Genomic DNA, 144,179 nt, shown 5'->3' with positions numbered 1-144,179 from the left:
GGTCAAGTATGGAAGACTGTTAAACCAATGACGGGTAAGATCCCCCTGCGAAACCTTGGGACAACCTAAGGCAGGTACAGCCACGAGTACTTGGCCATGACGCCGCTGTGAGCAGGCACAGTGTGCAACACTGTCAACACTGTGACCATGTGTTTTTGTACAATGTGCAGGAGCACAGGTCACAGTGTGACAGGAGATAGAGATATGGGTAAAACGGCTGAGATAAAAATAAAAAGGCAAGTATGGAAGACTGTTAGCCTATGACGGGTAAGATCCCCCTGCAGAACCTCGGGACAACCTAAGGCAGGCACAGCCACGAGTACTTGGCCTAGTTGCCGTTGTGAGGCAGGCACAATGTGCAACTTGATTTTACAGGAGATTTCCTACAGGAAGTCCTACAGAGCTAAAGGACACAGTTTTGAGGAGAGTGTGGTGTGCCTTGGTTTTAAATGTTGCATGTTTATTGACACCAGAGACTGGGACCCTATCTCCCACCTCAGATACACCATCAAGATGCGCCCCTAAATGTAGAATGGACAGACCTGAGACTGAACCTCGTGACACCAACATAATGAGGACAATGGTAAAATGTAAACTGTCTACTTAGACTAAAACTACCAAACCCCGAAATTTCTGTTTTAGAAAAGTAGCAGTAGCCTGAGGGATAAGAAATGTGAGGGGTCTGACATGCAAATTCCTCCTCTATCTTTAACACATCTGCAACTTATAATCATTTGTTGTAATTACTTGTACTGCTCCTCCTACAGTCGCTGATATATCTGCAAATATAAAGACAGTTCTGTAAATCCAACATTAACACCAGTAACTTCCTAACAAGCCAGAGCCAACATGAGCTAGTCTTGCAGTATGTCTGGTGAGCAATATCATCTCTCAGTGTTGTGTGGCATCTCAGCTTACTGAGGAGCCCGATTGCCAAATTTTTTTGAATGTGGTGTTATCCAGTTTCTTAGAGATTTTCAGGTAGTAACAAAGCTTAGATGGGTGGTTGCTACAAACAAACTATTAAGGGTAATACCTCATCACAGGAAGTAATTTGTTGGATTGATGTTTAATTGTTAATTTTTTTAATTGTTGCTCTCTCTCACAAATTTTAAGTGTAGTCTAGTAAAGTACAGACTACATGCTTGTTACAAAAAATGATCTTCTGATTGGCAAAAATTGATTCTAGCATTTAAAATTTGGACCCATCCCCAATTTATGTGCTCATGCTGGCAGAGCAAATGTCTCTGATTAGTTATCTGAGTTTGCTACAGTGTTTGGGTGGGTTCTAAGGTAAGTGGTTGTCACATGTGGGTGGTTGTATTGCCTTGCCACTGTGCACTACCTCAGTGACCTCTGCTGGACAGAAGGCAAAGCCTCCTGCACTTCATCCTCCACAAAAACCAAGCCCTGCCTCGCTCTCTTCAGCCCTCCTCTCCTCTGCATAATTCTAACTTGACAATGTCCACAGCTGGAGTCAGTAGTTCCCCTCCACTACTCACACCTGGCTGGACAAAATCCTGCCTCAAACTCCTCCATCATTAGATGGCTTTTAAGAACCAGTCTTGTCTCTCCTGCTCTGCTATAACCCTCCTCAGAAAAGCCCTGCCTACCACTCTATGTCCTCTCACTGTTAATGCTGAACTAAATGTAGCCTCCTCTAAGTCCTCCCCTCGTTCCAAAAAGTTGCTAAAACCAACAACAGCCTCCTCTAAGTCCTCCCCTCATTGCCTCGGGTTTTATAACTGACTGTTTTTCTAACTGACTGTAGCCTCCTCATGTTCCTCCTCTCGTTCAAAAACGTTGCATCCTGACATGCACTCCTCTGTCATCAGACTCTGTGAAAGAACCGTTTTATGACCTTTTTTTAAAAACATCCAATGACCCAGGTTTTGCTTCTTCAACCACAGAAGCTGCAGTCTTTCTCGTCTGCTATTACCTGGCTGTCAGTTTTTCACCTCCTCTGTTGCTAAAAGCCCTGCCTCTGGTTTTCTGACTGACTGTAGCCTCCTCGAGTTCCTCCCCTCGTTCAAAAACGTTGCAGTCCCACTAAAACCAGCTACAGCCTTCTCAACATCCTCCCCACCTCAGCAGTAGTTCCTCTTTCTAGCCTGCTGTAGACAATTATGTCACTGGATGGATTCTATCTTGACATTGTCCACAGTCAGGGTCAGTAGTCCTCCTCCCCTTCTGACACCTGGCTGGACAAAATCCTGACACACACTCGTTGGTCATCAGACTGTTTGTAGCCTTATCTGTCAGGCTCTGGCAAGATCAACCTGGAAAACACCATGCTTCAGCCTCTTATGACTTTTGATGACTTACCTGAAACTAACTGTAGCCTCCTCTAAGTCCTCCCCTCGTTCCAAAAAGCTGCAGTTTTGCTAAAACCAACAACAGTCTCCTCAAGTTCCTCCTCACCTCAGCAAAACCTGCACTTTCTCACCTGCTGTGACCACAGGAAAACTGTACTCTGAGCTCAGTAGTCCTCCTCCCCTACTGACACCTAGCTGGACAAAATCCTGACATGCACTCCTCTGTCATCAGACTGTTTGTAGCCTTATCTGTCAGGCTCTGGCAAGATCAACATGGAAAACACCATGCTTCAGCCTCTTATGATTTTTGATGGCTCCTGCTCTGCTATAACCCTCCTCAGAAAAGCCCTGCCTACCACTGTATGTCCTCTGACTGTTAATGCTAAACTAACTGTAGCCTCCTCTAAGTCCTCCCCTCGTTCCAAAAAGCTGCAGTTTTGCTAAAACCAACAACAGCCTCCTCAAGTTCCTCCTCACCTCAGCAAAACCTGCACTTTCTCGCCTGCTGTGACCACAGGAAAACTGTACTCTGGTCTACAGCAAGCAGGCCAGTCCTGGAATGATCACTGTTCTCATTAGACATAATTCTACCTTGACAGTGTCCACAGCTGAGCTCAGTAGTCCTCCTCCCCTACTGACACCTAGCTGGACAAAATCTTGACATGCACTCCTCTGTCATCAGATTCTGTGAAAGAACCATTTTATGACCTTTTTTTAAAAAACATCCAATGACCCAGGTTTTGCTTCTTCAACCACAGAAGCTGCAGTCCTTCTCGTCTGCTATTACCTGGCTGTCAGTTTTTCACCTCCTCTGTTGCTAAAAGCCCTGCCTCTGGTTTTCTGACTGACTGTAGCCTCCTCGAGTTCCTCCCCTCGTTTAAAAACGTTGCAGTCCCACTAAAACCAACTACAGCCTTCTCAACATCCTCCCCACCTCAGCAGTAGTTCCTCTTTCTAGCCTGCTGTAGACAATTATGTCACTGGATGGATTCTATCTTGACATTGTCCACAGTCAGGGTCAGTAGTCCTCCTCCCCTTCTGACACCTGGCTGGACAAAATCCTGACACACACTCGTTGGTCATCAGACTATTCTCTGGCAAGATCAACCTAGAAAACACTGTGCCCTCAGCCTCTTATGACTTTTGATGACTTACCTGAAACTGACTGCAGCCTCCTCGAACTCCTCCCCTCGTTCCCAAAAGCTGCAGTCCTCTTAAAACCACCAACACTTTGCTTCAGTTGAAGTCTGCATCATTCCTGAAATGTAACATGAAAATATGTTTTAAGACATTATTAAAACACAAAAGACATAATTCTTCCTTGACAATATACACAGTAGGGGTCAGTAAATCTCCTCCCCTATTGACACCTGACCGGACAATATCCTGCCTAGGACTCCTTAGTCATATGTGACCTTAAACCTGCTCAGGGACCAAACATCTTTAGCTGCACTACTGAGGATTAGCATCTTCCTCTAGCTATTAAGATTGTCTGGTTCCAAAATATAACAGTTATAACAGTCTTTTATGTATTGACTTGATTAAACTTCAATGTTGTTATAGATGAGGAAAATTCGGAAGTGTTCTTTATTGTTTTTTTTTTTCGTATTGTGAACTAACTTTGCCTCAAAAGCTTGGAAAACTAGGTATTCCAGTGCTATGTTCAAGTCTGCAGGTGACACCATGCTGAAGGCGTCTGGGTCCAAATCTCCTTTGACCTCCACCGGGGTTAAAAAGCCACAACAACAGCTCCATTACCTGAGGCCCACCTGCACTTTTAACTTGTATTGTTGTATTGTTGATCACTTTATGCTTCATGACAGTGTTGTTAAAAAATAAACAACAACATAAACAAGATGATTGTTTGATTGCAGTGATTCATATTTATGAGTGAAGATTGTGTTCATGTTTTATCATGTAAGAAGCTGTTAATGTTGCTTGTCTCAAAAACTCAAACAAGTCAGTCTTAAATTGTGAACTGCACATAAATAATTCTAATTTATGCATACAGACAATTTAAAGGAAAAACTTAAGTAAATAAGTGACCTTATACATGATATGAAAAGCTCTCCTCTTACTCATGTGTTGTAACTAATGTTACCTGCACTGTTAAATATTTTCCCATCAAAAACAATAAATAACTAGCAGCAGAGTTGCTATTATGTCACTGTAAAATTAAAAATATCTTACTGCTTCTGTAATTTTCACTTTGCTACCATTTTGGTAAAAAAAACAGGTACTTTTCTACTTGTACAGTAAAATACAGATGAAAGGATTTATGATGATTTATTTATACTTTTTCACATGTTTTAATACACTGAATATACATGGTCTTTAAAATTGCAACTTCACATTTTCAGACAAATAAAACAGCTTCAAAGAGTCTTTTCAAACCACAACTATCTTCATTAAGCTTTTTTGAAAAACATAAATGTATTGCTAATATTATGTTACTCTAACACTGGTCAGACTGGATGAGTGTTTGCTATATAAGGTTGTGTAATGTAGAAAAACACAAAAAATGTAACTTACATTTGTGAGAAGGATCAACAAAGACAGCACAGCACAGCTTTTACCTCAATATTTGTTTTAAACTTAAGACACACTGGTTTCTTTGTGAATCTTTTACTTTAAGATCTAGTAATTTTATATTAGTGCTTACTGTTCCTTTTCACCACACGCCTCAAACTGTATTTATCACAAAACTGTAGTGAATCAAGTAACAGTTCACCACAAAGAAATGACTAGTCACTAATAAACACAACAAATGATCATATAAGCATAGGTAACAAAAAGAAAAATAACCAGGTAGCCGCCAAATGATGCAGAATAACCACAAAGACGCAAAACTGCCACAAAGGGACAAAAAGCTGACCATAAACAGATCGCCACAAACGTAACGAGCAGGATGGGACTAAAAATGACGGAAACGCAAATTCACTGCATGGAGATACACAAACTACCAAGGGATGACCGTTGTGTTAATATACGTCCACATTGTGGGGCTACAACTTATGTCAGGGATGCTTGAGTCACAAAACAGAGTCCTGACCACGCCATAAAACGAGTGAAAATGTAATAACGCCAACAAAGATGATTAGAGGGGGAGGCTAATGCTAATGGTAACGTAACACCCGCTGCTACTTAGTTAGCTCGTTAGCCTTACCTTCGTGCTACGGGTGAATTCAGCGTCCAGCCTCACTCGTGTTGAACTCCAAAGCTTATTTTAGCACTCAGGCTTGATCCGTAGTTAAGTTTCTCACGCTGCTGACAAACCAAACATAACCTTTACTCTATATTTTCCACTTATTTCTAAGACTTTGTTTGTCCACCGCCCGTTCGCGGTCAACGACGATACACGCCAGCCAACGTCTGCAAACATGATTGGCTGATTCCTCCACCTAACTCCGCTTCTGATTGGTCAATGGGAAGAGTGAACAGCGTCCACAGGGAAACACTGAATGAGAAAGCGCCTCGGTGGAGTGGTTGGGGTTTGTTTGTGGCTGTTGCAGGAAGACTAGTTCAAATCCTGCTCCTTGTCTTTTATAATAAAATTAAATCAAACACACTTAATGTTTAAAAAATGTTCTTAAATAGAAAATTACATTATATTGCATGCAATCACAATCATCTAAAACATACAGAGAAGAAACTAAATACTAAATTGTATCCAAATAATCTCAGATTTATTTTGAGAGTTGTTTACTTCATGATATGATATTCAATCATGCAGTCTAAAATAGCCAAACTATGACTGTTTATTACATGAAAATGATTGAACTTGATTCTTTACACTGATGAACCAGCTCTATTTGCTAGGAAGTTTGTGAGATGCAGTTGAAAGCTTCAGAGAGCCAATTTGACAAACAGTCAGTCAGTCAGTCAGTCAATAATTTTAAACATTCTTTTATTAACTTTCTCTTTTAAACACAACTAACTTTATAAACGGTTCCTCTATTCAATTTTAACAGTCCAAATACAAATGGATGAACACAGCGAGGGGAAAAAAGAAACATACAGTATGTACACAATAAAACACAACAGCACTCTGTGGTGAGAGAGGAGCAGTCAAGGCAAAGCAGACATCAGTCAAATATATTTAACTTCATACTCTGTAGTACCTCAACAAATAAGTGTCTCATACAAACTTGTATAAAAAAATAATAATCAAGCCAATATCTGAGGACTACTTAAGCATGTTATGTACCTAGTACAAAATTAAATAACAATAAAATAATAGTAAATATTGGCATGAAGACAAAGTGTGACTAAACTTATAGATTTATAAATAAAACAAACAGGAAGGAAACTACACATTTAATAATATGAAAAATAAAAACATAAAAAGGATATTATTTAGCCTGTTAAGGGTTTAAACAAATCTTCAGTTCACATTATTCAACCACACAAATTCATTCACTTTTGCAACTGAACCACCAGGGGGCAGCACAACCACACTCATTTTCTACATTAGCAGGTAGAGCAGGAACAAAAAGGGGAAAGTATGCATGTTAGCCCACAGCCTGGCTTATCTTCTCAGCAGCAGAGGGCTATTTTAACACCGATTATCAGGAACAACAGGAAACACACATCATCACACCTTCCATTTAAGCTCACTGCTGAAGGCCTCGGTATGCCTCAAACAAAGTGCCTGTCAGAGCATCGAACAGCATCTTAAACCCTTATTCCTGCTTTGGAAAGATACTGAACAAGTGGGGTGTCAGATGCTGCTCAGCCATAAAAGAAACACTTTGCTTGAAGCACACTGAGGCCTCTGAGTGGGTCAAAGACAAACAACAAGGAAGTGTTGCTTCCTGCTTAAGAAGATCACACAACTTTATACAACACAAACAAAAAAAAACAACTCAGTTACATCATCTTTAAAATGCAGCCAGTGCATTTTCTCTTCCACATCACAATTAACAAAATCTTCAGAAACATGAAGCGAAAGATACTCAGGTATCATACCAAAGGAAAGAGACGAAACAAAGCTACAAATAATGGCTAGCTTAATGATAAACAACAGTGTTGCGGGTTAAGGTTCGACTTCTCCGTACAGAGAATGCTGGCTTGTGGAACCAGAGAGTAGCGTTTCTGTTGTGTTAGCCAACCAGCAGCTAACTTTGTAGTTTCCGTGGAAAAAAATGTGTTAAACTGGGGGAACAAACAACCCCAACAACTCTGTTAACGCTCACAGAAGGTTAATCAGGGCGAGATGCTTCGGACAAGGAAAAGCACCTCCCTTGGCTTTTATCATGAAGGTTTGTGGTGGTGGTTCTTTTTTAAAAAAAGACTCTCCAAAGTCATACAAAGAGATGAAAAAACCAGCTGTCCTGAAATATACAGCACAAAGAGCGAGAGGGTAAGGAAAAGCAGAGCTTAATAGAAATCTGAAGCTGGAGGGAACACAAAAGGTCCTCGCGAGCCAAAGTAGAGATTGTCGATTCCCTTCAAACACTGGGATACTTTGTTTGGACAACAGCGGCGCTGAGAGGGCACGGCTTGCTTGTCAGGGGTTTGTCTTCAATCTGGCTTCTTCAGTTTAGAAGTTTAGACCCTGCTTAGCAGAGTGGATCTGTGGAGAGAAGAAAGAACCAGCGGTTAGCATTGAAAACTCATATATGCTAAGCTGCCTTAAAGTACCTGATGTTCACCAACAACTTAACTTCCAGCAAGAATATTAAGAGTAACAGATGTCAGTTAGATTTGGTAGAAATGTTAGTGATAAAATCAGATTTTACAAAGTAGGATGTGAGTTGTAGCAACAGTTTGTGTGATTTTGTGTGGTTGTGTGTGTAGAGAGACAGTCTGCTCCCGCCCCTGCTGAACAGAGTTACTCTGACCCGAGCAGCACGTTCTGCTGACGCGGCTCGGCTGGAATAAAGTGACAGATCGTGTCGCAGCGGAGGCAAAGCTCAGGGGGAGGAGCTGGCAGGTGATCAGGAAACGTGATCACACACACACACTCAGAGCTTAGTGGATTCGTCCAGGCTGGGCTTAACCCAACACTCACAAGGCTCTGGATCCAAAACCTGCTCTCACCTCTGACCCCTGCCAACAGATCTGATTCATGCCTCTGAATGTGGGTGGTTGGGTGTGTGTGTGTGTGTGGGGTCAGTTTTTGGCAGCCTGTAGCTGTGACTGTCAGGGTTGAGTCATGTGTTCACTGTCCATTTTTACACGTCTGTCTCTTGCATTTTCACATTCCAGTTTTACATGTTTTGGGGTTGAGGGGCAGAGGTTAGAGGTTAGAGGGTTGTTTTGGTCTAGTGGTCACTATATCAACGTTAAAAATAAAACGTAAGCTTTTTATTTATCCAAAGTGTGTTGCTCATTAGCTATATTTAATGTTTAACATCAGAGCTGGAGTCTGAAATTACATTATTAAACCTTTGACGGCAGCGAAGTGATGTGGCCATATGCATACTCATGATCTAGAGCTCTGTCTCTGGAGAAACTAAACGCCCCAGACTCAGTTTGTGTCAATTAAACTTCAGCGTGTGATGCTGAAGCAAGAGGAAATATCCCTCTGTCAGCTCTCTGGGGCTTTCTTCAACCAGTTCGAGCCGACTGAACAAAGACGCTTTTCTCTCATCCATCTCCTCACATATACACGTCCAGAGTGCTGTGTGATGAGGGGGTGCGGTGCGTCGTGTGCGCATAGGATGTAATTGTGTGAAAATGACTGATGTCCTTTGCGAGTGTCTACGCAAGCGATGGTGTGACCAGGAAGAATGATGAGCGCCTGTGTGTGTGTGTGTGTGTGTGTTTAATGCATTTATTGAATAGTGTGCAGGTCAGCATCGGAGTGACCTACATCCCTGTGGGTCTGCCTGGTCAGCGGGGCGGCAGGAGGGGATGCGGGGTGACAGCCCTGATTGAAAGACTCAAAACCCCTGAGGGTGAGTGTGTGTGAGGAGGGTGGTGGTGGCGGCGGGGGGGGGCATACACACCTCAGAGACTTCCATCTGTCCTTCTCCATGTTGTTCTCAGGGCCTTCGCTCTCATATGATGCCAGATACAATGCTGCCACGAGAAAAATCAAAGAATCATTAGCTTTCCTTTTCAACAGTGACATCCACCCACAGAAACACATTCCAGTACTGATCTTATTGGCTGCTCTGAGTCCCTTGACTGGCTCTCATTAGCAGTCTGTTTCCCATTTCCCCCTCAGAGAGCCATGTTATTGTTAATCATATTGAATATTTATTGAGATACTCCATTTCCAAGTGGCCAGTTGCTCTTACACTCCTTGTTATAAAAAGTTGGAGGTTTAACTGAGACCTAATGGTATAAATTCATTTTGATGGCAAATCTTTCAAATTTAGTTTCTACTTTCTGAGTATTTTATTTGCTTTAGACTCATTACTTTGTGGGTGCAGCTCATTTTAAAAACAGAATCTTAGCTCCAGTGGAGTTTATTTGAGTTGTCTTAAAGTTGCTTTTTCATTTCTTTACCCACAGTAAAAACAACACAATCAGTGTTTTTCCTGCTCTCTTTTCCATCCTCACTTTCTATGAGAAGCCTGTCATCTTTGTGTTTTCTGTACTGACGAGTAAAAGCAAACCCAACAAAAAACAGACGTACTTGAACAAAAAACACAGACACTCCAGTTGAAACTTAAATTGGAGCCTAAAAGCAGTTTAAATGTTCTGAGGATTCCTTTGACTCTTTCATGTTAAAAAGCCCAAATTCAAATCAACCTGCTTCCCCTCACACACTGTGCACAGATGCAGAGAGTCTGCAGATTGGTTGACAGGAGGATGTTCACTATCACCCAACACTGTCACCCATGGATGACAGTGTTGGGTGTTGGGTGTTTAAGAAGCACTCACAGCTGATTGGTCAGTTCAGTCAGATTTCACAGACCTCCCTGTCTCCCTCTGATAAGACGGTGATAAGATCTGGAGCCAGTGACACACGACTTTGATGTGGATTAAAGACGACCAAAATTATCAGAGTATGAGAGGAGATAACAAGGTGTGTGTGGATTTTAGGCTTAGTAGGAAAAGAGTCATTTTATTGTCTGTGGTCTGCTCTGTTTTAACCAAGGACTGAGTGTATGTCAGCGATTTTCATTTAGCTGGATTCAAAGTAACCTGATTTTCTTTTCCTGATTCTACTGTTTTGTTTTCATAGTAAACACAGAGATTAGTGCGGTATCAATCTTCTCAGCTAACTGTTGGCCAGAAAAACAATAAGCCCATTTTCCAAAATGTTTAGCTATTTCTTTAAGAGGCTTTGACTCCTCCATAATTCATTAATCCATGAACAAACTCACCATCTTCAGTGAAGACTGGAGCAGTCAGCAGGTACTGCAGGATCTTGCGATCCTTCTCAAACGGACACTCCACCTTCTTCCAGGTCATGAATTCACTCACTTGTTTGGCGAGTTCCCAGAATTTCTGAAATGAAACAAAAAATAAATAAAGGTTAATGAGGAATCAACCTGTTTAAAAGCCTACAGGACACAGAGTATGGACAGCTGACTACTACTTCTTTACTCCATGCTCCAGATCAGTCAGATGCTAAAATTTTAATACTATCAAACTGCCTCTGAGCAAGTTGTAGAACCTTGCTGGGCTCCAGTGACGCAGCACTACACTGTGGTTACAGTCAGCTGGTGTGAAGTGTTAATGTGTTCAACTGTATGAGCCCAGGATAGAAGTAATGCTTAAAATAGGATCTGATTCAGTGAAGCTGTGAGCAAAGACCAGTGGAAACACTTGTGAGTCTTTGGTCACTGGTCAGTGTGTTTGTTCCATGGAAACACAGCTGAACTTTACACACTCAAAAGCCTTACTTCTTCATTCTCAACACTCTTTAGGGAAGTGGGAATAAATAGCATCAAATCTGTTGCCCTGTGTAGTAAATACAGTGACGTTTTCGGACGTGAAGTCAGCTGCAGCGGGAAAAAAAAGAGAAAACCTGGTGTAAATCGGTTGCCAGGGAAACTCCCCGAGGGGAATTTAAAATTCAGCTCACCTCAAAGTTGATGTGTCCGTTCTGCAGCCTGTTGGCACAGCCTTCATTGAGGAAGTAGATGTCTTTTATGAGCAGGCTGAAGAAAGGGATGACAATCTGCAAGACAACAGAAAGAGAAAGAGATTTAATTTCACTGGGAAGAAGTGAGGGGGGATTTCCACACAACACCCTGGTGTGTGATCTTTATAAACACTGGCTCAAACGGAAAGATATTACAATTGACAAAGAGGATCTCTTACAAAACAAACCCACTTCTGCTCTGATCATGAACACATTTTTCATCAAAAGAAACCCACTGACTTTCCATTGTTATGGGGCGTGTAGCAGCGAGCACAGAAACATCCTTTAAGTTAAAAAAAGTTTCCCAGGACAAAGTCCTCCGACTAAAAATGGAGAAGTGAGACTGGCGTAAACACGACGGTTTTCTAGAGGAGAAGAAGAATTCCCCCTTAAAGTCCCTTTAAATAATTCATCGCCACCCTCATACAGTGATTCAGGTCACTGCATGTCTGGGCACTAACGTACATGCAGGGTGGGGCTAGACGCACCAGAGTCCATTCAAATAACGGTCAATTTTAAACTGGTGGGAATTTTCCTCCTCACTGGGAGAGAACCAAACACCAGGACTAAATCTGGTATTTACCAGTTGCTATGGCTGGTAAATAAACACATGACTTGTTTCTCAGTATCAAGAGATGCTGCAAACTGGCACAGCAACCTTAAAAAAACAACAAAACTAACTAAGTCTGTCGCCTCTCTCTGAACTGTCCCAACACATCCCCACCCAAGATCATCAAACATTCATGGCACTGAGCTTTTAAAAGTTGAAATTCCAAAGGGAAAACAACAAACTGAACTCGATGCACATTTTTGTTGTTCTCTGTGATTATTATTATTTAACCAAAGTCATTATGATTGTGTCAGAGGTTGTACTTCAATAAACCACCCACTCCCATTTCCTTATATTTTTACTTCATTCCAAAAAAATACTTCTCTGCCAAACCAGTGAATCAAATCATGTGTTTTTCTTCAACTCCGTCCTTTGCTGACTTGCACTGTGAGCTTGTGAAATTCTGCCTCTGCAACATCCTTCAAACGGTATTCAGGGAGCAGCTGACGACTGGTTAACTGGGCCTCAGTCAAGTCATAAAGTCTGAACAGAGTGTACGGTGAGGGGTCTGCAGGGGCAGGATGTTGTTTACGAGGGCATTATAGTATGCATGATGTGAAGGCTGTGGTCCTGCGTGCACACACGTCTGTACATACATGTTCTGAAAATAAAAAACAGGAGCAGGGAGGAAGTCGATCTCAGCTGGACACAGAGGTCTGGAGCCAGAGGGAAGCCGAGGCCTGGATCTGTGGCCAAAATTAGATTTACTATCAAGAATGGGTTTATCAAAAGCTTTATTTAGGTGTTTATTAATGTGTTGGCGAAGCTTTCTCAGAAATTATTTACAACAGCTGATCCACCTTTTCTTAAGAATCAGTTGTTTGAGTCTTTTATTTCATGTGAAATTCCCTTATTCCAGCTTCACAAACATGAATATTTAGACTAAAAATATTCTAACTAACTATCTTTGAGGCTTGAAACTCTGAGTTTGTTTGTTACTCTCTGAGTAACTGTGAAGAGAAATTCTTATTTCTTGTTTTTGGACATTTTATAGACCAAACAATGACTCAAGAAACTAATCAGCAGATTAATTGATAAAATAATCATTAGCTTCCCTAATCTTTTCACTTTAAGACCAAGACATGTTTTGTGATAAACTTTGAATCTTTCTCTCTAAATGTTTTTGGTGCTTGTTGCTGTCAGTTCTATCAGATCCTGTTTGATTATTCTCATATTTTTCTTCCTGATATTTTATTAGTTTATTCTAATCATCATCTCTCACGGTTTTTTGTTTCCTTTTAAAGCACTTTGTAATCACTAGTTTAGATAAATCCCACATAAATAAAACCAGCACAGAAGCAAGAGTCTATCAGAAAAAAACAACAGCTCTTCCTTCTGAAATCTTGAATTAATCCAAGTTTGATTAAAACCAGTATCAGAGGCAGATCGTGTGGTATAACTGGATATAAACTGGAATATTTTCTGTGTCCTTCTTCTCAAGCTGTTGCTGCAGTGAAGTCTTTAAGATCAGCTGTTTGGCATTTTGTCAAAAAAAGCCTCAGATCATTTAAATCATTGATTGAAATGAAGCATGTATTTTTTGACAGGGTCAACAGCGCTGGGGGGAGCCTGGAGGAGACCATGAACAGCACCACCACCCCCTCCTTACAAGGAGAGGTCACAAGAGCAAGAACATACCAGACTCCTTGGGAACTTTCCGTTTCATGACCCCGACCTCTCGTCCGGGTGTGTTTGCATTTCTGAGCTCCACAAAAACATCCCCTCACAAACCTCAGGGAGGCAGATTCTTATTGACAGTACAATCTGTCTCCATGAAAAAAAACACACACACACACACACACACAAATTTATTCGACTCATGATGACGTGAAGAAAGGCTAACCACTAATGCCTGGCAGCCCGCGAGCTCCACACTGGTCCAAATTCGGTCAGAGCGGGCAACTCAAGAAGCAGCAGAGAACACTATGTGATCTGGCAGGCGGCCATGTTTTCTTTCTCCTCCACAGCATGTTTGATGAAGAGGAAACCAAGACTCTCCTCATATCTTGACCCACTTCTAACTCGACCTGTGCCCCCCTCCTCTGAGCTACTCTGTTATGTAACGTCTGTCCACTCGAGAGGCCGCTCGCTGATGTTGTAAACACGATGGGAACGCAGCGTCCAGACAATAACAAGACACAACAAGCAGCAACACTGCCGTTTGTTTTTCTGCTCTCCCTCCACATCAACTGTTTCCTCCATGTTTGCTGTTGCAGTACATGACGATAAAGGGCGTGCGATAACCATCTGAGCTTTTTACAGAACAGTAATCAGCACAAAGTGTCACTAACACTTTGTTTGGTGTTGGTCTTGTGGTCAGGGTGCTTATTCTGAAACTGAAAGGTTACAGCAGCTGTCAAATGGTGTTTAGTGAGACATCGAACCCCCGTTATTCATCACAAGTGGCTCTGGATGAGACTTTCAGCCAAATGTACGAAACATACACCAAAGTCTGGAGCGCAGACGCTCAGACTTGTGTGGTTTATATAAATACCAGCTGCTGGATGTCTCCCTACTGAAGACATGTTTCACTTTTTGGCAGAGAAGACTCATTCATCCAACACTCGACCTGATTTTCTGCTGACGGTGACTTTGCTAGAATTTCAACCTTTATTCAACAGGCCTCACTTTAAATGTCATCGTGTGAATTTAATTGTCACTCCTCACTCCAGCCCAGCACAGTGCATTCAGCTGGGAGCTGAACTCAGAAAAGATCGTCCTCTATAAATATGAAGCACTAAATGTGGTCATACAGCTAAATGATGTATCATCTTAGGTACTGGTGGCCTCACCTTCTCTCTGCTGCTGTTGGCAGTGATCGACCTCTGTGTGGCTCCTCTGAGTGCTGTTCTGTAGTTGTAGAAATTGCTGGAAGGATCCATCTGATGCTGTGGAGAGAAAACACCAGCCTGTCAGTGTCGTGTGGCGGGGGAATCGGGAGGCGGTTGAAACGGTCGATGTTATGACCTTGGACAGAGGAGCGAATCAACTCCACACAACCTTCGCAGCAAATAATGACTTAGCGGGAGAGAAAGTTCAGGATTCACCTCAAATGAGGCTCACAGGGACAGAACAGGAGGGTAAAAGGAAACCATCAAAAGAGTGGAACAGAGTGACGAGTTGTGTGACTGACAGAGAGAACGAGAGAAAGACGGAGATGAGCTCCGGTGAGACATGAGCGGGAACCTGAAGAACAGAGTCTTTGAAAGCTTTTAGATCCCAGAAAAGGTCCCAGCCTGACTCGTCTTCACCTCACATCTCCTCTTTCAAAGAGGCTGACTGATGGCCTGTTGGGCCCAGGGAGTGTGTTCCCTGCACGACCTGGGGTTTACTCAGGTACCACAGGGAGGATGGCAGGGGTGCGGTGTGTGATCTGAAGCCCAGCTACACTAAAACATCTGGGGCTTCCTGTCTGCTGGACTCTGGCTACCTGCCTTCACTCCCCTGGACTCACCAGTGGAACATGTTTGCTGTTAGATTTGCTTGTTTGTTTCCGTCTCTGATGCCTCACTCTTACCTCCTCTGTCTCTACAAAGTAAACTGCTTAATAAAGCGTCTTTACATGCTCGATTATCCTGCCGTAAAAAAGGAGAAACAAATCGATTATCTAATTGTTTTTATCCATCTTTGTGAGATCTGTGTGAGTCACAGCAAATCTCTCCTCACCCACTCAGATTCATGTTCGCAGGAGCTTTCAGCGCAAATGTGTTAATCTGTCTTTGTCGCTGCATTAACCCAACAATCCACTGACAAAAGAAGAAGCTCCCCCACACGCCCACATCGCAGTTAGTCATCAGAGTCGAACTCCACTAAATCACAGCGCTGCTAACGTGTGTGGGCACACAGGAGGAAGCTAACGTACAGCTGGAGGATTATATAAAAATGTTCCAAACTGCAGATTTTAAAGTGGAAAAAAGATTTTTTTTCCTTCACGCAAACTTACTTCTAAGATGTCAAACTTGGCCGTCTTGACTTTACTCCAGGTCTTCTTCAGCCGAGACACAGGACTCATGTTCATCCCAGCTGCAAGACGGAAACACACACACACACAAAGACAATGAGAGAGATATCACACATCCAAGCAAACACCCAAACATGATCGCATTAACACATGGCATTTTCCCATTCAGCCAGACAGACGCACATCCCCCCCCTCCACCCTTCCTCCCATGGCAGTCATCCTTTAACACCCCTCCCTTTTCTTTCCTTCTACTGTTGTTTCTTCTGATGCAGCGAGGCAAAAGGCCGCAGGAACAATGGAGTTAACACACGCCTCGTTTCCCCTCCCAGCACTCTGCTTCCCATATGGTAATCCTCAGTGTGTGTGTGTGTGTGTGCTGCAGGTTCAGGCACCGAGGGGTCACCGTCAGAGCAGAACAACAACACAAAACAACCCTCGAGTACACAAAAGAGCTCAGATTTTGATCCAGAGACAGAAGAAATCTAAAACTCGTCCTCGGCTCACTTCACTGAGACAGTTTGGGTTTTACGTGACACTTAAGTGCAGCAGGGCCGAGATGAATGAAAGTCCGACCACAGCAGCATGTGACGGTGTGTGTGTGTGTGTGTCAGAACGTGTCCTGCCTAGGAAACAGCTCGATTCGCTCACAAAGACACCAGTATGTGTGTGAGGACAGGTGTTGGCTGTGCTAGTGGCCCTGTTGGGACACACACTCCTCTTTATGAGAACATAATACATTGTTAATGGCTTCTCCTCCTCAGCACTGACACGATGCAGCAGAGGGAAAGTAGAAACACAAACTCAGTCTAGTTTTCATCTTTTTGTTTGTTTTTAAAGAGTCAGTTCACCCAAATTACACAGAAAAATCACTTACTCTACTGCTGCTTCTAGTCTTGTGTTCTCCCTTTGTTTGGATCTGAATTGAGCCTAATTATCTTTTCAACTCTCACTTCTTACTGTCCTTGGATTCCCACTGGATCAGACCCAGTTTGGATAGGGAGACAATTATCTCAAACTCTGGAAAAACAAAAACAAAACCTACCTTCCTCGTTAGACAAATCTAAAGGTAAATTTCCTTAATTTGGGTGAACTAACCCTTTAATCACATCATTAACAAACTGTGTAACCCTGGTGGTTCCCTGGAGACGAGGCTGGTGGAGAAGGATTTGCCTGTGGCGCTCCCTTTCTCCCGCTCTCAGGGGAGAAAGACAGAGGACAGCTGGCACTCCAATATCCTCTCCTCTACCCCCTCATCATCCCATCCTCCCTGCCTCCCCCCTCCTCCCCCCCATGCGCTCGCACTGTCTCTGGTCAGTGCTGACCATCTGCCTGAACGGGGTTGTTCTGCATCTTCTTCCAGCTGCCTGCCCCCTCAGGCCTGTGACGATGACCAGATCCCCTCTTCTCTGGGATCCCTGAGAGTCAGCGGAGCCTCCAGTGAGGTCTCTAAACGGTCAGAGGTGCTCTAAATAATGTCTAATCTTTATTTAACCTGGGCACTTTTGCTTAGATTAATGTCATCTTTTTTGGAACACGTGCACACATTCACACCTGGAGGCTGCTTAGTACAACCAGAATCTAATCTGGTTTCCACTTTGCAGCTCCACTGGAGCAAAGAGGAATTTGGATTTTTTTCTGCTCTACCCATGATACTCTGCAGCTACTGTATGAGTGTATATGTTTCTGCAGTCGAATGTGAACAGCAGGAAGCTGTGAGAAAAGCTGTCAAGACGTGTTTCCCACCTCTGACCAAACTCTATCGAGTCAATTATCTGCATGAGCTGCTGCTGCATTCCCTCTGCTGCCGACTCTCACTGATATCATTAGGCTGAAGTAAATTACATAAGTTGGAAATGAACTGAGACAAAGTCGTGAGAGGTTACTGCTACAGGGGGAGATTACATCTCTGCACGAAATTCCCACTGAACAACAAATTGCATTTACTACGCTGATCGGATTTACTGACGACTGGAAGACACAGCCCTCTGTGCAGGAATGTAGATCAGAGGAAACAGCACAGAGTCGAAATGATACTGAAGAAATTATAAAAAAAATGTGACATCCATCAGTGCAAATCATTTCTTGGCTCTTGAATATTATCTTAAACCATTTATCTGTCAATCAGTGACATTTTAGAAAACTTGACTTCATTAGAAACTGAGACTTTTGGAGACTACATCCTCCCCCAAAAAATAACAGAGTTGTGGAAAGAATCTCTTCAGGTTACCAGCGCTTATCCTGTCTGGCAAACGAATAAAAGAATAAATCTCATGCTGAGTTATCTCAGAGGTAAAAGGAACAGTGACTCACAGATGATGGCCATGAGGGAGTTAAAGTTGCCAATGTTGAAGCATTCACGCGCCACGTCGATGAAGAACTCGATGACTCGGGCTCGGTGCTTCTTCTTCACAGGCTGTTAACAAAATGGAGAACATTAAAAAACTGCATTAGCCCTCGGGGCCGACTGTACTGTCTGGAAAATGTGTTTGTAGTCGATCAGGGTGTTTACTAGGAACTATATTATCATTATCAGAGAAGATGGCTGGTGAAGTATCATGCAGAAAGCTCTTAAGTGTGCTTGTACTTTATGGGATTTCCACGTCGCATCGAGAGAAAAATGTTTTCTGGTTTGAGGCTGACTGGGCTTTGGGAACTCGCAGCTTTCTGACAATTCATGAACTAAACCAATAATGGACACATTTAACGCTAATGAGAATAATCAGCGGTTGCAGCCCTGTCACTCGATGAGTGAACTTGGCGTCACGTTCGTTACTCACCATGCAGATTTCTGTAGCCACCAGATAACTGAGTCTGTTGAACCATTCAACATAAGCTTCCAGGTTGCTGGCCTTCTTGCGATCACTGAAGCAACTCTGCAAAAAAACAACAGGTTTTTAATTAGCACTGAAGCTAACTGCAGAGCAAAAATAAAGCTAATTTTTGTTTTTTTGTTTCATTCTCTCAGTTAATGCATCACTGATCATAAAAAAAAAAAAAAAATCAACTCTTGGCTAAGTGGACCTGTGAAGCCAATCACGCTCAACTTCACTCTGCTCCTTTAAGCACAATAGTGGCCAATGTTATTCACATTATGCATGCTGGTCCTTTGTGTGGATTCCTCTTGATCTAATTCCACACATTCCTCTGGCCTTACGCCACTCTCCCCCATGTAGTGTTTCCCGCCGGTGGACATGTCGCATTTTAACATGCAGACACACACACACACACACAGTTATCCTCGTCTTTTCCAAGTGGCTCGCTGGGGGTACGAGGAGGCTAGCCTGAGGCACAAAGGCAGCCTCAACCCCCCCATCACCTGGCTCCCAAAAAAGGGGCTGTTGCCTAGCAGCCGAACGCCAGACAAGAGAGCCCACCGCCAGGCACACACACTCACACACACACACACACACACACCCCTTCCCAAAACAAACCCTTGGCAGCAGTGGTTGCTAGGAGATGAGGTGCATGCATGCCCATCTAATCCAGACACTGGGATGATTTGAGGAAATTGTTGGTGAGGTGTGTCTGGGTGTGTGTTTCTGAGTGTGTGTGTGTGTGTCTTTATGAGGAGCGGATATTTGGTCTGCCGCTACAGTCTGGAAATCACCTGCCCTCACATTGACCTGTGTGGAGGCCAGTCTCTGTGTTGTGTAAACTTAACATCTGTCTGGAGGAGAAACTGGGCCGTCTCACTTCTACCCCACAGCAGACGGAGACAAATCAGAATCTCCACACAGGATTTCAGCCAAAAAAAAAAAAAAAGGTTGCATAACCTCTGTGTATGCTTTCTTATCTGCTGCTGTATTCTTAGAAAAGCACGCAGACGTTACCTTATCGTTGTCCAGAGGGTCTTTCTGGACGAAGGCCTGGACGAATTCTTCAGGTCCGATGTAACTCAGTCTCTCCTGAAAAGGAAAAAAAGGAAAATCAATGCCCGTTAAAACCAGGACCTCGAAATGGTTTTGAGAAATCTTTAAAGTGTTAAATGTTATTTAAGGGATTTTAAAGGTAGAGTCTTTTCTCTGATCCAAGCCGACTGATTTGTTTTTCTGTGGTCAAATATCACTGTTTAAAATCAATGCTGTGTTAGGTCAGATGTGGGAGGAGCAGTGCTGTTCAGCTCACCTCGACCAACACACTGATTTCTAATCCATCATACATGTCAGCTCCCGATCGATCGGGTCTTATTTTCTTTGTGCCGATATGAATGTGATTTATTGAGAGGATTTCTGATAGTTCTTTGGAAGGCAACATTTACATCTTAATTTCTCTTGACATGTCACAACAAATGATTGATACGATGTAATGATTTAAATCTTTAGCCTTCAGAGCCCAGTCTGGCTCAATTACAGGCTCCTGATAATCAATGGGCACGGTCCTTGTTCTCACCAGTTCTATGTGCGTGAGCTGCTGGGCGACAGTGAAGGGGTCGTTGCAGATGGACAGCATATCTCTCTGGATGGCCGCCTGAGGCTTCGCCTTCAGAGCCGTCAGTCGCTCGGCCGCGGTGGCGTTGATCTTGACCAGCGCCTCCTCGTACTGGCTGAGCACCGTCAACCTCCTGATCAGGCCCTGGCTCATCTGGCCAACCGCCTTCCTGTAAACCTGAGGGATGGATGGAGGGGGGAGGAGGAGAAAGAAGAGAATTAGTTAGTGAAAAGTCAGTGTTTAGTTTATCCTGAAATCACTTACAAACCCAACATAGTTCCTTGGTGAACTTGGTGAAGAGCCACTACATGAGAGAACAAGAGCTCTGAGTATGATGCAAATTTGACCAAATCTCCAGTAGCATGTGTGCAGCCACTTTGTTTAGCTCAGCTGTAGGCATTTTAGGTTAATCCCTAACCACTGTTCTGTGGCAGAGAGTGATAACAACCTCAATGGAATTTACAACACACGTTTGACTACATGTCAGCAGAACTGACTGCAAACCGATGCCAGCTCGCAGCCCAAACCACAGAACGACCCTCAAAATGTGCCGCCTCCAGGATTTATTTTGCAGAAAAAGCATCCTCCTGGTCACGCCCTGGGAGGGTCACTCGCAATGTTACGCAAGCGTCTTTCTACTAGGCTCATTAAGGCCCCTCAGCTCAACGGGGGCACAGGAGACAGACTCTTGGCTCCCTGGCCTCAGGGGTCCAGAGGTCGCCATGTTTCCCTGAGTGAAAACAGGCTACGATTAGATAATTGTTCCCTCACTGACACAGTTTAGCACATAAGTTGCATAAGAGGGTCTACAGAGGGAACAAGCACATGTGTGTTTCATTATGCGAGTGTGGAGGATCCTGTACATGGACTCCTTCCATACCGCCGTTATGAGCTGCCCAAAACAATCTGGGGTGATGAGGCCCCATTTCTCACGACCACATCCCTCCTCCCTGGACTTTCTGCCAAGGCAGCCTCCAGAATCTGGGTTCTACAAACAAGAATCCACTTCAGGGAATAAACACAGCTAGGTTTATAATGGAAGTGGAGGCCCGGTGCCTAGACAGCAATCAAATGTGAGTTCTCGGTGAGGCGCTGAAGCACTTGGAGGGGAAAAAAAGAGGACTCTCATCACTCCAGCCAGGGTGGGACCTTCTCTGAAATTCCCTTCCCAGGGCGTGACTAATGCATCTGTCTGTTGGTGATGTGATGGTGATAGGTGTGATGGCACACCAACACACACATTCACATGTCAGCCAATCAATTGCGGCTCTGTGGATATTGCAGTTTTGGCAAGGGGTAAGTGCCAGAGCCCGGGACAGAGGGAAGAAAAATGAAGATGTAGAGAGAAATAATGTTTCATACTGGAGTGCAAGAGGAGAAAAACCAATTACCTGGGAGAAAATAATATATTTAAATGATGAATGCTCCTCAGGCAGGTGCACACAGTGAATTGATGACCCTACTGAAGGCTGCAACTAATTCTACTTTTCATTATTGATTATTTTTTCCAATAAATCAAATCATGGTTTCGTTTATTAAATGTAAAAAATAAGTGAAAAATGTCCAAAAGTCCAGAACCCAAAGATATTTGATTGAAAAACAGAGAAAAACTGCAGTTTGACATATTTGAGAAGCCTGAGACAACAAACGTTTGACATTTCTTTCTTGATAAATGAAAAAATATTGATTAAAAAAATAGTCATTCCTTGCAGCCCTACATGAAATACTTTCACTCAGACATTGTAATATCACCATAAACACTGTATACGCACAGCTAACGCTCGACCACACTCCTGCACAGTTGGACAACAGCGAGACACACCACCAGTGAAAATCGGTCCAGTTGCCACTTCAAAGTCAACCATCTGCCGTAGCTTCTGTCCCCACTACAAGCAGAGGACAGGCCAGGGTTGGATAAATTTAGTCACAGATCTTGGAGACAACAGCGTGCCTGACATTTCTAGGCAGAGGGAGTCACATTTGCTCATCACAGCTATTGGCGTTACGAATGGGGTGGGGGGCCTAGCAGGGGCACGCTGTTCCCTACGCCATCGACTCTGGCAGCGATCCTGAGGTGGCAGACGGCTGCTCAGTACAAGTCACCATGACTTAGCGCGTAGTTGGTTCATGCCATCGAATCACTAGAGGTCCTGTTTTTCTTGGCTGAGTGGTGTTATTTCCTGTGGAGCACCACCTGACCCTGACTGTTTTTAGCAGGTTAGCCAAGCGGCACTGATGAACAGATAGTAAGAGGTGCACTCATTATTTTGCCTGCAAGCACATCTATACTGCCAAGTCAGGATGGGACAGAAATACCTTCCCACCACCTGACTAAGACGCAGCATTAAGTTGCTTTGAATCTTGAGACACAAGTCCAAATCCAAGAGCTCAATTCTGACGATTTACAGACAAGACTTTACAGAGTCAACAGTCAAGAATCAAGTCCTTGTCCCACAGGAGTCCATGTCTCAAATCTTAAGTTCAGAACTCTGAGTATCACGGACTTAAAGCATAAGAGAGGAATCTGTGCAAAGAGCATTTAAATTCTAAAAACTGTCAGGGCAGTGGCACCTGTTATAAAAGTGTGCTGTGCACGCACCATTTGGCTTAAACACACAAATGTTTGTCCAACAGTCTGCTTCGTATCAAGTGTTCCAGGCATCTGATCTGTTAAATCCTCATGACTTATCATATTAAAAGAAAAAAAAATAAAGAACGTGGTGCAAAATAAAAACTGCGCATTTTGAGGGATGGCAAGAACTGTGCACCACCAAAGTCAAGATCAAGATCACAGTGCTTGTTTTCTTCTCCGCTGCTGCTTCCTTATATATCCAACCACATCCATAATGACAGTCTTACTACAGAGATCAAGGTCCTGGAATGTTTTGAGTGTGGTCTGGACACGACTTTGACCAGATGTTCGGGACGTCTATTTTGGACTGGAACCCTTTCCCAGAGTGCTGCGGTCGATGCTCTAAAGAACCAGCATCTAACTCTAAACTCCAGATTTGCTCAGGGTTCAACAAATGTGTTCTGTTTTCAAAACATGATCTGGAGACTCTGTGAGAAACACGAATGCAAATCAGTTCTGATGAAACCCCTGCTGATGTCAGTGGCCTTAACAGCCGAGTTTCTTCCAAGAAATGTCCCGTGGCATTTGCGGTACCCAGAGCGTGGAATCGTGTTTTATTATCACGGGTTGTTATCTATGATAAAATGAATAAAAAACATGCATATAATTCAGCAACATCACGACTTCACTTCCTCAACACCGGCCTGTGGCAGTTTGTAAACCAGAGGCACCGAAGCTTCGCTGGAAGCGGTTCATTTCAAAGACCACGCTCGGTCACACTGTGCGTATCATGAGCACATGCGCCTGTGGCGTACAAGATATCACAGAACATCTGCACTCAAAAAGGCTTCTTTGTCAGCACAGTGCATACATGTAGTGTCTGTAACCTTTGAAGACTTTTTCTGTTAAAGACCTACAAACTTCTGTTAATACAGGTGTCCTCTCAGTTACAGTTCCCACACAAATAATTTGTGATTTTACAGGAATCTCCTGATATTTGAGATGCTATCGGTCCTGATGGTGAGGATCACAGTTTACAGAGCAGGTTTATTGCTGAGACATGTTAGAGCAGAGTCTTACAGGAACTGGAGCAGTCAAACAGTGGCACCAGTTATTTTTAAAAGAATGATGTAAAAAAGAAATTGAAAGCAAACATTAAAATGGTTACACAACCTATCTGGTTCAACTTTCTCCTACTGTAGTTGCTCTGCTCGTCAGATTTTCTGTGTGATGGAGGATTTTAAGCAATTTTTTGGTGCAATCACATTAAATGTCACCATCAAATAAACAGGTCAGAGGTTAATAAATGAGTGAAAAAACTGACTGCATCTAATCTGAGAGATAACCTTTGATGGCCCAACACCAACCTCTGTTACAGAAACAACAGAAAATCAAAAGGAACCGTTTAACCTAACAGAGTAGATAAACTAGAAATAGCAACGCTTGCCGCTTTTAATTATTTGGATATACTTAAAAATAGAGCATGTCTTATCTGATGCTGTTAAACTTAGGCCTACGTGCACGCCATCACCTCATGAGGAAAGTACCAGGGAATCTTGTGCTAAATGGCTTTCTGTTTTCTTTCCTTCAACCATGAAAACATCTTTGGAGGGGTGGTGTTAATGCCAACTGCAGCTGATCTACCATAAAATCAAAAGATGTTTGCGTGACCATCAAAACACACCATCCCTGTTTCTGAGCAAGTGTGTTCTGTGTTCAGTTAAGATGCGTTTTATGTCCGAGGATTACAAAAGGAGAGCAGATATTGGGAGCTGTAAATGTGTCCAGGTGACATGTGAGAAACGTATTGATTTCTAGATTAAATCGGGATCAATACTCGTGTTTGTACCATTGATGACTAATGTGAAACCTGCGTTTAAACAGTGGGGGTGGGTGGGTTGTGTTTTTGTGTCTGGAGTGGTGAAAGGGGGACGTCTTCTATCAGGACAGATGGATGTTTGTGTCCTCCATCACTGTCTGCTCCTAATAAGCCCCTGCTGGTTCATCATTAACACCAACCTCCCCTCCCAAAAAACACACACACTTAACTCGGACACGTAACTTATTCCCAAGCAGAGCACACGAAAACATCAGGACAAGCACTGAAAGAACCCTGATTCATGATGACTAACTAAATTATTTGTCTAGACCGAAGAAAACTGAAGAGTGAAGGCTTCTGCTGGGAAAGAACATTCGATATAAGGCCACACTACAGACTAGAGACTACAGAAAAGGAAACTCTGACTGAGACGGACATTTACTTGAAGTCATGAGCTCTAGCAGCGCTGAACTTTGGATCTGCTGTTTCTTCCTGCTTCTAGTCTTCATGCTATGCTGATCACCATCCAGCTGTATCTCCATGAGAGTGATATCAATCTTATCTATCTTTCAGCAGGAAAGTGAATATGGTGATTTTCCCAAAAACGTTGAGCTATTCCCTGAGAAATTAGTCATTACATTAGCTTATGTTAGCATTTCCTTTCATGGCCTTCACAGCATGAGTCACTGCTTGTCAAAACAACTTTTCTATATCTAAATGTCTGACAGATGAGGCTCTGTACGTGCACCAAAGATAACAGAGGGTGCAGGACAAAAACAATTCTACCCCACTAAAAAATCTGTTGTCCAAACAGCGTACCAGAGGCTAATGACACGCTAAGCCAGTGACATTCAGCTCTGCAGCAGTGGAACAATCCAAATGCTGCCTAGGAAGGAGCACCCCAGAGATGACAAAAAAGCCACCTAGCCCATGAACAATGGGGCTTTTCTCTCAGCCCAGCCAGCCCTCAAAAACCGCTTTGTTGCCAGAGATACCCCCTCCACCTCCCTCCACTGCTATCTGCAAAAATCTGCCTGTGCCTGTAGCTTTGCTGCACGTGCAGTCTGCAAAACAGCACTCCACCGTCTGTGATAACAACTAAACTAAACAGCAGGATTTTGTCAATTAACTAATTATGTATGGATAAGTTTAATATTGTACGTCTACGGGAGGCTAGCATGAAGTTATAAAAGTGTGTACTGACCTCGTCTCCACTGGCCAGCCGGTGGGTCAGCTCCTTCAGGCTGCGCATCATCCTCTCATCTCTGAAGTCATACGGGAAGGTTTCCGTCCACTCTGTGAGGAGCTGAAGGATCTTGGGAGCAATCTTCCTGACTCTCATCTGAAAATGCAAAAGAAGCACTGAGTGAAAAATAAGGAGAATCAAATATAGGATGTGTAAATGTCACTGATTCCTAAAACACATCAAGAAAGAAATTAGAAATCTGACATGGCCAAGAGTGGATGTTTTTGTTGGACATACCTTGTCAGCTTGGGGATCGCTGAGTCGCTGTTGCTCCATGCACAGGTGGCACACCTTGGACATGAGTTCATATGGGTGGATGAAGAGGCGAGAGCTGAGCAGGAAGGTGAAGATGTACGTCCTCTGTGGAGAGAAAAGACAAGAAGGTTACTACAAACTGACAAAACTTAACCTAACAGCAGGTGAAATCTAAACTCACTAAACAACAAGATAGAAAAAGCAAGTATGGAGAGTTAAAACGTTTTTCCCCGATGTACAGAAAGAAAAAGAGCTGCAAGAAGAAAAAAAAAAGACGGAAAAAGAAAATGAAAGCAGCGCTGGCACTGAACAGCGTCTCAACGCACCAGAGCTTCTCAGACAGAACAAAAAGAAAAAAAGGCTTAACCTCCTCTTTTGGTGAGACTGCAAAGAAAAAGAAACCAACAGGGAGATATATATATATATATATAAAAAGTAAAAATACTCACATCTGGATAATAATCTACAGTTGGGACCAAGTGGTGAATGAGGGCCTCCAGGGACCCGGACACCAGGTTGTTGTCATGATAATAGAGGCCAGGGTAGCCTTCCTCCTTGGTCTGGTACAGGTTCTTGTTGTAGCTGCTGGTGTTCAGCTGCCCTGTGAACGGTGGAGTCTGAGGCATGTTGTCCTACAGGAGGAAAAAAAAGAGGACAAACACAGGAACAGTCAGTCAGGACTTCAACTTCTTCCCCGATAGATATTTGACCACAGACGCTGATGCAGGATGGCCAAACAAATCCAAAATAGCTCCGAGACACAAACACAGACGGCAAAGGTTTGGACGCAACGTCAACACCCTTCCTCCTCTGGATCCCCGCGGTCCATTTTAAGGTTTGAGAGTTTGGGTTTAGTTTATTTGAAGATGTACGAATGGTCAAGTGAAAACGGAGCTGAAATAAAAACTGTGGTTGAGGCACAAAAAAAGAATAAAAGGAAGGAGTCATATGAGTCATCTGCAAGGAAACAAGACAAGACGGCTCACAGATGCTTTGTTCAGTTTGACGGAGCTTTACAGGAAACTGAACCCTTAACCCTGGTGATATTAGTGCTTTGCACTCGACAGCCAGCACGTAACACATCATCCCCCAGTCCAGTAACAACAGCAGCAACATGAACCTACAATCTGTAACAGTTGGAAATTAATCCTCATCAGTCAAATTAGATGAGGATTTAAGCTTCACACTGTAAATCCTTAGGACAATTCACTCATTCAAACTAACCTCTGATTCACAAAGAGCTGGTATTTAATGACACGGCTTATAAAGGGAAGTTCTGTGTTTGTGCTTCAGCGTAAAAATGAAAGTGCACCAAAAAAAAAACGTGTAAGAGCTTGTGAGATCCTCTGGGCCAAACTGTGGTCCTGCAGGGCGTCATGACACTTTCTTTCTCACTGAATGATCACGTTGCTTGTTTACTTCCACTGCTGCCCTGTGTGTGTGTGTGTGTATGTGTGTCAAGGAGGCAGAACAAATCGCGATGTAGGGTAGAACATGACGAGTGGAGGAGCATGTGTACAGTCCTGTGCTTGGTTGATCAAAACGTTGCCATAGAAACTTGTCAAACAGCTCCTGCAACATGATCAACTTCTCGATGAACACGAGTGAAGGTCCATGTTACAGCTTGTGAATTCAACAAGTTACACAGTGTGAAAAACTCAGAACTGGTCCTCACAAAGACAGAACGACAGCCCCACACACACACGCTCTCCTCTGCCAGCGTACCAGCCTCCTGACCTCTGAACCTGGCATTTTGGCTCTGGCCCCTGCCAGGCAGACTTATGGCTGGGGAAACACAAAGGGCCTTTTCACACCGGGGGTGGGGGGGTGGAGGGGGTCGGTGCGGGGTGCAACAACCCCGCCCCCCACACACCCTCCTTAACAATATGCTGCCCCGTGGCTGCCTGCCGAGTCAGGAAGCCTTAAAGGCCGATGCAGCGCGGAGCTGCCAGGGACGGATACAGGGATGCCAGGAGGTATAAAGTGCACCTGCCCACAGTTTCATTGTCCCGTGATGAGAGCTGTGGTTTTGCAGGGAGAGCTTACAAAGAGAGAAAAATAATCACAAGCCACAGGGATAAACATCAGCTGATCAGACCAGGGGTGGATATTCAGAGGTATTATTTTGTTGCGTTTATAGGTCGAACAAAGTCTAAGTCTTTAGCTTAACCTTTAAAAAAAAAAAAAAAAAATCACAAGACACTGCTGTTTGTCTTCGCAGGGTCAGAAGGTTTGATAGAGATCCCAAAACAAACCCTGTGTATTCATAAGTCCACCCACACAGGGCAAACCACCCAGCCCTCCACTTTCACACGCACGCCGTGCCATAATGCACGTGTACGCCGACCATCGCTATTATTCAGCGAGACAACCGCGGCCATTTCCATGAGAAAAGGCGAGTGCGAGGAGTCAGATCACAGCAGCCTGAGCATCTGCTGCGCCATGTGGCTTCCCCACAGAGAGAGGGAGAGACGGCGAGATCACGAGTCTGATGGAGGAGGAGAGAGAGAGGGAGATATCCTGATACAAGTCAACTGCATCTTTGTTTACTCCACTGAGGGTTGCTGCTGAGCTTAAGTGCTCTTTTGTTAGCAGGTCTATAAGTTCCTCCTTTAGTAGCATCCCAGTGCAACCGCAGATGTCTACTGTCCACAGAGCAGCTTTGAACACACCACTGAGGTTCAGATGAAGAGCAGCATCATGATCAGCAGCAGGTGATCGAGTCCTGAGAACATGACTCTGTCTCTTTTCCCAGCTGGGGTCTGAGTCACCACCTCCCTGATCCCATGCTCTCTTTCCTAAACATGAATCGGATGGGGCTGGCAGTGGAGGGCAGACTAACACTTGCTGCATTAGTTAAAGTAAACGTGTAGGTTCTGGCTTCTCCAGAGGACGTGCACCTTTTCTCTGTCTCATATGAAAATTTAACTGCTGCAGACAAACTCAGCAACTGGAAGAGGACATCCTGGGTTTAGGGGACCTGTCGATGAAATGTCTTATTTCCACCTCAAACCTCAGATCATCAAACACACACACACACACACCGGCTGCTCAGAGAGCTGGCTTCACTAAACCTAATATTGCAACAAGTGGTACTGAAGCTTCAGCACGTTGACATCACTCTCCCTCTCTGATGTCTCTGAAAACAGCCTGGATTAATCTCACGCTGCTCGGGGCAGGTGGGCTTCTCTGAAGATAAAAGCTGTGTCTCTAATATAAAAATACCTTGGATAGAGGACACTGTGAGATCAGATGCTGCACTGTGTCCTCCTCTCTAATCTCTTTGTCTCTTTGCTTGGCAGCAGGTCAACATCAAGTGGTTTACACCTCATCTTCAGACATATTTGTACTTTAAGGTGTTTTATTGATGCTTTTACTTGCTCTGATTGTAGTGAGGCTTTTTAAACACATGCCTGATTGGATCATCGTGCTGTATCCTGCGGTTTAGTTTGGTGTAGCACGTAGATACCATCATCACCATCTCTGCTCCACACGAACCAGCTGCAGCCTTCATAACCCTAAAACCAAAGCGTGGGATGCTTACAAGCAGCGACAACTGAGACACACTGATTTCCATTTGGCTTCCAGGTGTCACGTGCAGTAGTAGTAGCAGTGGCAGCAGAGGGTGGAGGGACCACATGTCGGGTCCTGGGGCCTGACAAAAGCAAACTCTAAGCACATTGCTGTTGGTTTAGCGTGGCTGCTGGCTGGGCAGCAGCTGAAGGTAAACAAACAAAATGCCACAGCTCTCCTCCCCACTTTAAAAGGAGGGGGGGTTTGTTTAGGTTGGATGGATGGTTTTAATTATAGCCTCGCTGGCTGTGTGTGTGTAACCATCTGCCTCAGAGTGTAAAAGAAGTCTGGTTCAGACTTAAATTAGAATTAAAGGCAAAAGACATTCACATTTCTGTTAAAAGATGGTTTAAGGCCGCAGAGTTTTCTTACCCATAATCTTCAAACTGTGATGTTCTTTAAATATTCAAACTCTGGTCTATTTTTACCCTCACACACACTCTGTTCCTGCTTCTGTTACTGGCTACGGCCTCGACCGCTGGTTATCACATGGCGGTGAGACTCTCAGATGATTGAGCTGACTCAGGGAAATCTTGTGGTAACCTTAAGGTCTGGGACTTTCTCCACTCCTTTTACACAAAGAAAGAAGAAGAAGTAGTACACTAACCTGAAACGAGCAAAACACAGAAACGAAACTAAAAGATATTTGTTACACTGATCACGTGCTGCAACATGCCCTTTGCAATGTGGGGAAATTTGGTAACAGAAGGGCATCGGCTGAGAAAGCAGCAAAACTCCCCCGAGCAACTGTCACATTAGGAGTAAAACCCCGGCGTTTACGTGAAATCACCTTCAGGCTGCAGAGCCATCAATGACACGCGTTTGCAGGTAATTTAGACTCCAAACGTTTGGGTGGAGCTGCTTCCCCAGAGAGAAAATGATGGAGTCTGGTCTCTCACTTGCCCAGAATACGAACTATCAAAGAGCCGACCGAGGCTCTTCCCGCCCTGCCCGCAGTGTTAACGACTGCTCATGATGAGCGCCCATCAGCAGCTCAGAAGCTATAAAGTACAAAAGCCTGAACACACAGGAAATCATTCCCGCGGTCCACCAGACGTGTGCAATCAGCCGGAGCCTCAAGTTTAGCGTTTAGGCGCTTTTCTGATGCTGTTTTCCTGAGAAATACTTAAGACATTCCTGCAGCCACTGAGGAATATGCAGGTCAAAGCAGGAAGATTTGTGACGTAATAAAACATCCCTCTCAGCCCTTAAATGAATAACAGCAATGTGGTTAGACGTAGGAGCCACAGAAATGAGAGCTGAAGAGAAAAGGTACAAATGAGCTTTGTTTTTCCTTTATTAGGACTAGAGAAGGAGGTTATAGCAGCGGGGGAATGTGATTCTGGCAGAGACACTACGAGAGCCCAGCAGTAAATCAGCAGCCCACCCCCCCTCCACTGCGTAAACACTGAACGGCATGAGGAATCTCACTCATCCATGGCTTGAGGAAATGAGGGTGAGAGATAGCCGAGTGGCTGCACAGGAGGGTGAAGAGGCCACAGAGGAATAGTGGAAGAAGTCTAAATAAAGATGGCTGCTTGGTGGTGTTGTTTGAAGCTGGTGTGTGGTCAGGAGTGCTTAAAACCAAAGTAGCTTTAAGCAGAAATGCACCTGTCTCAGGAGGGGTGCAATCAAAAAGTGGGAAAAACACCACAGCCTCCTGTGCAGAGTATTAACCAAATCCAGCTCTGGTGCTACGACTTTAGAGCAGAAAACAGGCAGCAAGAACACACACAGACCAGAAAATATAAATCATCATCTCACTAACCGTTTCACCTACTGTCCTGCCAGCGGCTCGATCGGCACAAACTCTCACTGTGCAGTTTGTAGCTTTGTTCAAACCCACAGAACTTTATTTCAAATTATAGTGGAGATCCCAAAGTTTCCAAAGATGTCAGGCTGACTTTTGGGCAAAGACGTGTCAAATGATGGAGTCTTGGATTTGAATGTCTCACCGAGTGTGAACGTCGTGTCGTTTCAATGAAGAGGTGAAACAAGTCTTCACACCTCTTAGCCTCAAAAGAGAATAACATGGACACGTTCCAAACAGCTCCTCCACCCTTCATTACTACATCCACACCAGTGATGAGGTGCTCTATCATGACTCAGGTTAATGTTTGCAGCTGTTGCACTGAGTGATAAAAATCACAGCTTCTGTGAAGGACTGTCACCTGGTGTCATCAGTCCCTGACAGCCACATGAACCCCCCCAGAAACTAAACATCCTGCACAGAGGGACGCTCCAGCAGAAACAACACCTTTATGACTTTACTCCTGACTCTGGAAGTACACATCTGATGTAGGTCTCAAGTCATCTGGGCATCTGTGTTGAAACTGGGCTAAATTTGGTTGAAAACCAGACATTTGGACATCTGGGTTCAAGATTTCAAAGCCTGTGTTTCAACTTGTCGTCTGGACCTGCTTCACAGTCACTGAAGTGCGCCCACTTTTCAAGCGAATAAAGCCCAGAAAGTGCTCTGAAAACGAAGTGAGAAATCTCTATCTGCTGATGAAGACTGTGTGATATGGTCAAAAACTCCACAGCAGCTCTAAACAGACTTTGTGGTGAGATTATTTTGTCAGATTTAACCCTCATTTAAAAAATGTTTACACCTGAAAATCACTGAATCATTGCAGGCTCAGGTTTAAGTGACCGATTCGAACACAGCCAGGCTGCAGCTGTGACTACGCTTCTTTTAATTCCCACAGCTCTGCAGTCTACACACCTCTTTATCTACAATTACATCGCTGCTTGCACCAAATACATGCATCTGCACAAACAAAGCCCACAACAGCCACTACTACACAGCACCGGAGTACAGTAGCAGGCATGTAATCCACCGCAACAATAACTCATTCAAGTGTTTCCAGAGGAGGCACCCTCACATTGTCAGCAGACCAGAGTCCTGCCAAATCACCAATAAACGGATTTAACTTGTCAGCACATTAAGGAAAACCCGGTGCATGCCTGTAATACAGAGCAGTGGCACGGAAAGCCAAGGAGGACAGGCCAGAGTTATTCAGGAGAGATGAGGGATTAACTTCACTGATCCCTCACTGTCTTGCAGGGGAGAGGAGAGGAGACGGGGAGGGGGGGAATCCTCTTAGCCAGAGGGTAGTGGGGGTTAAAAATAGTCCGCCATTGACACTGATTTCAAAAATCCTATTATTGGGGTAGATTTTTTGGGGGGGTCACTTTGGGGAAATGAAGGTAGAAGGAGCTACTTAGCGAAACCAGCAGATGTAGGTGTCATTACCCGGGTTTGTTTGGACTCTGGAGGATCAAGATACGGACAAAGTCAATAAAGGCGCACAGCCAGCGCTCACACTGCGAAGAAGCGTCAGTGTAAATACTAGAAACTCAGGCTGCAATCTTAATATGTGCAGAAAATTCAATGAGCGGTCAGTAACATTTAGAAGCGCTGCTTCAGTCCTCTCTGGCTGCACACTGAGTGCGCTCTTTGCACCACCTGCGCGCAATCTGGACCCGCTCCACCGGGTCTCCAAGGCGCACAAACAGCACAACACTCAACACACAAAATATTCCCACAATACACCCTCACAGCTCACCTCAACGAGCAGTAATCCAGCTGCGAATTCCCCTCGTATCCTCTCCCAAAATGTGCGAAACTGCCTTTCAAACAGCCGAGACTTTCTCCTTTAACATGAGAGTAAACCCGAGGAGGTGAAACCCGGCAGTCCGTCCCCGCTCCGGTCTCTCAGTGCTGCATTATCACTTGTAAATGCGGGGAGTTCAAACGTGTATTCCCAGTTTCAGAAGCAACAGCGGGTTCGCTCGGTGAAGGAGGATGAATGAGAGCTCCGGCTGTGTGGCTCCGCCGCCGCCTTCAGTTGTGTTTGAGCTCCGGAGCCGCGATCAGCCTCAAGACTTTATTGTGAGGGAGAAGCGGCAGCCAATCAGAGGAGAGAACTCTCCCACAGCACACCCCCCTCCCTCTCTCTGTCTCATCATCCCCCTCTTCTCGTTTTCAATTTCATTTCTCTTTCCCTTTCTCCGTATATTCTCACCCTTTCTCTCACTCTGACGGTTTTTCCATCGGTATTTTTTCCACCCTGCCTCAATTCTCAGTTCAGTTTGTTTGATTTACAGGAATTTCAGATGAAGTCCTGACTCCACCAGAGAAATATAATAATAAAAAAAACTGAAAATCAATTAGAAGCACAGATCAATTCAATAAAACTTTAATAATCTGGTCCTGTTCTTTGGAGTAAAGTGCCAATGAAAAAAAAAGGCAATTTTCTCTGCAACTTTTTCATACATCAATACATTTCTCAAGCAAATATACAATTAATGAGCCTGTTCTCATCAATGACAGAATCTCCCGGAACAAAAAGTGCCACAGTGTGTGTTTTCCCACCTTTTCACAGGTGACGGGATCACACCTGACCAATCATGACACACCTTACTGAAACAGCTCACAAGAAAATTCAACATGGCGGTTCATCATGAAATTCTGTAAATATGGAAATAAATAAATAAATTCAAAAGTCAAGGCCAAAAGTGAAAACACACAGGGTTTCAATCTTTCTTCATTTTGACAACACTGGGTTTATACCCAGCTCAGTCGTTTGAGAACAAGTTAGCCAGCTAACGCTAGCTATTCAGTCAATGCTAACTTTACTATATATCATTATAAATTGATGTTGACTTATTTTATAAAGATCTTTCGAACCTGTTTAATGTTAATAAACAATTGCTATTTTGTGTAATTTATTTGCGTCATTCCTGACATTAAAGAACTTAAGAGTACAGTCATGCTAGCAGCTTTGTGCTAAATTCTAGCAGGCTAACATGCTCACAGTGACAATGCTAACATGCTGATGTGTAGCCTAGCATGTAGAATGTTTACCATGTTTTCCATTACCATGTTAGCATGCTAATATTTGCCAATTAGGACTAAAAAGGTTGTTCATAAACCAAACTAGTGGACAAATTAAAACTCTGACCTGATGATGGCGCTAGGTGAAAAGTGCCATCATTCATTTCTATCACATTTAATAACAAGAAATTTCATAGTTAAACATTGCCCAACCAAGCAATTGCCATTCCTAAACCCACGCTGCTAGCATGGCTAGAATCTCTAATCCAGTCAAACATGATAATAATAAAGATACTGCAGTATAATAATATAATAATAAATAATTATAAAAATTATATAAATCAATAATATATATAATAATGCTCTGTATGCAGCTTATGTCCTGTCCTGTGGATTTAGTGTTGTATGTCTTCATTGTGGTCTCATAAGGAACCACAGAGCACAACTGGCTCTACGCTAACAAGGTAACAATTTCACACTCACCCATAAATATGTTCACATTATTCTCTTGGCCTCTTCCCCTCCTACCCCTCCTTTCTCCCATTTTCTCTCTCCTCTCTTCATCTCCATCCCTGCCCCCACCGTTTTATATATTTTGCATGTCTACACGCCTCATTGTAATTTCAGGTTATGTAAATTGAAGCTTCATGACCGCCAAAAGAAACAAATTAGAATTATGAATTATATCAGTGGAAAAGCTGTAGCGTAAATTGAAACTGAAGAGCTGAGTCTCTTTCTTTGTTGGTAGCACAAGAAAACATCCTGTTTAGTTCTTCAAACCAACAATGATGTTCATTGTTTGTCCAAATAATTAAAGGTGACAACTGTTTCTAAGTGGGTGACATATAAAAAGGAAGCTGCCTTTTGTGGGGAAATGAAAAATGTTAGCTTACATTATATGAAAGGCAGAATGGAACTCAATCATTGGGTTTCTAAAAAAAAAGTGTACGGATTAAATGAAATAATCATGCAAACCACAATGGTATTTAAATGACAACTGTATTAAATCCTGTGATGCAGTGTTCTCTGGAAAACCCTCATCTTGGCGGTGTGAGCGACCTCGATCAGCTGAGTTTACAGAGCTGCTGTTGTGTGATTATTAGTTCTTTATGTTCTTAGCTTTTATTTAACCAGGCAGGTCAGCTAAACACACATTCTCATCTACAACGACAGACTGTTTTATATCAGCAGCCTAACACAAAGACTCAATCTGTTGTTTTCATGTTACCTGACTGTATGTGACTTATGTAAACTACATACTGGAGAATCATTTGTGTTCGGCCGACTTCCTCCACATTTCTGAGCAGAGTAATAAGCCATGGTAGAATAACAACAAATCATCCCAAATCTTGTTGACATCCAGAGGTATTGCGTAATCTGGGATTAGTGCAGATTTATGTATATACGCCGTAATCCTGATTTTCTCTCGCTTAAATGACTGCACAGAGTTTGACCTCAAAGATCAGGATTGCAGTTGTTATGTTGGACATCGTGGGACACAAACACAATATATGTCTGCAGACGCTACAAAGACCGGTCAGAGCTGAACCCTAATACCATCACGTTGTGTATTTTGGGAGCATTAACGACTTCTTAAACCAAATACTCTGATCAGTTTCAGTTTGGGTCTTTGTCCTTTTTAAAGTCTGTGGTTAACCTCACTTTCAGATCAGTTTTACTAACAGTTTACAACATCAAATGACACTGGAACTGGCAGATTATTATTGCCAACAAATCCCACAAAAAGACCAAAACCAATGTTGTGTTAGTCCCTCTCTGAATGTTTTATGATTTCCCTGCCTTGTCTGTGGCTCTTAGCACTAAGCTAAGATATGAATCTTTAAAAACACCTCACAAATGTGTAGTTTGGTTTTTAAAAGGGCTGGACACTGTTGTTTCTAGTAAACATTACTCAAACAGGAGGAAACTGTGCATTCACTGGGGACTATTTTCAGTGGCGGATTAATTCTAGTGAGTATTTGGAGCAGCAGGGTGGTGTAGCTGGGCACAGAGAAAATAGATGTATCAGGCTTTGTATACACAGATGATACTTGGTTTCAGTCTTTTCATAGGATCCGTTTACAGTAAGAGAAATACAGAATATCACCAGCCTCATCCTTTAAGTATGCCTGTATCTGGTTTTGAACATGTCTGTACGACACAATACCAGCCAGACCAGTGTTGATTACAGTCTGGTGTTAGCATTTCAAAAGTTAAAGGAAGTGGGGCTTTTCCATCTCAACTCGTTCACACTCTGTCCCTCCAGGGCAGCCTGTGTTGAATGGCCGAGTGAAAGATTTCCAGTTTGACTATTCGGGTAACAATCAGCATGGGGCAGCTACAGCCTGGAGCTTTAATAAAATGGATTCCAAGTGTGAGTGTAAAGCAGCGTGTTGCAGGAAGAAAGTTCCCGTCACAGATGAGGGATATTCTTGTGTAGCTCTTTTGATTAAACTTATAACACTAAGGGTTAAAGCTTTAACAGCAGAGATGTATCACCAACCAGTGCAGAGGTACAATATGTCCTCAAGCATTCGTTAACATGCTGCGTGACTCGAGACATCAGATGTTTACTCTTATGGAAAAGGAGCCTGACTGTCACAACTGTGTTAAAGGTCTCTTATGTAAGCGTGACATCCAGGCCGATGCGTTGGATTCAAAATGTTCTTGCAGGGAAATAAATAAACACCGGCTTTATGTTTGTGCTACATTCCCCATATAGCTTCAACAGAGAGACAGGCATCAGGAATTTACAGTGAGACATTTTCCATTTGTGCCACAACCTGCAGCAGCCAGGTCACAGACAACTGGACAAACATCCGGAGCAATGCTTATTGTACGCTGAGGGAAGTGAGCCTGTGACTCTCTGGGTGAAGGGCAGATTTTTCTAATCAAACATTCAAATAGATTCCAGCAGAAAACAGAAAATGGTTGAAAATATCTTGTTTTTTAATTTCTATAAAAGTGCATTCTGTCATATTTGGTACAATCAAGTGACACCTAATAAATCCTGTATCATACTGTATGTTGTGACAGAGAACAGAGAGAAAACTTAGTGTTTTAAACTTTCTGAGCACAACAGACTCACAGTCTCAAAGTCTGAGTGTCTGTTTGTGTATGTGGTTCACTTACTGTAAAAAACAAGCCGTCCTGAACGTGGCTGGTTTGCATTATCAGTGCCATTATTTAGTTCCACCTGAGCTTCAACACCATTCCACACTTTGGGTTAAAAATATTTCACGCCTGCAACTTAATTTCTGTCTCTGTCCGTCGGTGCCTCTGATACAGCCTGACCGCCTCCACATTTACACCCCTGTTCTCTGGCTAGACTGGTGAGGAGCTCCAGGACTCTGATCTCGTGCTCCATGCGAGCGTTCTCCCTCCTCTCCTCCCTCTCAGCGTTCTCCCTCTGCCGGCGCTCCTCCCTCTGCAGCCACTGGGCCAGGAGCTCCTGGTGCCAGCGGGCCTGCTCCTGCCGCTGGCTCTCCAGCTGCACCAGCAGGCCCCGCGTCTCCGACACCAGCCGCTGGAAGCTCTCCGACAGGTGCTTGAGGACGGGTTCCAGGCAGGGGGACTCGGGGTGGTGGTGGCCAGAGGTGGGAAGGGTGGGGGGGTCTGGATCTGGGGGTGCAGGGAGAGGAGAGGCAGCCGACTGGGTAACAGGAGGAGGAGGAGGAGGAGATGGTGGAGGTGGTGCTACATGTGGAGAAGGAGTGCTCAAGCTGTTTTCCACTGGAGTACCTGTGACAAGATAATACAGAACACAGTGTGATGACAGAAATATCTTTAGAGCTGAAACAATTAATGGACAATCAATCCACAACTATTCTGATAATCAATTCATTAAATAATGCCAAATATTTTCTTCACCTTATGAGACGTATTGATAAAGTGACATAAAGTGAAGTGGCTGGTAAACAGGAGTAAATAAATACGAACAAAGACCACACTGTAATAAACATTATATAATAAAATATCAATCAACCTAAACAAATCCTAATTATTAACATCTCATTTTATCACTTTGGTAATTGAGAAAAAATGTTGTGTGTGTCTCAGGTCAGGTTATAAACTGGTTGTCTACAGTTTTTTTTTTTTTCAAGACTAGGTGCATATTTACAGTTAACATAAATTATGTACAATTCCATGATACAGACATGTGTCTACATCATCTGCAGTCATGTTCTCATTGCATCAAATTTCCGTAATATATGTTTGGATGAACTAGGTTTGAGTAAAATACAAAATACTTGATAACATCTACTGGGCAAATATCACGTTTTGGAGAAATATGTCACTTGGCAGGTGTTAAATGCTCATTTCTAATAATAACAGTAGAAGTTAATAATTTATGATTAGTAGCAACAAAGCAAAAATTATGAGAGCAAAAGAAAATGGAAGTTATTTTTAGCATCTAATTATTTATATAATAACAACAGTACATACGACTCATGTCACGGTGGATGGATGATTCCAGATAAACTTCGTGGCATCTGTCTCTGGGACATTGTGGGAATCCTGCGTCACTGAACTCAAACTCATCCACTGAATCTTCTCTGTCCTCCAACTTGACCTCAGAGTCGAGCTGCCAGGACTGACGGCCTCCTCTTCCCTCTAAAGAGCTCAAACGCTGTCTTCCTGTCCTCCCCGCAGAACCAAAATGGTGTCCACTAATCTCTGTATTAGAATTTAAATCTGGAGCGATACTTCCTGTCCTGTCAATGGAGTCAAGGTGCCGCTCCGCCATCTGGTCTGGAGAAACAAAATAAGGCCCTCCTACTCCTCCCGATGACCTCCTCCCCAACACAGCATCCATTTCTGCAAAGTATTTAAAGGTGCAAGGCTGCGAGCTGTCGACGCTCCTCTGCAGTTTGGCTCTCACGTAGTTAGCCTTCAGAGTTTTGACCCGTAGACGGCACTGGTGCGGGCTCCGAGAGAAACCCATTTCACTCATGCGGGCTGAGAGGTGTTTGAAGACGTGGCGGTTGCGGAGGTTTTCAGCCAAACTCTTCTGGATGCGCTCGTCGCTCCAGGCGCACAGCAGCACCTGAGTTTCCTCCACTGTCCAGTTCACAGAGCGCTCGGCTTCTCGTTTCCCTGAACGCACAGAAACACAGCTGAGAACAACAAACAGCTTCATAGTTCACTTTGCTGGTAACAACAAGTATCATTAAAGGACCTGCACTACAATCAGATTAAGAAATCTTTAGAAGATGGAGTATAATTATAATGCCACATTTTACTTAATGCTTCATAATGCAGCAGAGCCTGAAACCAAGCAAACATGGACGTCTTATATAACTCTCTCATGACCACCTCTGCTGTAACTCAGCTGTCCTCAGATGTCAGGAGTCTTTCCAATCTTTCCATCCATCCCATGACATGTCTTACAATAAACGATGCTGCAAGCTCAATCAGATGGAAAGAACTAAAGGTACTGATGAAGATGCAATTAGGATTAAACTGTTGTCAGTTTAACTAAATTGGGAAAGGCAGAAAACTACACTTAATGACCAGTTTAATAGGTACATCTAGCTACAGCTAATGCAGTCTAACACAGCATCCCTGCATTCCTACCTTTAGGATGATTAAAATGTTCAGTTTAGTTTATGGGAATTTGTCTATTGATACACAGAGATTATTATTTTAATACATCTTAATACTTGTGCAGAAGTCTGCAGATTTTCATCTCATCCAAATTCTACACCACCAGTGAGGAGACAAACTGGGGGAAATAATCTGCAAGTTCAGCTCAGGTAAAGACTGACATGTCCTGTAAACCTGGGTCACAATGATACATGACTGACAAGGAGGAATTCACCTTTAGTATCCTCAACATGACAATTAACTACACAGTAAAATAAAGGCGAACTCAGCTGTTTAATCTCCCTTACTAAGAGGGTGTGCATGTTTTGCTGCAGAGAAGATATGAACTCACCAACAAGCTTACAAACTGGCTTCAATAACATATGGATTATACTAGTAATTCAGCAGATTATAGGTGCAGAAGTTTTACTTCATGTCCGTGTATAGCTGAGATCACATCCTCACATTAACCATGTTTGCTAATTAGTCAGGGAGCAGACTGTTAGCTCACACTATACCTGAAAAGTTGAGGGCTAGCCATCAAGCTAACTCAGATACATACGGTACATTACCAGCCTGACAACACTGCCCGTCATTCAGAGGGCAGAGGGTCATTGAACAATTGAGACAATTAGCAACGCATTGTTTACTGGCTTTATAACGGAGCCAAGTCTGCCCTCTGTCACAACACTACAGCTAACGCTAGCAGCTAGCAGCTAGCTGCCCTAGCTACATGGCTGCTAGTCTGACTCTGACTCTCTGCCGCCAGATGAACAACAAACATAACATGTCGGGAGCTTGTGGGTGTCTTACTTTTAGTTGTTGAAACGGAGTTGGTCGAGTTGATCATCGGAGGATTCATCTCGACGAGCTGCAGCAAATGTAAACAATCCTCACACACGCCGACACTTCCGGGTGACAGAGTTCAACGCGTGACGTATTGACGCCCAGTTTCAATCATGAATTAATTAAGACACAAAATTTAAAACGTAACAGTGACACGTTTGGCAAATGACTAAATACTGCACCCATCGGATTCTGCACAGTCAAAATAAATATTAACAGGTTCATAGTAAAGAATTATCTGGTGTCAGAATGTGGATTAGATTTATTAAAAATCACCTTTATTCAAACACAATGCATGAGTTACAGTATGAAAGTTCAAAAACACAGAAATGGTATGCACACAGAGGTGGGGGCTGGGGGATAAGGTGTGTGTCAAATATTACCGAGCTCTCTTCACACAGACAATAGCACTGCATGAAGAAAATGCAGCCACCTCATTCATCTCAATGAGACAGCAGTTGGCACAGTGGGATCCCAACACAGAGCCTCCAGGCAAAAAAAAAGTTTACCAAGCTCCACCTTTACCACAGTCTCATGTCATCGAGCAGGCAGCACAGTGCATACACAAATCAAATACATCTCAGCACAGAGTCCTGTACTTTGTAATGTGAGCCTCGCAAACATCCAGAACTGTAAAATCCTGTCTTTGATCCAGTATAATAAAATGCCAAGCACTGTTTTGACATCTGATTCGCCCTCAAATTCCTGCATCTATTACTGAAACCAGCTTTCATCTCACCTGCATCTAAAACAATATGCCTTATACTGTTGATTTTTATTTTAACGTAGGTCTGTTTTTGATCTAAATGCATGTTAAAGGAGCTACTAGCAAGTTGTGCAGTTGCTACTTGGCCAACATTAGCACTGACAGCTCTTTACTCCAGAGTCCAGACGAAACTTAGCAGCAGCAAACCTAATTCCTTTACTCACCAAGAGCTGTCTCCAGCGTCGGACGGCAACAGCAAAGTTTTGCTTTCATTTATATCACTTCTTCTACTGAAGTATGCTAACCAGCTAGCCCCAGTCTGTCTCATCACTTTCCGACACTGTAGCATCCAGAGGTAGCGCTGCTCTGAAAGTGTAATCTAACCTCGTGTATTGTCAACGCAACGACGGCTGAAGCTCACACTGAAGTTCAACAATGGGTCAAGCGACCATCACCACCACCCACTCCTGACAAGAAACCATTTGACAGCGGAGAAGATTTACAAATGGCCCCTTTAAGGTCCTGTTTAGACTGATGTTTCTTGTGCACTGTTTGTACTAATATCCAGAACTAGACACATCCCAGTGTTTCCTCAGTGCATGTTAGGTATAGTCACACCTGTACTGACATGACCGCTTGCGATCAGATCACTCAAACTCACTGCTAAGTGTGAACACAGCCCCAGAGACCACAAACTCATCCTAAGTTTGAATAACAAGAGGGATGGGTGTAGAGGAAACAGCTCCTAAAGAGGCTGTGAGGTGTTAATGGCTTGTCTTGTGCATTCTCTGAATGTCTGTTGTGAGCATTAAGACCTCTGGAGTCCGTTCCTCTGTTTCACCAGTTCACCTCCTCAGTCTTTCATCCACAAACACAGCAATTAGTGGGGGGTAGAGGGGCGGGCGGGCAGGCGGGTGGGGGGTTCCTAAAGTCCTAAAGTGCTGCTAATGCAGATTCAGTCTGCTCTCATGCAGTTACATTTGCATTTTGAGCTTTCAGCCTTTGTTCTGTGATACAGTGACTTGGAATGAGTTTTACAGTGAACATCAGTGTCATTTACAGTTAAAGCCCATTTTTTTTTGTCTACATCTCTTTAATGTGTTGCAATTCAAGCCATATGTAATAGTTTGTTTAAAAGAACTGGTTTCTCATATGGTTTAAAAATAAACTAGTCTGCCATCACAGCTCTGGATTCTCTGTCCCTGAATAAAACCCAGCTGATGTCTTGACTAGCTTACAAGCTAACAAGATAATGAAATGTAAATAAAACAGTTAAGCTGATGGAGGTGTATTTTTCTAACTTTTCAAATGATATCTTCACTGCTCTGTCAGCCTGCCTTACTGAAATATTTAGATCTCACAATAAGGAAATGAGAGTTGAAAAGAGAAGGTCATGATGTTGCAAAAATTCCACTTGTTGTAATGGAAGAAGGGGTCCACTGTTGGGTGAAAAGGTCATTCCACCACCCACCACAGGGACCTTTTAGGAGGCCAGGAACTGCAACCAGAACTTTCAAACACATGATCCAAGTTTCAGTTTTGGATCTGGTGACTTATTTGCCTCCCAGAAAGTCCATGGTTCTGGGATGTGGGGACTTTCTAAGAAGGTGGAGGTGTTACTGACATTTAAATCACAATTACAATCATAATAATTTCCAGTCTTCTGCACAAAAGAACAAAGTAGAAGGAGTGGGCAACAAAGTTTGTTTTTTGCTGGTTGGTTGAACAACAAACTAAACTTTCTGTCTGCCTCTCTTCACGTCTCATTTCCAGTAAATCACAAACAACAATACAATGACTAGTTTGCTCTCTTATCGTATTCCAGAATTCAAGTTCAAACGAGGGCTTGTAACGTGTTAGTGGTCACAGCTCTTCAGTTGTACTGGAAACACAAAAATGAATACACTAAAAGAACTTCCAGCTTCTGATTAAGTTCTTGACTTTAGTCCCTGAAGCTCCACAGACCTTGGTCAGAAAGGCACGCCAGTCTGGCAATTGCGACTTTGAAACTGAGTACTGGTCAACAACCCTTCTCCCCACCAACATGTTGGGGCATTTTGTGCATCAGGCCTGAAAAAGTCTGATTTAGTTTCAGTCCTGGAACCAGCCACAGGCCCCAGAGCTGCAGGTTGCTCTTCACAACACAGAGCACCACACTGACGTCTTGTGAGCGCACACACACATACAAACACGCTTAAATGTACAAATGATGAGCCCACCACAGCATAGGTAATTACAGAGGAGGAGGGGAGCCGAGACAGTCGACTGGACATTCATCTCATTACTCACACATACCTCCAGGCTGTTCCCCGCTGGCCTGCAGAGGAACATCACACACTCTTCTCTCACATGGACACTTTGAAGCATACACACACACACTGGCAAATAGTCTCTGAAACACACACTCAGGACAGTCAGGGTCAAGAGCTTGATGCAGCTTTACTAATCATATCACTAGCAACAATAAGTGGTGTATTATTATTCATAAACACTCGTTTAGAGGCAGTGAGCGTGCAGAACAGCACGACTGGTAATTACATTCTTTGCATATTTTTACAACTGAGCTGAATCCTTAGCAACGTACAAAGTGTGAGTGTGTGAGCATAAAGGGAGGATTCCTGAGGGACACATCAATTTTGCAGGAAAAATGTGGAGCTGCAAGATTCAAACCTGAGAAAGGCTCTAATTACAAGTCAATGTTCTCTTCTCTGTCCATCCAGGGGTTGGACACTCTGTAAAAGAGTCTGTGCAGCCAAAACAAAGGGCCAGGGTTCTAATATATGACCACGAGCCTGCACTGTCTCCTCTGCTCTTGTCTTCTTTCCTGTCCTCGAAGGGAAGAGACAGGGTGTAGATCTTCTCCCGGTGTGATTTGTGGTGCAGAAAACCAGGTCAGCGAGCACACGGCGAGGTAAGATGAGGTACAGACGGCTCACACGCTGCAGACGGTTACGTCAGCTGAGGCTGGAGCAGAACTGAGGCGTCCCGCTGTGGAGGCTCAGGATCCCTGCCTGCGTGCTGCTCTTTTGGCGTGGCTCCATTTTCACCATCCTTTTCATGTCTCCTGACAACCAGCAGCAGCCGTGTTGTTTAGATCAGTGGTTCGCAAACTTTCACACCAGACGCAAACAAAGACTCAACATGGGAGCTGAGCAGCAATTCGTGGAATCTGTTCTATTTCTCAGCTCTAGGAGAGAAGGCAAAACGACTGTGTTTTTCTAATTTGGCGAGCTTTGTGTCAAGTTCATGCCCTGTTGCGTCGACCATAATTAGAGGCAGCCAAACCCATTCACATCAGCCTCTTATATGTAATTTAAAGTTGGAGATATCAAGAATTTCTGACAGCTACAATATCTCCCACTCTCTTATTTTATTAATTAACTCACAACCCACATATCCCTCATTACTAAGGCCCTTCTTAGAAATCTCATTTCCAGCTCAGCGCTCAAAGAACAGAAAAAAAGACCTTTGGCGTTCAGTTCAGTCCATGCTGACAGCTTCATGTTTGCTCTCATTTGTGAAAAAAAGATGACAGGGGTGACATAAATTAATCTTTTTGTCTTTGGGTGGTAATCATAAGCTCATCATCGTGTGTTGATATTACAGCAATCCATGCAGAAAATGTTCCCCTATAGCTGTGATTTGCAGCTGCAAAGCACATGCCTCTGCAACAGGGTGGGATACCGAACCACAGAGTTTCAAAACACACATGGAAGAACCACGGCAGGTCATTTATCAGCCATAAAAGTGGGCTTCAGAGCTGTTGTGATGTGAAGTTGTGAGCCCCTCTGTTTTCAAAGCTCTACTCCAGTCTCTCAAATAAATGACAGAACTCTTGGTCCCATGCCTGGACGCCCTCTAATTTGCTTGCATTTTTATAGTAGCCACCAATTTGCAGAGGCCACTTTGACCAACGGCGAACTTATGGCAGAGCATCTGTGCTTCAAAACATTTCCTACGAGCACCAGATGCCTATATGAGAAAAACATCACTTCTGCAGTAATATATTCAACAACACAGATCAATTTGAGATGAAGTGCAGGGCACCATCTGGGGTAGTGCGTGGTGAAGGTTTGGTTTTAGTAGAAATACATGTGAACACAGATTTCTTCAGAACTACTGTGCAAATATCCAGTACAACCATGTGTAGGTCACAGGCATCAGCACACCTCCCTGTTTATCAGAATACGAAGCTAAAAATGTCCTCAGTCACACATCACGCTTCCTGTACGTCTTATTTGAGTCACAGACATCTGCGATTCTGTGGAACTCTACGGGCATTTCCACCTTGAATTCCTTCTTCCTTTGTCTGCAGCGTCAAACAGGAACTGAGGAGCTAAAAGTGGAACAAAGAGTTAAAAGACTCCCAAATATAATCACACTTTGTTACTGCACATATTTGCTCTTGTGGACAAAAAGCCACATTCCTCAAGGTTGTTTTTTTTACCAAATTAGGTAGGAAATTCTTACATAAGGGAAAGCAATGACGGTTTATATAAACGCTAAATGTCGGTCAGCGCTATGAGAAACTGTCCACTGTCTTTCTATAAGCCTGAGAGTCAGTGCTCAGTGGTTACATCACAGGGTCGGTCGGGACAACACCATATCGTGTAGACGAGGTCGACTGAAGGATTGACCGAGTATAAACAGCTGAATGAATGAATCCCTTGTCGTGCCTCCGCGCTGTCGACCAGCCATGGTGGTCTTCAGCTGAGAAAGCACATCCACTGAGGTTAATGATATCTGAAGTGTCCTGAATCAAGAACATTGTGGCCTCATTTCACAATGGACCCCTTGTTGTTGGCAGTAAGACGAAGTTTGTAAGAACATCTTAGGATGTCTGCGATGACCTGGTTAGAATTCATCTGATGATTTGCAGGTCAAAAGACATTTAACCACTTTGGTCAAACTACTTTACTTTGATGTTTGACCTTCGCAGAGCAGAACAACAGTAGAGCATTTTCTCTGTGCTCAACATAAACCTGTAGCGTCACACATAGATCAGGATTTTGTGAAATGACAACTTGCTTCAAGGCCAACCAAGGTGATGTGTGAAGACTCCAGTGTTCTTGATCATTCCAGTTTTTCCTGAATCTCAATCATCTTGAATTCAGTGCTCCAGCAGCATCACCCTCCCCCTTCCCTCCCCCCTGCTTTTGGATCCCAGGGACTGTAAGGAATGTGTCCTACCTAAGTCACAGAGGCGACCCCCTTTTGGTGGCCGAGGAATGCTCGGCGTTTCACTGCTCAGACTGTTTTCACAGCGCAGACAAGTGTCCACATTTCATCTGGTAAACTGATCCCGACCACACAAGAGGAGACTCTCTCCCCTCCTCACCCCCCCTCTACAGCCACCTCTCCCACATCCAACTCCCAACTACTGTCAATCAACACCTAACACTCCAAGCACAGCTGATGGAAACCACGTGGAGGAACTGCTGGTTCCAATTGAACCAAGAATGTGCTTATATAACAGTAAAAAACTGGGCCATTTCCATGGCTGTGGGAGTGTATTCCTATGGCTTTGAGTGTATAAGAAGCAGACAGTCGTACAGATCAAAGACCGAGAAGAAAGCATGAAGTAACATGAGGCATTAAGTAAAACCAGAACAACAGCTCTTAATGTCTGCAATGTGCGATGCTTTGAAATCTCTGCCACCATTAATAAACACAATGATTAACAGTGCAAACAATGATCTTCATCTTCTGCTTCCAGGCAGTTTTACTGTGTCATTTCTTGGAGTAGCCAACATTTTGTTTTTAAAAGGATAAAGCATTTCTTCTGACACGTAAGAATATAATACATCTATATATTTTAATGTAAACGCCATAAATAATCTTAAACTCCACCCTCTGAATATTCTTGGGGCCTCCTGGGGGTTCTCAACCCCTGCACCAAAAACCATTGACCTTTCAGTAGTGCTGAATTTGAGCAATGCACAAAAACTGACCTTTTGTTTGGATATGTCACCCAACACTGCAGCCGAGCTGAAAGATGGGATGAGGAGGAAATGAAGATAAAATCTTGGAGGAATAAAACCGTTTTTTTGGGTGAATTGTGTAATATCAGGGCAGTGAAGTGGTCGTCTGGAGCCAAAACAACAACATTCTTGTGGGAAGAGTTGTCTGTTTGATAATGGGGCTGAACTTTCCCAGCAGACAGTTCAGTGTGTCTCTCTAAAATAAAATGACCTGAAGCTTTGTTCACAGTTCAGTTACCTTTAAATCTGAGTTTACAGTTTCTCCAAACAGGACATACTGTGAAAATTTCAGCAAAGCCACAGGGTTTAGGTGTCTTGGTGGTAATCAGTGTAAACTGCTGTTCTTTATCTGTCAGGATCACTGAGTTAAAACTGATTACTCTCCCCAGGTTTCTCCATTTTCTCTAACGACGCTGGGAGACGTCAGGATGACACATCTATCTGAAACTGTCAGGGAGTTTAATCAGACAGCGGCCACAACGAACATGATTTTTAATTGTTTTCAATGGCTCCCCCAATTTCTCTGCTTCTCTCCCTCAGCTAACATTAGCATGTTACAATGCTAAGCATTAGCTGTGAAACTGACAAAGTCCAGTCCAGCCTAATAAAAGCTGAGTCAGGTCAGGCACTGAAAGAGTGGAAGAGGCTGCAGAGAATAAATCTTTGTCTCAGGTGACCTGGCCTTTCTTCTGTTGCCACCTTCATGACAAACTTTCCATTTCCCCTCAAACTAAAGATGAAAAGTTTGATATCATATCTCTAAGCTAAATGTACGATACACAGCAAACACAACTACAAGATCCTTTGAGAGAAGTGTTTCCATCTGCAGCACCGACACAGTGTTATGTGCAGCCTTAACTGAAGCAGAGAGAGACTGGATTCAAGGCAACAGGTAACACACCCAGTCTCTAGACGACTCCTGCAGACTGTGTGTGAGCGGATATTTGAGTTAATGGTCTCTCAGTAGAGATCCTAGAATATACTTTCATGATTAGAGTTTCTTAAATGTACTACTTTAAGACAAGACCCACTCTCTTATGTCACTATTTAAAATAGTCTCAAAATACTGTGTTATATCTCCTCTCTCCTTATGCAACAGTCTGTGTTTTTGTGGTTAATGAGACCTACTGGAGTGAACCAATTTCCCTCTAGTAGTCTGCAGAGAGGTTTAATAACATTAAAAAACAAGGGGGGCAGAGACAGTCTGTGAACCAAATCTGTTTCCAAGCTCGGCTCTCCGTGTTTCTCCAGCTGTCCTCACCCACAAAGTGCACAGACTGTTGCTCTGCAGCATCATGAACGACATCTATCCCACCCAGACACTCTCGTTTGTACAGATCAGCCTCAGATTGTGTTCATGGAGCAGGTCAGACTAACATTTCACTGAGTTTAAATGTCATTGTTCTCACCTGGCTGAACAAACGGAGCTAGACCGAGACTAAACACTCTTTAACTGGAGAGTAAACACTTTTAGTTCTGCTCTAAACCTGCTCAGTGTGAATTCTGTTTCAGAGTGTTGTTAGTCAGGGATGGTGAGATCACGCCACAGAGCTACAGCTGAACTGAGGACTGAAAAATGAGTCATTCCTTGGTTATAACCTGGTTTAAATAAACATTAGTTCCTCTTTTCAACAACTGCACCAGGTCCACAAAGAGCTGGTGAAATCCCATTCATATGCAACTAGAGAGAGAATTAGAAGGTATGTTTTTGGGGGAAATGTCCTGCTCAGATCACATTTGTCTTCAGCACACTATTCACTGAATAAAACATCTGCAAAATGTTCTTTATTCTCTTTTTACATTACGGCAACCTGGAAGCTAAATTCTGTTTATGTTATGGTTAAGGCCAGGCAGCTAACACAGATTCAGTTCAGCAAAAAGAATAAAAATGTGTGTGTGGTTCAGACATGTCAACATTTCATGAATTTCAAACAGGATTCATTTGTGAGGGAAGAAACATTTGTAGGATCCTGTGGTGGAAACACCTCCTGCCTCTCCTCGTCTGGACAGGAATAATACAAAAAAAAACACTCATCCCAGCTCCTGATTGCTCTGCCAACAATAAATTATTGCCAGACTCATTTTTTCTTCACCTGCCATCAGCAGCGTTAGAGAAAGCAGGTGCAGTGGCATTAGGAGGAGCAGTGAAGACCCGGCAGCGTCGCCAAACAATAATATCATTAACTGCATAAAAACACAGAGGAGCTCGGCTGGAGGAGCAGGGGTTACTGGTCTGGGAGCACGTGTAATTAGCCTGAGTGAGCAGCTGGTGGGCTGAGGTGTGTATCTGTGTGTGTGTGTTTGTGTATATATATGTGTGTTCTCTCCCATTTTTGTCATTCAACACATTTGAGCTCAATTTAATTCACTGAGGGCTTTATTGGTTTGACACAATGATACAGTGCGATGTCAGGGCAGAGGTGATGAATGAATTATTCACTGAGGAATAAAATGAGAAATTATTTATCTTTTGTTATTTAAAATATAATTTTGCTTGTGCTGACTATTCAAATGTGATTATCTGCTAATCTGTTTCATTCACCTTTGATTGGATTAAAGAACCATCCCAGCCACCTCAGCACTGCATAGATCTGAAGGGTGTTTTTTTTTGCATTTTCTAAAACTAAACAACATTTTCCAACATTAAAAGTATATTTTACTATTTAAATTTCAGAAGAGGTCATTTAAATCTAGCAATGATCCTATCATTGATTTAAAGATCCCTACAGGAGATCAAATAAAAAGGTTTTTCCAACAATTTTCCAATAAAATTCCGGCCAAACTTGCAGTTAAAGATGGAAGATGTCGACAAAACAACAGTGTATCAGTCTCCATCATGAGTTTTCTTACTACAGAGATCACTGAACTCAGATATTCCCTGTATCTATTTGTTTCATATGTTTGCGTAGTGGGGGAAGTGACTTGAGGAAACCAGGGAAACAATGAGGCACCGCCAAAACAAACCACCCCACCCAACTCGACCCCCTTCCCCCTTCCCCCCTCCTTTTCCTTTACACATCCCCGTTGCCCTCCTCCCTCCTCCACACAGACAGCAGGGTGAGAGGATGCTCCACCCTGGATCAATAAAAACAGTCACAGTGTGTTCACATGCACAAAAGAATTGGGAAATCCAAGCACATGTTTACATGCACTGCAGTAACCTGACTAATGTGAAATCTGTGTTCACATGCAACGGATAAGTAATCAACAGCTTCCTCAACGTTACATCAAGACGATCACTTTTCTCTTAAGTGGAGAAAAGGCAAAGTTACCAGCAACCAGCACTACATGGAACCAGATACATTGTTGGCTGACTGCACCCAGAACTGGTCCATGTGCAGGCTACCAGTGCCGACTGAAGTCATTCGTAGCAAGTGTGTCATCACTCCAGTAACCAGGTGAAAAAACGTTAGCAGACTTGGGTCAGCTGTGGCTCAGCGTTGGCACACTTAGCTGTGTTCTGGCAAATATGAGGCTGGCTATTTATGGCTGCCAGATCTGGGTAGATTTTAGGGCGTGTACTTGGGTTAGTGGGTAATAATTAGCTATTAGTTCACTGCACTCAAGTCAGCTTTGGGCCAGTGTTGGCAACCAGAACTGGAGCATTTGGTTTGATGGGATTGGCTACCTGAGACGATATGAGCAGGTTTGCCAGGTGTTGGAGCCACGTCGGCCTGACAGCAGCCTTGTGACTCTACGGTCACAGAGGGAAGAAGTGTTGAGAAAACGCCACATGAAATAAGAGAAAACAGAGCGAGCAGTGGAGGTACAAACAGTGTGAGAGAAGGTGATCCAGCTGGAAGTCGGTGACAGGAGTTCTTACTTGAAAAATGTGTTTTTGGTAAATGACAGATGAGGGGAGTGCTTCTGTTCCATTACCTAAACCTTCAGTCAGCGTTGACTGAAGGTCAGTTCAGGTATTAGAAGAATGGCTTTTCCAATTTTCTTGTTAAATGAATCTGAAGTCGTCCAGTTTATCAGAGAGACAGTTTCTGAAGGCTGCATTTTTCTGTGAGATGGAACGAACGGCATGAGGGTTTCATCATGAATCTGACCCTGTGCTCTGACCTCTGAGCGAAAAGAGAATTTTTCCACAGTGGATTAATAAAGTCTGACAATATTTGTATTCATGAGCAGATGAATAAACAACATATTTGAAGAACAAGCCATGAATACAGTGTTAAAACAGCTCTGATAAAATGGCATCAGTTAAAGGGACATTCCACCAATTTTACACATCACTCCTACAAGTCAACCTGTGAAAACAGTCGTATAATGTTATCGGTGGCCCTGAAGGAGCAGCTGCTGATGATCAGGACTGGCTTGAGTTATAGCAGAAATGATGATTCACAAACTGGGAATATGGAGTTTAACAGATGTAGGTATTTACCAGTGAAGGAGAGTCGAATGAGGCACCAGGACTAAAGGAGGATCCCAGGATTTAGCCTGACTTCTTCTGTCTCGAGCCCCTTTTATTGCCATTAAGACCTTCAAATAGCATGACGCCGCCTTTAATGGTTAAGTTTAGGCACTCGCAGCACTTGGTTAAAGTTAGGTAAAGATTGTGGTTTGAAGCTTGAGACAGGAACTTTTATTTTAATACATATTTTGGTCTCTGCAACACAGATTTTAAACATTCTTTCCTAAAGTTCCTAAAGTCCACCAGCTTCATGAACATGCAACACTTTCCCTTCATACCCCTTAAAAAAATTGTGTAACTGGGGTCAAACTTGGCCTTTTTTAAATTGCAGATGCACAGTACAACCACAGCCAGGCTCCTCAGAGGTATATCTGTTTATATTTCTTGGCACAGCAGCCATCCTGAACACTACACGAGGAGGTGGACGAGCTCCATCTCATTTAGTGCATATTTACTGCTGGCCAGATGAAGTGTTTTACATTCTTTACGTACAATCTGTGAGGGAATAAATGAGGGAGGAGGGGTGATAAAGACAAAACGTCTCATCAGTTAAAATAAGTGAGTGCTTGACATCCAGTGTACTGTATCTACCAGACTGATAAATGTCATAATGTAAACTGCAGAGCGCGTCAGAGCTATGTGAGGCCTCCCTGGTGGAGCCTCCCTTGTCTTTGAATCACTAATCTGGTGACGCACAGAGGGAAACAGTGGGTAAACACTCAGAACCAGGGATTCTCAGCATGGTCACGTCTCCAGTGTGTGTGTGTGTGTGAGTATCGCCATCGCAGCTAATGAGTCTCAGGCTCAGCGGGTTGCAATCACGCTCACACGCACAGTTACAGTGTGAGTTCACCCCTGCCTCTTCATCACCCACCGGCACTCGTGTGGGTGATGTGGAGGAGAGCCTGTGGTCGAGGCTCTTCAGTAAAGTGCCACAGTGAGACTGGAGGCTGCAGCTGCAGAGGAGCACTACTGCCTGTAAAACAAGCGCCCACTGATCTGCCTAAGTCTGTGCTGGGCTGATACACACACCTCTTTTCATCCCACAGTGCAGCCCAGAGAGACGCAACCACCCACACAAAGAAAATGGAAGACTGGACAAGATGTCCAAGATTACATAATTTGGAGGCTTTATGTAACAGCAAGGGCGAGTCAGTCAGATGGAACGGTCCTTTTTAGGGCTCCTCTCTCTCTGACTGTCTCACCATTTCCTTTATGAGAAGACGGATGACCGGATGGATGGATAGATGGATGGTTTGTGTGCCACTGGCGATGCCCCAGAGCGGTACCTCTGTGACAAAGAATGGCACAGATGGCGGCCCAGGGCTGGCTCCCGTTCAGGGCACCAAATGGCATGCCACAACAGGTCCAGATGGACTCAGGCTCTCAGTTTTATTTTTGCCTTTGAATAGATGGTGGATAAACAGCAAGTAAAGACAGAGAAGTAAAGAAATGAAGAGAAAAACAGTGAGGCAGGAGACAGACAAAAGCTTGGCTACAATGTGAGAAAACTGAAAAAAATAAAAAGATCTGGAGGAAAAGTGGGAGTGTGAAAAGGCAACAAGATAAACAGATCGATCAAGCGAACTTCCATCTGCCCACATTTTGTGTTTTAGATTCACCAGCTGCATCTTTCAGTGGCCACCAACCTCTCAGCCTCAGAGCTGAATCACACAAGTGATGCCTGATACAGAATGAACTGACTCCAATCAATCTATGCAAAGGAAATGACAGAGAGTGAATCTGCAAAACAAGAGGAAATCCAGCTGTTTCTAACCCTGTCTCCCCCGCAGAGAAATCCAGGTGTATACAACTCATCTGCATCAGACCTGTGCAAAACCAACACACATTAAATCTAAAAAAGGGACAGTCACATCCAATACAAATATATCAGAGAAGAAGTCATCCATTTGGAAAGCTGTGAGACTCGTCTCTGAGTCTGACTGAAAGTAAACAGACATTTTCCCCCTGGATTAGCTAATGTGGCTAGCATCTACCTCTGGGAGAACGTGCCAGCTAACCCATCAAGCTGCCTGTGGTGGCAAGGATGGATGTAAGGAGAACAGCATGTAACTGTATTCTGCTTCATGTTTTTTATGCAGTAAGTCAAAGCCTGAATTTGTCTGTTGTGTAATGAGGCAGCCGGTGAATAGTAAATACACCTCTGCATGTGTGAAAAATACTATTATAGCTACAGAGAGGTCAGAAAGCAAACTGTTCTGGAAACTAACTTCAACATCCAGACACAGTCAGAAGTGGTCCCCACGCTTTCCCCCTCATTTCCACTTCACCCAGATCAGACCTCTGATAGCTGCTGCAGCTCAAACCTGAGAAGCCAGCGGCGTGTACGGTACGAGCGAGGGAGGGAAGGAAAATGACTCCTCTGAGAAAATGAAAGCAAGTCCGTCTCACGCTTGTTATGAAATATAATTGTCTGCAGCCTGTGAGTGATTGAGTGTTATTTCGCAGATCACTCTTCGAGGCAGCATCCAGGGGATACGGGCCGATTCCAGACTGCTGCGCTGAGAAAATATTTTCTCCTGCAGGAACCTACCCAAGAGAAACTCCACATTTTTGACAAGAGAAGTTCTGTACAAGTCTGGTATCCTAATAGAAAATAAAACCCACAGGAAAAAGTCAAAAGTACTGCGGCCTTGAACTCAACCTGTGACGACCTTTGAGCTGTTGTGCATCAAGGGCAACGAGAAAATGTGAAGATATCACGTTTCTTTCAGCAGGATAACAGCACGGACCAGACAGACTCTGTCACATCTGTCCAGTGCTGACATTTGAAAAATAACCATGCTTTTAAAGCTACTGCTGCGAGGAGGGAAACCCACTGCTTCTTTACAAGCATTCACAAATCACTTCTAGGAAAAATAAGGAGCAGCTCATTCTGTTCTGAGATAAGCTGCTCCCTGGCAATTAACATCTATCAGTGCAGCCTCTCCATAGTAATCTCTGTGGTATAATTACAAATTAATTTCTATTCTGAGGGCAGGAAAAGGTGACACTTTAACAAGAAACACTTAAAGAAGTGGAAAATACGACAACCACCACGTCACAGGAGCAGGGTCATCATAGGTCTGTGCCTGGATGGACTCTTAGTGGATAATCAATTTTCTGAAGTTGCCCTTAATGAGGAGTTAATGCTTAAATGCACTGCAGTCGTTTTGTAAATCAGTCTCACTCCCTGAGGTCAGTGATTGACAGCTGGTTGAGTGACAGGCTGACGGAGGGAGTAGACGTCCCAGAAGCCCCAGCTTGACTGTCTGGGAGTTAGCTTGTGGTGAATTGATTAACTGTAACTTTGTTTGGGAAAATGGAAATACACACCATTACAGTGCAATATCAACTGACTTTATAAGAGCCTTAAAGCACCAGTGTGCAACATTTACAGGGATCTAATGGCAGAAATAGAATATAATATATTTAAGTGTGTTTTTATTAATATATAATCACCTAAAGCTGATAATCATCAGGTTTTTGTCCACATTTTGTCACCTGACGGCCACCGTAGAGTCTCTGTTCTCACCGCCACTAAATCCTACACACTGGTTCTTTAAGGTGGGTCCTCAGCTTTATTACCTGCTCTTGAGGCCCCACTGTGAAGAGGGTTCAGTGTTCAGATCTTGGTTCATTACTGCAGCTGATACTGTGCGTACAAGACGAGGACGTTGAGACCACAGGCAGCATCCTGCCTCCTCCTAACAGAGAATCATAAAACCCTTAAAGGAGTGATTTTTCTGTTATATACACCACTCTCTGACTCAAACCTGATGTTTTATCTACAAAGTAAAACTAAATTTACATGTTTTTTTCTGCACATCTTGAAGGCGTCGCTCTCACTTCTCTGGTGCAGGATTCTGGAGAGGCTCGAACATGTTCAGAAAGTAGACCACATGGAATAAGCCATGAATTATTAAACTGCAGTAGTAGTATTCCACGCAGATGAGGCATAACTAGGCCAGCACTGAGACTGAGGGCTGGTGGGAGTTTTTAAGGTGGAATGCTTAGCCTGTTTCAGCAGAACAAACTGTACTGTAGCATGATGTACCCGACCGCACTGTAATGTGCTGCCTCCTCTTCCTCTGCATCCTGTTTCAACCCTGTTCATGTGTGTGTTGATGTGTGTGTGTGTGTGTGTGTGTACTTTAGGTCCATGTGGGTCGGTGATGTTATGTTTTGCCTTGTTGATCTCTTGTGGAGTGAGAAGGAAGCCTGTGTGTGACTAACGCCCTGACGGCAGGAAGGTCCCACACTCATGTATATTACATGTAGATTCACACGCTCACACAACATAGGAGTGTTTTTTAACGCATGTGTAAAAAGAGGCTTTTTACTTTTTCTTTAAACATGAAGACCTGTTGTTTTCCTGCTGTGTTGATGTGTTACATGCAGAACACTACAGTTAAAAACATGCAGGAACATCAAGTTGAACATAGAGGGAGAGTAAAATGTGTGTTGCTGAGTTGCAAAAACCTGACTCAGTTTTCTAAACTGCTGCCTCTGTGTGATGATGAAACAGAATAATTATCTTCCTGACTGTACTCGTGCTAGCAGCTTCATTTTAAACATTTTAAACACAGCCCTGGTTTCTCTTTCCTTCCCTCACCTCCTTCATCCACCTGTTTCTACTCCTCCTGAGAAAAGTAGGTGGACTGTCAGGACGGGTGAGTTCATCAGTGTGTGTTTGACAGGTGTGCTGCTTTAAGTAGAACAGATACAATACAGTGACACAACACGTGATGAGTCAACACACAGACACAGAGGAAAATAAAAACTTCTAAAAATCAACACACACAAACCTGCACATGCCACCTCTACTAATTGTGCTTTGTGCAAAAACAAACTCCCACTTTGTTTGCTCTTCTGTTTTTTTTTTCCCTCATTGAAATTTGCCAGTTTAGTGTTTGTCTCACTCACAACAAAAAACAACACACCTCGCCGAACGCGGCTCGAGATTTTTTGGATGCATCGTATCTCTCTCTCTGCACACTGGCACACGCTCAACCTGCAAACACTGCCATGAAAGTTCCACTTTAAAAAACACACACACAGGCTCACCGCAGGTGTACTGGTGTTTTCAACCAACAAAAGACTCTGTGGGAGGCAGAGATTACAAGCTGTGACAAACCAGTTTAAAAAAATCAACACAAATGCAAAAGCACAAAAGACGAGTTAAAAACAGTTTGTCCAGTTTCCAAGGCTGGTGGAGAAGTACATATTTTGAGTTGTCAAACTGCAGCTGAGGGAAGAAGCGACTGTATAAATTAGAATGATACGTGGAGTATAGGACTTACATGTATACCAGTGTTTGCTCTCTCCCTCCAAAGAAAATCATGTTCCTCTCATATTCCAGCTCCATAGCCTCCTCTTAACTCCCACTTCCTGTTGGTTACATAATCTCACAGTTGCACTTAATCTATTCAAACTGTGCACACAATCATACTCCTACAATACTGTCATATGATTACAACATCTCTGCTTCACAGATGATGAAAATATTCACCAGAAAAACCCGAAAAACAGGAGTTTAAAGGTATCGAGGACATTGAGGGCCCCTGTCAGGGCTAGAACTGAGGACTTTGTGGTCTTTATTTTGGGGCTTTTCTGGTAAAGAGGCCTGTCATGGTGAAGCCTGACATGAACACTTTGTCTGCAGAAGAAAAAGCAGAAGTGACTAACACAACGTCACAGTTTACTAAAAAAAAAACTGGTTTCATATAAATACAGTTTTGTAATAATTCAGATTTTGTTCTAAATTTTTGGAACTTTAGGCACAAAATTGAAAATTCACATAAAAACAGGTTCAAGGAAAAACATTCAAACCACTGAATAAAACCTCCAGTCATTACTGAGAAAAACAAAACTATTAAGGATGATGAATATTGTCAACTTTCATTTAACACGTCAAGTGTGACTGTGATATAAGACAGAACGTACGACAGGATGCTGGGAATATGAGGAGATGTTCTCTGTAGTAGGTTAATCCCTCCTAAGTTATATAATCGTCAGCTGGAGCACTTTAAAGAAAGACCAGAGAGGATGATCCTTGTGGATTACTGCACACTCACACACCACAATCTGTCTCTGCACATAAAGAACTGAGTGTGTGTGTGTGTGTGTGTGTTAGACGAGGTTTAATGTATAGAAATGAACCCACATCACAAAGTGCAGTAAAGGAAATCATCCCATTGTCTTAAACTGAGAGCTTTGCCCTGTTTGCCTGGGAGAACGTCCAGGCTGATTATCACATCCAAGCGAGCCTAATCAATACTCGCGTCCTTGTGGGGGAAAGTTTGTCTGAAGTTGACTCACAGAGAACAAACTTCTCATGAAAGGAAAAGCAAAAAGAAGCTGCTTCACCGTCTGAGAGGGTCTGACGTGCACATCAATTAAGTCGTTGTTCTTCCCGGCTGTTTTAATCTGCCCGGCGCTGCAGACTGTGGCGCTGCTCAGACACCATGATGCATCACCGTCACCGAGAACCTCGGGGCGTCCCATTCATTATCAAGGCTCCATATGATGCTGCTTCACATGGCAAATAAACTTCCATGATCTTTTTCCGTCATACATGAGCAGATTCTTTTGATTTGGAATCAATGGTTAATGGTTAGATATTATATCAAATGTGCTGCGGTGGACATGTTAAGACAACGACTTTATGTTGCAGACTTTCTTTCCCTGCAAGGATTTATGAAGCAAACTGCTGCATTTACACTGCAGTATTTTAGTAAAGATGGCAAAGATTTCTGCTTCGTATGCAGCACTGATGTTCCTTTTAGAACAATTTTAAAAGAATCTGAATTAAAATCAGGACCAGAGCTGGTTTTGATTTGGTACTGGATTAAGAAGAAACTAGAAATACCACCTTGCAGTTGTGTGCCTCCACCAAAAAGGAAGCAAAGTGAACTTCCATGTTCTCTTAGGAAAGACGGTGTAATAAACCTACAGCTTTCCATTTCACCGTCACTTCTCCAACATGGGGACACATGCCACTCGTACTGGATCGTAGCCTCCAGATGCAGTGACAGGCCGCTGATGGAGAGACTGAGAGAGATGACTGAGCATCCATATTCTAGTTTCTGCTGTATTTGTCATATTTTTTCCTCTCTCGTCTTTTCAGCGTGTCTTCTTTGTTCACCAGGGAATCAGATCCTGACAAGCCCCCCCGCAGAAAGCCAGGGGAAGCTTCTGCTTCTCTGCAGGGAGAATAATTAGCCTCATCTTCCTCCGTTCTCTGTCTCCTTCATACCCTCTCCACTGCCTGTGGCAATGTGTGTAAATTAGCTCCCTTATACCGCACTGTGACTGGGTTCCTCTGCTAGAAAGCTCATCCATGCTTCGCCTACATAACGAAGAGTTCAGCTTTTGTTCTGTAAGAGAGTCACACGCTGGCACGCCCCAGTTTTCCAGCCTCCTCAATGTCATCCTCAAAGAAAAGCAACAACTCTTAGAAGTAATCAGACTGAAAGTAGCTGGGAAGTTAGAGGAGACAGGGATTACAGTTCAAATACTGATTGGGGAGATCCAGTAAAGACAGAGAACAAAAAATGTGTTTACTTTTCTCTGAGAAGCACTGGCATATTTAGAAATGTACTGTAAAATTCACATTGTTCTAAAATAGCAGAACAATTGAAAATGAAGATAATACGAGATAAAAGAGCTAAACTCAACCTTGACAGAAAAAGTTCCAACAATCTAAAATATGTAAATATAACATTTGCTGTCAGGTCTTCAGGATCAACAGGGAAACAGCTGTAATCTGAAGATTCAGCTTCATCATCATCATCATCCCTCCGTTTGGAAACAACAGCTCCAGCAGGTGTGAAGCGACAAAATGTCAAACTTTGTCTGGTCTCAGTTGTGGTTGAACTGAATGTTTTGGGGTTTCACACGTTTGAAGACATGAAGTGAGGACTGTTTATAAATTGGCAGATTAATCGATAACAGAAATAACTGTTTTGCACCACACACACATCTTGTTCATCCTTGTTTGTGACACTTCTCTCCAGCTTTGCATCCTCATGTTTAATATCATAGAAATTTGCGTCAGGATATTTCATTGCGCTCCTTCAGTGGCACGATGGCGAGTTCTACTTTACCGTCAGCACAGGGTGAAACAGTATCTGAGGAAAGATGGTTTCAGGCTGACGTTTTGAAGTGTTAATGTAAGTGTGAAACCAGGCAGATAAAGATTTGGCTTAAGTTTCTACTAATAAGAATAACAGCAGTGAAGTAATAAGGCTGCAAGCCCGACTATATGTAAGTACACAAAGTATATTTAAATCATAAAATATCTGCTGTAAATGTTCCTGTTTCTGTGTTCGACTACACACCCAGCAAGTATCTAATCACATCACATTAAGTCACAGTTATTCTATATTCTATTTGTGTGCTCAGATTTTACTCTTCACACATTATTTTCCCTCATAGTTTTATATAGAAATGTCTTAATGTTCAGCTTACTGTAAATATCTTCCTACAGCTCACTGTTTCATGTACAAGTAAGGAAACCTCCACAGCAGACAGAATGGGGTTACGGGGACTGCATGCATTCTCGCCATTCGAGTAAGAGAAATACACAGCACATGCTCTGGAACATTTGACTTAATTTCACTGCTGCGAGATCATTAAAAGAGCTGTGTAAGATGTAGGAGACTGTTGCTGCTCTGCCTCGTTTTCACACCCCAAAATAGGTTTTACTCATTTGCACCTGCACCTCTGACTGGTTTGCATATTTCAAATTTAAAGGGATTCAAATTCCATTAAAGCAGGGTTGGTTTTCATATAATTACCCTTTGTCCTGTGAGCTTCTTTTATATTAAAAGTTAAGAATGTTAATTTGGCGAAACCACCATCTCAAAAAACCTTTGCATCCTCATCCCTGAACCAGGCTGAATCTTATGCATACTAAACGTCCCATACAGCGCGGGCTGATCCTCTGACAGGGTAGCAGCTGTGGTCAGCTCTTCAAAAGCAGCATCGTGGAATGATTGTGCTTAAAGCCGACAGCAGGAGGTTCAAATGTGGCCTTTGCAGATCAAACGGCCACCGTCGCTTCAGGGCATCGAAGGCCAGGCACGCTGAACCGTGGCATTTTGAGCTTGCACAGTAAGGGATGAATATGTAGCTGTGAGTTTGTAATAAAAAAGCACTTCACTTCCTGTGTGGAGAAAAATAAGGTGGGGGGGGTGCAGAAGGGGCAGAAGCCTAAAATTAGAGAGGCAGGCTGGGGACTGACCTGCCGGAGAAATCTAACTGCGGATAGAAAATTATGAAACACTCGTTTCCCCCTCAGCACTACTGTTAAGTTTCCCTTGAGTAAGGTACTAAATCCTCGATCGGCCTGCTGCAGCTTTAGTAATTGTACTCAGCAGTTTCCTGCTGTGAGTGCAGTTGGAATATTTAATATGAGGGTGGACGGTGCAGAAGAAGCACAGCTCTCTGTAGGTGAGTACAATTTCAAAGTCACAATGATTTCATAAGTTCTGTTTGCCCTTGTTAATGACCTTTACTAATCCCTCTCAATGACCTCTTTCACTTCTTCTCATTGCATAACGAAGCTCCAGATCAGACATCTTCACATCCTGCATCAAACACTATCTGTAGATGTGAGGAGTGGGTTTCTGAGAGACAGGAGGAAGTGCCTCAGGCTCTCAGTCATCCATGGCTGCCATCAAAGGCCCATTAAATAACCAGTGTGTTGAACCTGCACAGTGTGACCCAGAACTGTTTATATAACCCTTTTTCCAGGCCACAGTTATGAAGTAGGACGTCACATGTAGGGGACATGTTTGCGTTTCACAGCGGGTCACTGTATGATGGATGGTTGTCAGACAGATATCAGTCTCGCTGTTTAGTTCCACACCAGTGAGCAGTACACTGTGTAACAGTTCAGCAGTGCAGCACAGTTTCAGTCTTGAGTCTGGTCTTCTAAACTCTCCTCTGACATCTCGGATCAGTTTGACTTGGCTCGGCTTTTTCTCATTAGTCTGCAGCTGTAGTGTAAACACAACGTGCCTTTACACACCGTTCCACAAACAAAAGCTTCCAATCTTCTAAGACGTTAAATATTAGTTTTGAGGAGCAGCTCACGGCATTAAATCCAGAAACATCTGGAACATCTTTATACCAAAACTAAACCTCACATTAACAGACTGTCACCTCATGTTTTACACTTGATTATGTCAAAGGAGCAGGACTTTAAGGCCGGAAGTCAGTGTCAGACCAAACACATAAAATAGTAGATATTCAAAATAATTTAGTGCCAAAACATGATGATGTTTTTAGCCATGCTAGCAGCGTGGCTCCAGGAGTTGCAGTGCCCGTCGGTCCGGTGTTTTGGAGGACAAATCCCCAAACTTTACCTTTAGCAGAAGTTTTAACTTATCCACTAAAACATCTCAGTGTACAAACTCTTCAAACCCAGGACTCTGGCTGAGGCAACAGGACTAACCACTCACACGTACCCAACATGATAAAACTAAAATAAAACAACTAAGAACAAGAGGTGATATAAAATAATTTAGAAGCTGCATGTATTTCTTTGCAGGATATGACAGAGGGAAGAGGAAAAAAGTACGAACACACAGCAGAGATCCAGGGTAAAGACAGAGAACGCACCGTACCTGCTGTGGTCTATTAATAAAAACACTCCAGCAGAAGTGCCGTGGACATTTTGGTATTGGAAGGCAGGTTTTGCTTTATTCATGAATGCATTCTTGGTCCTGTGGGATCAAAGCACACTCTGACAATAGTGGTGTCAGCACAGGGCTTAGAGGCTGCCAGTCACCACCGAGGGCTTGAAGGTCACTAATTTAAATCCCTGACCAGCTGAAACCAGGGAGTGAAAGTGAATCACAAACTCTCTGTCACTAACTATTGCTGCACTGGTGCCTCTGAGCAAGGCACTTCATTATCAACTCGGTGGTACACAGTGAAGTACGGCAGGGCAAGATGTCTTTCTTTTTTAAATGTCAGCACGGCAGAAACGATTGGCTGCTACAGTCAAATCCCTGGTGATACTGTTAGCATTCATTTCTGTCAAAACAGGAATACATTTCCCATGAATCTTTATGTTTGTGAAGACTGCATTTCAAAACTGAAAAGGGTCAACAAGGCTTCACTCCATTTCAGATTCTCCTGCCAAGAAATGCAGCTTTCAGTATCCCACAATCCACTGCAGAATGTAAATAACAGGAAGCTCTTCGTTGTGCGGTGGGATGATACGTCACAACTTGTACTGTAAACTCATGGATCCAGTTCAGCACTGGCATGTACTGAGGACAACTTCCAAGTGACAAACTGCAGTTTTCTGGCCGTGGTGTAGTTTGATCGTCTCATGTAAGGAGGTGCTGGAGACACAGGTACAACTTCATCCCACTCGGCTTCGTGTTCTTCAAAGGACTGAGCTCCTGAACCAGGCTGCAGCTCATCACAAGGTGTTGTTTCCCACAGTCAGACATCATTTATTCATCTGTGCTAAAAGTAATCCAGCTTTCATTTCTTAACGTACGCTCAGACTGAATGCAAACTTTAAAGGTGGCATGATTGCATAGACAGTGAATGCAAAGACGTGACAGGACTCAGAGTTCAGAGGCACAGATGTGTCTGTGGGAGATGAAATGTTCCAACTTAAGTTGAAGTTAAAAGTGTTCATTTTGAGTCGCATTTATGAATCTATGGAAATAAGCAGAAAAGCAGAGCGTGGTCTGGAAGTTTCAGTCAGAGGCTGATGCTGTATTCTGAACTACGTCTTCATCTCAAAACTTTATTAGTGCTGTTATTAGTCAAGTACTGAAAGCTGGAATCAAATGTTCCATCAGATTTGATTGTTTCCTTTTTCTCTGATCAGTTAGATCCTGATATGAATTAATATATTTTCCAACAGAGAGTAAATTATTTATTTCCATCACTGCTTCTATTTAGATCATATTACAGACAACACTGGAAAACTTCCTCTGCTAAATGGAAAAGTTCTGAAAAGTGAAAAATCTTGTTTATATTTCTCAGATAACATAATGTGAAATATTGCATTGGATCTGCACTGGCATCAACATTTCAAACCATACTTAGCGCAAACTGTGAGCAGTGCTACTGCTTCATCGCTATCGGAAAAGTGACGAGATGAACTGGTTAGCATGCTAACTTCAGTAGAAGAAAAGTGATAGGAAAACAAAACAAGGGTTAATGTTGGCTTTGCTTTCACCTGAGACAGCTCTTGGTGAGTAAAGGAAGTTTGATGCTGAACTCGCAACATTTCTGAGTAAAATGCTGTTAATGCTAACATTAGCTATGTAGCAGTAGCAAAACTTACAAATTGCTCCTTTAATACATTAACTGGCTGTAACAAAAACAACAAACATGCTAATTTGATGAGGGATTTAAATATATTTTTGTTTTATTTTTACAAATTCAAGAAAATGTTGAAATCTGACTTTAAAGATATGAACTGTTGGCGTTAGGATCACTGTTCTTAACCTAACCAATGTAAAACTGATCCGTCAGGTCTGCTCTGATCTCTTAAAAATGTCATGTTTTTAAATTACACAGTGCCAGCTGAGTGACGTGAACCCTGTTATTTTATAAACAGTAACATGTCACTTTGCTCAGTGGAACTGCGATAGTGGGGGAAGGTTTGACGTTACTGATGACCTGACAAAAGGAAGACACTGTTGTTTCTGTCTGATTATTCTGTAATGTTTCACCTTTCTGGATGAGCCCCAGGTGTTTATGCTTCTCTCCGCCATCTAATTGGTCAATTATCATTATTGTGTGGTGGGTTGCGGACACACACACACACACAAACCATTCCATTATTCATTCTGCTGTGGAGGCAGACGGTGCACTTTTCTCACCACAGCCCACCTAAGGGAGTTATTAGAGGTTTGGGAAATGACTAAATCTCTTCCTGCTCTCTCTCTCTGTGTTCTCCCCTGCCTCTGTGCCTCTCACACAATCACATACAGTCTATTAACATCTCAAATCCATTAAAGGTGAGGCGTGGACAGATATTTTATTTTATTCCTGGTATTTAAAGAGGAGACAGTCTGGAGTAAACCTGGAAACTGATTTTTCTTCCTGGTGTTTGAGTAAAATAAAGCAAATACATACTGTATGGAATCATTAAAACAGAGTCAAATCATCTAATGTCTGGTTTATATTTCTATTTTTACTGGTTTGTACTTGAACTGTCTGCTTGGTCGGCTCGTACGTGTCCCTCAGTGGCTGGACAAGCACAGAAGATCCACCCTGCTGTTTGTCTCAGTAAGTTTAACGGTCGTACATCCCATCTCCTCGGATGACTCTGATCGTGATCGAACGTGATCCTCTCAGTTTCAGTCGCCAGTGTTTGAAGAACACGAGGAAACTCATCGCCAGCTGACGTTCCAGTGGTGTAAATGCAGAGCGACACACACACTCACACGTGCACAAATGCTCACGACAGTGTCGGCCACTTGTATAGGCTCCGCACGAGTCGTACACAGAAGCATAAATCAAGCTTAAGCTTGTCAGGAAGAAGCTACTCAAACACACTCACTACATGGAAAAAATGTTCTGAATGTATTCCAACAAATAAACTCTGTCAGTTATCGTTTGTTTATGAATTTTCTGAGGACCTTCAGCCAGACGAGGGTCAGGAATGAGATGAACCTCGGAGCTGCTGCTGGGTTTTTTTGAAATAGTAGTTGACAGCAAGGGCAGACAGATACTCTCTCCTCCTTCACCAACAACATATTTCTGGCGTTGCTCCCTGTCCTCATTCAGTGGAATTTCAAAGATATTCAACTTTTCTTGTGTCACTTACTAGAAGACATCAGCAGCTGCGCATTTCCTTTGTAAAGTCACTGAGCATTAACATAGAAATGGTGCTCCTGTTTGTCTGAAGTGTTGGTCTCTGTCATGCGTCTGTGTTACATGAGGCTTCCTTTCATATTCTAGAGAAAACGACTTCTATAAAGCGACTGACATTCGTACAATGCAGCAGACCTGATACAAATGTGATTTTTTTCTCTGCAGTCAATGGGGCGTAACAGGGAACTAAAATCTAGATTTATAACCATTATTATTTTAGTTTATCTTGTGTTACAGACAAAAATACAGCAGTTTTGGTGAATTAACCTCAGATAATGATTTAGAATTTCCCTCTTTTATCAAGATATCATTCCTGATAAAGTTTGAAAAGGCTACTGTGCATTAAAAATGCATCAATAATCTCGACACGACCTGTTTGTCGTGTCTGTTGACAGAGTGAACGCGGTGCATGAAGGATGCTCATGTAATCCTGAGGCCAAAGTACAACTATCAGTGGTATGTAAGCATCTTCTGGCATGTAGGCTTCAGCTGCTGCCAAATGTTCTGCATGGTGACATAACAGACCAAGGATGTTATAACATCAAGTTCTGAAATAGCGATGGTGCTGATGTGTCTCCATGCCAGATAATCTGGATTGTTTTCAAATGTTGGAAATGATGAATAACTGGATTTAATATGTTTATACAATTCATTTGGGATATGAACAGTTATTCACGCTCAAAACAGAGCAAGTTTACAGAATCATGCTTTTCTGTTTATTCCTGTTTTGTCTTATCACAAGCCAGGTGATCACAATTTGTGTAGTTTCTCATATATTATCATGTAGGATCTTTATGTCTTCACAGGGTAAAATCTGAACGTTATTTAAATGAACAAATGAAGTCTCTTGAAGATGAAAAAGAAATTAACAGCCAATAAGAGAGATTAGTGTCATCAGTGGACTCTTCAACAAAATAGAATCAATTATTCCAAATAACTGGGTTTTCCCAGGCGATTCAGATCCTGTGTGTATGCAGCTAAAACACATTTTATCATGTAATATTATTCACTGTGCCCGAGTGCCAAATCTTTATGCTAACCAGGGAGCTTGTTAGTGATTATTACTCAACTTACTTTAACATCTTAAGTCCTGATTTATATTTTGCAGCTGCTGTTCAATTTAAAAAAAAAAAAAAAACCACCTTTGATGAATGATTTGGTCGATCGACCCGGTTAGATTAGAAACTCACATGGGAATCATGTATAGGTTCATAAGTTCATCACTAATGTGTTTTCACGCTGCTTTCACAGGTCTGAATTTGCTTCATCTCCGCAGCTTCCACTCTTTAAACTCTCCGCCAAAAACATAAAGCTCCTTTGAGTAATCGCGCTGAGGAGAAAGATGTCAGTTCCTTCCTGGTGTGGAGCCGCAGAGCTGTTTGACAGAGATGTGTCTTTCATGTCACTGAAGACGCGTGGTTTCCCTCCAAAGCTGTAAATAAATATCGGCTCTGGCTCTGCAATATTTAAACAAACAGTGGAGTTCAGCTGGAGGTCGGATGAATATTGATGAAGGCGAATGCCAGAAACATCTGGATCGCCGTGAACAGACCTCAGTGGCTTCAAATAAGAGTTTGTGTGGTAAGAGGGGGGGCATACAAATATACACAAGTCTCATACTGCCGTATCCTGAAATGACTCCGAGAGGAATCACTCAGTGAATTCAGATTTCAAATTTTCTTTTCTTTAGCACCAGAACAAAGGGAGAGGAATTCTCTGCTTCAACAGGAGATCCAGACCTGAGGAAAAACGCTTCTGACAAAGACGAGTTATTTTTTAAAAGAGGTGGAGGAGCTGAAAGAAAAACTGAAAGAACAGCCCTCCACTAACCAGGAGCTGGACACTAAGCTCCGGGCTGAGGAGGAGAGGTCAGAGCAGAAGGACGAGGTGGACGAGCAGGAGGAGAAGACGAAAAGACGGACTCCCTCCATCAGTCACAGATTTCTGAGCTGCTGGAAGAGATCAGAGGCTTCGAAGAAAAGCCTGACAAGAAAAAGAGGAAAATCTCAGCCTGGAAAAATTTCAGAACCTGCACTGGTTTGAGGAAGAAGATGAAGAAGGAGAAGCTGGAGGAGACTCCAACATCTGAGTGGACTTTTCAGAACACACCCGCACCCAAAATCTTTTTTAAAAAGTGAATATAAATATAAAATGTTAGATTCTGCCTGTGTTGTCGTGTTCTGTTTGTATTGTTCAGCAGTTCAGACAGATGGACTGTTGGAGACAAAATATGCCACTTATCAGTCCATATGGGACTTGTTATTAAAGAATCTGGTCTCTTTTGTTTTCCTCTTGAATCAGATACAAAATACTGACAACAAACACAGTGCAGTTACACTGCATTACCCTGATTCATTTTAATGGCAAATAAAAGAGCACAGAGTTCATTTCTTAAGTCATGTGAAGTAAAAACGCTCTCTGCAACAGAGGAGCCCAGGTTTCAGTCTGGGCTGAAGGCTTTGTTTCAGACATTCATGACGAGCCGATGTTGGCTTGTCCTGGATGTCCATAAACACACCTCCGCTCCAGGTTCAGCAGCGGAGCTCGGCCACGCGGCACAGGCCGTGAGGTACCGCAGAGCCAGCGACCACAATGTCAGGATTAAAGTGTTTCTGTTGTTGCTGTGATGGAGGGAATGCAACATCAGACAACAGTGGATATAATTAGTATTTCTGGAGCTCATACAGCAGCACAGCCCTTTCATTTGTGCCTGGTCTTTGTGTTTCACTGAGGCGACCGGGTTCAACCAACCGCTGCCTGCCAGCTACAGCAGCTAGTTCCAACTTTACTGGGCCGGCCTGTCGATTCAGAACCAGATCGTCTGTGATGGTGGGTGTGTGTTTACTCTGAACTGTGGCTGCTGAGATGATCGCATGCTAACGCTACTCTGTGCACTATACATACCTGCTTTATATTTCCATTTACTGTAAATGAAGAGTTTTATTTTGAAAGAGGGATTTTTAAATTTACTCTTAAACCGTCACTGAGGTAGAAGTCGCTCTGCAGCCCAGCCCCCACCTCTCCTTCTTATTAAGATTCACAGGATTGTAGATTTGGTTTGCAAATTAGACACACACACACACACACACACACGCACACACATGTCCTGTCAATCAAAACACAGTGAAAAAGGAACAGTCAACCTGCAGTGACATAATGGATGAGCACAAACAATAAACCTGCTAATTACTCAGTCATTAATTATCTGGCAGCTTTACAATGCAGCCCTCTGGATCAGAGAACTGAAAACAATCGCTCTTATTACGCCTCTGCAAACAACTGCGCACTTGACCTTTCGAAATCAATGAAAGCAGCCCGCTTGGCATTTTGTGGAGCTGCCAAAATTCATAAAAAAAAAAAAAAAAGGTGAAAAAAAAAAGCGTTCACACCTCTGGGAGCTCTGAGCAAAGCAATTTGGCAGCTGTGAGATCATTATGGTTTGTTGATAAACCAAACAGGATTAAAAACATTAGAGGGCTGCAGAAAATGTATGCAGTTTATCTGATGTAGATCCAGTTGTTACAGTCGATTACCTGGCAGAGAGACAATGTGTTCAGTGCAAAAATAATACAGCTCAGAGGCACAGTGACTGTATCACCACTGCACAGACAGTAACATCTGCACTGGTTAAAATAAACTGAGATGCAGCTCATTAGACTCAGTTTAGGTATTTTTAGCTTTGCAGCAGGAGTGCTGAGGCTTTATGATATATCTACAACATCATATGATCCTTCTTTCTTTATCCTTCCAACCCAGTCTCCTAGAAATGAGATCTATTCGACTAATCTGCAGGAGGAGTAAAATGTTGCATCTTTAAAATGTTCAGAGTTTATTTGAATTTGTTTTCCTGACATTAAACAAAAAGCTTCTGCAGCTGTGATGTTATTAACCAAACACAACAACACCTGTTTTAAATAATGGTAAAATGTTCACGTTAATGCTCATGCTAATAACTGCCACCCATCAGGAACTCCTGTAGAACCGCAGCAATTAGTTGATTAATCAATCAGCTGAGTGACAGGAAATTAATCAGCAACTATTTTGACAACTGATTAATCATTTCAATTGATTTAAAATAAAACACACTTTAATTCCTGCTTCTAAAATGTGTCAATCCCTTGCTTTACTTTGTCACATGTGACAGCAAACTGAAAGTCTTTGGGTTTTGAACTATGGGCTGAAAATGTCGCCTCAGGCTCTGCTAAATTATAATTGTCATTTTTCATTATTTTCTGACATTTGTAAGACAACATAATTAGTTAGTTGCTACGTCGGCTGAGTCAGTTTCGTATTTGTAGTCTCTCACATGTCCTGTCATTCCCTCCCCGAGCTCTGTGACAGACGTGCCAACAACCACGCCGGTTGTGCCAGACAGTGCGTGCAAATTTACACAGCCTTATCCTGTTGTACAATTTAACAACTGACTTAACAAATGTAATCTCGCTTAACTGAATAAAAAGCCTTTGCAGGCCACAGGCCAGGATTTATCATGAATAAAACATGAACCAGCCCTTAATAATAAGAGAGAAAATCCCCTCCTTTGAGGCTAGCAATATGATGTGTGTCTCCTTACAGTACAATGCCAAACAAAGACAAACTGCTTATTATTTGATCTGGAATTCCATTTGTTTAATAGCTGATGTATGCATAGTGCAGCCTGGAGCATCTTCAATACGTACATTTAATATAAACTGTTTTCTGAGGCTTTGTGCTGGGAGGTGATAAGAGGAGCTGGTTTTCTCCTGCTCACCTCGGCCTTCACACGTCATGTTTTACTGCTGCTGATGCTAAAGGACAATTTGGTCAGAGAGGAGTGAAAACATGTGGACTGCAGGTCACAAAGACCATACAGACTACAGTATAATTCATTTTATATATATATATATGTCTGTATGTCCTAAACTGTCCTCCACCAACGCAGCAGCACTCATAACACTCAGAATCTTCTTTCTTCTCTCTTTCCTTGTGTTGTTACCACTTGCTTTTATCATAGAAAACTGCAGGAAATACATCAAACAAATGTTTAAAGCGGTGTTGGTTTTTCAGGAATCCTCTCCCTTCTTTGCATAATGTCACATACGGCAGAGATTCGGTGAAAAAACTCAGCCAAACATATTTAATAGCATCGCTTTGATTGTTTTTCCATTCAAGTGAAGGAACCAGGAGGTGAAGCTTCCTCCCATAATGTCAGCTGACTAATATGAGAGCTTACGGATCACTGCCTAAACTCATTACCCTCACTGCTTCTACCACACCACTGTGACTGCTCATAATTAGAGGTGTCTGACGCTGGCATCAGCTCCAATGATTATCAAAGGAAGTCTGGTATTACAGGAAGTTGTACAGTGTTGTGTGTTCAGGTGCAAACACTGCCTCAATGTCACAGGACAGGGAGGGAAACACTGCTGAAGAACATAGATCCAAACCTACAAAACTTTTGGATGTTAGTGAATGTAAATTACTTTTCTCCATGTATTATTAATCCAATTATCTGCACCTTTAATGTGCTGCCTGTTGCTTCTACGCAGATACCAACATCTGACACATTAGCTCCATTCAGACTACTCAACTAAGGCCTAGTTCACAGGTACACAGATGTTTTTTGAATCAGGAATTTTCCTCCGTCCACATGTAAAACAAGCTGTAGTGCTCTTAGGATCGTACCAAAACCAACAGGCAGTGATACAACAGTAACAGTAAAGCCATGTTGGCCAAACAGAAGCCCCCCAAAAAAAGTTATCACCACTTCTGGTAAGCTAATAACAGCGGTGCACTGAGGCCAAAAACAGCACGTCAACACTGAAAATGGATTTCCTGAAAATCTTCACCCCGGAGCGAGTTTTGCAAAAGGTCAGTTTGCCTGTGGATGAAAGGCCAAAACACACAGAGAAAGAGAAAGCTACGTTTTAATACTAATACTCATGCACATGTGGATTAGCAGCATATCTGTGTGTGTCCTCAGAAACTGATGCTACATTTCTGCAAGATGCAAATAAGCGCGTGGAGGCATCAGAGCTGCAGTCGACTCTGAAATGAAAACGTCGGAAAGTTGTGAAGAGAAACTACCTTTGATGGCACAGCTGCCGTTTCTTTCTGCCCCGACCTCAACAACACAGGTTTTACTGAGCAAATATATCAAGATAACTTTGTGATCCTGCTTCATGAGACAGAGCAGTCTGTACTAAGAAGGTGGGTCATTGTTACATAAGAGCTTTGCTCAATCCAATTCTTAACTTTCTGACTTTGCAAAACTCTGTGTCTTTTAAAAAGAGCTGTTGTTCATCAGTATAAATATGTGAAATAATATCTTCGGTCAACTATCCAGCACAAATAACTGATAAAGTAAGCTGTTGAAAATATGTCTACTGTGCTGTATCCATCAAATCCTATCAGACATTTCTAGGATTTGAGCTGAAACCAGAAGTTACATAAGCATTTTTGGAGCTAACGAACTCCCTGTATTCACTCATATTCATACAACCAACCTGCACAGCCTCTAAAGTCAAGCTTTAATAAGATAACCCTCCTTATTGGGGTTAATCAGCTTAAACTGTTCAGTGCAGTCCTGCGTTCCCTCCCCAGACAGGTCGGAAAAGTCATTAAGCCAATTTCATTTCCTCTTGGATTACTGGATTTGGAGAGGGGGGAGGGGAGGCAGAGAGGGACAAATCAGAATATTAGCCAGCGTAGTAATTTGGACTGAGGACGTCTACAGGAGGTGAATTACTGTTGGTCCAGTGTGTGAGGTGTGTTATTTAGCCGCTGTGTAGACTTTCATGAGACTGAATTAAAAGTTTTCCTCATTTCATTAGCACAGAATTAGACAAAAAGGAACACATGAATATGTTTAATTGAATCATTATTTTCTTCTTTCTCATCTTAATTATCCAGTGACATTAGCTACACCTGTCATACCCAGACTATGGTGTGGTTCCCATTGTACAGGTTGGGTTTTGAAAGAATCAGACAATGGTGGAAATCTCATTAGTGCAGGCAAAATAATTACAGAACAGTATATCCAGCAACTACCAACCATCCAGCTCCAATTCTTCCTGATTAAAAGTCAAAATCTTTCTTGGTATCACCATTTGGCATCTGCACGTGTTTGGTCAAAGATAAGACTCTAAAGGTCGTGGGTCAGAGTGGAAGCCTTTGTTTTCAAGCCAGGAAGTTAAGTGGGAGGAACTGGTTCAGAGGTGTCAAGGTCAAAACATCCACCTTCAGCTTTTCATCAAAGCAACAAACGTCTGAAGTCACAGGACAAATATCCAGAGATAACGTTACTCATCTTTACTGGTCAGCACGTTTGTTTTAAGACAATAGACTGATTTACTAGGGTGTCATTTTTTCCACTGAGCACATGCAAAACACAAACAGTTATCTAAAATGTTCTGTGTGATTTTTAAAGAGAAGTTCTTGCTAGTTGTGTGGCCACAAACCTGCAGTGAGTTAGACAGCTAAAATGAAATATGGACTGATATGAGTCGGGCAAACACAAACTGCTCCAAGGCAAAGAGGAAAAAATCAATGTTTGATGATGTGAATGTTTCCTAACTCTGAACTTTAAACTGACATATTTTGACACACTAAATGAAATCATCAGTTGAACTTTAACTCTCTTTTGAATGAGACATCATCACACTTAGCCAGACAAAGCAACATTTCCAGGAAGAGCCTACGCTATTTTGACATTAGCAGGTCATCGTTCTCTTTATGGAGGGAGCAGTCAGCGCTTATAGCACAGATGTCACATATGTATAAAATGTAGGGCAGACACTTAGTTCAACGTACAGGAATGTGGAGAATTATACAGCATCTCATTGAACACCAGGTATTAAATGAGCACAGCAGGAGCTAACACACACATACACACATTAAAAAGAGTGCAAGTCAAGCTTGAGGCCAATGTCCAGGCCATGAGTAATAATCACAAGACCAGCAGGCTCTGGGACGTGCTTGCTAACCGTTCAAAATAAACACATCCAAACAGATCCACCCGATATTCCCACTGCTACCCAGCCGGCTAATTTCATCCCCGTGGCTCAGTGTTTATCTATGTGTGTGTGTCCGTGTGAAGAGACGAGCAGCCTGCTATGACAAGGTTACATAACATCAGAAGGCATGTGTGTGTGTGTGTGTCTGATGCCAACAGAAGGTTACCACAGATCAAACACACACACACACACACACACAAGGCTCAGAGGCGATGACGTGCAACACGTCTGCAGTCGGTCTTCACTTGATTCAGAGAACAGAAAGGAAAGTCAAAGCTTTCATTAATCCACAGCTCGGGTTTGAAGACAAAGAGGGAACATGTTTTTCAAGATAACATGCAGATGTATTCACACATACATCATGTTAATGCAGCAGCAACATGTAGGAGGCGGCAAAGCATGATTTCTAACATGAGGTTATGTACACTACACAGGGAAGATAACTTTATTTGTTCAGTATTTCATAGCACATTTCATGCATTGGGTGATTCAAGGTGCTACATGCAGATATCTGCAGCTCAAACGCGCTGTAAACTGCAAATATCAGCCATTACTGACTCACATATTGGGAAAAAACCTGCACACAGCATCGCCTCGCAGAGCTTAGCTGCTTGGACTTGCAGCTGGAAAGTAGAATTATACTCTATCTTTTTTGTTGCATTGGTGACGCAGTCAGTCAATCATAGCCCACTCTGGAAACTAGAATCACCGGCTTGTGGTTGTTTGTCTCCACCAACCAGTCGAGTTGCAGAAAATATGGTCACAGTCTGTCCTTCTGTTCCTGAGTCATGGCGCTGAATAATGGCCAGAAAAGTTTTTTTTAATTTTTTTTATTTGGCAGAACATTATGATGTCACAGTGAAGCTGACCTTTGACCTTTTGGATATGAAATGTCATTGCTTCATCATTTTATCCTGTCAAACATTTGTGTGAAATCTTGTGATAATTAGTGTTTTAATGCTTGAGTTATGGCCAAAACAGTGTCTGTACGGTGACAATGACCTTGACCTTTGACCTCTGACAATCAGTCTTTGAGTCACGACTATTACAGAGGCATAAAAACAAGATGGGGTTTTTTAAAATCAGCTAAATGATATTAAATATAGAATATCAGTAAAGAAAACAGGTAAAAACAATAAAAAAGTGTAAATGAAATAAGAAATATTCAGCACAAATTTAAAAGGACTTAATGAATCTTTGGCATAAACATGACTGGATTTAATTCCACAAATAATCAGAAGCAGACCTAACTCTGAAGGTCTAGTGGGCTGAGAATATCTGAGATGCACTGTTGATTTGAAAAGTATATAAATGTTGATTATACTGGTGGTCAGAGCCCTGTACAGGTCCACATAATTGGCTTAATTAAGAGCACATGGATTAAAGTTTGGCTCCAGAACTTGGATAAGTTCTTGTTTAGTACAGATGGTCATGGTCTTTCAAAAACATGTTTGTGTCTCCTCGGAAAACACCAGTGTAAGTGCCGCCTTTCTTTTTCTAACCGACAAGAGTGGATGATAATGTCTGACACAACTCTGGGGATATGAAGCAAACCAGATGACATTACTGTGACTTTATGAACATCTGCCATTAATATAATTAATTCATCGGTGGGCACTTAGGTGCCATGTGGAGCCCTGTCACTAACACAGCTTGGGTCAGGACTTTAATTCCTACTGGGACCACCCATGTTAAAATGTCAGTACTCGTGGTACTGTATCGTGCTCTGGAATAATCTGTCCTCCAAATGGTGCTTATCACATGTGGGCTCTAATACGATTACACGTCCAATTCAACAAAAATGTTGATGTCAAAAAACGAGTATTGTATAGTCAATCTGCATTTAAAGCTGCTATAATTAATATTTAGCCATTACCGATGGATGAAATTACTATAGCTAATGTGAAAAGAGTGACTCATAGTGTTGGACATCATAAAATAATTATCACCAATTCTGTTGTTGCTACAGCAGCTGTTTCAGACAGACATCTTGGAGCTTTTAGCAGCTAATAAGTCACATATTTCCCTCAGAGGCTGGTGGAGACCAAAGCAGAGCTAAAAGGAGAATGAAAACAGGACTTACATTATTCAGGTCACCACAAATACAACTCCAAACTGAATGCTAATGTTGCTCTGTGTCTTCTGGATGTGTAAATAGGCAACTGCTTGCTAACAAGTTAGCCACAACTCAGTGTTGTGCTTACAACAGCAAGTCTGAGCTGCTCATTTGTTTTAATGCATAAAAAAATGAATGAAAAAAAGCAAATTGATACGACTGTGTCCAGTTCAATGACACTAACTTAACAATGCTGTTTATATGAAGTCATGACATTTGAATTAAGCCATCAACTAACCCAATTACTGGTTTACGGGACTGCATGTAAACATAGAGTGTGTTTGTATGTTGTAACCATGACTCCTTGGCTGATGCAGGCTGAGGTCCAGTATCCTGGGTGTATTACTTTAGCCGACAGTCAACGCACTTTAATCCACCCTTGGCTTATTCCTGTTACCAAATTTGTAACACACACACAAATGGACGAGGAGGAAAATCTCAGCACTCTGGCCTTGGCCCACGTCCATGCTCCCAGCAGTGGGTTGCTGATGTTGGAGGATGATCAGGCCTCTGAAGGAACACACTTTGGTTTCTGATTTTTTTTTTTTTTTTTTTTTTTTTTTTTTTGAGAAACACGTTTACATAACCAGTGCTCTTATACCAGGCTTATGCAACCACCCTGGATTTTAAAGTTAAACACACATCGTTCATGTGCCACATACTGATCATACCTTTCTCAGTCTGGCTTAGAGTTATGTAAGGGATGCTCTGGGTCTGTGACATTAACAAAGGGTGAAAAGACCAATTGTTAAAATGAGCTGTGAGTGCGAGCATCTAAATGTACTTTGGCAGCAGGGAAGCCTCACAGACTGACCAACAATCCTGTAACTGGAAGCAATCACGTCAGAATTAGAGCTGAAGCAACGAGTTGCTCACATGATTAGCCAACAAAAAGCTGTGAGACAACAAACCTGATAATGGATTTATCATTTGAAGGTACTGTTTGCCATTTTGGGAAATACAGTAAACTGACAGTTAGATGAGAAAATCACTTTCAGGTCTGCACATTTAGTGTGAGGCAAGAACCAAGAGGCCATTAGCTTAGCTTAGCTGGAAGACTGGAAGCAGGGGCAAACAGCTAGCCTGTCTCTGTTACATTAGCTAAAGTTAAAAAGTAAAAAAAAAAAGTTTTTACATCTCTGTTCGCCTGCAGATTAAGATCCATTGTGGTAATTCTAGATGTGGCAAAAGGCATGTTCTTTAGACAACAAGAACAGAGTTCCACTCTTTCTGCCAAGCTAGGCTAATTGCTAACCCACAGACATAAGGGTGGTATAAATTTTGATAGCTAACTCTGTGACTCTTAAGATCACGGAAGAACTTTCAATCTCAACTTTAAAGCTAATGAAAATCTGAGCATCTTATTTTGGGAAACTGGGAAAATAACTGGGAAGTGGGAAAACTCCATCTGCTCATGAATATTGTACAATATGACTGAAAGCTCCAGAGAGGCTGCTAAATGGACAATAGACAGAATCGTTTTATCAACACTTCACTGCTTAATTCAACATGATCATCAGTTGCAGCCCTAACTCCTATAGTGTGATTACAAAGATACAAAGACAACCATATAGTTACAGCGTACGTTATCCATATGTCATTTGTGTTATATGTTACTCAGAGCTACTCTCCTCTCAGACAAATTGACTCTTAACAGTAAAAGACTGTAAACAGCTCCTACCTGGTTTAATAGGAGACACTCATCCGGCAACCAAAACCCAACCTTCATTAAAATTCACAGCATTTGCCTCCTCAGTCGGCATCCTGCTGTCGTTGTCATGGGAAACCCATCCCTATTAACGGTCAAAGGGTTCTGATCCAATATAAGCCATTTGGTGCTGCTTTATTCATCTCTTTATTCATCTTTAATTAAAATCAAAGAGCTTCACAACTGTTGACAAATGACTGCAGTAAATTGTCTGTCATTAAATTACAGTAGTCATCAAGTTAATGGCAATAGCATCAAAGTCTTATTCACGTCAGGCTCCTTATTAGATTTTGTTGCAATTTACTTTGTGTTTGAATGCATATTGATTCTGGACACAACATGAAGAAAACCTCTTGACAGTAAGACTGCAAAATGAAGGCTTTTTCTTTCCTATTCTATTTTACAAAATGTGGAAAATGATAGTCCTCATCCTTGTTCTACTTCTCAGATGCAGCTGCATGTCGGATTTATCCACTATTCAAAGATGAGTACAATGTCTGTATGGGTGGAAAAAAAATCAATTAGGATTTAGGCACAATTCTGGCTTTATTATTAGATTAATCCCACAAAGACCCGTGATGCATGAGAGTTAAGCCGTCTGCAGTGATATCATGGCGGCTGTCTTCTCTGGCTGCCTGTCCCACTGAGAGTCCTATTGTTCGGTTTCCATAACGTTAGCATAATCTTTGGCCAGCGCCTGCCACCGCCCCACCTGGGCCTTCACACGTCTGAGTCCAACACAAAATCCAGAGGGGATGGAAGAGGAAACCTCACCTAACCTCACAGTTCTTAAGGGAAAAGGGGAAATGAGCCCTGAGTGGATCATCTAAAAGACTTAAACCGGGTAAAAAGAAAGCCTGGCATTAATGTTGTGTGGTGGTTTTCTATAGCTTTAGCCCGTGATCCTTAAAAAGTCTGATTTGTGACCCCCTGATGAGTGCACACATGCAGAGCAGGGTGATGAGTGACAGGGTTTTTTTTTTAGCTTCTTTTAAAACCACATCAACTCATGAATTTCAGCCCATATTGTTTCCACCACTTCAGTAAAAAGGCTGCATTAACTGGAGAGGCTTAGAAAAGCAATGAAATTATCTTGTTAAATAAATAAACTTTTGACTCTTGTCAACATCCTAAACTGGGAACCAACAATATATGAAATGGAAATTTAGTTTCAGGAATTATTATGGAGGCATTTCAGTCAATATGTCAGATTGTGACATTGAAAGGTATTTGGTGTTTGTAATAAATTTAAAATGGATGTGGTTCTCAAAACACAAGTGATTAGTAATTCCCCTGCTTTCGTGCTGCATGATAGAAAAGCCTGTGAAAGAGTGTTATGAACATAATAAAAGCTTTTCAAAGCCACAGTTTGAGGGCCAAGGTTCCCAAAACACAGGAGTGGAACTTGCTTCTCTCAAAAATTAATTGACGAGTCTTAATCTACGCATAAACAAGACAGAAAGTGGATGTAAGTGATTGTTTTGTGTTGAGGTTTAAGGCTTGTTAATATCAGTGATGTGTCTAAACACAGTAAAAAACAGGGCTGTATTCTTATTTTAGACCAGTCGTGAAATATACTAATAACTAATTATCCATATATACTATGAATTATGTATGTATATGTTAAACTTCTGTGGCCAAAGAACAAAACAAACAAATAGAAAAATGTCCTTTAAAGACCCAATTCAATGGCTGTTAGAGCGTGTACTTCAGCGTGAAACACGACTGATTGACAGGTCTTTAACACAAAACAACAGCTAAATTGAAATTCTTCATGTTCAAGTCTAAATCAGCACATTTATAAACACAGCTTTATCTCCAGTTCTGAAATGCATATATACAGTTTCTAATGAAAAGCAGTTATCAGTTGTCTTTCTCCATTCACATCTTAATGGAAACTTTGTTCCTCTGAGCAGCTGAAAAAACTTGGACACATTCCACCAGAACAAAATGCCACCAAACATCACTAATCCACTCTGGACTTGGACCAAATTTGGCTCTTCACGTTTTCAAAGCGCTTAAACAGTCTTTTATGCTCAGCTCCAATACACATTGTACCTGTGAATCAACGCTGGACGCCCACCACACCTGCTGCAGTCCATCACTAAGACCAAACTGCAAAAAGGCAAAGTCCTATAGTCAGAGCAGAGAGCTGGGCCCGAGGGTGTTTTGGAGACAGAGCATAAAGGGATGTTTTTATTGTTTTCTGATAAATGGGAAATGGACGAATCCATAAATCTGCCGGCTTCATTTGGTGCCGCTGGGCTAAGTAATTAAATAAGATGTGCCAGTTGGCGCAGGCTCACCAGAGATTCCCCTTCTCCGATAGATCTAGCCAGGCAAACAACCGGGTGGCTTAATAATTTCCTTTGTTGCTGGTTAATTGGCTTTCTGTGGCGTCTGCCATCGCCATTTGCATTTCACAACAGCAGAAACACCAAGGAAATCTTTGTGCTCTGTCTGAACGTGGTATCGTCAACAAAGAAACAAGATTTTTGCCATCTGTCATGCAGGGGAATGCTTGAATTGTGCCGAAAGAAGACGTTACTTTCATAATGTATTAACGAAAAGTCACATTCCACCATATTTAGAGGGTAGACTCTGAAAACAATAACACACACCCGTACACACATGCACACAAGCAGAGTAATGCAGACATCTGTTGCTGCTTTTGGGAATATTTATCCTCAGGAATTTTAAGTTAATTAAAATTCCCATTACTTGAGGTTTTTCAATTAAAACCAACGTCACCCTTACACCTTCAAAACCCAAACGTCCTGACACTGTGAGTGTTGTTATTCAGTTAGAAAAAGTTCATATGGAGGTGACTCACCAGTCTGTTGTCAAACCGTGCTCTCTCATTGGTTAATGTCCCAAAAATAGCTGGCTGAAAACAGGAAAGAGAGGAAAGTTTCTGTTACCTTCATGCAAAACACAGTAAGAAGTAATTCATCATTGGTATTGATCAGAAACACCATCACTATTATGCAAATATAGTATTTTGGGGTCATTTTGTTCACTGGGGCAGGAAAATCAAACTGTAAAGTTATTGATTTTTGAAGGAAAGTTGACTGAGCATACCTGTTTGTTTGTTTTTTTTAATCAATAACAGCCTTAAAATCAACTAATAGTAATAAAAACTGCATGTAGGGCCTGCTATACAACACACAGGACTTTCTGAGGTTTCTGTTTCCATCCCAGGGAATACCCATCAGGCCACAGAAGTGACGAAGCTTCAGAGTTGAGAGGGAAAACATGGAAAATCCAAGTGCCTTTAAAATTACTGGAACAATCAGCCTTGACATGGATGACTACGACTCTTTACAGTCTCAGTATCTGATTCTAAATATAGGCAACAACGATTACCACTGACTGCAATAGCCTTAGAAGCCCGTCAATTAAGGTGAGCACGCCTTCAACAGGTCTAAGATCAGGTGTAAATGCACCTGTAAGATGAGAGGTCACCTAGCTCCATCTCGTAATAGGAGTAGCTAGCAACTCTTCCCTTACTACGTGGTCAGCAGCAGTTTTTTAAAAGCCATCTAGTGGCCATCTGATGAACTGCATTCTATGAAATTCTATATTAACTGGGGCAGTAAGACACTGGGTTTGCCACTTGTTGCCAGCCAAAAAGGAGCCCTGCTGGGTAACTGGAGGCCAAATGCCTTGCTCAAGGGTGACTGGTAGTTAGTATGTTGTTATTGCTTGAAAGATTATATACTATATTGCACTAAAACAGCTAATCGGAGATGTAGACCTGAAACCGAGGTCATGTCTGTGTATTTCTGTCTGGGAATGTGGGTTTTTAAACAAGTTGTGGCGTTTACATTTAACAGAAACAAACAAATAACACAGGCTTTGTGTCTCAGTGTCTATTCTAATATTATATTTACAATAATACAATACAATAATTAGATTAAATAATTAAAGGTATCACTGTATCAGACTTCTACACAGGACTATCATGTAGAACGAAAAAAAAATACTGAGATTAGAATTTAACAGTTATAAAATAAATAAATAGATGTGGAACTAAACTAAAAAATTAAAAACCTGTATTCATGACGTTAGGATTTCCAAAACATGTAGCTCAGTTTATGATACAGAACAAATCTTTCTATGTGTTAATACAGAAGCCTTGTGACAGACAACAGTTGCACTATATGTTTTTTTTTTTTTTTTTGGTGTCTAGATCAGTTCAACACTGCAAACCCATGTTATTGACCCTCTGTGGAACAACAGTCGCTCCTGTTTCAGCCAAGTGTGTCGGACAAAACTGATCCAACAAGGTAATACAAATAAATCTTTTGGCACAAAGCAGCGGCCGAGCAGAAACCTGCTGAGCTGTAGGTAGAGCAGACTGACGACACGGGGGAAAATAATGATGCTAATAAAAAATCCAAATTTATTACGTCGGGACAGGTGCCTTTGCCGAGAGTGATGGTAGTCATCTGTGTTTAATGTGGACCAGAACGCTGGGAAGCACGTACAGGCTAATTAAAGCTGAAGCTTTAAATACATAAAAAGAGCCAACAGAGCAGAATAAAGTGCTTCCCTTTGCAAGTCACATGACGACCTGACGCAGAACAAAGAGACATACAGCAGCCAGATTCTCAGGGTGTTCCTCTACACAGTCATATAGTCTCTACACGCAGAGGAAATAACTGGATTATGAGACAGAAGGCAAGCTCTCCTAACCAAGCACGTAATTAACAGTTTGTCCCAGCATTCAGAGTCCGGGAGACGAGACAATAAACAAATATTTCCTTTCTGTTTGTTCTGAGGAATTATGGAGTGCAAACACAAGTGATTTTACAGACTGTTGATTCAGCTCTCTTGCGATTAGCATCCAAACTCTTGAGTTTTACAAATTAATCGCAGAGGAAACTGCTGCTAGAGAAACAAAAAGGTACATTGTTTCACACAGTGTTCCTATGTTATTTTAATTCTTTTGTATTTATGCATTTTTTTGCACCTTAAACACACAAAATCCTAATTCTGCATCTGTCTGGGTTGGAGTACGAAGTCAAAACTCAAAAGTTTCAAGTAAAGTTTCAAATCTCCTTTACTTTATTCTGGTGGAGTGAAAAATAACTGAAAATGACCCTGCAGCACCCACGTCCATGTGCTGCTGTCAGGGTGGGCATTCGCTCAACTTTAATCTCCTCAAGTTGAGCACTGGCAGGGATTTATGGGTAAAAGCCTTCAGCTGCATGCTGTTGCATAACTCAGCCTATTAGCCAACCTGTTTCTCTGTGACACAGAAACAGGAAATCAATGGGAAAGGCCACTTTGATGCTGTCATGATAGATGTTGTATTATTCTCCTGCTGGTCGAGGTAACATGTGAGCATGTGTTCAATTGAGTGTAGGTGTGTGGACACTTTTATGTATGTAGAAGAAGAAACCTTGAGGTTATTTTTACAAAATAATAGAGTCAAACATATGATGCAGAGTTAGGAAAAAGGAAATTATCTCTTCCCAGGAAATGATGCCATAATAACGTATAGAGGAAATCCTCTTAAACCACATTAGTGAAAAGCAGGATTTATCTGATTAAATCGTGGAGGTTGCGAGCCGTTTGCATTATCTAGCCTGAGGATCAAGAGATCAACTCATATTTCACAAATTCTGAGTATAGCTGACTTTTACTATACAAGGCAGCCCACTCAAGCCAATATACGGTGCTGTAGCAGACCATACTGGCATGAATAATTCCCAAAACCAAAAGGCACGTAATGACCGATATAATTTACAAGCTGCTTGGATAATACAAGCATTTGTACTCTTGATCAGATGGCATCCTGCTTTAGGAGTGGACATTTTGTCTCAGCGTGACCAGTATAATCTCAGACCTTTTTGACCTTCTCCTGTGCCAGCGAACTAGCTGTTCCCTCATGTCACTTAGCCTTATTAGTTATTAATACAGGCTCAGGCGGAGTTGTGTGAATCATTTATGGGGTAGTGCAGAGACTATTTGAAAAAAAAAAAGAAGAAGGACAGATTGTGGTAAAGGTCATCAGCTCATTGTGCTTTTTAGGAATTATAAAAGGGGATACTGTTGTAAGAAGTCACAGGGTAATTTTCTTCCCTGACTGCAGCTACTAACATTCATAAACAGCCTGAATGTGAAGTAAATCCTATTTGGAAGCAAAATCCATTAACACGATTTAGACAAAGTGTGGAGTTTATGTGCCACCTACAATGTTGGTCTACAGAACGTCAAACTGCATGCAATAACTAGCTAAGTTATTACAAAATAGTACAAAGAATGTCCTTGTATTTTGTGCAAGTTTGTGTCTGCGTGGACTGACTGAACTCTACCCTGCAAATCCAGTCATCAGAACCAGGAGAATGGGCTGTGTATAAAACAGGTTAAAGAGTAAGGCCACATTGAGATTCATTTGAATGGAGCCGGTACAGCGTGGCTGCCTCTGCAGAGGGCTCTGGCAGTGGCTATAAAACCTTGCAAAAGATTGATAATGCAGCACATACACCTGTATCTTACTTGTATCATTATATTTAAGCCACCATGACACACTTTGTTTGTCTAGAACAAGTATTGAAAGAATCATTTAACCTGCTGGTGTCTGGCTTTGTTAAGACAGTTGCAGGGGATTTAGGAAAGCTACGATGTCAATACTAACTTGCTAGCACTAGCCAATTACATTAGCTTGTACCTCTAACAACATGACGAACATACCGTGATTTAACATCTAACCAATAAAGACAATATCTATGGATGATATCTTCAAAACTAGTCAGAAATGCAGTGTATCTCACAACGAATCATATGTGTAGACGCCTGGTCAGTTCCCAGCTAGTCTTCACCTTAAAACGTTGTCACCTGAAATCAAAGATGGTGGCCAAATACTTATGATACATAAAAAATCTCTTCAGTGATGGATGACGTGGACTCTGCTTAACACATGGACACGTCTCAACCCTGTCGGTCATTTGGAAGAGCAAAGTCATCCATGATTGTTTCAACACTAGTATTACTGCTGACAGCTGTTCATTGTCCAGGCCCCTCTAAGGTTGAGAAGTGAGAGAGAGGTTGAGAGAAAAAAGTACAATGGAGGATGACAAAGGAAGGATGACACGAGGAAGGCAGCAATAAACGAGCACACATCTAGTGAACACAAACATTAACAGGAACCCTTTAGAACATCCGCTGTGCCTCTCAGCGTTTTCCTTTCCAGTCATCAGATAATTGCTTTGGGGACTTGAACCTCAAAGCGGTGCTTCTACCTGTGACCTCTGACCTGTGACATCTAACAACTACAAAGCTGCTGATAGAGGATGACCACTAAGAGACAGCTGGTCTATGACATCTGAGGAAAACTGGATTATTATCTTGATGACAGAGGCTGGTCTGAACTAGAGTTGACCTGGTAAAGTTGGATTTCCAATTTTACAACCGAATGGAGATCCAGGAGCCTCTGATCCCACTGACCTCTCTACTTCATCCTAAATGATTAGTCCTGCAAAGCCAAGGTGCATTCTGTTGTGCACATGCACTATGTCTGATTAGTGATCAGTGATTTATCCATTAAGAAAGAGTTTCACTATTTTTCATCACTTTTGTACAGCTTTTGCCTGGAAACCTCCCCGGTCACTTTTTGATTTCCAAGGTGCGTTATGAATGGTTGCAATAGATCAAAACTGTACGGACCTCCAACTAATCAGTGCAAAGTAACATGGAACAGCACAGAGTTTGTTCAACAGACCTCCCCACTTCAGTGGCAGCCATTTTGGTTGTTAACAAAAACGCTTTATCGTATCAAGATATACAGTTGCGATTGGCACAACCTGTCTCAGGACAGTTGAAGATCTGTCTGACGGAGTGGGCTTGAGGAGATCCTGTTGAACTTGCTACATATTGAAGTTTAGTTGTCAACATCCTGCTGAAGCAGCTGTTATATAAGGTAGGTCTAAGTAGTGAGTAAGATAGATTTAATAGGGACAGACCGTGGGGTGTTCCAACCTGCAAATAACCAAAGCTTCTTGAAACTGGACTAGATTCTCTAGTGCTACTCCACTGAACAACATTCACTTTTCTCGCTAGCGTCCTCATCCATTCCTCTCTGTTATCTTAGTTAAGTAATGGGTCAATAGGACACCAACAGGTCAGAATGATGGTGAATCATAAGACTATTTTAAAGGTCTGCACAATTTGACTAAATGTGGACTCAATTTTGATTCAAACAGGTGAGAGCAGTCCGACGTTCTAATTAAAGTTTAAATTTAAGTACAAGTTGTTTCTAAGTTCGGTGACATCAGGTTTGCTAATTCTGATATAAACTATTAAACAGTAGTCAAATGTTTAAACCTGAGCTGCTCCAACAGCTTCAGGATACATAAAAAAGCTGCTGTGATCAGATGGTGGTTGTATAAGAATGTTCTGAAGCCAAGCAGTTGAATACAGATTTAGACAGGTATCTGGGGGACCTTTCACAATAAAGGAGCCTCAAGTTACATAACAACAACTATCTCAAAAACAAGTGGACAGCCTCTGCCAACACAGATTAGGTCAAGTGTATATACTCCAAAAAAATCTCCATCTTAAAATATGTTAGATCTCTTAGGCGACATTTCTGCTGCTGTAAATGAATCTCAGTCTTTATTTTATTTCACAGCAGTTTCAGGTCACAATTCCTTTCAACTTTAACTGACCCTGTTAGGACTGATATTTTTTGCGGTGCATGAAATCCTCAGATGTCCTGTATCTCCCATTTTGTCTACACAATACATCGACCACGAGCCTCGACAGGCTGTCATGTGACGCCGTTACAAAACTTGGTCAAAGTTTGCATAACTTCTGGACAGCTGCCCCTGCCCTAGATAGAAAAGACTTCGGAAGCATGTGACTGAATCCGTCATTCACCATGAACCAGGTCATGAGCGAATCAGGCCACAGTGCTGCTACTGAGTGATTGTATATTTATAGTCAGCTGTGTTATTTTGATATTGGTCAGAGATTGACTGAGTGTTTCATTCGCCATCTAAGCTGTTCTCTGATCCCTTGCTGTCATTACTGTGACGGCTTAGAACGACAATGAAACATAATAAGAATGTGAGTTGAAACTGCTGCAAATTTGAATGAAAGGATTTAATATAATTGATAAAAATGTACCCAGGAGATAGTTTAATCCCATCTCACTATAGATCAAGATGATTCCTTCATATACTCAAACCATATTACTGAAAAGCTTTCATATCAGCAGAGTTCCTGCTTAAACCATTGTCTCCAAGATTCTGATTCAGCTAAAATCATTTCAAGTAATATCTGATTCAGGGACTGAAAACATTAAAAACAAACAAGAAAAAATAACAAAACAACTAAAACAAATAACCTCAACCTGTTTCATTGAGATAACTCTACTGAAAAGGATCCAGCAGCTCAACACTGTGGTAAAACGTACATTTCTCATCGGTGCAAACCACCTCAGCTTCATCCTCGAATGTTTAAATCACACACTAATTAATAAAAATGTCCCTGGTCCCTGTGCACAGACTCTAAATGCCCTCTATGGACTCAGCCTGAAATAAATCACAGCAGACTGGGGATCAGCTCCGTCAGAGGAAACATAATCACGACTAAAAGTGTTTACCTTGTACTATAAAATGAAAACAAAGCTGACTACACAATGTTTAAATTGGAAAATAATCTTGTGGGCTTTATTGCAGAGATGGCATGCATACTGTAGGTCTGGGAGGAAATTAAAATGGAATTAGGGCCCCTGCGGAAAGCCTTGTAGGAAGCAGATCTGTCAATTTCTAGGGAAAAGGGGGTCACTTCTGTGGAGTTACTGACCAGTCGAGATGTCCTTCAGATTTCTGCACGTCTCTGGGTGTTGAGCAGTGAAACCGCAAGTGGTCAAGTGCATCTGGCTCTTTATTTCAGACGCTAACTTCATTTTTGTGCCCTGTTAGAGACTACAGTGAAGATCCAAGAAGCGGTCGAACTAGAATTGACAAGGTGATACTATGCAGGTGTTCAGACTGGGGTTGCGTTGGTGAGGGTGTTTCAGGTATGAGAGAGAAAAAACACACGATCCAGGAAGTCCAGTGTATACAGTGTTTTTCCATCTCATAAGCCAAAAAAACTGAACCGAAACACGGCCAAACGTTGTATATTACCCAGATTCCATGATCCTTTGTGGATTTAACACAAAAACATGTTTATGTTTTATTCAGTAAACTGCAGAATGTGGACTTTTTATCATCTGATTTTTACAAAAACTAAAAACAATAATGTTGTGTAGCTTCTGTGAACAGAGCCAACTGTAGATGTCTTGATATTCTTTCCACGTGTCCCTCTCTGATAAACACTACAGCCTGAACCTGAGGAGGTGTCTTGTGATATCGACCCAGGACATTGGTGTGAAAAATGTTTTTTTCCCATGAAAGATTTCTCGTCTCTGCTGACTTGAGGTCTGTGGGTTTGTGGCTGTTTGTCCTCCTCCGCCAGTTTGTGTTTATTGCCAGGAGAACTTCTTAACATCCATGAAGCCATCAGTCTTCGGAGCTGAACAGTAGCAGCTCTGTATCCACTGCCCGGAGTCTTTACCAAGTCCATCTATCATGGAAAGGTTAAGCTCCAAACATTATATAACAGCTGAAATGTCACACCTGCAAACTCACACACATACACTGTGTTGCTATGTGTCCAGATGATAGCTCAGGTCAGTGGAGCTGGTTATCATTCTTGTGTCTTTTTTTAGATCACAAACTCCAAAAATGAAGCGATTCCCACTTATGACCCACTAACACACAAACTGGTGAGAGAACAGATGATGATTATGTTGTTCCCTTTCCAGGAATCTTTATCTAGGTGCCTGAATAAGGAAATGCTGCAAGCTAAGATATCAAAGACGTTTAATGCTCTGATTCCACAATGTGCAACGTGAACTAAGGCCTCTTTTATGGTTTATATAACCATCCATATTTCTTGTTTCTATGTTCTAATTATCTGCTCTTATTGAAGCATTTTTCTTCTCTGTGTCTTTGCTTTTCATTCATCTGTTTACTTGTTTGAATGTTGTTAATCTCCATGTTGACTCTTAACTTCATGTGGTTTATATTGTGTATTTTATCTCCCCTGGTGTTTGATGTCTGCATTATTTTCCTTCTACATTTTCATTCATACATTTTAATGAATCACTCTGAGTTGCCTCATCTCCAGAGCTCATTTATATCTTTTGTAGTTCTTTCGTTCCTCTTGGTTGTATGTCTTTGAACTGAACCTAAGGGCTGCAGTGTAACATACCCAGCATAAGTATGCAAATGAACACATTCATGCTATGCAAAGTCAATTTCAGGATAAAGCTATCTGTGCTTCCTTTGAGTCTTTGACAGCTGCCATGGCAGTCCAGTCTGACACACTTATTCTTTATGGTGAAGTATCAAAAACAGCTGCTCTTGGTACAGAAGCTAGGACTGTCATTTATGCTTTCATACATACATATTAAAGGTAAATGAGTATTTGAGTTTGGGTTTTTTTAAACCACCACAGAGCTGCTGCAAACAGTGCTGCTGTCGCTCAATATCTTCCAACCTTCCCTGTCTGTGACACCCAGCCTCAACCTCATTACTTCCTACTGAAAAGTAAATCTTAAAAGACCAGTCTCAATATTTGTTTAAGAAACGCTAAATAATTTCCTAAAGCTGCTTCAGCCATCGTTGTGTTTACAATACAGGAGGTTGGAATACGTCCTCTGAGCAGCACTACCTCCTCAGCACCGTCTGGACGCTACAGTGAGTTACTATCGGAAAGTAATGAGACGGGCCAGGGCTAGCTGGTTAGCATGCTAACTTCAGTAGAAGAAAGAAGTGATAGAAACAGAAGACAACAGTGACGCTGCTTTCCATCACTGGAGTCTTGGTGAGTGAAGGAATTAAGTTTGAAGCTGAACTCGTGAAGTTTCTTCTAGACTGGTAAGCTAACAGCTGGTAATGCTAACGTTGGCTATGTAGCGATAGCAAAATGTAAAAATAACTTAATCAAACAGTATGTAAACAGGAGTACAGAGTGCATTTCTTGGGAACTATTTTCAGTGGCGGATTAAAACACATTTTGTGCTCTAGTGAGTATTTGGGGCAGAATAAATTATGGTGTGTGTGTTCATGGTAATGAAGGAACATGGAGTGGCTCACTGATGGGTTTATAACACTGGAGATCTGTGGCACAGGGGAATGAGATGTGTCAGGCTTTGGAGACACTTCTGGTCGAATGTAGAATATCACAAGATGCATCTTTTAAGTGGCTGATACACTAGAGGCGGGCACAGGCCTGGCTGCACCATCAGCATCAGCTCTACATGTTTACCTGGCACAGGAACCAGCATTAAAGAATCATCTCCTGCCTCCCTGTGTCAGTAGCACTCCTGGGGTTTCAGAAGGACCTGGCCAGTGAAAAACAAAGCCCAGCACTGACCTCATGCTTCTCAAGTGATCAGCACAGGGTGTCTTTGCCTGTGCTTTGATCCAGGATGAGGTAACTGCAAGTGAACACCTCCGAAACCCTCAATGCTCAGCGACCTTAAGGGGCCGCTCGCTGAAACACAAACCACCGGATTACAGACTCATTCAGGTTTGTTTAATACTCACTACTGACAGAGGGAGTTAGGAGAGACTGTGAGATGAAAGATGTGTTTGGCTGCATACTCAGACAGTCTGATCACCTGAGAGACAGGAATTAGTCAATTAAAGTGCTGTGTGCAGGCTGAGATTTACTGGTGTATGACAAATGGCTTGGAAAAATAAGAATAATATTTTTGTGCTAACAAAGGTATTCTGAATTTAGTTATATGATATGACAGATAAGGAGAGGATGACATTAAAGAAAGGGTAAGAAGAGAGAGGGAGGGCAGTCAAACAGAGGGAGAAGATCAAAGCGGTGGCCTCCAGTGTTCAGTCCTGAGTGGAAGGAGTGTGTGTGTGTGTGTGTGTGTGTTTAAGTGTGTGTTATACCATCTTCAAAGACGTTCAGCAGTTGCCCACTGTCTCTGTTAACCCCATGACGTCTTCTACAGCATCTTTACATATCAGGTGTCTTTCTGCTAACACTCAGGTTTGGGTTGTGTCGCAATGAAAGCTATATATTTATCATTTATTTATTTTGAACGATAGCAACTATACACTTACATACACTTCTTTTTGGATGTAAACTGCACAGGATTAATAATGTACTGTAGATATATATTGTAGATACTGTAGATATGAATATTTGTGTGCTTAAAGCAGCACAAATGTAACATTACTGAGAAACAGCGCCCACTGCTGGTATGTGCAGAAAACAAAGTCTATCAATCACCAGAGCTCTGACTGCCTAGTCTGACTCCTTTAACTGAAACAAACAGTGTATATTACCCATGATCCTCGGCTTCTGGAGCAGGAAGTGCTGTCGCTATAACAAACGCACCAAACTTGATATTTTCAGAGTTTCCAGGTTTCCAGGAACAGAAGATCAAGGTGTTGTGGGAATAACATGTATCATCAAAATGATTCTTAAGCTCTTATTTTAAGCTAAAACAGTTACATACTGTTGCTTTAAGCAGACTCTGGCTGTGGACTGTCAGGAAAACAATCCCCTCAGTCTGTAGAAGTGGTGCATGGTGTGTAATTGTACGATGTAATTGCATAAGATCATTTTGTAACCATGGTAGCATGTATGCATGAATCGTTGTGACCACTCAGTAACTATCCCTCCCATAATTTCATGTTACATAATGCCTCTTATTTCTTGTGTCAGTCTCGGCTCATTTTGTTCATAACAGAGTTAGTGTGCAGCCTGGCCTCCTCTCCCACGTGGCTCCATGCAGTCACCACCACTGTCCAGTCAATGAGTTGCGTGCCACTCCACACGACTTCAAGCTCCAGATCATTTTTTTATCTGATGCCGACCAAAGGAACAGAGTTAAAGTGCACAAACACCCAGACTGCTGGATGGTAGTCATCATGTGATGTTTGGAGCCAAGTTATCAGCACGCACTGTTGTGTGTACACTGAGCCAGCTTTGTGGCATGCTTTGTACAGTTGGCGGTGTGCGTGTTGTGAACGTCCTGTTCTTTCAGCGTGGAGGACACAGACACAAAACAGAAACAAGAAGTCATTTCAGTGTTCCAGTGTTTACCTACCCGCTGTTTGGAGGAAGGCCTCAGATGGGGTTGGCTCCGACACTGCAGAGAGGGAGGGGAGACAAAAATATTAGGGTGAACATCAAGGACAGGGATCATCAGAAATATCTCTCATGTTATACAAATATTAGTGAAGCAGTTACACACCTTTCTGAGCATAAAACATGATCACTTGAAACAAAAAAAGTGAATTATGTTCTTAAATCGCTGCTTTTTGCAGCATAAACACATGAATGTGAAGCTGGAAACTGCACAGACTTTAACTTTGGGAATAAAATGTGGTGCCTGGATGATTTAATGCATTACATCTGAGTAAGATTGTATTTTAACAGACAAACCCTCACATTTGGTAGAATTTGGCAACTCCTACACTTGGCAGTTTGAAACAAGAAGACTGTACATTTCACACATAATATGCCAAATTCAGCTTTCATCTATGTTGGTAGCTTGGAAGCTCAGACCCTCATGGTCCCAACAAGAGAACTAACAAATGGATATACATGGTCGAGGAGGTAAAAAGACTTTTTTCCCTTTAACAATATATAACTGAGCTTCTCTCCTGGTTGTTCTCATTCCACTCTGCATCGTTTCGTTGCATTAACGTCATCTAAACGCTGCAAATGCAAAATGTAAATGGCTGCATTTAAACTGCGGGCATTAACACGAACGGAGCCATTAGTGGTATTCAAAGATGAACATGTTGGAGTTTTTCACAGAGGGGGCGACAGAACAACGAATCCTAATGAGTCTTTAAAAGGCTCAACACGAAGCTCCCAGAGGAGTTATTTACAAAGAAAAAAAAGTCGGCGGAGTGGTAATGAATTCCCACATGGAGAGAAACACACACACACACACGCGAATACACTCAGAACACACACACTTTGAACACTGACACAGACATTATTTGATCTAGAGATTCTTGGATTTTTACTCGCAGACACAGACTCACAAAACACCCACATATATGCACATGCTCATACACACACACACACACAGCACAAAGATACTGTTTGATGTACAGATTCCTGTGTTTTTTCTTAAACACACACACACACACACACACACACACACACACACTCTCACTCTCACTCTCGCTCTACCCCTGCAACTATATTATTTGATCCAGAGAGAAAGAAACCAGGAAGCAGCAGTAAACCTTTCAGAGGACGCAGGATTATATTTTACGAGCTGCAGCATCTGGAGATTTTTTTGGGGGGGTTACGAGGGGGAGGTGGGGGGGGTGAGATGGGGACAGTTGAGCAGGTGGTCATACACATTTGGAGCTGTACACTAATGCTGCAGGTTTCAGCTGACGGGTCGATGGCTGGATGGAGGTGATTTATTTATCCCAGAGGTGACTGATGGAAACTGGGAGAAAAATCTATTTACCTTTGACAAACACAGCCTGGTGTTTCACACAAGCCTTTGTTGTTTATTTCAAGAAAAGCTGGAAAAAGTTTTTCAAAAATAAACTGTATTAGTCATGTTCACAAAGATATTAACATGATTATTTTATAAGCATTTAACAACTACAGCTCCCATAAGGCCTCTGAGAGCTGTGATGTTGTTTCTCTTATCTTTAAAAAGTCTTCATCTACAAATAATTAATGAGTTTAAAATACATCAGAGTGTTGTTGGAGGAGTAGGATTGTTCTTCCAGTGAAGAACAACCATGAGTAATTCAATATTTTGTTTCATTTTATTCGTGCGCTGGGTCATTCCAGTAAAACCCATGAAAATGTCTGATAAATGTACGTTTATTGAATTGAAAAGTTTATCGAAAACTGATCAACTTTTGTCCATTTGTTTGTTTGTTCAATAAAAACATTGGGAAACGTGTTGTGTTTATGTATGTACGTATTTACGGATGGATGAACAACCTGGAATACATAACACCACTGCCTACAGCTAAAGTTTGCAGTGGGGTGTAGCATGACAGTAAAAAAAACAATAAATAAAATGAAATAATAATAATAATAATGATAATAGAAATATACCTCAGCCTCTCGGGGTGTGGAATCTCCTAACGATCAGATCATCCTTTTCCGACTTTTCATACATTTCAGTGGACGCACTAATCATTATCATCTGTATTGTTTTTTTCCTTTTTGGTTGAAAATTCATCTTGTGGAGGGGTGTGTGATGGAGGAGGGCACTGCGATGATGATGATGATGATGCACCTCAAAGCCCCTCAGCGAACAGGCCTGATGCTGATGGTTTAATAAATGTGAAATAAGCACATTTATTACTGACTGACCCAGAGGGGACTGTATAATAATATGTGGCCGATGTCACATTTATTATCGCTCTATTTCATCTTTGTGATGAATCATTTCTATGTGTTAAATAATGACAGTTTGTACTTTGTCTGATAATTAAGCGATAAATCACTTTAAAATTAAAATAGTGGAGAAACATCCTGTAAACATCCTGAATGAAGCCTCATGTTGATTTACTGAGGGGGAAAATCTACACTGCACACACTGCTGGTTCAATACATACAGACCCCCACACACACACTGCTCTTCATGCTTTACCTGCACTGAAACATGCACACACTCTGCAAACCTGTACAAGTACCTGGTGTTTACACATAAACTCACATTCTGCTCGTGCTACACCCACACAACCAGCTACATTCACAAAAACATACAGTGGAGTCCTCTGACCCCAAACAGCATCACAGGTCAGTATTTTCTCAAAGGACATACGAACAAAAACCTGTTTTTAGGCTTTTCATCCTTGTTTTTTATGATTATAAATCTATGAGTTGTGGGTTTCTCTGTCAAGCAGAACAGAGAATAAAGACACAGAGAGAGTTTGCATGAATAACCAAAATATTCACCTTAAGCACCTACTGATTTCACAGTGGGACAACCCTAAATCCTTGACCAACACACACACACACACACACAACTTAAAAAGACTCATCACATCTTGATTTAGTGAAGCAAAACTTCAAATTTGCATTTCTGAACTTTAGAGTCGTCCACTGCAGCCTTTTATCTCAATATTAGAGAAAATATATGTCAGAAGAAAAAGAATCCAATATCGAAAACATGAGTTCAATTCAGACAAGATTAGTATCATTAGCCTGTATCTGCTTTCATCAAAATACTGGAGGTAATCTGGACTGAAATTATGACAGAGCTGAAGACAGACAATTAAAATCACAGATAATCTAGGATCATAAATCACTTGATGTAATATCACTACAGTATCATGAAAATATCTCCAAATATACAATTCAATCTTTCATTTTGACCTTTAATCCTCCCAGGAACCTCTCCCATCACAAACTTACTTTGCCAACTATCTCGCTCCCACTTCTTCATTATCGTGATTCTCTGAAAATCAAAGAGCAAACATGACCGTTCATAAACGGCCCTGGATCTCTATGCCACTCCTCGATCTTATGGACATTACTTTACATCAGTGAGTAAATCAATCTCTCACTCAGACAGAAATCTGATGTCTGCAGTTTGGAGCTAAAGATGTGAAACAGAAAGTTGATATTTCCAGCTCAGACAGAGAAGATCATACTGTTCTGTGGTCGAAACAAAAGAAAAACTGTGTTTAATCCCTGGTTTTCACTGCCTGACACTTTTTTCTTTTTGTTTTACTCCCTCAGACAATTGCTGTGACCTTTAGAGGAATATTACACAGCGGAGAGGAGAGAGTCACGGTAGCTATGATTGAATGTATCTTTGATAGGAGGAGAGAGACGAGGTGAAGAGACGGCAGGGTGAGGAAAATGAGAACTGGGGGGGTGTAGGAGGGGGTGAGACAGAGAGAGAATCGCCTTGTGTCTTTCTCATCTGATCACAGGCTCAGCGGGACATTTTGGTTCTGACATTTTAGTTTCAGACATCTCATCCATCTCTTGAGGGTTTCGTTATCTGTCGACGGCAATTGGTTTTTTTTGAAGATTCCCGTCAAATGAGAAGGAAAATTGCTTGAAAGTCCAATCACTGTGTGCATAGAGAAACACACAAACAAGGCTGGTTTGTCCAGAAAGAAAAGAAACACAGGGAGAAAAAGAGAGACATAAAAACAAGTGCAAGTGTTAGATTAAAGACAGTTGTCGATTTTAACTAATCAATGGCAGAACATGCCAAAAAATAAAGTGTCAAACAAAAGATTAAACCTGTTAGCTCTATTTTATCATTAAAAGTTGTCATGTACAAGTCAAACCATAAAAGCACAGTCATTTAATACAATAACAACACAAAAATACAAATATTTATATATAATTTCACTGTGCCACTTTCTGGGATGACAGGGCCGAATTGGTCTGAACCAAGTCATGGTGAAAAGATCCATGGGAGAGCTACAAACTGAAGTCACAACTGAGAGCAACACTATGCAACCACGAGTTTCTATTAAAGGACACTGGTGCATTAGATTCTGTTGAGCTGCGACTCTGAGAAGTTGAGTTTTGAAAGCAGCGTGCAGCTAGAAGTTAACACGTCACGTACAGAAAACAGTCAGTGAAGTCGTTATTTTAAGGTAGAATATTTTAAGGTTGCTTTAAGAGTAATACACACTGGAAATCTTGTCTTTTTCACCCAGCTGAGTAGTTGTACAGGTGTACAGGTGCACCTGTAATGCTTCATGAGGTTGAAACTGCATGTCTGACCAGGTAGGTATGAATGTTTAATGTGTTCACATTCATTTAAAGTGGTTTGTTTCTCGTGGATTTTAAATCTTACGGTGTCTTGTGCCCTGGAGCAAAGGATGTAGAAAAATAAAATTTGATAAATGCCTGCACAAGGTCGATGTTCCTGCGAGACAGTGACTATTTAATATCAAAGCAACTCTGCAGAGCCAAGGCTGAATAACCAGCCCAGTTCAATGTGAGAATAAACATCATAAGAGGCGGGATGAAAGAGCCGGGTAACCAAAGTCTGGACAGACAGTTTGGCTTGATGGTGGTGCTATGGGAAACCTTAGACATTTCTTCCTGTGGTGGTGGTGGTGGGGGATCCTTCGCTCTGTGTGACACTCATTACAAAAAAGAAAAGTGGAGGGAAGGTCACCGTATCACCAAAATCAATCGGTTTCTCTCTCTTGGGAGCGTGAATGTGTCCTTTTGTTTTTCGATATCAGTCGGCCACAGACAAACAGCCAGCCAACAGAAGACACACTGCATCCCTCTTTTTCTTTTGTGTCATTTTGTGTTATTAGACAGGACGACAGGAAGTTTGTAAGGAAACTTTGACTTTATTTTTTATGTTGTTATTCTAATGGCTCGGTTTTTATTAGATCTTTTATGACTTTGTGAAATATATTTTTATGACGTCTGCATTTATGAGATTACTTTATGTTACCTTGTGTGTATTTATGTCTTATGTTTGGCAAAGAGCCGTGGCTGATAAGAATGGATGCAGCGTAATTACCAGGTATAATACTGCAGGTATAACAGGATCAGTTTAAGTGGCTTTTCATGTAGATATGGTGAGAGTACACACTAATGCATTCAGGGACACTATAGATCTACATATATACAAGAAAAAACAGACCAAAAGACCTAATAAAAGCTAAATACTGAGCACTGTTATGTAATATTTTAACAGAAAACCACCGTCTCAGCAGTTCATCTGGGAACCTACAGTAAATAAGGTGAAGCTAAAGTCCGTCATCTTGAATCAACCAATATAACCTGCTAAATTTGTCCCAGTGCGCAGTGACCCCCGGTGACCCCTCGCTGCTGAACCAGTTCAGTGGGTCCCACACTCGTCAGGAAACGCGCCTGCCCGCTGTGGAAGGTCACAGGCAGATATGTGTGTGTGAAACAGGGGGAGTGTGTTTGTATGAAGGTCACATGGGACCTCAGTGCATCAGTCGTCCTGTAGTAATGAGGTATGAGGAGTCAGCGGGTTCACGGTGGTCCTGTGGGAGGGGAGGGGTCACCCTCCTCACAGGTCAAGGTCAACTCAGTGACCTCTTAACAGTGTTGACTAACAGCATTAACGTCAGCGCTGATGTGACTCGGTCACATGGATTTACTGACACAATTACACCACGTGGATAAGGAGTTGTTGTTGTGTGCGTGAACTGGTGCAGAAGACAAACTGTTTACTGGTGTGTAAGACAAAGAGAGTGCAGCCATGTCACCTCTCATCTGAAAAGCTTCTTCAGTTTCTTTCAAGTTTATTTCAGGCTTTCAGACGACAGGTGAGACGTCTCCAAGGAACCTAAAAGAAGTCCGAGTTGCCTTCGTCTCAAGCACTTAAGACCAAAGTCAAGGGATGAGCTCAGGCTCAGAAATGTTAATTTAATGGTGGCGCTAGATAAAAATCAGGGGATTACCAAAGTCAGCAGGATTTATCCTCTGGGGACTTTGAGTGTATAAGTTCATGGCAATCTAACCAGGAGTTTTGGAGATTCTGCAGTAAGTCTAGACCGAAGTGGTTCACTGAAAGACCGTCACTGCCGTCCCCAGAGTCATGCTGCAGGAGTACACAGCGCACAGTTTCCATATATACTGAGAAAACAACAACAACAACAACAAAGCATCAACGTAAGTGTTTCCTACACCTGACCTGAGCCATTCGTGCTGCAGACAAACAGAAAAATGTGTGAACTGTGCTGGAAATGTCAAATTTCACCACAATGATCCTTTCACACTGGAGGAAATTTACAAACAATCTGAAGTCACAAAAATATGTTCCTGATTCTTCCCTCTGTTTATTTCTGCAGCACATTCTCAGTGCTTTAAACATTTTTGTCTTTTCCTCTCCCAGGAAGGTTGATGAAGAATCGCGGTCCTGTCTGACGGTCCGGTCTTACCTTCAGACAGTACCACACATCACACACACGGGAGCTGTCCACTCACTAAAACCTGATGCCGCTGATACGAGATATGTGCTTCGGGAAAGCTGCGCTGTTTGTCCAGAGCTTGTTTGGACAAATAAACATCAGAAAATCGCCCTGAACCTCTGATTGTCACGATGGGTTAAAGCTGGCTGCAGAAAGTTTTCAGCCTTTGTACGACACCCTCATCAGCCCTGAAACTTCTCTCCTCTGAACTTCACATTCTGATTTCCTGCACTGAGACTGGAGCTGCTATTAACATGCACATATTGACAACAGACCCCCCTCTGTTACTGTGTGCATGTAGAAATGTATGTGTGCGTACGTATGCAGCACCTCTCTCTGCAAATGATTGTGTGAGTGTGTGTCTGTGTGCGACTGCCAATGAGCCTGTGTGTTCGAGGCAGTGTTGTGTGCATATGAATGGCAGGGGGTGTCCTAGTCCTGAATGCAGAGTGCATCCAGAATATCTCATTGCTATTCATGTGAATGAGTCTCCTGGAATCAAACAGCAGCCAAAAGCATATTTGCACAGAGTTAAAATGCATGCTGTACTGGAACAGAAATCCACCAGAGTTTCCTCCAAAATGAAATCTGCCTCACTCCATCAAGCCGCCTAATGTTTACAGTGAGACTGTTGAAAATGTAGAGAGGCGTTCCCTCCGTCTTCACGCAGAACTTTTTTTTTTTTTCGTCTCTCTGACTTGTTCATTCCACCAATTTTACTTTTCTCTTTTAAACTTGAGCTACAGAATCGATTAAAAACATCAAAGCTAAAACTCTGACAAATTCCCAAAGTTGCTGCCGTGTGCTTGTTTAAGTTGATTTATTGACTCTGAGCGCCTGCTTCTCTGAGCTGGAGTCAAGTCTTTAACAAACATCATTAAAATAGTTAATCAAGGATTCTACGAAAGTCTGTTCAGAAATTCTTGCTGACAGTTAACGAAGATAATTGCTGTGTTTGGCAGGAGATTGGGGTTAAGAGTGTGTCTTGTCGAGGTACTATTACTACACAGTTTTCTTTTAAGTACCATACTCTTGAAATGCAAAATAAAAATGAATATTAAGATTTGACATGTAATAAAGGTCCCAGACCAGAATAAAACAGAGACATTGCAGTTGTATGGTTGAGGAGGAGAAGGAGCCGTCCTCACTCCCAGTGTCTAAAACTCAAAGTCTCCACGGAGACAGAAATAGAAGAGCACAGAGGTCAACTCTGATCTCTTGGGAGCTCTTCTACAGGGGCCATTGAGCAAGGCACTGAACCTTCTGCTGCCCAGTGACCAGCCGCAGCGACAGGCTGCTCACACAATGGCTGACAGCAGCTGGTGACGCCTCAAACTGCCGTGTGAAACTCCTTATCATCCCATTCCCTGCAGAGCCCCACAGCGACTGACTCCCAGAGCTTCCTTCCCTCTGCCCTTCCCTTCCTCTCCTCCTCTCCTTCACACCTTCACATGAGGCTTACTGATTCCTTAATCCACAGGCCAAATGACAGAGTAACACACGGGTCTGATGTACTCAGTGTTCTCAGTAATAAACCTCGTGTCTGCTGCTGATGCTGTAAAATAAGGTTTTAATGTCTGTTCCCTCTGTGATCAGAGTCCATCATCCCTTCACTCTCTGGACCACATGCAGGCATCAGTTAACCAGTGAGTTGCACATGGTTATGTGTTGCACACTGCCCCCTTGTGTTTCCACTACCAGATGGTAAATACATGGGCAAAGCCAAGTTACAGTTCATACAGACAGATACTTCTTTGCTTATTAATTTACTTTATACGTAGTAGAAACAGGCTTCCATTTATGCTTCCTGTAGGTTTCTGAAGGGAAGTTTACTGCCTCCATCTTTGTCAGTTTCTTCAGCCACAAAATCCAGATCTGGGTAATATGGTAAATGCTGGCTGAAGCTGAGGTGGTGACATCCTGAGAGCTGATTAAGGCGATAATATCTCTATATATACTCCTCTTTAAGCCTTTAATAAAGCCCTTAATGGAACGATAATTTTCTAAATCGTCAAATTAGCCTTTGAAAGCCTTGTTTTTTGGGGGGAAGATTCAGTTCTTCCAGGAAAAGTAAAGATTTGATTTGACTTCAGTTTTCTTGGAGCTGGTATCTAGCAGCCATTAGAGGACTTGTATCTTCAGGGACTTCATGGTGGGCTCCATCATTCAGTCGTGGTGATCGGTACTTGATCACAAATAGCGGTGGATAATGGGAAAGCTGGTTGCTCTTGTGCTTGGCAAATGTGGAGGAAGCGCAGCTGTTTGTCATGAAGGGAAAGGAGGCTCTGATAACAGTCTTCATCAACACACTCGTTCCTCTGCCAGGGAGGAAAAAACCTCCCTGATTAGCGATTAGCTTTGACTGACAGCTCACTCTAAAGGGACCTTCCACTGAATTACTGTCCTCTGCAGCTGTCATGGCTCAGACCAGACACTTTGGTCCCAATTAACCAGAGTCACATGCAGGGAAACACACAACTACACCTACACACACATAAAAATATCCCTTTATTATGTGTGAAGACATGAGACAGCACAATCCAGTTTTCCTGAACCTGTACATCCAGGTTCTTCTCGGCTCTGAAGACTGGCAATTTCTTTTCTCACCCAGATACTTTAAAGCTTTTCTAGATTTTCACAAACTCATATGTTAAAGCAAACACACAACTCTTTTAAGTTGTGTTTACATGTTTGAAGCATCAAGATTTCTGACCTTAATATGTCAACGTCAACAACAATACAACGTTAAATGATCGAATTCTAAAAAAGATGGACCCAAAAGATATTCTACATAACACAGTCCCACATTTAGCCCAAACCTGGACAAATCAGGACTTAACTAACCGGGGGAAAACATTATTCATCCATCCAACATGTCTTATGAAAGGACAAACATGTGGACATCTGTATATATCATTACACTGAGGATCTTTTACTGTTCTCTTGGGTTCTTTTTCTCACTCAGATCTGACGCAGACTCACAGAAACCTCTTTTCTTTTGACACATTTCATGGAAGGTGAGACAGCTGCAGTTATAAAATACTGTAGACCAGGACACATCACACACACACACACATGACCACATACACACTGCAGGTTTCTTTCCTGAAGACCTGAGGACTCGACCACAATCCCTCTCATGTCCACAGTTCACCTCGCATATCAGTCTTTCTGAATACTGAGCGTGATGGATTGACTTCCTGGGATGATCTCCCCCTCAGTAACACAGCACTACAGTAAAACCTGATCTCTGCCTCACCCTCTCGCTGAGCGTCTGTCTTTGTCAATGATTTATCGCCGAGAAGCTCGACTCTTTTTACTCTGCGACACCTGGAAATGAAAGAAATACAACTGAACTATTTCACCTGTATTTTATCATCCAGAAAGTCTGTCAGTCTGAACTTACAGCATACTCCCCCCCGTGAATGTCTTCTCAAGGACGTTTACAAGATTTTTACTGGACCAAAAAGCACCTGATGAAAGATGACCCGAGCCAAACTATAAAACCTGACAGGCGCTCACAGCTTCAGCTTCCTCTTTCTGTCTTTTGGACAATCAGACTCTCACTTTCCCAGAATCTGTATTTCATGGTCGGCGACATTCAAACTGAACCCGAACGAACGTGACATTTCCACAAATGTGGTCTCATAACGCAGGAAAATGGTTCTGTTAGAACAGAACTGGACTCGTGAGATGAAGCAGCTGAAATTAAGGTTGAGTTAAAGTTTTAATCCAAGATGTCTGAGCCTGAACTCTCAATATCAGCCACTGCTACAGAATTAAAACACTGCAGTATCTTTGTTTCATCCACTGATTTCAGTGGTTGTCATAGAGATAGAGGCTTTTTAAAATTTTTATACTTAAGATTACCTTGGCTCTCTGTTCTTTGGCTTTCTCTTCTGCCTGCCAAATACCATCTCTTTCTTCCTCCTCCTCTCTCACTCACACAGACACAAAAAAAAATCACTCGCAGTGACACAAACAGAAAACTTGAATGCCTGCTTACACTTGCTCGTACACAGTGTTTTGGCCTTCTTTCTCCTCAAATACTTCCCGGCATAAAAGGCTGGTGTACACTCATCTGAACACTGCCTCTAAGCCGAGCACATATACACACATGGAGTCACTGTGTGAACCTCAGATGTTTTCTCGTATCTGATCATGGAGGCATATATACGATGAAGCAAGGACGAGACATAACCTCATCCACCTTACATGTTTCAGCCTTTTTCTTTCTAATTAGGAAAAAGAAACATTAGGAACACTTTGTAAATACAAGAGTACCACCGTTTTTATACAGCGGCAGGATTTATCGCTGCCTGAATCCAGCTTTAAAAGGCCAAAGCACTAACATTACAAGCAGCCAAAAGCACAGAACTCACCTCAACATGCGTCACACCTGACCTTGAGGTACAAGCGTTTGCTGCAGTGAGATATTTCTGGCTTTAAATACACATAAAGTACACAGTGTTGGCTCTGAACAAACAACACTCCATTTTATTGTCAAGTATAACTACAGTTTTCATCATTTTCTCAGATACATATGTTGTGTCAGTGTGTTCTCTCAGTCTGTGGTTGTGTATAAAACCTTGTGTTTTCCTGCTGGAGAAACAGTGTTTGTTTTCGTTCGCAGTAAACAAGGCCGTGTCCAGATATGCTCTTTGTAAAGAAAAGAGAGGGATGAGAAGAAAACACATTTTAAAATGGTTAAATTGTTGTGCTTCCAGTTTCTGCATGATACTGTTAATCACCCATTTAGATTTTTAACTTCAAAATATCATGCGCCAAAACAACTAACAAGAGCTGGGGTAAAAAGGCTGCTTCTCCCCTTTATGTCCAGCTGCAGCTGCCCCGCTATTTCCTACCCATAACCACCTGATCTGTATTCAACAACATGCTTTCATGCTGACTTGTCGCGAATAATTACAAAAACATATTTATTGGCATAAACATTATAAACAAATCCACACAAATTAATCTCAACAGATGAAGCATTAGAGTTTAATTACAGGGAACATGATGCCCTGTTGCACTGAACGTCCTTGTCTTTTGAATACATTAAAAGAGAGGGAGGGAGGGAGAGAGAGATGTGTTTCCATCACCTCAGATGGAAATGAGACTTACCCTAACTGTAACTATAACGACTGCTTGCCTAACCCCGACCCTCACCCCAACCTTAACCTAAAATCACCCTGTAACTGCAACTGAAGCTGCTTTCACATTATGCACTGCAAACCTGAAATGCTCTAGACATTTCAGAGCTGTATGACTGAACACAAATGTCCAAATCAGTCAGACCAGACATTAAGCGGACTACATCCTGTCAGCTCCCTGCTACTAACTGTCTGGAGTATTCACATCGAGTGAGTGGGCACGTTGATGACGTTTTGAAAAAGGCTTAAGTCTTCAACCTAAAATTTCCCAGAAGGAACTCCAGTCCTCCACTCAACTGTGTAAACAAATCTGTGTCCCCACCATGAGTAAAACAAGCCCACACACACACAGAGAGAACTTATTTATGATTTGTATACTCAGTGTAGGTAGTGTATCCATGTTCCCAAGGTTCAGTGTTCCCTCGTTCAGCATTCAGTTAACACACATCATCACTCCTATTGTGTTTGAGGTTAAAATATTTCAGAAATATGATCGTTTTTTTATTCAATTCCCTCGAGTGTAGATCTATTATACTGAGAGCCATATGGCAGCACTGGGGAACAGAAACCCTCCTTTGATAAGTTCCCAAAGTAGCCCATGTCACTTTAAGTGAATACAGAACTCAAGAACATCTTTGTCATGTTCCCATTATGTGCCATAGAAATCTGGGGAACAAAAGGCCCTGGGAACATAGGGATGACTCCCTCTGTGTAAAAACACAGCTTTTCCTTGGCAACACACTAAACATATAATAAATATCTATGCTGTATACTTTACTTATTCCCTGATGTCGCAACCCAGCTTTTTTTTCCTCAAACTTTCTTCTACTTGAAACCACTTCTTTGGATTTCTCTGAACCTGCACAGATTTCTTCTCAAACCCACAGACAGGCCTTGAGAGTACAGTGATGTTAATCTTTTTCTTTGCCCTGTGAAAACCGAATACTGCTTGAAAAACAGGCTCCCTACCATGAATAAAGCCTCGCTCAAAGGCTGCAAAGAATAAGGAGAAGAGAGTGTGGAGAGGAGGCCTGGCAGACAGTATATGAGTGAATGTAAGCACAAGACAAAGAAATGCAGAAGAGGAGAGAAGCAGGGCAAAGTCTGTAGAAAGAAAATGAATGAAAGAGGAATGACTGATAAAAAAAAGCCTCAATTTTAAACAGGTTGCTGCATGCATTCAAAGGAAAAGCTTTCACTTAAGTGTTGTCAAAGAAATAAAAACATCTCCAACCGCAGTATGAGGGTTTTGATTCAGAAATGATAAAGTGGAAAGAAAATAAAGCAAATAAATTTTGTTACTGAGGTTCTTTTTCCTCCTTAAAAGCCTCTGATTTCTCTTTGGGAGATGAGAAAGAGAAATCTTAAAGAAGTGCCTCCTGGGAAACACACTTACTACTGCACAGTTACCACAGCTCAGTTGCATTTCAGAAGCCAAACAGCACAGTCAGCCTTATCAAACAACATATGTTTATCTTGAAGCAGCTGCAGCTTGATTCTCTTGATAATAAAATGGAAGACAAACCTAATCTGTGAATAAATAAACATCAATTTGCAAAGACTCTAAGGGAAAGAAATGTTATATTAAATGCATGTGTGCATGCATGTACACTACCTCTGTATGAATCTGCATTAGCTGCACCTTTAATGCCTGAAATACAGTGGTTGCTTCTTATATTGATGACTCGTTAAGTAACTGCATTAGTGGAAACCACAAAAAACCAAAAACACTAGCCCTAATCTTCAAGTTAAAGAGGTTACCTTTGCACCTCCATATTTACAGGGACTCAAAAGGGACAAATTTAAAGAATAAGTGGTCAAACTTGGGAAAGATGGTAAAGATTTCTTTGCAATCATTAGTGTCATCAAGATGGTTATAGCTACATTAAAGGAAGGTCTACATACAGTGTGTCTGGATGTGTTTTCAGGCTCTGTCGTGTTATTGATTTCTATCAGAGTCCTGAAAGTCGGGTGAAACCACACTGGATCATCCTCATTCTGCTGTAGTGGTACGTTATTGTTCGCTTCAACCAGCTCACAATTACACCTGGTAGAACTCCTGGTGTTTGTATTCTGTACAGTTTAAATCCCGTGAGCCTGTGATATTCTCACATCTTCTCCTCTGAGGCGTCTCATGCTTTCAGCCTGGAGCCTCAGCTCCTGCTCCTCTGAAAGCTCATGTTAACAGTTTTATTTATACTAAAGTTCAGAGGCCAAAAGGTAACACTGGGGTTAAACCTTGTTGAGTGGAGCTAAAGTCCAAAAACAATAACAGAGAGGCTGCTGTGATTGATCAACAAACCAGGGACAGGACATTTCATATATTTCTGAGCACATATTAAGAAGTATGGTCCTCTTACTGACAGGAAAAATACCCTCTCCATATTAACGGTGCAGGTTAGCTAGCTCAGAGGAATATTCGTCTGACTCTCTGCTGCTCTGTGCAGTCAGCAGTGCGTCTGTTCAACAGATTCGTGGTTTAAGGTGGAATTGGAAATAAGGCTTTATATAACAGTCTATGAATCTAATCTCTGTCCCCGGTAAAGCCGAACAGAGCAGGTCATCATTTCACATTTCTGAGATGATTTTAATATTTGACTCACACACAGTGTGTGTGTTAGGCAGATTGAGATGATGCCTGGTGGATTAACAATCGGCTGGTGGCTGTGGGATTACAGCTGGTGTGTGTATGTGATGAGAATAAATCTAAAATTGTTTTTCATGTAAAGCTGCTGTTATGCAATGACTGTCAGAATGACACATACTAAGATGAACTGAGAACATGTTCATCAGTGGAGCCGGACAGAAATGTCACATTATTACGTCCTGTTCTCTCCAGTCAGTGTAACTTTCCTTTTTACTGACAACAACCTGCGACTGTAACCTGTAAATCTATAATCGAAAAATGACATTTTAGCATCGTAGCGTTTGTTGTCAGAGCATACAGGAGCCTGCCGTCCACTTTTCACAAGAATTAAAGCAAGTCAGAAAAATAATCCTTTCCTTCCCATTTTAATCATCACAGGACAGAAATCTTCTCACGAGTCTTTGAGGAGACCTGACCCTCAGGTTGGAGCACGCTGCAACAAATACCACTGAGTCAGAGGATCATCAGAGACAGTCGGAGTCGTCCTCTGAGGACCACACTTGTCTGTACAAAAAATGAATAGTTGCTGAACCAAAGTGGTGAACCGACCGACATCACCATCCCTGGAGCCTGGAGGACATTTCATGCATCATTATGAACCATATGGGAGCAACTAATGACGAACTGTTCATCAATTAAGCATCCAGTCTAACAAATAATGACAAAAATCACTTTTCTGACAGCACTGAAAAAAACCTCACAGGTATTTTCAGTCATTTCACTAATCGATCAATTCATTCATCACTTCAGCAGCTGGTCACGTGAAACAACCACAGGAGCCCACCTGGAAGATGACAAAAAAAAAGTTCAGCCTTTTCTTTGAAACCCAGTTATTTCACAGCAGATTTATCCATCAATTCATGTACAGCTGAAAATAAGTGAACAGTCCTGAGGCACAGGCACGGAACAGGTGCAGTGTGTGTGTGTGGCACAGTGTGTGGCACAGTGTGTGGCACACTGACCCACATACGAGCAGCATTTCAGTCTCAGCCTTTTCTTGCCAGACGCCGCTCGCTGGCACCACATGCAGCACGACTTACAGCTAAAACCACCAGTGTCCATGATCATCTCTAAAATTATTTTTGGCAGGAGACTCTGCGGCTATCACAGAAAAAATCCCGCTATGGCAACAACACAGTGACAGGAGAGGAGACAGACAAACCCCACAAAGTAAGACAAGGTCATTACAAACTCATGATGAGCGCCAGATATAAAGCATAAGCTGACGTTTTAGGGACATTACAGTGGTTTTCCGTGAGCGTAAAGACGCAAATAATGCGCATTAATCCGCAGCTCGCGGCGGTATGCTGGATAAACACCGTGTCAGTGTGTGAAACGGTGCGTGTGCAGAGTAGCAGCATTTTCAAACCTGGATCCGCAGGGATCACTGTTGATGAAGTGCTTTACAGCGCAGCAACTGTCACTCACATTGATGAGCAAAGCCTCAGCCTCCTGTTGCCATAGAGAAGTCATGATGTGAACAGGCAGCCTGCACCTTTTCATCTATCAACTGAAGCGGAGTGTTGGGAACAGATGTATCAGATAAATTACCTCGAACAAAGGTGGAGTGCCCTTGTCTGGAAGTGTGCATCCCAGTAATTCAGCCAGGAACTTTGCCATATAGAGGTGTAGAAGTGTTTTCCTGAAATATTCCGGGGTGAGCAGAGGAGCTGAATCAACAGGAGAGTCCTCTTCCTGTCAGCCTCGTGAACTTCTTTGTGGCGTTCAAGGACCCTGCGAGCATCCCCTCTGTTCTTCTGCCCGAAACAAACCCCGGAGCCGGAGCGGAGGCGGAGACGTGTCGCTGGATGCGAGGCGCAGAGACGTCGCTGGGTTGTGCGCGGGGCAGCGGCTGGATGTGGAGCTTAGAGCTTCCAGCTTACGCCTCCTAAAATCCTCTGTCGGCGGCGGAGAGTGGTCTCAGTATGGAGACAGCAGGTGGGGCCGGGCAGAGGGGGTGTGGGCGGGCCAACCGGCTGTCAGATGGTTTTCATCGACGTGTCCCCCCCCAATCAAAGATGAAATTGACGGTAAACCTGCACCTCAGCTGATTAAACCTCACATATTTTGTGTTACAGCTTTCTACAGGCGGAGGCCAGTTTTTAAACTCTGCATTTTTTCTCTGTATCATTTTCTTTTTCCTAATTAGCGTCCTACTTGTCAGTTAATTGGCTCATTAGCTCAGTGCCAAACGTTAACAGTAACTCTACAGAAACGACATCCAGAACAGTGCAAATTTAAATCAGATTCTGAGAAATTCACCAAAGAAAAAGCAGATTAATGTCTGTTCCCATCCACTACTGAGAGTAAACCACTGCAGGTGGAGCTGAAGCTTCAGTGGACATTCAAGTCAGATGCTTCGTCTTTATTTACTGTCAATCTGTCTGTTTCCATTGCACTTTGTTGCATTTTGCTTTTATTGATACACCAACTTTTCTGCTTCAGCCAACTGTAAAAACTTTTCTCCATGTTTTGAGATTTCTCAGAGTTTCTGGACGAGTCTGTGAACTACACTCCGACAGAGGAGAGTTAAATAAAGGTTAAAAGTTCTGTGAAATTACATCACTTTGCTGCCAGTTCCCACTGGGGTCCATCTATGTTATAATGCGAAGAGCGGTCCACGCAGCATTTACTACGAGCACATTAAACTGTCAGCAGAGATTTTGCAGCTGAGCTGAATATTCATGGAATCACAGGACACCTGGCTGGATTCTCAGACAGCAGGAGCATCAGGAGACACTGCTCTCTGCTTCTCTGCATCTTATTACAGTTATTTTCATAAGGTGACTATTATCATGTGAGGCAGCGATGAATATTATATGTGTCTCATATTGTTAAATGAATCTTTTGTTTCTGTGATATTCGTCAGACACTCATGATTCATTTACAGCTTTAGTTTTTGTCCTGAGGTCAGGACACGTCAGGAGGCGAGCGATGATTTTACTTTGGGTTCATTAGCCTCTGTGATTCCTGCATCAATTCATTTAAAAGCTTGTAAATCACTGGGTTCAAATTTGATAAATCTTCATTCAGGGTGGTTGCAGACTGAAAATGTCCAGAGCAGATGATAAACAGCTCAATGAATGACCAAACAGAAAGTGTAGCAGGATGGAGACTAATAACATCATAGCCTTTCAGTACAATGAGACTGAACTGTATAATATTTAGCATTTCAGAGAATCAGAGACTACACACCTGTTAGAATTTCAAAATAAGATGTGCAACATTTAGGGAAGGCAGAAAAAGGATATATTTATTAACTCATTGGTTGTTTTAAAAGGTGCTATATAATTAAAGTTATTATTATTAATGTTCTATTTCAAGGTCACTGCCTGAAAAGCAGCACACATGGTCTGTAATATTGCTGCCTTCTAATGTTCATTATTTTGTAGCTAGTGTTTTTTTTTTTTTTACAAAAACGATAATAAACTGTCTCCTTTGAGTCTCAATTTGACCTTTTCACATCATTTTTTCCTCATTTATTAAATATATTTTATGTCTTGTCAGTTTTCTAATCTTCACCCCAACAGGAGATGTTGCTCAGTGTTGATTATTCAATCTTTCCACCTAATTTATGAAAGCAATAACACTATAAATCAAGCTTTATGGTCGCAGGACCATTTAATTAGATCACGATGTTACATCAAAATGCAGAGTTGTTTAGGGGACACAGTGCCTGTGTACAGTTACAACTCAAACTCTCCTCTTAGAACTAATATAGATCTTAAATTTAAATCACCATCACAGGATCCCCTTTTGCAGTTTCCTCCTGATTTCTCAGCGAGTAGCTCGACTCTGAAATGTAGCCGTCGTCTCTTCATAAGCCGCTCCTGCTCCCCAGGTACGCTCTTATTCTGTCAAACATCTTCCCTTTACTCTGTCTTTCACTGTGTCTCTCTCACATCTGTCAAGGATTTTCAGTTTGCCTCCACTGCGACTCATACATGTTCTGTGTGAGGTCAAAAGTCAGGCTGCATCATGATGTCAAACCGAATAGATTTAAGAGAATAAGATGCCAGCACCTCTCTCCTCTTCTTTCGCCACAGAGGACAGTGAATGTAGCTGCTGTGACAGGGACAGAGGGAGATGATGGATCATCAAGTCTCAACAGGGAAAGTGAGAGGGAGAGAAAAGAGGCAGATAGTGTACAGAGTGTTTTGTGCACAGTGGACTTTAATATTTTCTCATTTTAGTAACATGAACACAAGTAGATTGTGTTGTCTGTAAATTATGTGATCATTATGCTCAATGAACAGCAGCTGGGTTATGTGACAATGTAAAAAATTAAATGATGAAACACATGAATTAATGATTCTCTACTGTTCTGACATGCTAAACTATAAATCCCAAAGACGACGACAGCAGAGGAAATGTATTTTTTAACACTATATTGATTTCAACAACCAGGCAGCAGCTCAGTCGTCGCATCCTTGCAAACTCCAGGAGGTTTTCCCAATGCTTTTCATTCACAGATGACATGACTGACAGTGCTTCAATCCCATGATAACTGATCCATCATCATCATCACTGTCAATATGGCGACCACTGAGCTCCTTCTTCATCTTAGGGGAAAGGCAGGAGTCCAAGGTGCCAAATTAAGCAAACAGGGCAAGTGTTGAACGAGTTCGAATCCACGGATGACTGCACAAAGGCCGATGTTATAAATCTTCTTCTACCTTTGGTCATAAATGTATGAATCTCCTCTCGTATACACTCGCACCAAGAAGAGGTTGGTGGTTGAAGCACTGTCGATCAATTTTCACCGCTCCTCCTCCTTGGTGTTTGTTCTGTATCGTCCAAGAACCACCATGAAAGTTTCCAAAAAGCAGCTAGTCCTCAGTCCATCAGCGAGGGCCGAGCTAATGCTAAAGCTAGTTTGCTGATGATCAAGTGCAAAATCAGCCTTGCCATTTACTAAGATGTAACGGAAACAGATGCAAGATTTCTGTACAAGTGTCAAATTACTGCACAATTAGTGCAACGATTGTTTCAAATTAAATCGACTGTGATTAAGATTTTTGTCCCACTCCACACACACCCTTTCTTCACACCCTCTGCATTGTGTTACCGCTTCTATCTCCATAACCCTGCAATAATAACCTGTAATGGCCTCCATTCATCACATCTATCTAGAGGGATTCTCTTCCACCCATTAAAGGATTGTGGATGCTGAGCCAAATGACTCCAACAGACATTTCAACATAGATTATCAGCCACTCCACGCATACATGCTGTACACGTTCAGGAAGGCAGGTTCACTCTATACTAATTTAATCCATGAAATACAGAAATCCTTTCAGTGCTGGAGACAGTTTCACTGAGGGACTGAATAGTGAGGATCTCTCTACAAAGCAAACAGACAAAAGGACTTTTCTTACCTGAGGTGCTCAGGTTATTTCAGTTCTTCCACTGAGGAAAAATCAAGACATGAATTCAGAAAGGATGTTATTTTGTCGCTGCTCAGTCTCAAAATGTTTTTAAAGGAGAAAGCTATCGTAGTAGGTCAGAAAAACTTTACTGGGTGCAATTATTTTCTTGGATCCTTTGACCTTTTTTAATCCTTCAGGATATGTGGGAATGTTTTGCTCTGAAAGTACAACTTAAATCAATTACAGGTTTCACTCCCTTCACTCACTTTGCTGTAATGGTCGTAGCTCATGGTGTAACTATCATCACTTAGAATTTATTATCTACTTTCTGGAAAAGAGGGAATATCTGAATACTTGATAATATAAAATGTAGGTAGAGTGTACGAAGCGTGGGGATTGAGGGAATAAGAAAAGCTGAAAATAGTTAGCTTCACAGCAGCAGCTAACTCTGTGTGATGTCTTTGATCACACCGTCTTGTTGGCCCAATACACATCCAATACAAACTCTAAAAAGTTAAAAGTTTGAATGAAGTTTCAAGCTACAAAGCACAAAGAAGTAGGGAGAGTTTCAAAAGTTATAAGTGAGAATTTAAGTTATAGGAAGTTTCCATATTAAAGTCTGAATTGAATTTCTGAACAAAATCAGAAATAGTTGAAGGTGCATACTGTAAATTCACGGTTAATCAAGAAATATGAACAGATGGACACCAGCCTCAACTTGTACATGTTCAAATACAGTAATTAGTAGTGAGGACATTCAGGAAAGATTACCCTGCAGGATATATGTGAGGCACATGTATGATTGATTGCTAAAGAAGCTATAGAAGCTAAAACGGCTTTCAAAGACTTTTCTGCGAGAACTTACTGAACTAAGATAAACAAAGATGTGAGATTAGACTGTTATTTGTACATATTTCTGTTTGACATTGGCTAATGCTTTGAATATGACAAGGAGAAGATACTAGGCTCATGATGAGTAATGAAGAATTCCCTGACTTTGGAACTAGAGAAGAAATTCAATATGAAGAAGCAGCAAAATTAGACTGATTATAGCACCTTTTATCATCAAATTGATTTGATTTAAGCCTTGTTTCCACAGTTTTGTTTTGCATCCGTAATTCTGTATAAAATACGGCGTATGCCCCCTAGTGTTCAACGTAAGGAAATACATCTCTTTACGGATAGAAAAGCCACAGTAGCCTGGGGAGAGAAGCAAATATTGTTTGATTCCGGCCATCAAGTCTTCCGAAATACGCACATGGAGCATTGCTACCAATGTTAGCGAAATATGCCATCAAACTTTTGTTAGCCCGTTAGCTAATTTGTTCTTTTGCTAACTCCCTGTGGCATACAGTGCATATGGTCTGTCTGAAAGGAAGAATGGAAGATTTTTGCATCAGCGATCATGGAGGTTCTTGCATATCTACATAAAGCCATGTGAAAACAAGAAGTGTTTTTTTTTTGTTGTTTTGGTTTTTATCTTGCTGTTGAATTTCTATCCTTCCAACATGTGTACAGTTACATGCACTTTGTCTTGCTCAAGGACACATCAGCAGGGATGGGTAATATAGCTTTTGTGGCAGTCAAACCTCCAACTTTTCGCTTCATCATAAGCCTCTAAAACCATTACTGCATCCTGTGTTGGTTTGGCAGGTTTGCATTACTTGTGACACAAATGACTTTGATGCGACTACCTGCTGTTCCACCTGCTGCCCCGACTAAACCACATTACTGTACACAAACACACACACACACACACACACACACACAAATCTCCCACACCCCAAAACATAATTAGTCAATTTTGAGATGAATAAACCATATTTATCATCTAACTTCCCAACACAAAAACGCCAAACTGACAGCATGCTCTTCCCATGAAACAAATTGTTGACAAAAAAAAAGTAATTAATGAAGCAATCAGCGTGCGCCAGCCGAGCCTCTCTTTGACGCCCCGCTGTTGTATGTGATTTTAATAATGCCGTTTAATGACATGCTCCATATTGGCTGGCAAACGTAGCCCCATATGTTGTTACAGCTGTGGGGTGCAGAGTATCTACATGATCCTACACAGCTTCAGATCATGGCCCCCTGCTGGGATGTAAAGCTTTACATGTTTGTGTGTGTGTGTGTGTGTGTGTGTGTGTGTGTGTGTGTGTGTGTGTGTTGGCTGGCAGTACACTTGACTTAGCTCTCCAGAGCATCCTCACTGACTGTTTTCCTCCTTTACTCACTCATGTATGTGTCTGTGTTGAAGTAAAAACATCGTAAATGCTTCAGACATGTTGAGCCCACTTCAAAGCAACAGTTTCTCTACCACATATAATAATTTCAGGCTCTATTTATTGCACCAAATTTCAAGTAGTAAAGTGTCTGTTTTTTTTCTTTTTACCCATCTCTGGTGGTCTCACATGAGGTTTAGATCAGAGGGGAAAACTGCAGTATCTGAAACATGTTCAGAGGAAAAAATCTAAATCTTAAACTTTGAAAGCTGCCACATCAAACTCTGGGCAATGAGTAACAATAAGCAAATATTTGCACATTCAAAACAATGACTTGATGATAACCTCCTCCATTAAAAATGCTGCAGCCAACTGTGAATTCTTCATAGTAATCTGTACTGTCCATAAACCATGCTTTATCTTTGTGTAAAGCAGTTTATATTCTGGCTGAGAAGGGTTATATAAAAAGTTAAGTGTTAGCTTCCTCCACAGCACTTCACCAACTCCTCTAAGGCCAGTATAATTTACATGCAGTTGGTAGCAATTCCATTTGAAAACTGATTTCTATAAGAAATTTTGCCCAGCAATTTAAATTTATGATGTGTAGTGTTCATTAAAGCCTCACAGGGGCCACTAGTGTTGATTTAGACTCATATTCTTGTATAAATTCAATGGGATAAAACGTGGATTTGAACCTGGCTTTCCTCACTCCTCAGGAGGTAATAACCAGAGCTGGTTCAGAATCAGATTCGGTCTGTTAACACAAGATCATATTCTTGTAAGAAGGCACTTAAATGCCAGAGTGAGGAGCTGTATTTTTCACTGGTGAGTGGCCTGCTGTGCCAAACAACAGGCTGTACATGTATGAGATGTTTTAATATGCACGTGTGTTAATTATCCTCTGTGAAATGTGTTGATACTGCAGCGCCTGTGGTTTTATAACCCAGCAGTGCCCACACTGTGCAAATAAGAACAAACTCACACAGGCCTCTGCACTATAATCTGATGTTACTGTACAGATAAAACAGACTGAAGCTGTATAATGTACATTCAGTCGCCCTCCAGAACCCCCAAACTAATATTCCCTTTTATTCTGTTATCTACTCCTTCCTTCAATTCATGTCATGTCTTTCATGTTTTTGCTTTTATTAGTGCATATTGCTTATTTTACACATTGCTACAAAACAAATTATTGTGACAGCAGGGTGTTAAAATGTGAATGTCAATGTTAATTTTAAAAGCCTACTAAAACCACCATTTTTGTAAAAGGAGGTTGTGTTCATGCCAATGTATAATGTCTTTAAAATAATTCATTTTTCACAAACACTAAATCACTCACAGAAATGATTAATTAAGTTACAAAGTAAAATCATGTTCACTGATTTTTCAGAGGTTTTACAGATAAAAGCATGTGTGTAATACCCAATATCTAACAAACTTTCTTTTCCAGTATTAAGCCACATTTTTATGATACGCTATGTTGATTTTAACTGTATATTTTATCCAGATGAAGGATTTTAGTCTTAATACATCTGCAAAACGTCTTGGCATTTGTGGAACACTGATTTTAAATTGTTTTATTCAGTGTTTATACCAGATTTAATTTAATCACCAGGTCAGTTTGTTTTGGAGAGGAGATCTTTGTTTATAATTCAGCTCCTGATAAAAACTTCCTGAAGGTCTAGATCGTAATTTATCCAAGACACCAGTGAGTAAACATTAGTGGCAGCACAATTTGGAGCCCCTCCTGGACGACTTTTGACATGAAACTGCTTTATTCTGTTTTTTTAAATTAGTTTTAATCACCTAGTCTGCAGGAGAAGACCTCTGCAGATAATTCAGCCTCTGGTACGACAGTGGTGGTGAAGACAACAACTCCCATGATCCCACGCTACTTCACAGCGTCACCAAACTCTGTCTTTTGTTGTTTTGATTGAGACACCCCTAGTTAAATGGGATGTTCCATACCTTTCTTCCCAACTGGCTGATGGTTTGTGTCTCAAGCCTTTATTCTGTGATTTCCCATCTTATTTGTACGACGCAGCTGATGTGTAAAATAGTAATGATAGCTGCAGCTATGAAAACAGGATCCAGGTGGTAAAACAATTTATTTTTCCTTAATAAAAATCCAATACAGGAGCAATAAACACATATAAAAACACACATGCACCCACCCTGTGACACAGCGACACTGCCTTCGCTGTCTCGCACAACCCTCCCCTCTGTTCACTGCTGTAGCTGCCTAATGTTGCATCAAAGACCCAGACGTTCACAGGGAAGCCTGTGATGGAGTTTCTTTCTTTTTATCACCCTCTCTGTGTCTCTGATGGATCTTCACAGCGTTAATGCCACGTGCTACGCTGCCGCTCCATCATCAACCCCATGAACTATAACACAGCTCCTGGGAGAGTGTGAGAGGAAGAAAGCGTGAGGCACAGAGAGCAGAAAATAAAAGAGAGGAAATGAAGAAGGAGACAGAAAAGAGAGAGAGAGAGAGAGAGAAGACCAGCCACCGTGACCGGCTGCACTCGCTCTGCACTGCAGCACAACAGAGGGTGTGATTTATCCATCAGTTGGCTTGGGGGAACCAGGTTTCACCATTAGCAAATGAGCCCTAATTCACCCAGACAGCAGAGAACACACTTCCTCTAGTCTTTTAGTTCTTGACTCACAGCCCAAGGCCAAGTGCCAGTGCTGCTCAGGAAGCTGCTTCCCTCTGAAGCCGAGTCCACAACTGTAGTTCAGTTCCCTCGAGACTGTCCTCTCGAGAAAAACAACACAAGCAGTTGTTTCAGCAAGTGCTCCAAAACACGACATGTTTACATTTTCTTGCTGGTTCCCTGAGTCTGAACTAGAGGAGCTGCTGCATTTTAGTTCTTATCTGTTCACTCTCAGGTTCACTTTAAAGTAGCTGCAGTTTACAGGCTGGTCACAGTCGTCTGGTGTAAACTCATGATTATCGATAGTTAAAACTGAAGTTAATCTATCAAAATGTTGGACTGTCGTTTTTCATTTATTTATTGAATTCATACCACTGTCACGGTCATTATCAGCGGTGTGGAGCAGTAATCCATTCTTCAGTAGCTTCTCCACTGACCCCTCAGCCCCAGGTGATTGCTCAGAAAACTTCCTCATGCTGGGGTCAATAACCCCGACAGTGCATTGATGACAAGCAAATAATGCTTCTGCAATTTTTCTAAGGAGGCCCCAGTCTCTGACCTCAGGGTGCTTATTGGCCATTCTAGAAAAACCCTCAAGAACTGTATGTTTCTGTGCAAAATCCTCAGGAGCATTAACCATCACCTGAGCACTGTAGAAGAGAAGTAGGAAAAAGCTTCAATATTCATGAAAGCCAAAACTCACACACACCTATCTACATTAACAGTTAAACTATGCCCCTTTAAAAGGTCTCTGTGTTTTTGAAAGTGAGGTTTATAACAAGCACTGCAAGCCCAGAGTTCACAAAAACACATTCAGTGCTTCAATTATTTAACTTTGAATTCAACCAAGAAAAACATAACCACTAAACTGCTGTTATTTTTTTTACCCTGCAACTGCAGCACCATGCCTCTCTTTGGTAAATTATTTATAAGGGAGGATTTGTGGCAGTGTGCTGGAAGCTCCTCACTATTAATAATGTACTCAAAACAGAAGGCAGGTAAGAGAAATACAAAGAGTTTCCCCAAAATCTTTCCTCTGAGACAGAAGTCAGATTATACAGAACAGACATAGATTCTTAAAGTGATTCTGATTGTTTTTACAGGGAAATCATTAGCATTCTTTGCTAGCTTAATGGATTTAATGCTAGTTTCTAATGCCCCTATAAATATATTTCAGAATTCCTTATAATATTGCACAACACATCAGTCGCCACTTAAATTGGTGCTAAAATGACCTAGCTTAGCCTTGAATCTTGCGTCAAAGGGCTCAGCAACCCATGTGCATCTTCAGTATCTTCATTCAACCTGATCTGCTTTACATTTAAAGCCAAATGTGGCAGCTGAAGAAACAGCTGTAGGGATGTAAACAGGTTGGACGGTTAGCATTCAAAGCAAGTTTCTCTCTGAACATATTTCCTGTCACAAATTGTCAGAATGTGAATATAACTTCTAGACAGAATTGTGTATTGAGAAAGTCTGCAATATCTAAAAGGACATGTTTCTTTGAATCAGCCACATAGCCAGGAACAAGATAAATAAACTAAATCTAAACTAAATCTTCCTCTAATGAATTAAAATTCATTCAAAGACAGAAAACATACTGGTTTAGATTGACAAGGGAGCTGAAAAGAAACAAGCTTATAGGTGTAAAATGTGCTTTAAAATGTCTGAAACTTTAAAGTGCTGAAGGGCAGCCGTGCGTATGATACTGTCCACTTTGATTCTCGTTGTTTGTCGTGTACAATGTGAATTCTTTTGATATCTGTGTGTGACAAAAGACTAGAAACGAGAGGCACAGATGTTGTGTTGTGGGAGGTGAAATCACTCCCGACATCAAACAGACAGCTGAGCCGACAAACTACAACACACACACACGACCACACACTATTTCCCTTTCCATGAAATTTTCATCAAGGGGACCTCGAGACTTGATTAGAAATTCCGATCCTGGGATGGTGTCCCCCCCTGTAAGTGAGATACAGGCAATTTTTCGGGCGATGATGTGAATTTTGCATTCGTTCCATGCATCGACTGAAACCAGATGCATCCTCCACTCCATCCTATTCCCCACCGGCCTGCTGAGTGACAGACACACACAGGCACACACACCGAAATATGTCAAACCAAATGTTATCAAAATTTGCTGGATGCAAGAGGACTATTATTAGGGAGCTTACACACACATCATCTACCAACACACACATCTGATGTGAGACTTGTGCTTTCAGCTATCTCGTGTCAAAAACGAATTCTCGAGGGAAATGAAAATGTCAGATACAGAGGTAGGCACTGAATTCCTCCCTTTTGTTTTTCTTCATGTGTTATCTCTCAGGTCTTCACAGTCAACACAAGTTAGTGAACTGTAACACAAACCTCAAACCCCCTCAGTTAATAAGTCACTCAGTCATTCTAAGTGTTCTCTCTGATGCTGGAAATAAACAGGACAAAAATCAATAGTGATAGATTGGAATCAATCCAACATTAATAAGTGAATACTCTATAAATAGGGAAATTACTTTGGCCAGTTCAGACAACAGAACAAACTAAATGTCACAACAGTGAGAATAACAGACGACTTTATACACACTGCTCTTTCCAAAGAAGCAAGTCTGTTAATAAAGAGAAAAACATACGATCAATAGTTAAAGCAATAACAACAGTGTAAGTACAGTCATAAGAGTCAGGTCAAAAACAATAAGAAAAGGTCACTAACTAAAGCAAGTCAATAGAAAGTTATTGGAAATATGATACAAAGTCTGAGCTTTATGAAAACTTTCAACTGGAAATCAACATTATTATTGACACTGACTGCAGTCGCTGACTTTACAGATAAACTTCATCAAACTGATTCCTGGAGAGTAAAATCATTAATTCCTAAGTTTTCTACTCACTTCATCATCATCACTGACGTCTCTCATACAAAAAAATATCTGCACGTAAATGTCTTTTCCCAGTATCACTGTGGAATTTAGACTTTAGCTCTGTCTTGTATCTTCATGGTAATTTCAGTAATACAGGATACGTGTTATATTATTATACCATAGAAAATCTAATTTGATAAGATAATTATTTCATACCAGTTTATTACATTTCATCTATTTCCTCATTACCTTCATCTTCCCACAGGCAGTCACCATTTCAGACACACACACACCCAAAGGTGAACGAATGAGACAGAGAAAGACAGAATTAAATGTAAAGGGGTAAACAAAGATGTAGTGAGCTGTCTTCTGCATAATTACTTCATCTTGTTCCCTTGCTCCCCTCTCTCCCTGGGGGAGGTTTTTGAAACTGCGTTCGACCGTGCCGCGAGATGAGGTGTGACGCATCTGTGACTTTTCACACAACAGATAACACTGTGGACACTGACTCTAAATTTGGGCTTGTAACGAGCTTTTATATCTGATATTTTCTGTAATAAGCCAATAAAAAAATCCCACTGGCTTTTTGTGAAGAGGAGCAGGGTGATGCTAACCACAAAACTACATCTTCTCTGCACCACTCTATAGCCTTATCTTTCACTAACTTGCTCCGTCGGTGTTGTCTTGTTATGAAATGGAAGCATATGTTAACATTGAACACAAAGAGGTACTCAACTGTATCATGCTGCAGAAAATGAGATACTCCACTAAGGGCTCCTTAAAAACCTTTCATACAACCTGGAATCACTTTCTGCATCATATAAATATCATGAAGTGATAAAAATATCTGCTGCCTCTTCTTTCTACATGTATGTGATAAAAACATTTCAAAGCAGGGGTATTAAGTAAACAAACCAACAAACACTCGAGTCAGTTTGTTGTGAATCATAATGATGTATGCTTCAAATAATAACTGATGTAGCCTAAAATAAAATGCAGGTCAAGCTTGTAGAGTTTCACTCTGTGATAATGAAACCAATCATCGCCACATGGTCTAATTTGTTTCCAGTAATTATACCCAGATACCCCAAAAATCCTTATTTGATTAATCTGCTTTTATTCAGATAATATTCACATCTATTCTTTGTGCAGGATTCTTCACTCTGTGCACGTCACCATTTACATTCACTCATCTGAGTGTGTTGATATTCGCTCAGTCTCTGGTGAACGCCGGGCTATCTGTCCATCCTCTCATCACTTTTATCTCTGTGCCGGTCATTTCTGTCGGTTCTACTTTGAAAACAGCCGACCAATTAACTCTGGCGGCGTTATTAAAACGCTCTACCTACCTCGCTCGCTCTCGCTGTTATCTCAGTATTTATTGATAATAAATCATCCAGCACTTTCACTCGTGAACAAAGTGGAAGTTTATTTCCTACAGGGGCCCTCGCTTTGAAACAAGCTTCACGTCAATGTCAAGGAATCAGACAAGTTTAAGACTGTGGAGTCATTTATTCTGCAGCGCTTACAATCCACCTAAAAGCTCAGACAGACAGTTTTATAAATCACAGATGGAAGAGGCGACTATGAAGTAGACCTGGACTCCTCAAATCTGGGAAAGCAGATGTGATGGGAGACTTTAAGAAAGTGTGAGCATCTTATCCATCTTATCTTATTTGGTACTTCCTGTGCGGCAGTTTCATCTCTGTCACCTGACTTTGATTTGAGCAAATCGAGACAATTTAATCTCATAGAAAAGATGTTTCTTTACTATTGCTGACCTTCTCAAAACAAATTCATACCATTCGTGCAGGTATTCAGGGCTGCAAACCTTAAGTCAGAGGTTTCTTTTTGGTAATTCTGTTTGCTAAAACTCAAGACAGTAACTGCTGACTTTGACCTGGGGTTTGTAATGTGTGCAAATACAGTTAGCCTTCCCATACCGAACATCTCAAACCCCGAGATGATGGTTTGCAAGCACTGATTAGTATTGATGCTGTGGGAGTCTTATTGGTTGCTGCTGTTGTATCAGTTGTTGTTTAAAGGCCTGCTCCTTCTCCAGGGGAAAAAAAGGCTTGGTACAGACTGGACCTTTTCATAACGCAGCCACCTCTTTAATCTGAGGACTGTCAGATGTTCAGACTGGCACGCAGCCGCGCTTATTTGCGCCTCATCAAGAAACACCTGCACTTCCATCTTTTCAAAAATGAACAAAGCAGATGATGACATGGCCACATGGGCAACTCTTCTACTGGAAAATCAAGTAAACTGTGCATCTTCCATTGATCTTTTTGAAAGTTCACATGCAAATATATTTTGGTTAAGGCACAATCTCTCTCTATTTACGTTCCCAACTCTCAAATACACAAGAGTGAGCAAGCAGAGAAACAAAACAAGAATGTGAAGTGAAGTTTAACTTTATTTCTTTATTATGTTGCTCTTTTTGCTGAATCTTTTTGTTTCCTAATTTGCATTCCACATAAATTTATCAAACATGAAAACAGTGGTTTAAAATGTAAATGCCAATACCACAACAGTCTTAAAATCATCCATTACATGTAAAAGTTTCACATATGAATGTTACTAAATTAAAGTATGACAGAAATGATATTTTAAATAAATATAAAAACATTTAAACTTCTGGTGTTTTTTTTGTTTGCTGCTGCTCCACCCCTTCTTATCTCCTTGGTCCCTGTAAAGCACTTTATAAAGAGCATGTTTGTTCTGCTTAGCGAACTTGCAGATACTCTTCTGTTCATTAAACAGTGAATACGTTATATTTTTAGAAAAGTTCCTGCCTCTCTCCACATTAAGAGACATATTCACAGCAGTAATCATAAACCCAGACATCAGATGTAGGCCTATCCTCTTAGCTCCGAGCTGCTGCCTTTTTCACTTGAAGAGTGCCACAGACAGTCACTCTGCGCGACGCTAAAACCCTTCCCCTGATGCTCTTTAATGATAACATCCTCTGTGCTGATCCTGTCTTACCCTACTGTCACTGCTCTTTCCACAGCCTGTTCACCGGACGGCCCTCGCCCTCCGGATGATCACATCTTATCCATCAGAAGAGAGTTAAAGGCCTTGATGTTGGGGGTGGGAGTGGGGGTTTACCTTCCATAAATGATGCCTGTCTCAATCCACTTGGCCTCTATATATTACAACACACACATGCACACAGGCAAAAACACATAAATATATATATATATACATACACACTGATCTACAGCTGGTTTTCAAGCCGCTGCTTGAGCGGTGTCAAGATTAAAGAGCAATTACAAGCTACTCTACCAGTGATAGATTGGAGGTGGAGTCAATGTGATGGTGAACCACTTCTGGGAGACAGGAAGAAACAGGGAGAGGAACGGAAAAGAGAAGGGATGAGAGGAAACCAGGGGAAGAGAGGAAACGAGTATAGAGAGGAGAGGACAAAAGAAGAGGGAAGGATGTAATTTAGCTGGACCGAACTGTACAGACGTTAGCTGGACACGTTAAAAAAAACGACACAACTTGATAAAATACAAACCAGTCATGCATGTTTTACATCTAATGATGGTACAATTAAAGGTTCCCTGAGTTTTTGATCAATATCTAGTAGCTCTATGGACCTTTTTTTTCCTTGTTTAATAAGTCAGTCTTTGTTGTATTTGTCTCATGCACATACAAGGACACAAAAACATGAGCCACTGATCAACAGGTGGCAGGGATTCTGCGAGCAGCGAGTAAACATGGATGTAAACAATACTGGATTTAAAATACTCATAAGACCACAATGCAAATATTCTGTATTTGTGTGTATTCACTGCATTACACGCCAACTTGGCATGAGGTAAACACACAGGCACAAAGCTAAATGATTCTAGTATTTATTTATTTAATTACTAAAACTCACTAAGTCACTTAATTGTGATAATCTGCTGTAAAACAAAAACAAACAATCCGATTTATGTAAGACACTTTCTAAGCTTCAAAAACAGGAGCTGTAATGTGATCCTACCCACATGTGCTTTTCAACTTTAGATAAAAGTTTTCAGGTAGTAAATGTGAGTTGCTGACTGTTGTATTAAAACCATATTTACTGCAGGGATTACAGGCAATTCACTTTATGTCACACACTGTCACAAATCAGGTTTAATCTTTGTACGTCACAACTGCATTTAGCCAACAATTCGTGATTGATTGAGGTGAGCTGATGATCATGGTAACACATATAAACGTACATACACACTCTCAAAATATTACTGATAAGCCTTCACAGCACAATCATTTCATCCTTTTGATGAGCAATAAAACTCAGTCCGCGCTGGTGAGAGAAGCCGCGGCTGTGAACGTCACTGAAGCACCGCTAATGGCTTTATGGCTGCGTTAATTACTAAAGATAGAAATGGTGTGACCTTGCGTGTGGATTGTACAGGTCAATCTGCCTCAGGCTCACGAGCACCTATGTGATGACACAAAGGAATAGTCCTTTGTGTCATCACATCTCCCTCGTCTGTTGCTATTCCTGAAACTGAAGTTCTTTATGGAGCTTTTTGTATCTGAACCAACAGTCTATGGGCAGAGATATGTTGTATGTTTTACAGATTGTAAATAAACGTCTGAATTTAGGATGTAGAAATTAACTGGACTTGTTTTAAATCTCTTTTCTGCCTGGTTCAGCTCAGGAAATACAGACTCTTTAAGACACTATTCAGTTACAGAGCAGCAGGAATCATGGATTAAAGTACAGGGTAATACTATACTATTATATTAGTGTTTTCAAAGTTTTTATGAAGTAAGAAAACTCGTTAATTCTGCTTTTTTGCCATTATGTAAACTGGTGTTTGGGAAGGTTTTGGTAAGCGCAAAGATTTAGGGTTTTGTAAAATTATCTGTATTCATAGATGGTGTTAACTTCCTGAGATTGTGAAACTCAAATCAAGGAAAATTAAATTGTTTACTCTTCTGCAGAAGGTTGGACTATATAACACTGAATGCAGGACTGTCTGCACTGGATACCTCTGGATAAACACAGAGTATCTAGGCCACACAAAGCTTTAGCTCCAATCACATAAAACAGTCAGTAAGCCACTGTACTGGCACTTGACATCAGGAAACAGTAGCAGTGCTAATATCAAGTATGTGTGCATCACAATCTGGAAATGACAGAGCTCACAGATGTTGAGACTATAGCAAAGTATGGTTGGGTTTGAGCAGAGTGAATGTTTTTCAAACATTAAAACATATCTTATATTTCTATAAATACATAAACACTTTATTTACCACCATCACCAGTTATCATACTACTGATTTACACATTTTGTTCTCCAGCCCTCTCTCTCTCACTCACACATGACAGACTAAAATCATTAAATCTGCCCTACACAGATCATAAAATAGTCTCCTCAGGATGCTGAAAATTTGATCTCATTAAGTTCATTTTCTTGCCAAATTAACTGCTTCCATTTTCTCAGAGGAGTTGTTTTAACCGACAAAAGAGGGGAATATCTCATCTCTCATTCTCCATTTGACCAAACTGTACGGCAGCTGAACGCGGCTGGGCTGGGTCGCAGCAAAGACCCCTGGGTAATAGGGTTTGAAGTAAAGGCTCATTACCTCCTCTATTTCCTTGTGACTGGCTAAAACACACTGCAGGTCTTCTGGGTATTTCTGAGACAAAGACTGGGTCCAGATGTGCGAGCTGACGTCCAATTTTATGCTTTTATTCTGCAGAAAAGAAAGAAGAGATTAGTGGACTGGACTTTATGAAATGAACATTTTAAACAAAAGCATCTCTCTGAGCTGCAGTCTACTGCAGATATCATCAGGTATCATCAGGATATTTAAAACAACATTTTCCTCCCTCGTTACTTGGTGCTCAAAACAGTAGAAAATATTTTTCAAATAATCTTCAGTGAATTCATTGGATCTACATTAATAGTCTATTCAGATTCAACAGCTACCTCAACCACTGACACTATTTTTGTTTCTCAGGTGAGATGATCTGATTGTGCTAAAACCAATGGCAGTCAGTACTGACTGTACGTGTTTATGGACACACAATTTGCTGCTTATAAGCTACATAACAAGGTGTTTTGATACAGGAAAATGAGTAAAAGGACACCTGTGTTATACACATTGTGACTTGTCAAAGGAACAAAGGCGTACCTATGAAATCCATACAAACACACATTGCTTATATACTGCTGATTCCTGATTTTTGATTTGAAGGATAAAATGATTATTGCTGTGATAACTTTCCAGAGATGTAATATTCTATCTCATAGTATTTTGCATCTGTCAAGTCTTCACACTCATAGATAGATTCCCAATACACTTTTTTCTTAGATCCAATCCAGTTTCTCACTGGTATCAGTAGTAACCGCCTCACTTTTTCCTTTTGGATTCTTTTTAAAACAGCACTTCCTGTCTTTCAATCTGAACTGAGACATGTTGCTGCTGAATTTCTTAGAAAATGTATTTTTTTCCTGGTGAAATATCCTTTTGTTTGTTTTATTTGGTTGAAAGAAAATGAAAACTGGATAGAGAACAAATCAGATCTTAACTTAAGGTCCTGTGATGTAAACATGGCCGAACAGATGACAACTGTGTTTGTACTGGCAGCTCCCAGGTGTGACTGCATGCAACTGTGTGAATGTTAAACAGGATGGTGATGACAAAGAGCACGCTTTACAAGCTCAAGTGTCACTGAAGTCCAACCTAATATCTGAGCTGTGCCCGTTCTTCCGTGAAGCTGGATGCAGGTCAAAGCGATGAGCTCAATCTCTCTGCAGGCCGCCAAGTTCTGATCAACAGAACAAGCCTTTCTCATCTCAACTCCAAACAATCTCTCCGAGCGTCTGCCTCAGGCTGAGGCATGTTGACACTACGCAAGCCAGGTGTAATGGAATTGACCTCCACCGCCAATCCGCTGCCGTTTCGCGAATAGACACATCAATAATATCCGCTGCACTGGGCCGGTGCAGCACGAACTGTAAACTCAGCAGATTGTAAATAAAGGTTGGACAGCTGCAGCAGCAGAGACGAGGCTGCTTCTCTTTTCCAGACGTATTTTTAGCTGCAGAAATGCTGTGGTTTTGGACTTTACAATAGAAATACACTGTAAATTTTGTAATTATATTAGTTGTTGTAGTTTTATGCTGGGCTTTAAGAAAGTTTTTGCAGTTTTTATGTTATTTTAATGTACATTACGTCTTCATTTTAGGGCAGTGATATTCCCAAATTCTATTAATATCATTATTTAGCAGGTGAGTTGAGTCACTTTAAAAACACGCTAGTATTAAATAAATATTCTGGACAATTTATTGTTTCCTTACAGTCTTAAAGGAGCAGTTTGACATTTCTGGAGATATGCTTATACGCTTTATTCCCAAGATTTAGACAAGATGGATACTACTCTCACCACTGCTCTGATGGTGCAATAACTCATCATTTTTCTCTCTCATGATTAAGTCTTTCATTCTGTTTCTCACCTCCGGAGTCTCTGATTAAGGCCATGGATTTCTAATTACACACCTCCACAGCTCTGACGTTTCACATTAGAAAGTGACATGACGAGGAATGAAAGGTTCGTCCAGTCAGACCACTGCTGCACACCAGCACATGACCAGAACATAAATGAGGAGATTAAACAACCAGACAGAAATACAGAGCAGCAAGTCTAACAGACGTGAGTCAAAGGTGTCATTTAGGAGGAAGTGAGACATTAATATTAGTCATATCTGCATAATACAGTGAATTTTTATACTTTCTTTGCCCGTGAAAAATTTACTGGGCATAAAATGTCTTTTTTATTTCTTTTTTTGTGAGGTGCTCTGCTTCACATTCACAGCAGATTTCCTAAAACTTCTCAGGGCAAAATAATTTGTCACATCAGAGGCAGGTGTTGAAGAGTGGGAGAATGTTTTCTCATTTGTTCCTAATTGTATAAAAATGATCCTGATTTAGTTGTTTAAGAGAGAGAGAAACATCAATGAAATTAACCGTTTATTGCACATGGTTACACAACTATGATTTAAAGATTTTACCAGATGCCAAATCACTAGGAAGTTGTCAGTAATACTCTGGAAAGTTATCACACTGACAATCATTTAGCAATGATGCAAAATAAACACTAATTCATGTTACTTGCATGTACTTTATTGGCCAATGCAGTGCATTGCAGGATGACGTCCTGCTGGATTGTCTAGTCTTTATACATGAGCTCTCTCACTGACATGAGTCACGATCACTTTGTTTACTTTCTCTAACCTCCTTTTAATTACCTGTGATTCATATTATACAGTAAGACAGTGAACATTCACATATCCTGAAGCTTTTTCAATCAATTGAATGTACTGCCAAATTAAAATGTAGCTCAGAGGGCTCATAACCTCAACTTTTTTTCATTCAAACCAATTCTAAAGGTTATTTTCACAGCAGACAAACAAACACTGCATGGTAAAGCAGTAGTTAATTTCATTCTTTCTGCAGGGTCATATACAGGATTCATATTGCCGGCTTGTAATTATCCACACTGAGAAAAAGGCCTGAGTGCTGGTGATAAAAACAGACCCTCAAGGCAGTTCATGTCACAGGTTGATTTTGTTAAACTGCTTGAAAATTCTGTGTTAAAAAGTTAAACTGTGCCGCCCAAGTGAAATGTTGCTTTAGTTTCCCCAAGTAACACCTCAATTCATCATCACTTCAGTCACTAATGGTGCTAATGATGACAGTACTCTGAGTAATACATCTGTATTAATACGTGTCACCTCTCATTTCATCACCTCTCAGCAGAGCTGCTGCAACCGAAAATCACCGTAAGCTCTGTTACTCCTCAAGTGACCTTTGCAAGTGGAGATGGGATTTCTGTTTTTTTTTTTTTCTTTTGTTTTCATCACCTGGAGTTTGCTTGTTTGCTTCCTCAAAATAACAAGGTCAGCTTGAGTTCATGGGGACTACAGTGGGTTTTTATAGTCAGTCAAAATACAAAGAAATCTGTATATTTACCCCTGCAACGTCCACCTCTCGGCCGTCCATGGATTCGAGGTCACTTCCTGATGATCTGACCAGTCGTCACTGACAAAATCTGCAACAGGAGACATTTAAATAGTTTGTATTACTTTTGATTGGTTAGCACTGTTGTATCACGGCAAGATCTCTGAGCTGAGGTGGTTCGGGTCTTTCTTTCAGCATTCTCTGTTGTGTTTTTTTAACTTGGTCTTAAGTCCTGCTTGTTTGGTAACGTGGTTGTCAAGCCTGCATTTCTAGACCAAATACATCATTGCAAAGGCTTCTGCTGCTGGTTTATGGTGTGTTAAAGCAATCTTTGTTAACTTGAAAAGTCTGGAAATTTAGCATGACCACTTTGCATTCAAAGTCTGATCAGTCATGGCCTTAGCAAAATGCCATACGTAATTAAACTAAAAATATCAGTCGTTCATTTGCACATATAACTAATTTTGATCTGACTTTCAGATTTTAAACATCATAGCATTTAGTTCCTGAGCCTCAGAATTTCTCTCGTTCACGTTGCTAGACAAGATCTAGCTAAACAAAAAGGGGTTAATGAGGTTCAGCCAGGAGTTTCATAACCATGACTCCACATCTCTTTATCTTCTGTTTGGTTTCAGTCGCATTTCGTCTCCAAACTCTCATTTCCCCTGCAGCTGTGCCCCGACTCAGGCTACCAGCTTCACAACATTTTTAGCTCCTCTATTTAAGTCCTCTTTCCTTTTCCTACCATTACTTGGTTTGGACTTCCACTTTCACAAAAAATATGATACACATTAGAATTCAGTTAAATCTATTTGGCCACTGGTGGTTATACAAGTAACCCTATAATCCAAGCTCTCTTGACCTACAGTTTAATACCAGCACATTATTTCAGAACAGCAAACACACACCTACATCAAGCTGAAGTTTCTGCAGAATCTAGAGTTTTGTTGATAGAAATCTGTTAATTACCCATGACAACCTGTGCTGGGTGTACTGGGACACAGTATCCCATCTCTCACCCTATGCATGCTGGGATGGGATAGACTGACGGATACAGTTTTAGTTCTTACTCTGGAAACTGGTGTGGACAGAAAAACTTTTACCCAAAGCCATTTTCAAATGTGTCCACATCAGTGTGGACATGTCCCACGTTAACCCTGTTTCCTTCAGTGTATGTAATGAACTGTGGTCATAACAGGGTCTCTGAAGGAAGGTGCTACCGTCAGCAGGCCTGTTAACATCTGACAGAGTTTATTAAGTCAGGGTGATGAGCTGCAAGTCCAGACAGCAGGGGTTGTGATGGCAGCCACTTCTCCTGTCAAAACTGATTAAGGTATCAGGGCTCATGTCTGGGGAAGGGAAGGCTGGGCTGCGGGAGGGGAGGGAAGAGAGTCCACAGTCACAGACGACAACAATATCCCAGACACAGTAATGTCTCAATAATGGGATGTGAGCGCTCAGATGGGGATGGCATGAGGAGGAGAGGAAAGGAGGGAAAGGGGTTAGGAGGACGGGATGAGGAGGGGGAGATGAGAAATAAAGAGTGATGTGCTATCAGAGAGACGGCTCCTCGACAGATGGGCTCCCACCTGGGCGTCTCTCCAGGGAAATAGCTTTTGATGTGATGTCAAAAACCACTGAAACGGCAGTGGGCTGGGAGATCCCTTCTACTACTTTTCCTGGGATAGTTTTGTGATTTCTGACAATTTGGGAGAAACATTTTAGAGAGTTTTTTTTCATCCTGTGTTCACACTGCTCTCTTCACTGATTGCAGCAGTTTGTCCTGAAAATACTCTTTCATGGCAAAAGGAGCTTAGCTGTGCTGAGACGCTGTGCTGCATGTTTACCTCCAGTTTTACATGGCAGCTGGCTCGGAGCAAAATAATCCCCAACTCATTCAACATGTAATAGTAGTAGTGGCAGACAGGAGAACAGCATGACTTTCAAGTGCTCTTTTGTTAAGTTGTCAAACTACCCTCTTTTTTTGTTCATATGAGAGAGGACACAAAGACAGGGTGATGTTACACAGTTGTTGGTTGTTTTTTCAGCTGGTTCAGATGTGTGCTGCTGCCATATGTTGGGAAAATAAGATTGAATTAATCTGCAGTCTGGGGGAAGGAGGAAAGCCATGAAATCCACAATCTGCACCGTGTTATGTAATTATCTGCTCACTGGTGGAGGTCGGTTTTATGCTCCTCTTTAATAATACATTGCTCTATGACTTACATATTCCAGTAAAAACAGGGAGTTGTTAGGCAGTGATTCCCAACCTGGCAAGGTCAGGACCCACCATGATAAATTAAATCTGTGGTCACCAGATCGTTTAGGAGATCATTGGAGAGGAGACCAAAAAAAGAACAACAACAACAAAAAAAACACTGCTGGTACATAAAATTATTTTCCTACGAGTTCCCTGCAAATGTTTTGGAAGTGTCACACATGCCTTTTTCTTTTTAATGGAACACCAGTTGAATAATTCCAACTCACTCAAATGTATATATTAGGTTTCCAATAGTAACTGAGTAATAAGTGGTGATTTGCTTGGGTTAAATGGAAAAGTTTTCTTTCAAGGACTTTGTCTTGTAAACTCAATACAACTTCATTCCAACTAAAATAACTTTTGAAGTGATTGTTCTATAACTTGTGCCAAATTAAATATTTCTTTCCGGGACATTTACTGGAAAACCATCATGAAATTCTGGACTTATAAAAGCAAATCTAACAATCTGAAAACAAAAACTAAAACCACGTTGAACTGCTCATATAAGCCAAAAGGGTTGGGAAGTACTCACTTTTTTAAAAGAGAAGTGTAATTCACTATGATATCAAAACAATTAAGGTTTTGTTTTGAAATTATTTCTACCGTGTGAGAAGGGGCACTTACACTCACAACTAAGTTGTTGAAAAAGCAGCATGAGTACATCCTAAAAAATATCCCAGCAATTCTATATTCAGTTTAATTTTTAGTTCATTTCAAAGATTCTTCTGGTATTTCCATCAAGAACAAACAGAAACATATTTTAGAATGAAACACTTAAGAAGCCTCCCCATTTCACTCATTTGCTTTGAGGATGCTGAAAATGGCACCTTCTGAAAAGTCTGTCTGTAAGGTTTTCTGTGTGATATGTGAAGTGGTGATTTGACTTGCCTGTCGTATGATTTGCTCACAAACACCTCAGTATGGGGTTACTGGCAGCTCTTAGTTGCTAGGCTACATTTGCAGGCAGTGAATGCCCCCTCGCTCATTAAATATGTCTTTTGGAAACACTAAAAGGCAGCTTTTTATGTCAGCCACTCGCTTCAATTATCACTTTCCTTTGTGTGGCCTTGATTGGTTTGCTTGATTGTAATGTGACTAACCAGGAACAAGATAAAAGCTGGAATGAAATGCCTGCAAGGATGAATTATCTTTCTGGTAGAAAACTCTCAACTCTACAAGTTCAAGGCCAAAACTGGGGCGTCACAGACTTTATGAGGTGAGAATTTGAGTTCCTTGCCTCAGATTAAATGGTTTATCAAATCATTTTTATAAGCACACAAGCTGGTGAACAGAGTGAAGCATTTAGCAGCTAAAAAGCCTGGTATTTCTTTTCAGGATCACTGCTAAGCTCCAGCATAAGCAGTGATCAATCCCCTACACCTGTGCTGTGGTCATTTTTCTTCTGCTACAATCTTGGAACCCGGTGCATCAGTGGAGAGATTTGGAGCTAATTTGCATGAGCTCAGTTCAGGGAGGACGACCACAGTATGCAGAGATGTCATTAAGAGAGACAGCCCAAGGTGTTGCCTCGAGTGCTGGCTGCACTAGCCAAACTTGGGTTGAATAAAACCAGTGGAGAAACACCGGGACCAGTGCCAGACTCACCCCAGGCTTTTCCCCTCAATCTCTCACCCACAACTCTCAGCTTTACTGTGGAGCTTCTGAGGCTGATGGAGCCAGCAGCAGAGTGTCAAAAACATGTAACAAAGAAGTGATGCAGAGCGGAGGAGGAACCTGGTTATAGATATTGAAAGATACTGTACACTCAAAAATTGCAACTCTTACTGCATGTCAAATGCGTGACATTTTACTTTCTTTTTAATGAGAAATATTACTACTACCCTGGTTTTCCTTACTCAGAAACTAGACGATCAAATTATAACCTGAGCAAATTTACAAGAGGTTGAGTTCTCACACAGGAAAGAGATGAATCTCCTGACTTCTCCAAAGCCAGACAGGTCTTGATTAAAAATGCAGAGGCCCCTGGGCACAAAGTCTCGTCCTTCAAAACCTGAAGGTCAATATTAACACCTGTAGATATACTCTATCATACAGGATTTGCACCAAATGGCTGTAACAATACTTTCCTGGGGAGCAGGAACAATATCAATACACACAGTGATTGATTCATAATGTTCCACACGGGTAGCCCTACAACAAGTAATAATGTGTGTAATAATACATGTGGCATGGAGTCACAATGATCCCACATCCTGACTCCATTGCCAATATTGATGAAGAGTACAAGCGTTGTTGGCTCATTTTTATCGACCCTGATGAAATGTTAAAAGGTGCATGTGCCAATTATGACCTCAAAACTGGTAACATACACTCAACACACAAACCATGCAACACAGAACACAAAGACACAACTACAGAAAAACAAGCCCACTCTTTGATAAAATGCTATGCTATAAAACCGCCCATTATTAACAATTATGTTGTTGATATTTAGCCAAAACTGCCCCCTCGCATTTTGTCAGCCGCCTCTGTTACTTCATTATGGCGCCTGGCCTGAGTGGTTGTTAGCTTAAAGAAACGGGTAAAAGTTAACTGTGAGGCTGCTAATCTAATAAAGTGGTGACCTACCTGCCACTGACATCGGTGCTGGGCTGAAGTGGAGATGTGAGGTGGGGCAGATGAACAGATGTAGCTCGGCTAACGTTACTCTTCCTCCTCTTCGACGTTGGCGTCGTCCTCTTTGCTAATGCTAATCCTAGACAACTCTTTGCTAATGCTAATGACTCTTTGCTAATGCTAGGTATCCCGCTTACGAGAAAAGTCGAGATAGCCGGCGTGTTTTTTCCGAGTTTCACTTTTTCGTACATCCTTTTAGTTTTTCGCCTTTCTCTTTGCTGCTCCATCACTCCCAACATTTGTTTCCAACATGTTTTAATAAGCGTCGCCCTCACGCGGCCGCCCGGATTTGCCGCTAAGTTCCCACGGCCACAACGTGACGATTCGACGTGACCTCCTACGTCATCATCATGAGACAAACAGGAAACCAATCATTTTATTTTTTACATTTTAAGTAACTCTGCATTCAGTCGTAAGTATTCTGACACACATACACGCAATTCATTAATTTGATTTGATTTAAAAAAAATAAAATTAAATTAAAAGAAGCGAGGATGAGGCCACAGTTGGGTTGATGGGGGTTTGGACGCCCCCTAGAGGTCGGAGGCCCAGTTCACAGTATAATGTCGCCATCTAGAGGTGGAAAAGTGCTTCACATGTGTACATTACATTACATTACATTTGGAAGACAATCACAGCGTGTTGCAATGCCTAATATTGCACTTTTTTCTCCATTACATTTATTTTACAGTTAGGGTTACTGGTCACTTTTTCAGATAAAGATTTTACATTTAAAAAAAATACACGATAGGTTTAGACAGTGTCTACCTGCCTCTATGTTATGTTTCAGAAGGCTGAGTTGACATTTTCTTTTTAAACTTCTTATACAGTTTGATCCAGATAACTGTAAAAAATTATCCAATATCTAACAAAAAAGGAACAAGACCAAACGAACATTTCATAAATGCCTCTGTATTAATAATCGGATAATGTTGTATATAATGATATATCAATTAAAGGACATTTTACTGCACAGTTAACAAAACACTGAACCAGCTGAGCCCACCAGTTTGTTCCCTGTAAACTTGAGATGGCACAACAATTTACAAACATATGCAAAAGTCTTCCTGTCAGCTGTAGAAATACAGACATGCTGTCTTAATGTAAATACAGTGTCAAATATGATACATATTTTCTTACTGTTTAAATGTAAATTTATGAAATAACCCTCTTAGAGTGTGTGTTCATGTACAGCCTGGTGTATATTTTTAAAAAAAGGCTGTGATATGACCATGACATCAACTCAAAATACAAACAGCACTACTGACCCCTAGTGGTAAGATCAAGGTATCATTACATTTTACACCATTCCATGTTTTTCTCAATTGTTCCTCATTGTTCCATCTTTCTTCCAGTAAAGTGAATTATAGTCTTGTACTCAACGCTGCATCTAAATCTAAACATGAACTACTAAAATAAAAATAAAAATAGGACATTTTAATGTGACTTGCTCCATCACTGTTTTACAGTGTCTCATCAAACCTCTTTATTCCCCATGCATGTTTTCACCTGCAAACCTAGGCTTCTAGCTAACTGTAAGCTTCTTAGTAAACTGCATTAAATCTGCCTTACATTCTTACAAGTCACTATAGCCTACAAAGATTGAAGTGCAGTCATTAGATAAGATAAGGAGGTCTCACTCTGACCCTTTTCCCTGGAACTGTCGTAAAACACAAGGAGCAAATGTCTGCTCGTGGGACTAACTACCTAACAGACAGGCGCAAAATGTGTCCATACTAAACAAGAAAATAAATAAACATTCAGAGAATATATCGCTGCTGTATCCACATTAAAACCAGATCCGTTTTGAGTAACCGAGTGGGGACTCTTACCAATAGACGATCTTTGTTACTAACAGGAAAACAAGCGGTCAGCTGCTTCCTGTTTCCCCCCTCCTCAGTCAGCTGTCACTCGGTTGTTTGCAAACAGCTCCGTCCGCGGGCTCCATGGTCTCTGGCGCGGCTCCTGCGCCCCTGTAGCCCCCGCCGTTTGCGCCACGATGGGGGAAAACGACGACAGCGACATCATAGAGCACCACGTCGAGGAGGAGATGGAGAAGAGAGGGGCGAGGAGCCACGCTGCGTCCTCCTCCTCCTTCCCGGAGAGCGTCAGTCCGTCCGACAGAGAGGGCCACAGCAGCACCCAGTCCTCCCACAGACTGCTGGCCTACAGCGATGCCCTCATCTCCATTATCGCCACTGTCATGGTGAGACACACCTTTACACCTGAATATGAGCCACACTCTGAGGTGTGATGGTGGGACTGCAGACACCAACAGGAGTCCAGCCTCTGGCTGCTTGACAGGATAACAAATACAACAATCAGGAGTGGACCTGTGCATTTAGTTTGTAAATAGAATCAGTAAAATGTACCTAAAGTATTAAACGTACAAGTACTCAATGCAGAAAATCATTAGATTGTTATTACTGATGCGTTCATGTGTAAACAACATCTTACAGTTGCAGCTGCTGGAGATCTGGACTGAAACTAATGATTCTTTTCATTATGGATGAATAGTTTTGTCAATTATTTCATTAATTGATTTGTAAAATTACAGTATTTTGAGCTCCAAACCCAAACTGGACGCTACATGAAATATAGTTTGACTGATTCAGGTGTACTTGTATATGCTGTGAGGGTAGTTTTTATATGCATCACTGTACAGTATGACTTCATGTGTACATTAGATGTTGCTCTGTATTCACAGATATTACCTGTCGCTCATACGAAGGTGGAAGATAATGAGGTACTGTTTGACCTTTTCTTACATGAACACCTAGAGTCAGTCTAGAACAAACCACAGATAATAGACATTCAGTGTTATCATTGTGATAATGTTACAGTTAATATAATGTAATTAGGATCGTGTGAAACTGTTCTAACTCTGTTTATGTGCAGGAGTTGAGGGAGAGTGTTCAGCAGCTGCTGACGACAAAGATCGCTGTTTATTTAATGACATTCCTGATAGTTAATGTTGCGTGGGCCGCTCATATCAGGTACGTCATTATTGTTATTGTTATTAACACCACAGCTAATATCAGGTGTGTTATTCATCAGCTATTTGTGTTTTATGTCACAGGTTATTTCAGGTGATTGTCAGGATCGATGACTGCCTCGCCTTACTGAATCTTGTAAGTATTCCTGAGGTCTTTTTGAGTTTATACAAGTTAGTACAAGTGTATTTTGAAATAACATTTATACTGAGTGTCTTGGATATTTATGTGTTTATAACCAGAGACAGATGGTAAGTACATAACTAAGTAATTAATGTGAGTGGTGATGATAATATTACTTAGTTTTATATTAAGTTCATTGCCAGATGATTATATTTCTGTTCAGTGTGTCTGCATATTTGCTTGAATGAATCTCGTTTCCTCTGGTGAGCACGTTTCCTTCTTTCTAATGTGAAGTTCCGCTTTCGGTTCTATTTCAGGCCTGCATGATGCTGATAACCTTTCTACCATACACAGTAAGTAAGAGTCAGTGCAGCAGCCAAGTCAACGTTGAATCAGTGTTTCTGTCACAAATTAATGTTGAGTTGACTGAGCTGTTTTCCCGTCTTTTCCTTGCAGTTTTCTTTAATGGCGACTTTCCCTCAGAAAATCCTCGGGATTTTACTCTTTTGTGGTTGTGTGATGGTGATTGGCGTCATTCAGGTGAGGCTAAGCTCAGACTGAAACTTGGCACTTTGATGTAGTATCCAAATACTTGGTGGTGGTGTATATACAATCCTGTGTCTTGTTTCCATAGTCGGTGATTGTGTTGTACGCCTTCAGTCGCCCTTTCCTGCTGAACGAACAGATTCAGATCTCAGAGAACCAGACCTTCTATAAACACCACATCCTCAAAGTCATCATGAGAGTGCCCCTCATGTGCCTCTTCGCCAGCATCTTCTCCTTCATCTTTTTCCAGCTGGTAGGTGGCATTTGTTTCTTTAATGGTTCAGTCGGGCATCGCTCAGGGTTCTGTTCGATTTGAAATTTCTTGTAGGCTTGCGTCGAGTGATTCTGTTCATCACTGATAAACACTGCGAGTATTTTTGTTTTCCAGTCGTACGTGCTGTTAGCCATCGTTATCTTCCTGCCCTACATCTCCCAGTTTTTGAAGTGGTGTCGCAGCAAAGCAATTGGTAAGCACTAGAATTTTACCTGATGGGTAGGAGAAGCATTACTTCGTCAGATGTTCAAATTTTGGAAGTGGATATATCTGCCACGTGCATCACCTTGTGACCAAATCTTATCCATTACAGGTCAGGTGGAGGAGACTCCAGACTCCATGCAGTTCTACACCTTCCTGCCTAATGAACCCCTCACTAAAGAGCGAGTGGAGGCTTTCAGTGATGGAGTTTATGCCATCGTAGCTACGCTCCTTATCCTGGACATATGGTTTGTATCACTTTGTTATCTTGAATGCTCACAGAAGAGACAAATTCATATTTTCTATACACAGTACATACTTTTGCTGAAAAACCTTGATATGTTTATCCTCTCTGGTTCTTTCCTTTCAGTGAGGACAACGTCCCAGACCCAACTGTCGTGAAGGAGCAGTTTGGTGGCAGCCTGGTAGCGGCCCTGCAGGTCTACGGTCCAGAGTATCTTGCCTACTTTGGTTCCTTCGCCACCGTCGGCCTTCTCTGGTTTGTCCACCACTCGCTCTTCCTCCACGTCACCAAGACCACGCGCTTCATGGGCCTGCTGAACACCTTCTCATTGGCATTTGTCGGAGGTCTACCTTTAGCCTACCAGCTAACGCACGAATTCCCGCGCAACTCCCACAATGAACTGGAAGCCATTCAGATTAGCTGTGTGATAATCTTCTTCGCAGGTATATTTCAGCTCACCATTTGGGTGGTCGCTCTTTACAATGAGCAGGAAACTCTGCACCCCTATGTACGGTATGGTGGGCGTGAGCATGTGTTCATGTTAGCTAAGCTAGCCCTGTACCCCTGTGTAGCTTTAGGAACATTTTTCCTTACATGTATTCTGAGTAAATTTAGTGCTCCAATTTTCCACCTGATGGAAATCACGGTGCCTTTTGCTTTTCTTGTCTTGAGGTTGTTGGTGCGTGTTGGGCTAGCGCTGCTAAGGCAAATCTTCTGTCCTGATAGGCCCGACCCAAGGACTGTTGTAGAGGAGGAAGATGACGAGACAAGAGTGCCATTCAACGCTTTAGTTACCTAGCTAGCTTAAAGGGAGGTAGCCACAGAAAGTTGAGACAACTGACAGAGCTGTGAGGCATTATTGCTAAAATACTTGGTCTCTGAAAGAGTTGCTGCTTAGATTTGACCTCTCATCAGGAGCCTGTTGGGGTTTGAATCAGGAACAAAATGGAAAGTGGATTCTTCTCTTTTCAGCAGTTCAAATCCTGAGAGGGAAGCAATGCAGAGGGGATTAGATGAAACCACACATGTTGAAAGTGATATATGGAGGTTTAAGGAGCTATTTGTAAGTTTTGCTATCACTACATAGCCAATGTTAGCATTAATCGCTGTTTACCTACCAGTCTAGAAGAAACACTGCAAACTTCATTCCTTTACTGGCTGTCTCCAGAGGTGGAAAGTGATGGCAATGTTTTGCTTCTACTTCTATCACTTCTTTTACTGAAGTTAGCGTGCTAACCAGCCAGCCCTGACCTGGGCGGCCTGTCTCATCACTTTCCGATAGCAACTCACTGTAGTAGTAAGCTACTCAGAGGGGGTATTTGGACCTCTGCTGAGCAACAGTGGCTGGAGTTCTTGGCAAGGGACCATTACCACCATCTGCTGGCAGGAAGAAACCACATTCATTGGCAGAGAAAACTTACAAATAGCCCCTTTAAGAAAACACTTAGTGGGCCAGAGTAGTGAAGGATACTGACAGACAAAGCCTATCTACTCATCTACACTTTCTTTTAAATGATATCTTGAAGAAAATATTAATGCTAGTTTTAATCATAAAGTAAACAATCATCTTAAAGCACTCAAGTTTTTTTTTTTTTAATTAACTGTCAATCATCAGTTTTTCTGCTTTGGTTTTATCACTGACAAGTCCTGAAATCGCAAAAGGTCAAAATTGACAATGGCCGTTTTCTGTTTTCAAGGATGGTTCCAAATCATGTAGTTAGCTCATGACTTAGCTAATTCATCCCAAAACACACAGGTTCCATAGAAAAAAACAGGTTTTTATAATTATTCAGTTTCTGTGCCAAGTAGAGGTTTGAATTCAGCCTTTATCATTTTTAACCTGTTTACCCAGAGATGATTTGCTTAACATGTTCAAACACATTCAGTTGCAGAAATTTACACACGAGAACTGATGGCAGAAGTATTTCTAAAGATGTCGCTCAAGGGCACAAGAAGTTGTTTTTGTTGTCTTAAATTTTGTCTCCTCTCAGACCTTTGTTGACCTGTTAACAAACACTGGTCTAAGTCTGGAGTGTTGGGCACTTTAAACATTGTCCTGAACGGGTACCGCCATAAAATTTCAAATTGCACTAGTTTAAAATATTCTGATTCAGATATTTGTGTGTAATAACCAGTGGAATGTAATCTCACCTTTTCAAATATGTCACAAATGCCATATTATCTCTGCTGTTGTCTTTTAATAGGAAGTCTGTGCATTCAAAAGACCCCCAAAACTGTAGAACTGTGCTACTGATTTTAGGTTTTCTTGAAAATTCTGTCTTAAAGTCATGTCAACCCAATATTACTTCAAACATCAGAGTAAGTCTGTTGCTCCGTTTGTATAGAAAGGTTTGTAAAAAGAGATGTAGATTTTTCCAGAAGGGGTCACTGTTGTTTCTGTCTGAGATACTGCGATGACGATATGCTGTGCTATGATTTACAGATATGTGCGTTTAATACTGACTCAAGAGGGACTCAAATCCAAGATGCACTTTAATGGAAACCTGTCAGGTGATGGAGTGGGGTTCCTTTTATTAACAAGGGATTGTGGGAAGGTGAAAAGCTTGTTTGTGACTGGTTGGACACTTGTCATTTCATATTTTTGACCTTTTTTTTGTTGTGGTTGTCTCATTTTAACATTAGCTCACAGATCCAAGCTGCATTTAAAGCCATATATGGATTTATTTTGTGCGTATTTATATCTAGGATTGGTTCATTAAGATGGATCACTGTTATTTTCATAATTCTATAAAGGAAGAAATAGTTGATTTTGCTTTTGGTTCACCATGATGATTCTCTCAGACATTTTCATCTATATAAACAACGCTATATGAATATTATATTTGAGGGTAATATTTGTCACAGTGTCTTGTAGCCTCTTTTGAGTCTCAACAACAGCTATAAGCAGCACTATCTTTACTCTTCCTCTTTTCTCTGGACACCAAGTTACCACTCAGAAACTTATCTTTCTCTCGTTGTCACTCTTTCAAAACAGTAGTGTGTTTAAGGTCAGTGAAGACAGATTTCTATTTCTACTGTCGATGCTTCCATGTTTGTCATGGCTACACAAGTTCAAACACTGCATCTGCTCTTTCACAGCATTGTTTTGTGAATAAATCTGAAGTTGTTCCGTTCATGTGAAAGTGAACCCTTGCTCTTGTCGTTATCATGAAGGACATGAAAAATAATAAATGAAGACATTTAAAGAAAAAAAAAAACCTTTATTCACCTTCATACAGTAAACAGCTTCAATATCCCTAAGATATCAATGTGCGGTTTATACATTACTTTGTATTGCCCCTATATTAACAGCATACTTCCTCAGTATCATTTTATTTAAATATTAATTTAAATATTATCCACTCCAACAAAAGCTAAAGATTTTCATTAGAAAAAATTGCTGCTCAAAGAAAATCAAACAAAATATACACAAAATGATGGATTAAAAAGACGAGGAACCAAAGAAAAGCAGTGCATTATTACCTGACGTTTGGGCCTCTAAAACTACCGTTTTCTCTCCTTCCTTTAAGGTGAATAAAAATATAAATTAGTCCACACTCAGATCTAATTTGAACTACAACTGTACCACTGTGGAGTCTCGAGCGTGCCAATGGAATATTAGAATTATTAATTCTAATAATTAATTGATGAATGTTTAAAGTATTTAAGTATAAATACAATGATTGATGGTGTATTGGTAAAAAAAGGGATTAAATTCTAACAAAACTGACATGTAACTGTAACTGTTGTAGTCATTCATCCATCTTCTACTTGCTTCACATTGGTGTAGATTAAATATCTTTGAGTTTTAGACTATTTGTCAGCTTCAAACGCTGAAGAACTTTTTAAGCATTTTTTTTTTTTTTTTACATTTTACGGACAAAATAACAAATGAACTGATTTTTTTTTAATTACCTGATCATTAAATGGTCTTAAGTCTAAAACTTGTAAAAGGCATTTTTTTATCAATCCATTTTAAAATGAATTATTGATTATTTGTGTCAGACACAAAAAGTGAATGAATCATTAGTTAGTGCAGTAGATGACTTTTTTACAACTTTGTATAGTTTTTTGAAATAGCATCATTAAAATGTAAACATTTTAAATCACTTGATATTTTTTAATGTTTTGATTGATTGATTGATTGATTGATTGATTAACTGACCAGTAACAGTGTTTAATTATTCCAGTGGCACACTCCAGACTCCATAAAACAGCTTTGAAACGTCTACATAATTTGACCATCTGCTGTTTGTGTTGATGTTTTTGTTTTTTGGTCAGATTGCTTTAGCGTGAAGACTGTCCAGACGTCTACATGCCTCTCCTCACCTTGTTCAGTGTGTAAGTTGGACAGTGAAGGTTGAAAGCAGAAAAGCCTGTGAAGCAGAAGTGTGTGTTTCACCAGACATAGCTTTATACAGTACAATACAGCTGGTCCCACAAATCCACCCAGCGCCCCCACTCACGTTCAATGGGGGAAAACACGCTAAAATGCACTTCTATGAGGAACAGAACAAACCGGACAAAGAAACTCTAACATCCTCTTCGTCCAACAACCTAAAGAAGTGAACAGAATAAAGTGAAACACATTGCACGGGCCACAGATGCAAATGTTAGAGCTCCAGTCTGCAGCCCAGCTCCAAACTCTCCTCATCCTGTCGTTTTTTCAGTACAAAGAGAGGACGTCGGAACAGGAAGTAAACGACGGTTTGGACCTGGACCCCGGAGCTTTTTTAGTAATAGAAGGAAATCAGTGTTAAATCAGACAGTGCTTTGGTAAACATTCATCTCTGAAAAGCTCTGGATTCAGAGAAACGCAGCCACGTAACACGCTCACAACGCATCGTCTGATTCACCACACTGATGAACTGTGATTGATCAGAAATGCCGCAGATTTCCTGTAGAATGAAATAATCCATATTCTAAGGAATCAAACTTGCATAAGATGAAAATATTGCTAATAAAACCACCGCTCAGAGTCTCAGATTCTTATATACTTCAAGATATGTGTAAATACAGTACTGCTTATACTGTATATACACACATACCATACAGCATATAGGCTCCACATGTACTCTAATGTTATCACTGATAACACCTTAGATTGCAAACTACATTCAAAACTTAAATCATATAACAGTGATGGGATGCATCAGAGGACTAAAATAGCAAGTTTTCTTAAACAAACCCTTCAGAGAGGTCTGACGGGTCCACCCCTCCTCACCTCCCCTGCTACAGTGCAACTAAAATCATTGGTTAAAGTGATAAAGGAAGCACAGTCTTTTTTTTTCTTTTTTTTTAAAGGAATAGTTCACCAGTTTAGGAAACACGCTCACTTCGAGAGCTGGATGAGAAGATCTATGACCAAAGGGAAGTTCAATCAGGGTCTTTGTTTACACTGGAGCTGTGTGCGATGCACTGCCGTTAATTCCTGCTAGATTTTGCAGCTGAAGTTGAACTGAATTAAACTTTGGCCTCCACAGTGCACAGATCACGAGAATCAGGCTTTCGTGGGAGGCAGAGGTTTTCGCAGTGATAATTTTACAGTAGGGAAGAAAGAAGAAAAAAATCATTTTACGTTTCTGAATTCCTGGAGCTACTTAACTCTACGGTCTCCAAGAAGTCAGAAATGGTATTCTACTCCGCTGTTCTTCAGATTTATTAACTGTTTACACTTGTTGTTTGGCCTGAAGCCGCAATTACTGCGACAAAAAGCTACAGGACGTTGCCACACCTGGCTACAGGTCAGACTGAAGCTAGCATTTTCCCTCCACTGTGGCATGGAGGAGTGGTATCAATCTCATCTAATTCTCTGAAAAAAAAGCAAGTGAGCATGTTTCTCCAAATGTCAGACTCCTTTAAGTCTTTTTACATTCTCTAGTAAAAGCTCACCCAGAACACTCTCTAAATAAGCAGCAACCTCCGATCAAATCTACGTCTGTACCTGTTAAAAATCTAATTAGTTCATGCTAACAGCTACAAATGAGTCTACTTCTCCTTTTTTTACATATTATCTCTCAGTTTAAAAGTGTTCTTTTTCCTCCAGCAGGTCACATAAGTAGTTATATATTAGGTATTTGTTCAGCTAAATATTTTCTATATATTTATATATATGTACAATACATTAATGTGAGTGTTGAGTGTGCAGCTGATGCTAGTTTCTGCGTT

General features: G+C 41.6%; 3 protein-coding genes and 2 long non-coding RNA genes across 6 annotated transcripts; 1 reads left to right on the top strand and 4 right to left on the bottom strand.

Annotated features, from left to right (window-relative positions):
- Positions 1 to 6,205: 6,205 nt before the first annotated feature.
- On the bottom strand, positions 6,206 to 33,702 carry rasgef1ba (RasGEF domain family, member 1Ba). 2 transcript variants are annotated; one of them, XM_051074912.1, is made up of 15 exons: positions 33,395 to 33,702; positions 26,702 to 26,884; positions 26,235 to 26,357; positions 25,956 to 26,093; positions 22,133 to 22,246; positions 20,322 to 20,537; positions 19,763 to 19,837; positions 18,710 to 18,805; positions 18,243 to 18,345; positions 15,915 to 15,994; positions 14,764 to 14,859; positions 11,302 to 11,397; positions 10,598 to 10,721; positions 9,269 to 9,341; positions 6,206 to 7,890 (listed from the first exon to the last, which is right to left on the bottom strand). In XM_051074912.1, the coding sequence occupies exons 2-15, from the start codon at positions 26,876 to 26,878 to the stop codon at positions 7,866 to 7,868; spliced, it is 1,536 nt and encodes a 511-aa protein (XP_050930869.1). In that variant the 5' UTR covers positions 26,879 to 26,884; positions 33,395 to 33,702; the 3' UTR covers positions 6,206 to 7,865. The 2 variants fall into 2 exon arrangements, with proteins under 2 accessions (XP_050930869.1, XP_018537857.1); XM_018682341.2 differs by lacking the exon at positions 22,133 to 22,246 and having other exon boundaries at positions 33,395 to 33,701.
- A 3,891-nt stretch (positions 33,703 to 37,593) lies between these two features.
- On the bottom strand, positions 37,594 to 41,183 carry LOC108887145 (uncharacterized). Its single transcript, XM_018682342.2, has 3 exons — positions 41,065 to 41,183; positions 39,112 to 39,762; positions 37,594 to 38,406 (listed from the first exon to the last, which is right to left on the bottom strand). Exons 1-3 carry the CDS (start codon positions 41,111 to 41,113, stop codon positions 37,916 to 37,918), a joined length of 1,191 nt encoding a protein of 396 aa, XP_018537858.1. The 5' UTR covers positions 41,114 to 41,183; the 3' UTR covers positions 37,594 to 37,915.
- Positions 41,184 to 80,714: 39,531 nt separating this feature from the next.
- On the bottom strand, positions 80,715 to 108,640 carry LOC108887146 (uncharacterized). Its single transcript, XR_001961557.2, has 3 exons — positions 108,197 to 108,640; positions 92,023 to 92,064; positions 80,715 to 80,769 (listed from the first exon to the last, which is right to left on the bottom strand). It is a non-coding gene; the product is annotated as an uncharacterized LOC108887146 (long non-coding RNA).
- Positions 108,641 to 122,588: 13,948 nt separating this feature from the next.
- On the bottom strand, positions 122,589 to 133,942 carry LOC108887147 (uncharacterized). Its single transcript, XR_001961558.2, has 4 exons — positions 133,583 to 133,942; positions 128,746 to 128,824; positions 125,353 to 125,463; positions 122,589 to 122,908 (listed from the first exon to the last, which is right to left on the bottom strand). It is a non-coding gene; the product is annotated as an uncharacterized LOC108887147 (long non-coding RNA).
- Positions 133,943 to 135,498: 1,556 nt separating this feature from the next.
- On the top strand, positions 135,499 to 141,145 carry tmem175 (transmembrane protein 175). Its single transcript, XM_018682343.2, has 10 exons — positions 135,499 to 135,836; positions 136,338 to 136,376; positions 136,529 to 136,626; positions 136,710 to 136,761; positions 137,064 to 137,099; positions 137,203 to 137,286; positions 137,381 to 137,545; positions 137,681 to 137,759; positions 137,880 to 138,015; positions 138,138 to 141,145. Exons 1-10 carry the CDS (start codon positions 135,630 to 135,632, stop codon positions 138,808 to 138,810), a joined length of 1,569 nt encoding a protein of 522 aa, XP_018537859.1. The 5' UTR covers positions 135,499 to 135,629; the 3' UTR covers positions 138,811 to 141,145.
- Positions 141,146 to 144,179: the final 3,034 nt, after the last annotated feature.

The sequence above is a fragment of the Lates calcarifer genome, linkage group LG13, assembly GCF_001640805.2.
Source record: "Lates calcarifer isolate ASB-BC8 linkage group LG13, TLL_Latcal_v3, whole genome shotgun sequence".
Taxonomy (NCBI): Eukaryota; Metazoa; Chordata; class Actinopteri; family Centropomidae; genus Lates; species Lates calcarifer.
This window is presented reverse-complemented; position numbering and strand designations above follow the sequence as displayed.

Excerpts from the sequence above, each read along its gene's own strand:
- LOC108887145 (XM_018682342.2), bottom strand. The coding sequence starts at position 41,113 with ATGAATCCTCCGATGATCAACTCGACCAACTCCGTTTCAACAACTAAA. Across the intron at positions 39,763-41,064 it reads CTCCGTTTCAACAACTAAAA|GGAAACGAGAAGCCGAGCGC; the intron begins GTAAGACACCCA and ends CTGTGCGTTCAG. Across the intron at positions 38,407-39,111 it reads CATCCACCGTGACATGAGTC|GTACTCCAGTGGAAAACAGC; the intron begins GTATGTACTGTT and ends ATCTTGTCACAG.
- tmem175 (XM_018682343.2), top strand. The coding sequence starts at position 135,630 with ATGGGGGAAAACGACGACAGCGACATCATAGAGCACCACGTCGAGGAG. Across the intron at positions 136,762-137,063 it reads GCCTCGCCTTACTGAATCTT|GCCTGCATGATGCTGATAAC; the intron begins GTAAGTATTCCT and ends GTTCTATTTCAG. Across the intron at positions 137,100-137,202 it reads TAACCTTTCTACCATACACA|TTTTCTTTAATGGCGACTTT; the intron begins GTAAGTAAGAGT and ends TTTTCCTTGCAG.
- rasgef1ba (XM_051074912.1), bottom strand. The coding sequence starts at position 26,878 with ATGCCTCAGACTCCACCGTTCACAGGGCAGCTGAACACCAGCAGCTAC. Across the intron at positions 15,995-18,242 it reads CTCCCTCATGGCCATCATCT|CTGGGATGAACATGAGTCCT; the intron begins GTGAGTCACTGT and ends TCCGTCTTGCAG. Across the intron at positions 10,722-11,301 it reads ACGGACACATCAACTTTGAG|AAATTCTGGGAACTCGCCAA; the intron begins GTGAGCTGAATT and ends GTTTCATTTCAG.